Below are 144179 nucleotides of genomic sequence, written 5' to 3'. Positions count from 1 at the left end.
CCAAACTTTTAATATTTTTTGTTAACGTGATGCATGTATGGTGGTATCTCATCATGTGGGGTGTGTGTGTGTGTGTGTGTGTGTGTGTGTGTGTGTTTAATTAGTAGACTTTATTTCTTAGAGCAGTTTTAGGTTTACAAAAAAACTGAAGAGAAAGTATAGAGTTTCCATATACTCTTTCTCTGCCCCTCCATGATTTCCCCTATTAGTAACATCTTGCATTGGTGTGGAATATTTGATACAATTGATGAACTAGTATTGATACATTATTATGATGATTATGATTAACTAAAGTTCATAGCTTACGTTAGGGCTCACACCTATCTTGTGTTTTTAATTTGTATATCTGCTTGCAAATAAAGTTGAGCATCTTTCCATGTACTCCTTGACCATTGGATTTCCATTTGCGTGGATTGCCTGTCCAGGTCCTTTTTCTATTGGATTGTCCTATTAATCATATTGATTAATAGGGGTGTCTTTTATATTCTTGATAGGAACCGTTTTAGGTTATATATGTTGTAGATATATTCTTCCACTTTCTGTCTTGTCTTTTTACTCTTTTAATCATATCTTTTGATAAACACAAGTTATTAATTTTAATGCAATCAAATGTATCAGGGTTCTTCCCATCATGATTAAGGGCTTTTTGAGCTCTGTTTTAGAATTCTTTCCCTACCTCCAGCTCATGAAGATATTATATTCTTAAAGCTTAATCATTTTGTTTCTTATATTTTGTTATATAATACACCTGAAATTGATTTTTGTAAATGGTGTGAGATTGGGAGCTGTGGGGTTTTTCATTAATTTTGTTGGACATTCAGATGTGGAATGTTTCTGTCGTGTTTCTTTCATCATGTATTTCTTTCTGTTTCCTCTGTTTGGGGGATACCTATTATTTGAATGTTTGATCTTCTGAACCAATGCAGTTTCTTATTCTTTCGCTCTAATATTCTATATTTTTGTGTTTTTTGTCTGCTTTCTGGGGTATTTCTTAAACATTATCTTCCAATCCTTCCATTAAATTTTAAATTTCCACTATCATGTTTTTAATTCCAAGAGTTCTTTTTTGGTTCCTGAATGTTTCTTTCTTATAGCCTCCATTTCTTGTTTGACTTGTGCACTATCTTTTCTCTATCTTTTTGAAGATATCAACTAAAGTTTAAAAAAAAAATTTTCTTTCCTGACCTTGTCCTTCTCTTTCATGCCCTGAATTGTCTTTGTCCTTGTTTCCTCTGAGTTCATTTCCCCCCCGCCCTTCCCCTCCTGATTCCCTCTATCTGAGCTTTTATATTAGAGGCTTTTAATTATCTGGCGATCTGTGGTTGTCTATTCATTTAAGAGCGAGATGCTAAAAAGCTGATTGGATGGAAGAATTGGTGAATTGGCAAGCTGCATTATGAAGGAGGAGCTCTGGATCCAGCAGTTTTGTTAGATTAGTTCCTGCATCTCCCAAGGGTTAGCACCTTTGCCCTCAGTTTGGTCGGTTTCTCCAAAGATACATCTCGGTCTTTTGCCCTGAGGTCACAAGCTTGGCTGGTAGTGTTCTGGGAGTCCAGTGAGACCTGGGTTTGGGGACAGGGTATCTCACCTTTCAGTATGGTTTTCATTTAATCCCCTTGTTTTCATATGGCGCCTCGCCTTCCCCCTGCACCCCAACTGTATCTGCTCTTCCCAATAACATAGTGTGTAGCATTTCCACAGAGTACACACCATTCTCCCCCCAGTGGAGATGGGGAGGCTAATTGTCTCAGGATGTGGGGGGTGAATTATTTAAAAAATTTTATTGAAGTATGGTTGATTTACAACGTCGTCTTAATTTCTGCCGTACTGCAAGGTGATTCAGTTACCTATATGTGTGTGTCTACATATATATTCTTTTTCACATTCTTTTCCATTATGGTTTATCACAGGATAGTGAATGTAGTTCCCTGTGCTATACAGTAGGACCTTGTTGTTTATCCATCCTATATATAAAATAGTTGGCATCTGCTCATCCCAAACTCCCAGTCCACCCCCCACCTCCCCCTTGGAAGCCACAAGTCTGTCCTCTATGTCTGTGAGTCTGTTTCTGTTTCGTAGATAAGTTCATTTGTATCATATTTTAGATTCCACATGTAAGTGATATCATATGGTGTTTGTCTTTCTCCTTCTGACCTACTTCACTTAGTATGATCATCTCTAGGTCCATCCATGTTGCTGCAAGTGGCATTATCTGATTCTGGGGCAGGTGCCGGGGGGAGGAGAACTTTTAAAGACTTTCCATCCATACTATTTTTAACCACATTCACTGCGTCTAGAAGTCCTCTGTTCCTCCATCCCTGAGTCTTTCTGCGATTCTACAGTCAGCTTACTCCTTATTGTATTCCTTCCCTGTCAGCTTAGGTTTCAGCGTTCTCCGTTTGGCTAAGTCCTATACCATCTGTTCATTTATTTCCCAGCTTCCAATATTTGGTTCACATTTCTTATCTGCTATCATCATCTTTCCTGCTCTCTTTATCTTTGTGGCTTATTTCTTTTTTATTCCTTTACCATCAGTGGCATTTTAGGAGACAGCAGAGATAAACGTGTGTGTTCAATCTATAATAAATCGCAGTCTGAATGTACCACAATTTATCCAGCTGATTCCCTGCAAATAGAAACTTATTTCAGTTATAAATAATGCTAATGCACCCTTATCCAAACATATCTGAGCATATATGACAGATTCCTAAATAAATGTAGAAGTATTGGGTCAGAAGTTAAGTTCATTTAAACTTTTGATAGATGTTGCAAAATATCACTCCAGAAAATTGAACCAATTAATACTCTTATCAACAGTGTGAGCTAGAACATATGTCTTTGTTAATGAACTAGCTATATATCCTCTTTGATCCTTGGCTGATTGATTTCTTTGTTGGATTTAAAACATTTGCTTTATTTAATAATCCTGGCAGACTTCCATATTAGATAGCTGAAAAACTTGAACCTAAGTATCGCTGTATCACAGTTCTTCAAGAAAAGAGAAAATAGTGTGTGGGCGATTGAATCAGTCTACCAACAGGAATGGAGCCAGTACGGTTACTTGGATTTTCTTTATTTCTACTGTGTTCCTGTGGCTCACAATACTTCAATTTCCTAGGCTTCCAGAACTTTTAGCGTTAGAGGAACTGGAGATTGATTTGGTACTAGTCTGCTTTGACAAAATTACTTTAGTGAGAACCCTTCATTTATCTGCTACATGTTACACACTCACTGTCCCGGTCCTACTGCTTCTGATTACTGCTGGCTCATCTGATTATTTGAGTATCTGTGCAAAAAGGGATAAAAATATGTTTGTTTAGGCCTATAAAACACTGGTAGGATAACTTTAAGGGATGGGGAGCCAAACTGAGGAACTGAAAAGAGCTACGGATGGAGGATTTGACAGCTTTGAGTTCGCATCCTGGTTTAGCCACTTATTACTACATGATCTTGGACAATAACATAAGCTCTGAGCCATATGTATAAGACCAGAATAACAATGCTTCAAAAAATTAGTCAGGAGCTCGGGTGCCAGTGACAGAAATCAAATTCAACTTGGCAAAAAGCTAATTCATTTATTCACTGAACAGAGAGTTCCGAGGGTAGGATTTAGTTAAAGCTGATTCAGATGTTGGTACAATTTCAGAACTATGTATTTCTCTCACTCCTTCTCTTTCCTGGGTTGACTTCATTTTAGGTGGGGTCTCTCCCAGTGGAGACAGAAATGGCTACCAGCCGCTCTATGTATCCATTCTTCGGCTTGGAATCCCATGCAAAGAAGGCGCTCCTTCCCAGTAGTTCCAGCAAATGCTGCAAGGCTGACTCTTACTGGTCTAGTTTGGTTCATAAGTCTCTGAATGAATCATTGTGCCTCTAACTAGCCAGGCCTTTCCAGAAGCACGTAGGTTTCCAAAGCACATGATCTGAGGATGGGTAAGGTGTCCAGCCTAAAGTTTCCTTTCTCCCAGCTTGTTGTAAAAAAATTTTTTTAACTCCTCTAGGGCTTGCTGGCTCAGTAGGAGAGGAGATTAGGAAACTAGGGTACAATCTTACTTGGTATGTACACTCTTTATCTAGGGGATGATTTCATCTTTATTCTATTCTATTCTACATTTTATTCTATTCTATTCTATTCTATTACTTTATTTTTTCATTCATACTTTCTAGGCCCAGCCCCTGTGAGGCATGTAGTACTTCTCCTCTGGCTGGTTCCAACCCCCTCAGCTCTTGGTCCTCTGGTGGTTATGGACCCTTGCTGTTCCTTAGAGGACCATTTCCCCTGCCCGGAGGCCCTCTTGGGTGGGACTATAATGGCTCCAGGCAGCTCTTTCCATGGCAGTCTGCGGCTGGCCTGTGGGAAACTTTCCTGCATCCCTGGAGACTCCATGGGGAAGGGGGCATGCAGTTACTATTCCCAGGAGGGTGCAATTCTCCTTTTGCCAGGGTCAATGCCATTTGCCAGCCTTTCTTCTGATCCCCTGGGCCTGGAGTCCCCTCCACTGAGTTTTCAAACAGAGTCCCAGCTAGGCCCTGATTTCCTCCTTTTTCTAAGCTTGAGGTGGGGTGGGGGCATCCCCCATCTCTAAAGAAATTGTCTTAAAATAATCCTCTTTTTAACTCCGTTCTCCCAGCCCTTTTCTATTTTCAAAGCTAGGCGAGGAGCCCAAAGCTGTGAAATGAGATTTTTTGGTGTAAATTCTGAAGATGGTCATCTGGCCCATCACAATAGAATTTCGTATTCATTTTATCTCACTATTTCAGTTGAAAGTTGAACTGAACATTCCTGAGTTACAGTAAAAAAATATATATATTTGATCTTTGTCTATGGCTACTGACAAGGCACCCTGAAAACCCTTGGGATTTCCTCAGTGACTGGAGTGTCTTTTGTTATTCATAAGCAGCACCTTTGGAGCACACCTGAGTTTATGCTAATGAAGTAATGGGGGGGCGGGGCTTGATAGCCTCAGGGCGGGGCTGGTCTCCAGAAGGACTAAGTGATTAGAGGCATGGAGCTTTCAGCCTTACTCCCTGATCTCCTGGGAGAGGAAAGAAGTGGGGCTGGAGGTTTAGCTCTATAAAGGGGCTGCCACAACTAAGACCCGGTGCAACCAGATAAATAAATATTAATAAAAATAAAAACATAAAAGACAAACATTAAAAAAAAAAACGGTCTTGAACAAGAGCTTCAGAAATCTTCTAGGTTGGTAAACTTGACATCCACTTGCTGGGAGGGTGGCACACACTAACTCCACCAGCAGAAGCTCCCAACTCAGGACCCTTCCGGACCTCGCCCCACGTACCTTTCTATCTGGCTGTTCCTTTGTATCTTTTATAATAAACCAGTAAATGTAACTAAAGTGTTTTTGATTTCTGGAGTTCTGTGAGCCATTCTAGCAAATTTTATAGCCTGAGGAGGGGCTGGTGGAAAGCCCAGTTTCTAGTTGGTCGGCCAGAGGTACAGGTGCCCTAGGACCTGAGACTGGCGGGGGCAGTCTTGTGGGCTGAGCCCTGTAACTTGTGGGATTTGATGCCAACTCCAGGATGATAGTGTCAGAAATGAACTGAATCGTTGGACATGCAGGTGGTAGAGGATTGTTGGAGTATTTGAGAATCAGAGAATACTGTTTTACGTATAAGTCAACCCAATCTCTTCCAGGCTTCAGGTGTTGCCAGCAAGTTCTGAGATTTGTTGCTAATCTAGGTTCACCAGATGTACTCATCAGGATTTTGTAATCTTCAAGCCCATCACCCTTTGATCGACTTCTCTGCCAATTGAAGAAACACCCTACTTTTTAATTCCTTTTCATATGAAGACACTTCGTATCTTGAGACATATTAGTCTATTTCTGACTCTTCTGAGAGTGTTATATATGTATTTTTTATTTGCAAGTGAACAGAATTATATGTAGCATTATGGATACTGATGTTTGGTACAAGGGGATTATATTTTTCAGTTTATTCCACTTTCTCTTTGATGATGACCAGCAATTATATTGACTTTTATGATCATAGAAGGACATGGGACTGATATCTTTAGGGATGAGTCAACAATAACTTTTACACCTTTTTTTCATCATATCTGAAATAACAGACCTTATTATATAGTCACAGGTATAAATACATGTAGTAGAATATTGTTTCAAAAATATAGTGTGAAATATATATCTAAATGATATTACCCTTTTAAAAGTATCCTTAGGAATTTTTAAGGTCAAGCTATCCTTGTTCATGATATTTTAGAGCCTTGTTTTTCAAAACTACTTTAAACTTTTAGCTTATTGTTTTGAATATCCTCAATAATGGCTGATCTCCAGGAAGGTGAATATAATTTTTGGAAACATCAAAGGTCACTGGGAACCAAGTCTGGTGTGCATTATTGATTATCAATTTAAGCAGTACTTTTGGGGTCAAAATACTGTCTGCAAAATGGTGAGCATGGATTCCTTATTTAAATAACCTGGCTTTGAAAACAATACCGGGGTAATTTCAAAGGCTTTTTCGCTATATAATGCCATTAAAATATACCCACATTTTCTAGAGATTATTATTTAAAAGTAAAAAGTTCAATCACCCTTTCTTTCTTCTCAAAAGACACCTTTCAAGAGGCCATACAATAGCTTGTGCTAACAGGGATGTAAGCCACTCCCTAGTCACTTTCCTGACACGTCAGTTCCCATTTTGACTCCTGTCGCATCAGAACTTCTACTTATCCTAACATTGTGCAGAATAAGCGCAACCAGCTCTTGATATCTCTGGGTATAGTTTGTATCTTAGTTCACCATGAGCTTTCTGCGTCCTGGTCATCATTCCTCCCAGCTTCTTTTACAGAGGGAGGTGGTCCTTTGAAAATCCCCCAAACTGCTGAGGGAAAAAGCATCTTTAGATGTCTAAAGCATCCTTTGGTGGGGAACTGTCCCTGTTGTTGGTTTGTTGCTACTGCTGCTATCCCAGGCACAGGCATTGCAATGACCCAACTAATGAAAGCCAGCTTATTTTCAAAGCCTTACTGAACCCGTCCCATAGCCTGCCAATTTAGGGGTGAAGGTTTGGTTCCCAAGCCCTTGTAAGCACTTTTATAGACATAGCATTAATTCAGAAAGGAAAGTGCAATTCTGCTGTGCAAAATTGTGGTACCATGATGCCGAGCTGCACCGATGCTGAAGGGCAGATACCCAGATCCCTTTCTGAATGACTATAATTAATGTATGTAACTCCCTGAGCACAAGCCCTGGCCCACAGGTAAATGCTGAAAAAGTGGCTACTGTTGTGATGATGACATTCACCTATGGAATTAAAATGTTGAGTAGTCTTTTTGCCACACCATCCTGGGCATTTCCTTTAAACACCCAATTGGTCAGTCAGATGTTATTTCCCGTTAGAGGAGCCTTGTTGCCTTTCCCCAGGATGGCTGTGCTCACTCAGAGGAATCTGACCCTTTGTACAGATCCCACAGCGCCCAGGCCTCCTTCCCAGCCAGCTGTGAAAAGGTTCCTGGTGGCCATCCACCAGTGTCTGAAGCACTTCCCGTTGGCAGTGAAAGGGTATACGTTTCATCCCATAGATCCAAATTTCATCTTTGAGTGTCTTTTGACCTGCAGGGGTCGATTCAGTAACAGGAAGCCACACACACCTCTTCTGGAACATTGTGTATACACTGTTTTCGGATCTAAGACCTTTGACCTGCTGACTACAAAAGCAGCTTTTCCTCATGGAATCACATTATCCATGTTAGAAAGCAAGGAAGAAAAAAGAGAAACAAGGCATTGAGGAGGCCTCAGTTTTAATAACATTCATTTCCTTTTCTCTTTTTGTTGCTAGACTTATTTCTATTACATGTCACCGTTGCATAATCGACATGTGTGTTTCACTCTCTTGTTTGTTTTTTCTTCCCCAGAAAGACTTAGTGATGCTTTTATGAATCCTAAATCTCCTTCCTTGACTGAGGTGAAGGGGAAGGCCATTTCTCAGTCTTTGTGGACTTTAAAAAAAATTTTTTTTTTAAATAAGTAAACCATATGAGGCTTTTACATACAACCGCAGACGCTTCTCAGTTCCAGGCAGTGAGATCGCTGCCCACCCACCCTGCATCTTCCCTGGAGTACAGAATGGGGAACCAAGGAGCTTACTGATTAAAAACTCTTTTGGCTGATTGCCATGAATGCTAGAGATTTCTGTCTCTGCTTTAGTTTATTTCACATATTGGGAAAATGCTCTTTGTTGCTTTTTTTTTCTTTTTACTGAGAGGGCAATGTTTTTACCAAGTAGAGATGGCTTGCTAAGGGAGTATACATTCCCAAACGTGCTTTTGTTCTTTTATCCATTCAAAGGATGAATTAGGCCTAGAACAGTCACTGATATGCAGGCCTGTATTACAGTTGTATAGTCTGATGCCTCTTTCAAAGCTGTTTCCACTGAGATTAATTTCTTTCATTTCCCCGGCACACACCTGCTGATCTAGTCAGACCACTCTCCTTTCTGCATGGAAACACACCATGCTTATGGCTGCTTCTGTGCCCTGACTCATGTTTTTCCTCTCACCTGCATTGTTCTTCATTTTTCCCTCTGTGTTTCTGCACCTGCCTTCTCAATCTCTGCGCCTTTACATATACTGTTCCTTCTGCCTGAAACACTGTTCCCACCATCCTGAGTTGCTCTCCCCCAAACCTGTCTCTGGTATCTTTGGTTGCAGGTAACATCAACTCATTAAACTGTTGCAAGGTAGAGGGGAACTTTTATGGAATGTTACATGGACAGGAAGAACACGGACCATAAAGTAGTTCAGGGAAACTTGGGGCAGGAAGAGCCGTTAGGTTTTCTGAGCAGCTGCAATCAGGGCCTGGGGAGCCACTGGAGCTAAAGCAATTAACTCCTCTATCTCACCCTCTCTGTGTGCCACATGGTTGCTTGCTCTGAGTCTATAGCAGCGTTTTTCAGCCTTGTCATGATTGACTCTTTGGGCCAGATAATACTCTTTTTTTTTTTTTTTTGCAGAGCTGTCCTGTGCACTGTAGGGTGAAGCAGCATCCTTGACCTTTGTCCACCAGATGCTTAAAAAAGCACTCTGGCTGTGACAGCAAAATATGTGTCTAGACATTGCCGAATGTCCCCTGGGGGACCAAATTGTCCCTGGTTGAGAACCACTGGTCTGCACAGAACTGCTACCTTCCTCTGCTGGTCCTCAGATCCTGTGGGTATGTACGTGGCAGAGAATGGCTCCCCAGCTTGCCTCCTGGCACCTCCCAGCTCCAGCCTGACTCGGTCACTTCATTTTCCCATTCCCAGTTGCGAAGACGTAGAATCTCAGAGTTTGGTTCAGCCTGTGGTTGGCTTCTTGGGATCAGGTGTGGACTCCTGTTCTGTGAGCTGGGCCAGGGAGGTGCAGATCTTACAGAACTGACATGGCTGCAGGCCCCCTCCCCCAGGGTCTGCTCTTGGATCATTCTGAATGATGGAGCTGAATTCCCTTGAAGCTGAGCTGGACAACATTTCTAAAAATATTTTATTAAAACATTGCCTTTTACAAAATTTTATTTCATATTGGAGTATAGTTGATTTACGATGTCCTGTTAGTTTCAGGCGTACAGCACAGTGATTCAGTTATACATATACATATATCTATCTTTTTTCAGATTCTTTTCCCATTTAATATTGGGTATACTTCCCTGTGCTATAAAGTAGGTCCTTGCTGATTATCTATTTTATATATAGTAGTGTGTATCTGTTAATCCCAAACTCCTAATTTATCCCTCCCTCCCACCTTCCCCCTTTGGTAACCCTAAGTTTGTTTTCTAAATCTGTGGGTCTGTTTCTGTTTTATAAGTAAGTTTATTTATATCACTTTTTTAGATTCCACATATGTGATATCATATATTTGTCTTTCTCTGTCTGACTTACTTCACTTAGTATGAAAATCTCTAGGTCCATCCATGTTGCTGCAAATGGCATTGTTTCATTCTTTTTTATGGCTGAGTGATATTTCTTAAACATGGAACATTGAACGTGACTGAACAGAAATGAAACGTATGTAATTTGTAGAGAGGGTATAGTGCAGTGGTTAAGACCACAGTCTTAGGAGCCAGATTGTCTGGGTTCACTTTCAGCTGTGCCACGTGCTGGCTGTGGCTTGGACAGACTGCTTGATCTCTCTCTGCCCCAGTTTCTTCATCTAGAGAATGGCAGTAATAATAAGAACAACAGCAATAATAATTAATACTAGTATATCACTTACCACATGTGCCAGGCACTGTTCTAAGTATGTTAGTTAACTAAATTCTCACAGCTGTGAGTTGAAACCTTTTCAGAAATCCTTAGGACAAAGTGTTTTGTTGTGGTATATAGAATATATATATGTAACCCCCCAACAGGGCTGGGGAGAGCACCCTGTGATCAACCAACCAGAAATGATTTTGCACTGAAACATAAGAATATCCCACTTGGAAAGATATATTAAAATATGAGTGTTTGGGTCTAGCCACAAAATGAGTACGTTGCCAACCTATGGAAAAATTTTGGAAAAAAATTTCAGAACTTTTTGGAATTGTACACTTGTATATTCATCCCCATTTTATAGAAGAGGAAACAGGTTCAGAGAGCGTTAGTAACCTGACCAAGGTTACAGAGCTAAAAGTGCAGAAGCTGAGATGTGGACTCAGGCAGCCTGATGACAAAGGACTTTCTCTCGAGCCTGGTGTTATAATACTTCATGTATCAGAGGGTTGCTGTGTTAAATGAGTTAATATGTGTAAAGAAACACTGAGAGCAGGTGTGGCACATAGTGAATGTTATTTAAGCATCAATTATTATTGTAATTTTTCTTCATTCTAAGGGGTCACTGAGATTTATTATCATAGTGGTCGTCAGTGCAGTGATGCATTCAGGGTCCATTAAAAGCAGTGTTTCCCAACCTCTCTCATGGAGCCAGACCTCAAAAATCATGATCTTTCTCAGCCAAATTGGGGTAAACCATGAGACTGTTCCTGGCCTGGGCTCTGGCCAACTCAAGGTTCTGCCCAGCTGAGGGATCCTGTTATGGGCTGAATGCTTGTGTCCCCCCTCAAATTCATATATGGAAGCCCTGACCACCAGTGTGGCTGTTACCCATTTGAAGATGGGGCTTCTAAGGAAGTGATTAAGGTTAAATGAAGTCATAAATGTGGGGCCCTTTCTGATAGGATTAGTGTCCTTATGAGAAGAGATACCAAAGAGCTCCCCCCACCTCTCTCTATTTCTGGCCAACTCCCCCCCCCCAATACACACACGTGGCAAGGAAAGGCCGTGTGAGGACACAGCAAGAAGGTAGCCGTTTACAAGCCAGGAAGAAAGCTCTCAGCAGAAACCAAATTTGTCAGAACCTTGATCATGGGCTTCTAGCCACCAGAACTATGAGAAATAAATGTCTGTTGTTTAAGCCACTCAGTCAGTGGTATTTTGTTATGCAGCCCAAGCTGACTAATACAGACCCATATCACACCTGTAGCACTGTTCAGCAGTTGGGAACCTCTGAATTAAGACATGTTGATGTATTTCCTTGTATACAAAATGACTCCAAGCCATTGAATTTTCTGGGTCTTTTCTTTTTCTCTTTTCTTTTTTTTCTTGGTCGATTCTATTGCCATTAGACTCTTAACAATGATCTCCTCACACTTAGTTACAGATTTGTCTGTGATACCTTTTTGCACTGCACTGTGATTATAGCTTATCATTGGAGGGCTTGAAACCCATTGAAACAACCTTGTTAGCATAGAATACACAGTAAAAATACACTGGCCTTTGGAATGTAGACTTCAGCCATTCATCAGCCTTTTTTGCTGTGTTCTTAATTGATTGCATTCTTGAGAAACAAGAAATCAAATAAATTTGTATTATTTGACATTCTCTTTTAAGTGAGGAGTGTGGATTTAAGACTTGAACGGTTAATTACAGATGAAACTGTACTTTTCAATCTTATAGGCAATTAATTATTTTGTAGAAATCAAAATGTTTATTTTCTATTCTCATTCTAAGATCCTAAAATTATTTCAATATAAATCAAGCATTTATTTATTTTTACCCTGAAAATATTAAGGAACTCATTCTTCTACTAGCCCCCAGCAAAGACAGTTTTGTCATTATCAGCATTCTCTCAAGAAGTTTATCAAAGGAAAGGGAATGATATCTTTGCGTGAGCCTAAAATGCCACGAGAAAGAACATCACATTCTCATTCTGTCTAGTACAGTTGCCCTAAAGTGGACTTTTTCATTTCCTATTAGTTACTCATCAAATATTTCATCACTTTTTAAGAGAAAAACAATTTTGAAAATTATAGTGAAAGAGCATGCTGGAATAAATTTCTTTATTTTACACATACACAACACACACATTCACTTTTTTGGGAAAAAAAAAAACAGAACTAAACTCTGCTAATTGGATTGTTTCCTTAGACAGCCTTAAAAAATGATTGTAAATTTTCTCTTTCCACAGATAGATTCTTGTTTTCAGCCTGTTAGGAAGAAAAGAAGTGAGGGGTGACCTTTGATCCAAGTATAAGAGAGTGGTCCCAAAGTAAAGCCCTCCTAAGTATTCCAAGAGGATAAAATTTTGACAAGTTTAAAAGAAGAGGGCAAACTCAACCATGGTAAAGATATAAAATGTCAAATGTCAACTCTGTCAAATATGCAAAAAAGCATATATGAATCGATGTTGAATGGGAAAGAAAGCAGTAAGAATACACTTAGATACAACTATGTAAAAGTGGCTTTATTACTTTTCATAAGAAGGGTATGAGATTATTCCAAGAAGTTCAGAAAATACAGGAAGAGACCATTTATAATCTTACTTTCCTCACACAACTATTTTCTTTCTCTCTGCATTCCCTTCTCATTTTGTCCTTGTGCACATGTATTTTCTGTAGTTGTACTCATAGCTTGTACATTTTGTGTTCTGACTATGAGTTAGCCCAACACAGGCATTTTTTGGGTGCTGCTACAGTCCTCATAACCATCATTCGTAAAGGCTTTATAATGATCCATGGTTGGGACATGTACTACTTAGGAAAAGTCACTAAAAAGGGAAGAGAACATGGACGCAGATATTCGATATACAGATATTTGCCTGCAAAGAATTTCAGTGTGCAATTCAAAAGAAAGAACCAACTAAATACTGCAAAGAAGTAAAAATTAGTTTAAATGTTCAAAGAGCATAGTATTTCTTGGATTTATTGTTTTCCCCATCATTTTCTCTCTGCCACTCTCCCTCATTCAATTATTTAGTTCTTTTGTCTTGTCCCAATATCATAAGGGAAACTTGACATAGAAAGATAAAGTCTCTGGGTCTCTCCCTTTTTTCCTTTGGATACTCTAAGACAAGAAATATGGGTGCTTTCAGGTATGATAAAGATACTTATTTACTAATAATTTGCTAACCATGTCACTGTTTGAACTAGTAACTGGTATATGTTTAACTTAGGTAAGTATTTTTTGAGTGCCTACTGTATGCTACTATATATCTTGTATAATTGCTTTGCTTTTTTTTTTTTTTGCTTCACGTTTTTTTTTTCATTTTCTTTTTGCGGTACGCAGGCCTCTCAATGTTGTGGCCTCTCCCGTTGCGGAGCACAGGCTCCGGACGCACAGGCTCAGCGGCCATGGCTCACGGGCCCAGCCGCTCCGCGGCATGTGGGATCTTCCCGGACCGGGGCACGAACCCGTGTCCCCTGCATCGGCAGGCGGACTCTCAACCACTGTGCCACCAGGGAAGCCCTTGCTTCACTTTTTAATTTGGAAAATTATTGAAAGATACAAAAGAAGATGAAACATGTATCAGCTGGTATAACAGGGAAGGGAGTTAATGTATGTTATTATGTGAATATTTTCATAGGTGTCAGGAGCTTTGACACATATTTGCCCTTTAATCCTCATTAAAGCCCTAATAAAGAGGAACTATTAACTTCAATATACAGAGCAGGAGACAGACTCAGGAAGCTAAGTCGCATGTCAGGTTCATCCAGCTATTAGTTGTCAGCACTGGGTTTCAAAGGCAGGCATGTCTGACCCCAGGCCAAGTGCACTGGTTTATGTGCTTCAAAATGTAATGCAGCATTCATATTTGTAGCAATCTTAAAGGCCTCAAAGAGCAGTAGTATAACTGAGGGCAGGGGAAACCTCTGGAACTCCTTCAGAGAGGAGTATCCTGTCAGAGGAATGTGGGTTTCTTTTTTCTTCTTAAAACTTGTTTTTTCTGAGCCATGTTATGTTACTGTTTACAGCTGCATCGTGGCCTAAGGGCCTCTTGGAAGCCTCCTCAGGGAAATGTGCTTTCAGAACAGCTTTCACACCCAGCCTCAGAACACATGTGAATGCCTCCATGTGAAGTCTTTGGAGAGGAAATGGTGATAGATTTTCTTCTGCTGTTTAGAAGGTTCTGCTTTATAACTTTTATTTTACAAATTAAAGTTATATAATCGCTTTATAGCTGTTATTCTCCACACTATCTTGATACAAAGTATTATGATAATCATAGGATATTGAAATTTAAAATTCCTATCCCTTTCCTAAAACTCATGGAAGCAATCTATAACAACAATAGCCACGACAGTAAGAAGAGCTAACATTTATTTGAATGCGTACTTCGGGCAGATCCTACGCTTTGTGATATAATATGGATTACCTCATTTCATTTTCTTAAGAACTCCATGAGGTAGGAATTGGGATCAAAAGGATCAATAAAGGGCTTCCCTGATGGCGCAGTGGTTGAGAGTCCGCCTGCCGATGAAGGGAACACGGGTTCGTGCCCCGATCCGGGAAGATCCCACATGCCGCGGAGCGGCTGGGCCCGTGAGCCATGGCCGCTGAGCCTGTGCGTCCGGAGCCTGTGCTCCACAACGGGAGAGGCCACAACACTGAGAGGCCCACGTACCGGAAAAAAAAAAAAAAAAAATGGATCAATAAAAACCACCTGTCTTCTCACAAGTTCAATACCAACTTAGAGGTAGAAACAGGAATCAAAGACTAAAATGCTGCCTTATGTGCTGATAATGCTGATAAGAGGGGAACGAGGCTTAGGACTACCAGCCAGGAAGGGCTGCAGCACTCTGGGTACATAAAAGATGGACTTACCCAGTCACCGTCCTTGGAAGCCCTCAAACAACCACAGGCCTCCTTTGAAGGGCACGTACCCCTGTTTCATGTACAGGGTGGAAGAGCTGAGAAGGATGAGCCCTCTCTACTCACAGGCAGATCCCAAGCGGGAAAAAAAAAAAAAGAAAAACCAAAAGCTGCGCATGTGCATCTGTTTCTCCCAAACCTATGAATCAGATAACCAACTTCTCCTCCTGCAGAGAAAAGGAGGTGAGTAGGTAAACACCAGGGGTGCTAATAGCTCCACTGGGGTTTCTGCCCCGTGGAATCAATGGAAAGGAGGTCTTTGTCCCTAGTTGTAGGTACTGTGCATGGCTCTACCCTACAGATGAGGAAACTGAGTCCCTGAGACACTATATAAGAGTCATAATTAGTAAGCGCAGGAAAGTCTAAACAGAGCCGCTAAGTGGTGGAGTCAGGATTAGCGAGGCCAGCTGGGACAGGCTCTGCCTTCGTTCAGGTACAAGGTCATGGGAAACTAAAAAGGGAGGGCAGGTGTGAGAGGGACACCAGAGGAAGTGGTACGAGTTGGACTCACTTATTCTGAGGGTTGGGGAGGAGAGTCAAAAGACTCAGAGTGTTCTAGCATACCTAGTTGGAAAATGGTGAAAGCATGAAAATAAAATGTGTTTCCAGGATAGACCAGCCAGTGCTTTGTAGGCATGTGACTTTGAGGTAACTTACAGGCTGTTGGAAATCGGAGTTTTCAACTCCGGAGGAAGATCGGCAGCAGAGATGCAGATTTTGGAGTTGTCCTTTCAAAGGTGATCGCTGGCTGAAACTAAGGGAGCATTTTAGTATGAGCAGCAAAAGAGGAGGTTGGTTCCACAAATTGAGTTTTGTGTTTGAAATACACCAGAAGATTTGAGTCGGTAACCTTGAGTGGCTGATCTAATTTAAAGGCAAGGCCCAGCACTGATTGGCTCAGGAGTTGATCTTGTTTTTTTTTTTTGCGGTACGCGGGCCTCTCACTGTTGTGGTCTCTCCCGTTGCGGAGCACAGGCTCCAGACGCGCAGGCTCAGCGGCCATGGCTCACGGGCCCAGCCGCTCCGCGGCATGTGGGATCTTCCCGGACCGGGGCACGAACCCGTGTTCCCTGCATCGGCAGGCGGACTCTCAACCACTGCGCCACCAGGGAAGCCCCTTGATCTCGTTTTTAACCATAGCCCTAGTGCACTACAGGGCAAGCTTACAGGTTACCCTGGTGTGCAGGACAGTTTCCATTTGCACCTCCAAGTTCACTGTTCATCCCATTTCCACCCACTTCTCTGCCCTGGAAGGCTGACACTTATAGGCTACATCAACTTGGTTCCTGTTTGGTTCAGCCACTGATGGGACTTAGAAGGCAGGAAGAGTGTGAGGCTGGTGTATTTTTTTCCTTGGTTCTTTTACTGTCAGATCCTTATGGACTGGCTGCTTTCCTTTACCCAGTGACTCTGCAGAAGGTTCCAGTAACTGCTCTCTCCCTTTGCCTGTCAGGTCTAGAAGTGCTAGTGATACTGGCCCCAGAGGACTCTACTGACCTTTGTTAGATTTTATGAACACTTGTTCACACCTTTATAAATAATATCTTTGTTGAAGTCTACCCAGTTTCCCAGTTCCTTCTGGGACCTTGAACAAATAATATGCCTCATAAACCAGAAGGAATTGATGTTCTTCAAGGCACTAGGCTTACCCTTAATAAACAGAGAGGGGCTTCTAATCTGGGGGTGTCAGACCTGGGAGGAGATGACAGAATTAGTACAAGGTGGGCAAATCCACACGTACGTGACGGCATCCTGTCAGTGGACAGAAAAATATCTTACACAGTTACCACAAGTTTTCAGCTGGTTGTAAATGTCTGAGTGATTCATCAAATAAAACAAAATGTATTTGAAAATGCCATGAAATTCATTTTAACTGTTGCCTTTACATATTTTATTGATCAACAGATAACTTATTCTAAAAACATGACTATTGCCTTGCTTGGCTAAGGAAGTACTTTACGATGTATAGAGGGACCTCACATGCAAAAGGGTTGGAAACTACTTCCAAGGCCTTTGTTCATCAGACTTTTCTGTGGGTCCAAATCTAGAAGGAAGTGGGATGAACTGGTTCATTCCTAACTATTTCAATAAAGACAGAGACAAAGACAACCACCTACCTGTTAAAGGAACTTTTGTAAAAAGCGCTCCTAACTTTCATTTCTGGGGAGAAATTAAGGTCCTGGGTCTTTTTTTTTTTTTTTTGCGGTACGCGGGCCTCTCACTGCTGTGGCCTCTCCCGCTGCGGAGCACAGGCTCCGGACGCACAGGCTCAGCGGCCATGGCTCAGGGGCCCAGCCGCTCCGCGGCACGTGGGATCTTCCCGGACCGGGGCACGAACCCGCGCCCCCTGCATCAGCAGGCGGACCCTCAACCACTGCGCCACCAGGGAAGCCCCGGTCCTGGGTCTGGCACTGAGGAGCACCCCACATTCTCAGCTTGGCAACACCTTGTGCTTTGTGTGGCCTGCCATGGCTCCAGCAGCGAGCAGGGTCTAGAGGAAAATAAACATCTCTGAGCGCCGGTGGAATTTGATGGCCTGTGCAGTATGGGGCAGACGTGGGCCGAGGGCCAGGCCCTGTAGGTGAGCCTCTCAGCAGCCCACGTTCGTTTTTAGCCACTCGGTCAAAGCAAGAAGAGACAGCCAGCCTGGCAGCGAAGTTCTGTTTCCAGGTTTGGCCCTGTCTGGTGTCAGGACCTGGCCCTGCCCCCGTGTTCTCAGGGTATCTCACTGAGATATATTCACTTAGGCCTCTGTTACCCAGATAATGGGAAGGCTAGTTAATCTGGTTTGACAGTGGCTAAAAAGAACAAAGAAAGAATGGATAATTTCTTGCCCCCATTCCTCAAGCTCCCTGGGCACCCTCCCCACGTGACTTGAGAAAACATCCATAACTCAAGATTTGGGGGTGTTCGTTTACTAAATATTTACTGAGTGCCGTTTTCTTCCAGGAACCATCCTAGGCACTGAAGCATTAAGGGTCCCTGCTCACAGGGAGCTCACACTCTGAGTGCAGACCTGAGTTCTTCTGCTTGCACTCTCTTTTTTATATATATATAAAAATATATATTATTATATTAATATTATATATATTATAAATATATATTATATATATTATAAATATATAAAAATATATATAAATATTATATTTATATATATTATTATATATAAATAATATATAAATATATATTATTTATTTATTTATTTATTATCTTTCGCCGCCCCACGCGGCTTGTGGGCTCTTAGTTCCCGGAGTAGGGATTGAGCCCAGGCCCCCAGCAGTGGAAGCACAGAGTCCTAACCTTTGGACTGCCAGGGAATCCCTGCCTGCACTCTCTTTGAAACACAAGTTCTCCAGAACACCCCGTGACTTGAGGGGTTAACTTCCAGCCAACTGAAATATTTCACTCGGTTCCCCTTCCATGTCAACAACATGGTGGGAGCAGTGATGACAGAGTAAGGAAAATGTTGTAGAGACAGGCAGCACTGTTCTTCCATAAAAGGTTCTCTGTCAACTAACAAAACAATTCTGTGAAATGCATCTCAAGCTCCAAGTTTCTCCTCTGTAGCCAAGAAGCCTCTGATGTAACGTCATCTGATTTAATGATTCCATATGCTGTTGAGTGTAAAATTAGAATTAAAGAGTTCTGCAAGGTCACTGAGTGAGACACAAAAATTTCTTCCTTGAACCCCACAAATATTGAGCACCAGTTTTATACCAGACATTGTGCTAAGTGCTGGAATATTCAACTACATGTTGTATTTTTTATCAAAGAGGGCTAGCTACAGCTCAGGCCTATCGCTGCTTTTACTTGTATTTCCAGATAGAGAAAAGAACTGTATTTTTGCAGAAAATGGTTACTGGGGGCAAGCTCCTTGTTTTGAATTGCACTGTCAACAAACTGTTGGACTCAGGAGTAAGCATTTTTCTGTTGTTGCCTAGAATCAGCGACTCTGGATTAGGAACTGACAGGGTGAGAAAGAAACTTGCTTTCTACTCTCTGCCTCTTGTGAATCAAAAATTGTACCTTTTTCTCCTTTTCTGTAGACCAAATGCCATATAAATCACCCTGCTGCTTATTCTACATCTTATGTAAAGTCTTCCTATGCTCAGAGTCTCATAGACAATGTAGAAACGTCGGCAGCTTCATTAGCAAAGGTTAGTGTTTCAGTTTAGTGCCAAAAGGTCCTGACAGACATCCAAAAATTTCTGGTTGAAGTCGGTAATTATTTACTCCCCTGTTACCAGAATCTGTCTGAGGACTAAGCAGAGAGAAGCAGAAAGGAAAAGAAAAGCAAAAAAAAAAAAAAAAAGCAAAGTATTTCTGCACTTAAGAACAATATATTAAAAAAAAAATTTTTTTTTTAATTTGGGCTGTGTTGGGTCTTTGTTGCTGCACGTGGGCTTTCGCTAGTTGCAGAGAGTGGTGCGCAGGCTTCTCATTGCGGTGGCTTCTCTTGTTGTGGAGCACCGGCTTTAGGCGCGCAGGCCCAGTAGTTGTGGTGCACGAACTTAGTTGCTCCGCAGCATGTGGGATCTTCCCAGACCAGGGATTGAACCCGTGCCTCTGCACTGGCAGGTGAATTCTTAACCACTGCGCCACCAGGGAAGTCCCAAGAACAATATATTTTTTTCACAACGTATGTGTAATATCATTGGGCAACAAAAATAAATAAGTCCATATGCGTTAGAAGGCGTCCCTAAGACCCAGAGACTTCAAGTGGAAAAAAAGTTGGGTCCCTGAGCCAGAGACAATCTAAGCCCAAGCAGAGAGAGAAGGGGTTTCTTTAACTTCTCCCCGACTTTCAGTTGTTTTGGGGGCTTGAGTTTGCCCCTGGATAGAAGTCTGTAAGGCTCAGCTGGGATACTTTTCTCCACTGTTATAAAGGCCGTGCAGAAGTGTTGGAATTCCCTCATGGCAGACCTGGAAGATGGCCCTTCAATGCACATCCCCTAGGCCAGGGTGTTCAGTGGGCCCTTGAGCCCCGGGCGGGTAGAAGCAGACATTTAATCATTGGTAAGAGGGTGTAATAAAATATCCAGGGGCTGGGAGGGAAGATATCTTTCTCTTTCCCAAGAGGTTTGTATTTCACCGTAGCATTTAGCAAATATATGCCAGGCACTGTTCTCGGTGCTGGAAACACAAGATCGAACATAATCATGGCTTCCACCAGGAGGGAGCTTGGAGGCCAGTGGAGAGCAACGGGATGCAGAGATTAAGACCACAAGCTTTGAACTCAGGCCGAGGCTAAATCTTGGATAGTTAGAGCATTCTTTATCTGTAAAACGGAAATTATAATACCTCCTCCACAGGGCTGGGATAAAGATAAAATGAGAAGAGGAGGCGGAATAAGATGGTGCTCACCAGCTTTTTACCTGCGCCTACTCAGCTATCCCAGGACCAGCTTGAGGCTGAAGAAAAGGCAAGATCCCAGAGATCACGACAAACCTCACTGGTCTCGTCCCAAAGAGAACCTCCCCCATGCAGGTACCGGAAAGGCTGGATACCTCGGTTATTAGAGGACTTTGGAGGTGGAGGTGCTTTTCCAGCGATCCATGTGGCCCAGTATCCCCTGAATATGGGACAAGAGAAAAAAAATGTCAAATGCACTGGCCACTCAGGTGCATGCTGAAGGAAAAACTAAGTATGATGCAATTGCTCGACAGGGACAGTCAAAAGACAAGGTCATTTATAGCAAGTACACTGACATGGTTCCCAAAGAAGTCATGAATGCAGATGACCCAGACCTGCAAAGACCTGATGAAGAAGCCATTAAAGAGAAAAAAGACAAGGGTAACCTTAGAAAAATCCTTTATCACAGAAGGTTGCTGCAGCCATGCCAGTCCGAGCAGCAGCTGATAAACTGGCCGCTCCTCGGTATATCCAATACACACCATCTCAACAAGGAGTGGCTTTCAGCTCCGGAGCTAAACAGAGAGTTATTCAAATGGTGGAAATGCAGAAAGATCCGATGGAGCCGCCAAGGTTCAAGATTAATAAGAAGATTCCCCGGGGACCACCTTCTCCTCCTACACCTGTCATGCACTCTCCTAGCCGAAAGATGACCGTGAAGGAACAAGAGTGGAAGATTCCTCCCTGTATTTCAAACTGGAAAAATGCAAAGGGTTATACAGTTCCATTAGATAAACGTCTGGCGGCTGATGGAAGAGGACTGCAGACAGTTCACATCAGTGAAAATTTTGCAAAACTGGCCAAAGCCCTCTATACTGCTGATTGGAAGGCTCGTGAAGCTGTGGAAATGCGAGCTCAAGTAGAGAGAAAGATGGCTCAAAAAAGAAAAGGAGAAACATGAAGAGAAACTTAGAGAAATGGCCCAGAAAGCCAGGGGGAGAGAAGAGCTGGGATCAAAACCCATGTGGAAAAAGAGAATGGGGAGGCATGTGAGAGGGATGAAATCCGGCGTGACAGGCGAAAAGAGAGACAGCACGACCGGAATCTTTCCAGCGCAGCTCCAGATAATAGGTTGAAACTGCAGATGAAAATCAAGATATCAGTGAAGTCATTGTTCTTGGTGTGCCCAATCCTCGGACTTCCAGTGAAGTTCAGTATGACCAAAGGCTCTTCAACCAATCCAAGGGTACGGAGAGTGATTTTGCAGGTGGGGAAGATGAAATTCACAATGTTTATGATCAAGCCTGGAGAGGTGGTAAAGATATGGCCCAGAATATTTACAGGCCCAGTCAAAATCTGGACAAGGACATGGTTAGTGATGACCTAGAAGCCAAAATAAAGACTCACAGATTTGTTCCCAATAAGGAGTTTTCTGGTTCAGACCGTAGACAGAGGCCGAGAAGGACCAGTCCAGTTTGAGGAGGATCCTTTTGGTTTGGACAAATTTTTGGAAGAAGCCAAACAGCACGGTGGCTCTAAGAGACCCTCAGATAGCAGCCGCCCCAAGGAACATGAGCATAGAGGCGAGAAGGGAGAAAGGAGTAGATACTTTCTTCAGAGTGAATGAACTATCATTCATAACCCTAATGATGCAAGTCATATGGGGGAACACTTTGTAAATGACCAGGATAAAAACCAAATCTGGGTGTCAGAGCCCAGCGCTACTTTTTATGACAGGAGAAAGGGGGGATGGAAAAATTCTACTTTGAATTATTTTGTTTTTTTAAAGAGTGGGTTGTGTTTGTGCTTCTCCCACCTTTTGGCATTTATAGAACATACTGCCCCACACATGAAATTAAGGCCACTTCCTTTTGAGTGACATTAACACTTTGGGGTTAATATTGTGTCTAAGAGTGACTGCTTACGAATAAAGCTACCCCAACCACAGTGAGTAGAAAGAAGGATGTCCACATATTGGAACCGTCCTGCCAAATGATGTTTGCCCCTGTCGTGCTCTGTTCTAATTTGGAGTGGGGAAAGTAAGCTGTTGCTTGGTGCAACTATTTGTTTCCCATAAAAACATTTAGACAAAAAAAAAAAAAAGATAAAATGAGATAACATATGTATAATAGTGAATTCAGAGCCTGGTGGATTAAGTGCCCCCAAATAGTAACTGTCGTTACTATTATTGCTGTGTGGCTTCACTGGCCCAGGAGTCAGAGACTTGAGCTCTAAGTACTGGCTGGTTCCTCTGTGACAAGACTGCTTTGCTCCTGAGTGAGCGTCCTTTAGAGGGAAGCCGGTTGTGCGGAATATTCTTCATTTTCTAGCTGGAATGGTTGATTTTCTTGCCTGATGTCTGAAGATTAGACCTTTCTGACGAAGATGAAGTTCTTCTCCCGTTTCTTTCAATTGAATTACCATGTTAAAACTAGTGACTGTTATTAATGCTTTTAATTTATTTTTTATGACTTGCTGGGGTTCTCTCTGGTGAAGGCAGAGCTTATTTCATTCATTTATTAGACACTGATAGAGCTCTTACTCTGCATCAGACATTGTGTGTGTGTGTGTGTGTGTTGGGGTTTGGAGATGGTGGAGAGAATTGGGGGAAGAGACAAGGATGACTTAAGGTTGTTTCTGTTCTGTGGAGTTAAACAGGCCAGTGGTAGAGAGAGACGTTAAATAGATAACAACAGTGCATCTGATAAGGGCCAGGAGGGGTATGTACAGAGAGCTCCAAGAGTCTGTAACAGGAAGATAACTACTTTGAGGATGGAGATGGGGTGGAAGCAGAAATGATAAGTCAGGTGGGAAAGTGGCGAAGGAAGGAATTTGAAGGTAAAGAAAACAGCATGTAAGAAGATACTAAAGCTCGATTTTTTCAGTGGCTTGCAAGGAACATATAGTATCATGGGATAGGTGGGAGTGGGACGATGGGCTGGGAATGAGGCTGATATTTGGCTACAGATACGGACATATATATGGGCTGAATACGGGACCAGACGGTCCTCGGCCAACAGGTCGTGGCTGAGGACACTGAGTTTCCATTATCAGAAATAGTATCTCTCAGTTTCCTCTTGTTTCTACGGAGACAGGAGTGAGTATCTCAATAAAGAGCTTCAAATGGGACACCCTAAGGGGTACAAACGGTGTATCGTTAAAGAGTACCTTCCCACTGTAGAGGCAATAGTAGAGTCCATTTGGAAATCTTCTCTAGTAAGTTGTGGTAGGGTCGAGATTTGCTCATATGATGACACAGATGTGAAAAAAATAACAGCTTCTTTGTTGCTATAATAAATCTAAACCTCTTCAAAGCCTCTATGAAGGCAAGAGTGGGGAGTTCATTTTGCTTTTTATGTCCTGTCTAAAAAACCTTTGCCTGTCCCCCAATTATGAAGATTTTCTCCTATGTTTTCTTCCAGAAGTTTTTTTTTTTTTATAGTTTTTGCCTTTATGTTTAGATATGCTATTTCGAGTTAGGTTTTGTGTATGGTGTGAGGTGACACTAGAGAGTCGTTTTCTTCCCATACGAATAAATGTGTGGGTCTATTTCTAAACTCTCTATTCTGTTCCACTAATCTAATATACCGATATCACTCTTGATTACTTTGGTTTTAGAACAAGTCTTTGAAATCAGTTAGGATAAGCCTTCAACTTTTGTTCTATCTTTTGAAAATGATTTTGGATTTTCTAGGTTCTTTGCATTTCCATATGAGTTTTAGAATCAGCTTGTCAGTTTCTATTTTAAAAAAAAAGCTGTTGGACTTTGTTTGGCATTTCATTGAAACAATCAACTTGGGTAGATATGACATCTTCTCAGTGTTCCATGGAATGAACATGCTTGCTCGCTTGCTCTCCCTCTCTCTCAAGCCTTTATAAATTTCTCTCAGCACTGTTTTGTACTTTTGAATGTCCAAATAATGCACATATTATGTTAAAAGTATTCCTAGGCATCTCATGGCTTTTGATGAAATGCCTAATGTAAAGTGGTATTTTTAAATTCCACTTTCTATTTGTTCACTATGAAATTGTGTACAAGCCCCTGTGTGCTTGTCTTTTGAAGTAGAAGTCTGACTCAAGAGTTAATGATTGGGAAATGTGAAGATGTAGAAACAAAGAATAGCTGTTGGGCTGGGGAACTGTAGCTTTCCCCGAAAGCTACAGATAAGGCCTGACACACATTGCTAAGGTGTTTTTATAGGAAGCAGACCCCCACCAGATGAAAACTGCTGACCGCAAGAACATAGACCCTAGACTGGTTGAAACCAGAAAGTTGATGATGCTTGAAATTTCATCTTGACGCCAACCAATCCAAGAATTATCCACGTGCTGATCACGCCCTGCTCCTTGAACACTATAAGACTCCTCGCTACCTCCTCTAGGGCGGGACACCCAGTTTTGAGGGCATTAGCGCACTGTGGCCGCCTTTGCCTGGCAAAGCAATAAAAAGCTATTCTTTTCTGCTTCACCCAAAACTCTGTCTCCGCATTTCTGTTCAGCACTGGTGAACAGAGGCTGAGTTTCAGCAACAACTACTAATGTATAGAAATACAATTGACTAAAAAGGAAAAATAATAAATTTCAGTTCACCAAAATTAATAGTTTCTGCTCTTCAAGATGCACCATTGGGAAATGAATGGGCAAACCACAGAATAGGAGAAAATATTTGCAATACATATATCTACAAAAGACTTGTATCGAGAATATACAAAGAATTCTTGTATCTCAATAATAAGATAAACAACCCAATTAAAAATGGGCATGCTATTTGAACAGAGCCTTCACAAAAGAAGATATATGAATAGCTAATAAAACATGAAAAAACGGTTAACATCATTAGTACTAAGGAAAGTACAAATTAAAATTACAATGAGACTCCATTACACACTGGAGCTTTAATGTGTTACGGTAATATCATACAGCCATGTTGATCTTCTAAAGTTAAATATACACTTACAATATGACACAGTAATTTCATTCCTAGGTATTTACTCAAGAAAGTGAAAACCTATGTCCATAAAAGACTTGTATAGAGATATTCACATAAGCTTTATTCATAATGGTCAAAAATCGGAAATAATCCTAATGTCCATCAACAGATAAATAAATTGTAATATATCCATAAAACAGATTACTATTTAGCAGTAAAAAGGAATCGAGTACAGGTATGCACAGCAACCTGGATGAATCTCAAAACATCATCATAGGGGCTTCCTTGGTGGTGCAGTGGTTAAGAATCTGCCTGCCAATGCAGGGGACACGGGTTCGAGCCCTAGTCTGGGAAGATCCCACGTGCCGCAGAACAACTAAGCCCGTGCGCTACAACTACTGAGCCTGCGTGCCACAACTACTCAGCCTGTGCACCTAGAGCCCGTGCCACAACTACTGAGCCCGTGTGCCACAACTATTGAGCCCGTGTGCCACAACTACTGAAGCCACCGCAGTGAGAAGCCCGAGCACCGCAACGAAGAGTAGCCCCCGCTCACTGCAAGTAGAGAAAACCCGTGTGCAGCAGCCAAGACCCAATGGAGCCAAAAATAAATAAATAAATTTATTTTAAAAAATTGTCATAAGTGAAAGAAGCCAGAAGCAAAATAGTCCATATTGTGTGATTCTATATTTACGACATTCTCGACTGGCAAAACTCATCTACATCAACAGAAAGCAAACCAGTGGTAACGCAATGCTGAGGTTGGTGGAGATCGACTGCAAAGGAGCGTGAGGGAATGTTTGGGGTGATGAAAATGTTCTATATCTTGATTGTGGTGGTTTTACATGAGTGTGTACATTTGTCAAAAGTCATCAAAATGTAGACTTAAAATGGGTGTGTTTTATGGTATGTAACTTACACCTCAATGTAAAAAGTTTGTAGCAGGTTTTGCAAGGTTAAAGTAATGTCTTTCATTTAGCTCAGTCTTTCTTGAATCAATAAGCAGCCAAATTGAAGGTTGATTTCTGTGTAAAGGTCATTTCTCCCCTGTATTGTGTTCATCCCTGCCTCTCCTGTATGAGTGGTTGGTTTAGGGGAGAATTCATGTGACCTCATGGTAACAGTGGCGGAGGTGGTTGGCATGCAGATCCATGAATTCTCATTGGCCTAAGCAGAACTGTCCCTAGTATTGGTCACTCGGCGTCCTGCTGATGAAACTCATCTTGGTGGTCTCTAGGTAGTGGCTTCTCTCCTCATTGTGCACTGTGATGACATATCTGCTGCTGGTGGAACTTGTAGTTTGTACTCTCTGACTGTCCAGCACGGGGGGAAATTCCTCACCTTTTTTGTTGTAGTTCTTGAGGATCAGCCATGATTTCCATTAGGCTCAGGTTATTGGCCACGGAGCCACTTTCCCCTTGGCCCCAGCCCTGCCTCTCATCTCTTAGCTGTCTTCTACTGAGAACATGAGAGAGCCTCAGATCACTCCTGCGCCAGATTGGCGGTGAGGGACAGTCGGTGGACACTGTCTTGGCTTTCTCTCTGCCCAGACACATCACAGGCCAAAGGCACCCAGTGAAGCAGTTTCTTCCCATTGTTACCCGTGGGACACACAGCACAGGCCTTCTTACTGCAGCTTCCCCCTCAACTGCTCAGGTTCCTATGTCTTCTCTCTATCACATACCTACCCCTGGTCAAGGCTGTAGGGAGTGGGAGACGTGGTCCCTGAGATATCTGGGCAGCTCATCACCCTTCCTTTAAAAAAAATTTCCCCTTCCTCTCTTGGTGTAGGCTTCTGCTCTCCCTTTCTGTGTGCTGAGAACTTCCTCTACAACACAATACTGTGACTTCTTACTTATAAATGGATTTATTCTGGATGGGACCCTTTTCCTTGTTCCACAGAGAAATAAACAATAAGCATAGTCTACCAGATATCTTAGATATTGGGGAAGAGATACTTAGCAATCAGCCAACTGGTTTAAAGTTTAGACATCAGTAATTTGATGCCTGTTTTTACAGATTAGGAAATAGTGGCAGAGAGGAAGTGATTCACGCAGGATCAGACGACTAAGTAGTGTCACTTGGACCCAGTAGTCTTGAATCCCACTCTTGCTATCTTTCTGCCACACACCTCTACTTCTCTTTTGTCTGCAAACCAATGTAAAAAGTAAGGATACTGCTAAAGGTTAAGGCACTGGAAATAAGCAGAAAGGATCAAGGAAGGAAAGAACAATGGAAAGACAGTGTTGGGAGCCCACCCAAATAAGTGCCTTTTCTCCAACTGCATACTAACTGTAAGAAATGTGTAGATTTTCTGATAGAAGGGATCACTTCAGAAAACTATACTGAGGGCAATGTGAAAGATTTGCCCTACAAATGGAGTGTCTTACTGGAAGGTGATCGACTGTTAGCAAGAATTTTTTACACATGATTACGTTTTTGAAAGCAAAGAGGACAAAGTGAAATTGAAAATATATCCCAACCTGTACTGTTTAAGGAGTAACCTTAGAGGAACATCCTAACATAGAGCCTCTTTTGTTTCAAAAATTTTTTTTCCTGAAGCCAAAATGAGATGCAGAATGCAATTATATTTTAGTGGTTGGATGTCAAAATAAAATAAACGGAAGGCTGCTTACTAAAATGAAGAATTGCACGATGAAAATGTACTTTCTTTGCTTATAGTTACAGGTATTCTCTTAACTCAGTGAAGACTTTTCCATTATATTTGTGTCATATCAGGTGGGTTAATTATTTACAAGAGGCTCAGGCTGATATTCTAAGGGGACCACAGGCTGCTCCAAAGTCTCCGGGAAACTAGGTTAGCCTTGTTTAACCTGTGCATCTCCTCTGAATACATATAAATCTATTACATGACCTGTTTTGAAAGAAACTCACATGTTTTGTGAGCAGCCGTACACCCTTGAGTTAACCTGGTGGTTAAACCTCCCCTGCTACCCCACCCTACCCCCTGCTTCCTTTGGTCGTGGTCACTCACATGAATGAGTGCTTAAGCTTTACCATGGCTTGTTGACAGAAATGCCCAACGACAATTTTGAAATCTGGAGGGCAGATGGGCAAGTATACTGTCCAAAATCCACCAGAGCTACTTATCCCTATTTTGCCTCAGATACAGTGTTGTCAGGCGAGTCCCTTTACTTCTGAGCGCTTCAGCTTCCTCATCGTGGAAAGGGGGGAAATCGTGCCCATCTCTGAGGCTTGTGAGGCTCAAGGGCGACTATTCATGAGGAATTATTAGTAACAGTCTCGCATACTGATGCTTTCAGAGAAGTCCTTTCTCCCCACCCTGGAACCGTGTGAGGATGTTCCTTGTTCTGTGGTTTACCCAGCTTGACTCTAACTTACAACATACCTGTGCTCACTATGCTGTTACTTAACAATTTTTATTTGGATTTATGCAATTATGTTTTTTTGAGAGACCCTCACCAATCAGTTCTGAACTTATAAGTTGTGGGAATGCCAAAGGAGGTTGTCTAAGTGAAACAAATAAAAATGGAATCATCTGGGGATAACGGAGGCAAGGTAAAAATTAATGGTGTTAAATATCTTTTAAAGAAACAGAACATTTTATTTTGCCAAAGGCTTGTTACCTTCCCTGTGTCTTCTATGGGATAATCACCTAATTTTCTTTTTTTTTTTTTTTTGCGGTACGCGGACCTCTCACTGTTGTGGCCTCTCCCGCTGCGGAGCACAGGCTCTGGACGCGCAGGCTCAGCGGCCATGGCTCACGGGCCCAGCCGCTCCGCGGCATGTGGGATCTTCCCGGACCGGGGCACGAACCCGTGTCCCCTGCATCGGCAGCATCGGCAGGCGGACTCTCAACCACTGCGCCACCAGGGAAGCCCCACCTAATTTTCAATGTGCAGCGTCAGTAAATAATATGGTTATTTTTAGTCCTGGAGAAACCGTACAAAAGAGATTTTTGTGCTCATTATTTACACTGCAGGAGTAACCTGAAATATTTATTTCAGAAAATTATATATAAAATGGTATTGAATGCGATTTTATTTTATTTTATTTTAATTGATGGACTTTATTTTTTAAAGAAATTTTAGGTTTACAGAAAAATTGAGCAGAAAGTACAAAGAGTTCCTGTGTACCCTTTCTCCTTCCCCCACCAATTTCCTCTGTCATTAACGTCTTAGCTTAGTGTGGTACATTTGTTACAATTGATGGACAAATATTGATACATTATTAACTAAAGTCCATAGTTTGCATTTGGGTTCACTTTTCGTGTTCTACAGTTCTGAGCTTTGACAAATGTATAATGTCATGTATCCACCATTATAGTATTCTTCAGAATAGAATGCAATTTTGAAAATGAATTTTTTTTTTTTTTTCGGTACGCGGGCCTCTCACTGCTGTGGCCCCTCCCGTTGCGGAGCACAGCCTCCGGACGCGCAGGCTCAGCGGCCACAGCTCACGGGCCCAGCCGCTCCGCGGCACATGGGATCCGCCCGGGCCGGGGCACGAACCCGCGTCCCCTGCATCGGCAGGCGGACTCTCAACCACTGTGCCACCAGGGAAGCCCGAAAATGAATCTTAATTATACCATCCCACCTAAATTTCTTTTTGCATGTTCTCCCCATTCTTTCTGAGTTACAAGTATACATCTTTTACAGAAGTTTTACATAGCTTCCCTCACATTGTACACACAATTTTAGAGTCCCCTTTTTGCTTTAGCATTGCATCATAAATGTTTTCCCATATTACAGTATTTTCTTCTTCTTTATAATTTTAAAGGATTGTCTATCATCCCATTTGTTTGACGGATCATAATTCTCTAGACATTTCCCAGTTGTTGAGCATTTAGGTTGTTTCGGTTTTACGTTATTCATAGCACAGCTATTATTTATTTTGCCAGTAGTGTTCAGCTTCTCTTAAATTGTTTTCTTAGGATAACTTCCCAGAACTGAGGTTACTCTTCAAAGAATATGAATAACTTTCTAATCCTTGATCCGTTGCCCTGTGTTGCTTTCCAAAGGGCTGTTGCATAGCACTGCCTGTCTCAGAATTTTTCAACAGCACTGGGCAGCACAGACCGAGGACGGTCTCACACTGTCCACGTATGGGTAGATGGCTTTATAATCTTACATTGAAGACAATTTAACCTTGGGGACTATTCTAACAGAAAAAACTCTGAAGAGGCTAGGACTATAGTCAGCTTTCTAAGCTTTGGCTTTTTCACTTGTACAACCGATCCTATCATTTCGTGACACATGTTTGTGTCCAATCAGTGAGTTATGACATTGTGTGTGTTTGTCCGCGGGCGCTGGTAGAATCAGCAGTGCTAGTCCTATTGCAATTGCCGGAGTGCTAGACGTCACGCATGCCATAAACATGACTCACGTATGGCTGTTCAAGAAACTTTGATTCATGGCAACACAGTATAGGCAGAAGTGGAAGATCTTATTGCCTAAAGGAGTCAGGCAGGTGTTGTACATGAGTGAAACGGCACAGGGATTGGACAGTACAGGAGGTCAGGGGCGGGCTGAAGGGGCTGTACAGGCGTTATCCAAAGGAAGGGTGTCATACTTGACTCCAGCTGATGGCTGCCAGGAAGGAATGCCAGACCAGTATCTTTAGCGCTCTCAGTTTTTCAAGACGACTTGGAAATCTGTAGTTTTAGATATCTTAGCTGGTACAGGCTGCTGTAACGAAAATCTCACAGCCTGGGTGGCTTAAACAGACCTTTAGTTCTCATAGTTCTAGAGGCTGGGAAGTCCAAGGTCAAGGAGCTGGCACATTCAGTGTCTGGTGGGAGCCCACTGCCTGGTTCATAGATGCCATGCTTTTACTGTGACATCGTACAGCAGAAGGGGCAAAGTAGCTCTCTGGGGTCTTTTATTTTTTTAATTTTTTCAACTTTGCATCCCTTGTTGTATTTCTAACATTCATCTATTTATCCATTCATTCATTCATGCTGCACTGGGTCTTAGTTGCGGCACACAGGAGCCATTTTCTTGAGAAAGTCATGGTTTTAAAGTAAATTTTTCTTTATTAGACAGTTTGGTTTGTCCATGATTTACCAGGTGGTGCGTGGTCTGTGGTCACCAAACAATGCATGCTTAGCCATATTTGAAATGATGTTTTATTTATTTATTTATAAAGAGCAGATCTTTGTGTTTTCTTTAATATTCATTTTATTTATTTATTTATTTGGCTGCGCTGGGTCTTAGTTGCAGCATGCAAACTCTTAGTTGCAGCATGCGGGATCTAGTTCCCTGGCCAGGGATCAAACCTGGGCCCCCTGCATTGGGAGCACAGAGTCTTAGCCACTGGACCACCAGGGAAGTCCCTGATGTTTCGTTTAATCAATATTATTTAAAATTTCTTCTGGTGATCATTATAAAATTGTACCCCAAATTGGGTGATTGGCTCAATCCAGTGGAAAAATCACCTGTTAAAACTCTGATTTAGTCTCTTAAAAAATTCATCCCTAACTGTAATTAAGAAGCTTGATTGACATGCCAAAGTATACCGTAAGAAACACTTGATCTCACAGTTCTTGTGGGACCACATTCAGGCCGCGCTTAGTTGGGCCTGGCTGGCTTGGCTCAGGGTCTCACAAAGCTGCAATCAAAGTGTCAGCCAGAGTGTGTTCTCAACTGGAGGCTCAACTAGGGAAAAAGTCTGCTTCCAAGCTCACTTGGCATGTTGGCAGAATTCATTTCCTTCTGTTGTAGGACTGAGAGCTTTAGCTTTTTGCTGTCACTTTAGCTTTTGAGGCTGTCCTCAGCTCCTGGCTACCCATAGTTCCCTGCCACGTGGCCTTCTCCATGGCAGTGTGCAACACGGCAGCCTGCTTCTTCAAGGCCAGCGGGAGAGTGAGTCGACTAGCAAGGCTGAGTCTTATTCAGCATGACCTAATCATGGGAGTCATGTGTCATCACTTGTGCCATATTCTGGTTAGAAGCAAGTCACAGGTCCCACGCACACTCAATGGAAGGGATTACACAAGGACAAGAACAACAGGATGCGAGACCGTAGGGGTAGCTTAGAAACTGTCTACCACAAGGAGCTGTGTGTGTCTTGCTTATCACTGAATCCTCGGTGTCCAGAATAATGCCTAACACACATTAGATCCTCCATAAGTGTTGGTAGTTGAATGAACTAATGTTGCAGATATTACTTCTCTGAATCATGTGTTGCTTTTTTTTTTCCCCCAAGTCTATGGTTTACCTTTTGGTCTTATTTATTACATGTTTTGGTGTATAGACATGTTAAGTTTTAATTTAGACAAATCAACAAAATTTTCCCTTGGTTTGTTAACATTACTTTACATCTCAGGGAGTCCTTTTCCCATCCAGAGGTTAGATAATTATTTGCATATGTTTTCTCCTAGATTCTAAATGACTTCTTTTTTACATTTACCTCTGATCTATCTAGAAGGTTAAGAAATAAATGGAGGGACTTCCCTGCTGGCGCAGTGGTTGAGAGTCCACCTGCCAATGCAGGGGACATGGGTTCGAGCCCTGGTCCAGGAAGATCCCACATGCCATGGATCAACTAAGCCCATACACCACAACTACTGAGCCTGCGCTCTAGAGCCCGCGAGCCACAACTACTGAGCCCATGCACCACAACTACTGAAGCCCACATGCCCTGGAGCGCATGCTCCACTGCAATGAGAAGCACACGCACCGCAATGAAGAGTAGCCCCCGCTCACCGCAACTAGAGAAAGCCCGCACACAGCAAAGAAGACCCAGTGCAGCCAAAAATAAATAAGTTTATTTTTTTAAAAAAGGAATTAAATGGAGAGTTGTAATGGGAGGTAGCAAATAATCCTTTTTTTCCCCATCCCTCTTTGCTTCCTTATTTAGTTGTATTGAATTATTATGTGCTAGCTTCTGGGCTTTCTATTCTGTTTCACTTATTTTTCATTCTCTTCTTGCTTCAATTTTTTCCATCTAAGAATTATAGCATTCTTGGTCAGAAAGGCCAACGCAGTTACTGTCAGAATCATTCAGTATAATAATTAAGACATAGCCTAAGCTGTTGTAACAGAAAGACTCCAGAATGGAGAACCTCAAATAAAGCTGAGGCTTATTTAACTTTGGTGTAACAGTGAGGGGTGTGTGAAGTCGGGAGCTGGAGAGGCACCTCTTCCACGCAGAGTCGTTTGAGGAGCCAGGCTCCTTCTGTCCTGTAGCTCTGCCAGCCCCTTGGGCGATGTCTGGGCCTGTGTGGTTGGAACTGTCTCATCCCCACATCCACATTCCAGTCTATGGGAAAGGAAGTGGCGGAAGTCTTAAGAAAGTGCCTTTGCCTTTGAGCTGAGGAACCCGCAGTGGCATGTAATATTTTGCTCATATCCCTTTAGTCTAGACTAAACCACGTTGCCACGTCTACCTTCAAGGTATGGTATCCAAACTGTCGTCATGGATTTGGCTAAAAGTTGAGAAGATCTGTTATTAAAAAAAGAAGAAGGGGGAGAGGTTCCAAGGACAACTAATGGTCTTTGCACTAGGCCAGTATTCACAGTTAACAAATAATCATATTTAACAGGAAAGTAATAATCATTTTCACCAAGTGAAAAAGTGTCTTTGGATATGGCAATAAAATACAACTATGTCCTGATTTTTGGTTTTAGATGGCCAGTAACCCATGTTCCAGGTAGCATTCTATACCAGTCTTGAATGCCAACAGGAAATCACTGGACAGCAGACCCTTCCAAGATCATAACTGGGCTGTTGGAGTAACTTGGAAAAGAAGAAAAAAGAACTGAAACCATGGCAAAAGTAAATCGAGCTCGGTCTACCTCCCCACCGGATGGAGGATGGGGTTGGATGATTGTGGCTGGCTGTTTCCTTGTTACCATCTGCACCCGGGCAGTAACCAGGTAGGTGGGACTTTCTTCTCCATTTATTATCAGATGACCTGGCTTGTCTTTTTTTCTAAGTCGGCTTCGTTCTAGTTCTGAACCTGTCATTGTGAAAATATATGTTTTGTGCATGTGTGTGTGTTTCCTTTGACTGATCGGATATCTTTTTCTTTGCAAGGAATGTGATTTCCTGACACTTAAAAGTCCTGGGTAGTGGTCTCCTATAATCTCTGCCACATAAACCTGGAGGGTTAGGACAATTTTCAGCTAAATATTATGGCTCTGCCAGACATTTCTTTTCATAAGCAGCTCATCCCACAAAGGACAAATATATAAGCTCAAAATAGTCCTTGAAAACATCTCGGCTCACCAGAATACTGAGCCGTTGGAAGCTTAAAGCCTACAGTTTAACTTCTTTTGCTTCATTTTGCACTTGGCTGTGGTAGTGGAGGCTGATTTCTAGGTTGAAGGACAGAAAGAGCATAAATACAGGGATTCTCTCATCTCATTTGGTCATGTTTCCTCTTTTCCTTTTACCCAAGGGCATAGCCTTGACTATACTTAAGTTAAACATGTGTACACTGAGATGATTCATCTCATTTACATTTGGAATAAAGCCACACTTGAAATCTGCATGTGCTAGCTCTCTCCTCTAGAGGTGCCTTCATTCAAATTGAACTCTGTTGCTCTTCTCTGGCAACACTCCCTTGGCAGCCAAAGAAACTGATTTGCACTACATATCTTCACTTGATAGCATCATCAATAAAAGCATCGGGCTTCCCTGGTGGCACAGTGGTTGAGAGTCCGCCAGCCGATGCAGGGGACGCTGGTTCGTGCCCCGGTCCAGGAAGATCCCACATGCCGCGGAGCGGCTGGGCCCGTGAGCCATGGCCGCTGAGCCTGCGCGTCCGGAGCCTGTGCTCCACAACGGGAGAGGCCACAACAGTTGAGAGGCCCGAGTACCACAAAAATAAAAAATAAAAATAAATAAAAGCATTGATGTACCCCCCATAACAAATAGATAATGCAGGAAAGAAGCAGGATGTTTGTTTTTGCTACAATAAGGATTCGTTGATTATGTGTCAAAATAAACTGTAGATTTGTTTAAAATAATATGATGGTTGAGTCTGATTTTTCTCCCGTCTGGATTATGGATCTTGTGTTCTGGGAGTGAGGAGGTCATAGAGTTAAAAGGCATCTCTTTCATCTTTGTTCTTACATGTGGAAGCTTTCATCATTCCCATGAGAGGAAAGTTCTGGAAGTGAGCTTAGTGCTTCTATAAGAAGGGCAGCTGGGAACCAGAAAAGAGGATTGTGGCTGGCGGCAAAGGCCTGTTTTCAGAGGTTCCTGGGAGAGGCTGAGAGGAGGATACCTGAGCACAATAGGCTCAGAGGAGAAAAGGGTGACACACCAGGAAGCAACCAAGAGAACTGGAGACAGAGACGAGGAAAGCAGCCTGCACGGTGACTTGTCAGTTCAGAGGATCAGTGCCTATTGGGCAGTTAATTCTTCTTCCAGTTTTATGGAGAACTAATTGACATTCATCGCTATATAATTTTAAGGCATACAGCATGATTTTTTTTATTGAAGTATAGTTGATTTACAGTGTTGTGTTAGTTTCTGGTGTACAGCAAAGTGATTCAATTTTTTTATATGTGTGTGTGTGTGTATGTATATATATATATATATATATATATGTATAACTGAATATATATATTCTTTTCCATTATGGTTTATTACAGAATATTGAATTTAGTTCCATGTGCTATACATTAGGACCTTGTTGTCTATCTATTTTATATATAATAGTTTGTAAGCATGATGATTTGATTTACATATACTATAGGTTCAGCTAACATCCGTCTTCTCATATAACTACAATAAAAAGGAAAGAAAAGAAAAAAGATAAAAACTTTTCTCTTCACGATGAGAACTCCTAGGATTTATTCTCTTAACAACTTTCCTATATATCATACATCATTGTTAGCTGTAGTCATCATATTGTTCATGACATCCCTAGTACTTATTTAGCTTATAACTGGAAGTTTGTATTTTTTGACCAACTTCCTCCAGTTCCCTTCCCCTCCCCACCCCCCGCCTTGGTAACCATAAGTCTGATCTCTTTTTATGTGTGCTTGGTTGTTGCTTTAGATTCCACATATATTTAAGATTATACAGTATTTGTCTTTCTCTCTCTAACTTATTTCACTTAGCAGAATGCCTTCAAAGTCTGTTCATATTGTTGCAAATGGTAGGATTTCCTCGTTTTTTTTCTGGCTGAATAATATTCCATTGTATATACATACCACACCTTCTTTATCCATTCATCCATCCATGTCTTGGCTATTAAAAATCATGCTGCTATGAGCATGGGGGTGCAGATATCTTTTCTAGCTAGTGCTTTCATTGTCTTTGGATCTATTCCCAACAGTGGAATTTCTGGATCACATGGTAGTTCTATTTTTATCCCTGCTGTTTTCTATGGTGGCTGTACCAATTTACAATCTCATCAACAGTGCACAAGGGTTCCCTTTTCTCTGCATCCATACCAGCGTTTGTTATCTCTTATCTTTTTGATGATGATTATTTTAACACGTGTGAGGTAATAGCTCATTGTGGTTTTAACTTGCATTTCCCTAACAACTAGTGATGTTGAGCATCTTTTCATGTACCTGTTGGTCTTTAGTATATCTTCTTTGAAGAAATGTCTATTTAGGTCCTTTGCTCATTTTTTAAATTGGGTTATTTGTTTTTTTACTATTGAGTTGTGTGCAATCTTTGTATGTTTGGGATTTTAACCCTTTATCAGATACGTGGTTTGCAAATATTTTTTCCCATGCTTTTCACTTTGTTGATGGTTTCTTTTGCTGTGCAGAAGCTTTTTAGTCTGATGTAGTCCTGCTTGTTTATTTTTTATTTTGTCACTTGTGTTTTAGGTGACATATCCAAAAAATCATTACCAAGACCCATGTTGAGGAACTTTATTCCTATGTTTTCTTCTAGTAGTTTCATAGTTTTGGGTCTTATATTTAATCCTTAAATCCATTTCAAGGTAATTTTTGTGAGTGGTCTAAAATATGGGTCTAGTTTTATTCTTTTACATGTGAATATCCAATTATCTCAGCACTATTTACTGAAGAGAATGTCTTTTCTCCATTGAATATTCTTGGCTCCCTTTTCAAACATTAGTTGATGCTTAGGTTTATTTCTGGGTTCTCAGTTCTGTTCCACTGGTTTATGTGTCTGTTTTTATGCCAGTACCAAACTGTTTTGATGAGTACAGCTTTATATTATAGTTAGAAATCAGGAAGTGTGATACCTCTTTCTTAGGATTTCTTTGGCTATTTAGGGTCATTTGTGGTTCCATATAAATTTTAAGAGTGTTTTATCTACGTCTGTAAAAAATGCCATTGGATTCTTGATAGGAATTGCATTGAATATATAGATGGCTTTTGATAGTGTTGACATTTTAATAATGTTAATTCTTCCAGTCTACAAACATGGGATATCTTTCCACTTATTTGTGTCTTCTTCAGTTTCTTTCACCGATGTCTTGTAGTTTTCAGCATAGAGATCTTTCATGCCCTTAGTTAAACTTACTGTATTTGAGGCTATTGTAAATGGGATCAATTTCTTTATTTCTTTTTTGGAAATTTTATTGTTAGTGTATACAAACACTACTGATTTTTGTATGTTAGTTTTATATCTGGCAACTTACTGAGTTCATTGATTAGATCTAAGAGCCTTTTGGTTGTGTCTTTAGGATTTTCTATATATAAAATCATATCATCTGCAAATAGAGACAATTTTACTTCTTCCTTTCCAATTCTAATACCTTTTATTAATTTTTCTTGCCTGATTGCCGAGGTTAGGACTTCTAGGACTATGTTGAATAGGAGTGATGAGAGTGGCCACCCTTGTCTTGTTCCTCATTTTAGAAGAAAGCTTTCAGCCTTTTACCATTGAGCATGATATTAGCTGTGGGCTTGTGACCTATGGCTTTATTATGCTGAGATATGTTCCTTCCATGCCCAATTTGTTAAGAGTTTTTATCATAAATGGATGTTGGATTTTGTCAAATGCTTTTTCTGTGTCTATTGAGATGATCATACAATTCCTTTCTTTCATTCTATTAATATGATGTGTCACGTTGATTGATTTGTGTATGTTGAACCATCCTTGCATCCCAGGAATAAATTCCACTTGAACCTGGTGAATGATCCTCTTAATATGCTGCCAATTCAGTTTGCTAGTATTTTATTCAGAATTTTTGCATCTATACTCATCAGGAATATTGGCCTGTAGTTTTCTTTTCTAGTAATGTTCTTTTCTGGTTTTGGTATTAGGATAATGCTAGTCTCATAAAATGAGTTTGGGAGTGTTCCTTTCTCTTTGATTTAAATAATATGCTTAAAGGTTAAACCATACATCTGGAAGGTAAAAATTCAAACAATACAGAAACATATAAGGTAAAGCCATTTTCTCCTCACTTCCTGAATCCCTGTTTCACTGCCTAAAGTTAATCTCATAAATAGTTTCTTGAGATCTGTCCAGAAAATTTTTTAAAAACCTTATGTCCATATATAAAGCATGTTCTTTTCATTTACACCAATGGGATCATATTATACACACTGTTTTGAACTTTTTTTTTGCTTAATAATATCTTTTGGAAATATTTCCATATCAGCACATATGGCTCTACCTCACTGAAAGGTAGGTGCTTAAAATTTCACCATATGAATGTTTCCATAATTTATTTAAAACATTTTTATTGATGGACGTTTATATTGCTTGTTGGTTTTTGCTTTACAGACAATGCTACCATTTATAATCCAGGGCATTTAAAAATCATATTTCACTCTTACCTTGTAACTGATGACGCTTCCTTACACATAAAATTTATATAAGCTTAAAGTTGTGCAGGCTATTAGTCATTCTTATTTATTTACTCCCTCTGTTCGTTAATGTGCATTGCTTACATATTTTTTCTTCAAGACATCTTGTTACCAAACACAATATCTATGTTAAGAATCATATTTCAGGACTTTCCTGGTGGCACAGTGGTTAAGAATCCACCTGCCAGTGCAAGGGATATGGGTTCGAGCCCTGGTCCGGGATGATCCCACTTGCCGCGGAGCCACTAAGCCCATGCGCCACAACTAGTGAGCCTTTGCTCTAGAGCCCATGAGCCACAACTACTGAGCCCACATGCCACAACTACTGAAGCCCGTGCGCCTAGAGCCCGTGCTCCACAACAAGAGAAGCCACTGCAATGAGAAGCCCGCGCACTGTAATGAAGAGTAGCCCCCGCTCACTGCAACTAGAGAAAGCATACACGCAGCAACGAAGACCCAACACAGCCAAAAATTAAAAAATAAATAAATTTATATATTAAAAAAAGAAGCATATGTATGTGGTTATTAAATTTTACCTCTGACAAGCCTACTCACATGTGTGGGCAAGAATCTCAGGTGTTACTTCTGAATTTTACATACCTACAGTTTGATATGACTATTCAAATCAGTTGGAAAAAACCCATCAAACAGAAAACAAAATAACAGAACAGGTAAAAAAAGTCACAAGAAATAAACATAGTCCCACAAATATTAAACCCCCCAAAACAATTTAGTGGAGAGAAGAGATTATGATTTACAACACCAAAATATCTTATTATCGTTTGGGGTGCTTTCCTCTTAGTTGTCCTATGTTCTTCCACATTTCCAACTTCTGCATCTCTCTTTTACTAATTCTTTCTCTCAGCTTATAAGCTCAGATTCTTCACACCTCTACTGTACCGTATCTAGCCACGTGCTCCTACATAGATGCCATCTGTTCTTCCTTTCTCATTCACGTTCTTGAAGTTGCTACTCAACCATTTCACTTCTTTATCTTCCAGTGACTTCTCTAGCAACTCTCAGCCTGCCTTCCCTCCTAATTTCCTTCCTTTCGTACCTTGAACCTTGAACAATGTTTAATGAGCACCGCATACATGGAAGCTATGGTACTAGATATTTGGGATTCAATGCAAGATAAGACAGACATGGTCTTTGCTGTCACAGAGCGAGAGTCTAGTGGAGAATACAAACAAATGCAAAGAACATTGCCACACAGTGTGGTAAGGGTCCAGCATGTAGTGGAAATACTTAAGAAAGGTATCAAGCCCAGACTCAGGTAGTCAAGGAAGCCTTCCTGGAGGAGTTGACTATTATCTTGAGACTAAAAGAATGAGGGAGGCTTGCACCAGATGGGAAGAAAGGAGAGATGCTAAGAAGGACCAACTTATGCAGGGTCTCATAAGTCATGTTAAAAAAGGTTGAAGTGAGCTTCCCTGGTGGCGCAGTGGTTGAGAGTCCGCCTGCCGATGCAGGGGACACGGGTTCGTGCCCCGGTCTGGGAAGATCACACATGCTGCGGAGCGGCTGGGCCCGTGAGCCATGGCCGCTGGGCCTGCGCGTCTGGAGCCTGTGCTCCGCAACGGGAAAAAAAAAAGTTTGAAGCATCGGGATCTGATTTGTGTTCTAGTGAGGAGGACACTTGGACCATGGAGTGTAGAATATACTGAAGGCAGCCAAGTGTGAATTCAGGAAAATCAGTTAGGAGGGTTTTGGCTGCAGTCCAGGAGAGAAGTGTTGTCATGAATGATAAATGATAAAGGCAATGGAGCTCCGTGGCAGCGTTTGAAAGATATGTATAAGGTAGGATAGCAGAATTTGATGGTTGATTAGATCAGTGGTCCTAAACAGGCTGACTTTGCTCTCCGGGGGCACCTTTGGCAGCGTCTGGAGACATTCTGAGCAGGGGCCAGTGATGCTGCTTAACATCCTGCGACGCACAGGACAGCCCCCAGGACAAAGAATTATCAGGTCCGAAATGTCAATAGTGCTTCGACTGAGAAACCCTGGGCTAAGGATAACTTAACTATTTTGATACTGAGGCTATATCCAAGAAATCATTATTCACTTAAATCGAAGGCCTAGTGGTTAGGAGAAAATAATAGACTTTTTGTACTAGTCTAGCAATCTTTAGGATGTTAAGAGACATCGTAGAGTTTCCTGTTATTGTTGTACCGAATTAAAACTAGTATAAGTCTGTTGCAGTTAGCTCATGCAGTTAGCTCATGCTTTAGAAAAAGTTCTGCAATATTTTAATTAAATTTAAATTTATATACTCAGCCGGGTAGTTTATGTTATCATTCTCTGCATTTTCGTTGAGACTATGTTTCAGTACTCCAAACTCTGATATAATTATTAACCTAGCATCGGATCTACTATAGCACGTTGTCTGGTTTCTTAAATCAGTGAAAGGGGAAGGACAACTTTTGATGTCCCTTTGATAGATATCATCCCATACAGTGCTCAGTGTGGAGGACAAGAACGGGACTCTGGTGAATACGGAGGTGTGCCATCTGGAGGGCCTCGGCTGCAGGGTGAACATCAGCTGTCAGTGTCCGCAGGGTCCCCCTCACCTGGGCAGAGCTGCCTCTCGCGAGAGCTCGCCCCTCCAGCGGCGCCCATATCCAATGATTGACGGAGGGAGGTGCGTAAAGGCCCGCCCATTTCCCTGGGGATTGGCTGAGGCCCGTCAGGCCTATATCTGTTTGCCCAGCTCACTCTGCCTAATCCTGCCCACAAGGGTTGATCCCTCTCTGTACTCTGCACATCAAACCCCATCCCAGTACCTTCTGGGACTTAGAATTTAGCACCCTATACCAGGGGTCTCCAACCCCTGGGCTGCGGACACGAGCCCGCGGCCTGTTAGGAACAGGGCCGCACAGCACGAGGTGAGCAGGGCGAGAGTGAGCGAAGCTTCATCGGCAGCTCCCCATCGCCCGCATTGCCTCCTGAGCCATCCCCCACCTCACCCCACCCCACCCTGCTTCGTGGAAAAATTGTCTTCACGAAACCGGTCCCTGGTCCCTGGTGCCGAGAAGGTTGGTGATCGCTGCCCTATACCGTCCCTTTTCTCTTTCCTATCACCAGGACTGGCAACATAATTACAGGGCCTGGTGCAAGATGAAAATGCAGGACCCCTTGTTCAAAAGGCAGGAAAAAAAGGGTTAGTAAACGTACTAAAATGGGAAGCTTTTCCTTTTTTCAGCGGTCTCGGTTTTTCACGGTGTTTTAAATTTACTATTTAGTGTTGTTCTGAGTAAAGAAAATGGAAATGTTAAATTAGTAGCACAAATCTGCCGTTCATCTTTATATTACCGGTAGCCCTACCTTTTACTTTCCTTCTGTGTCATCATTTTCAGCATAAGTGATCAGCTAATCCAGAGAAGCAACACGAGTAAGAAAGGATCTGATAGGAATCCTTGGCCCTTTGTCTTTCTTAAAACACCATTGCCTTCTTCTGCATTTGAAGCAAGTTTTGGTTTGAAAGGAAAGCATGGTCTTTCTCTCTCACTCCCCTGTGCACACGCTCACTCAGCTGTAGGTGTAACACACTTACCTGGTACTCAGTCTGAGTCTTACTGGACTCCCACACAAGAGTCTACTGGAATTCTGTGTCCTGGGGCATCTCTAAGACTATGTGCAAATGGAAAAGCACAGAATTGCAGACTGAAGAATCCGTAGCTCTCTGCTCACATGCATGCTTCATTGTCCCATTGGACTTCACTTACAATATGCAAATTCAAAGATAAAATTATTAGGAATTTTAAGACAGTGACAGCTGTGTTGAACCAAGTTTAATGCTTCTGAGCGCCAGATTCTGTGCGACTGTATAGGTTGTATGCCCATGAAGCTGGACCATCATAACACAGCAGTCCTGATTGTCTTCCCCCTTCTTTAACTTTTCCATCACTCACTTTTACCTCCAGCAGCAACTGGAGAGGAAAGAGAGAGTAAAATAACAGGTTATTAGGGGCTGCTGAAGCATAATGAGTTGGAATGTGGTCCTATCCAAGGAGACAGATATCCTCCTATCTCATCTCCAAGCTGCAAGGCCTGATTTCTTTCCCTGCTATCACGGAGCTCTAAAAGCTTCCTGTCTTGAATTATCTGTGTGCAGTTCATTCCAAACTATTGCTTCTGGATCACTTATGTCTTGTTTTTCCTAAGTAATTAGCTATTTTTCAGCATAAAAATTTCTCTGTCTCTGTCGTTTCTGTCTCTGTCTCTGTATATACATCCCCATACGTATGTATATACACACACACAGATAAATTTCTGATTGTATAAGAAATCAGGTTCGCTGTAAAATAATTCAAAATGCAGAATAAAGACAAAAAATCATTTATAACCTCACCATGCACATATAATGACCAGATACATTTTGGTTAATATGCTTTCAGTCTTTTTCTAGTTACATGAAGTACATTTTTATAAAAATAAGCCCTTACTTTATGAGCTATTTTGTAACTTACTTTTTTACTTAGCATTGTATTGTGAATTTATTTCCAAATCAATAAATACAAAGCAAATCATTTTTAATACCTAATAATATTTCATTTTATTGATGTGCTATAAGTTACTTAACCAGTCCCTTACTGACAGACATATATGCTGTTTACAATATTTGGCTATTATAAATAGTTCTCCGGAGTATATCCTTTTATGTGTATCTATTATTATTATCATCACCATCTGTCTATTAAAAGGGGAAAACCTGCTTAAAACCTAGAAGTGAAATTGCTGGGTGATGTATAATACTTTATTGTCAAGTCTTAACTTGTATAACAACCTCTTAGAAGTTTCAGATGTTAGTGAAACAGTATGATGAGTAACAATCCATGTGTCTGACCTGTCATCTTTTCCATAAGACCTTCCCTACAGCAGTGATCTTTGCAACCACTTGGTTTCAGCAGCCACTCTAGTGGGTGAACACTTGTTTCTTTTTTTCTTTAATTAATTAATTAATTTATTTTTGGCTGCGTTGGGTCTTCGTTGCTGTGCACGGGCTTTCTCTAGTTGCGGTGAGCAGGGGCTACTCTTGGTTGCAGTGCGTGGGCTTCTCACTGCGATGGCTTCTCTTGTTGCAGAGCACGGGCTCTAGGCGTGTGGGATTCAGTAGTTGTGGCACACGGGCTCAGTAGTTGTGGCTCAAGGGCTCTAGAGCACAGGCTCAGTAGTTGTGGCTCACGCGCTTAGTTGCTCCTCAGCGTGTGGGATCTTCCTGGACCAGGGATCGAACCCGTGTCCCGTGCATTGGCAGGTGGATTCTTAACCACTGTGCCACCAGGGAAGTCCTAAACACTTCTTCTTATCCCTTAGAACATCTCAATGGTTAGCTTCTGATTTCCCACTTATTACAGGCCAGCAACGTACCATTGAAAATCAATTAAAACCCCTGGAGACTGGAACAGATGATTGAACCAAAACTTGAAACTCTCAATCGAATACATGTTCATTCTTCTTTTTTTTGGGGGGGGGTATAAAATGTTTGCACTTTTTTTTTTCAGATGTATTTCAATTTTTTTTGTGGACTTCCAGACATACTTCTCTCAGGATTATGCACAGACAGCCTGGATCCATTCCATTGTAGACTGTGTGACCATGCTCTGCGGTGAGTATCTCCAGGGATAGATAACTACTGGCTACCCTTGAACTATACATGACAGTGACCTTCCACTGCCTTTGATGACCAGTTTTTCTGAGTAGAAGGGCTATGATTAAAAATTGGCTAAAACCATATAAAAAGAAAAGTACGATCCTGCATTTAGCCAAACTCCCCCAGATGTGCTTTTGCAGTTAACATTCTTGGCTGATGTCAGATGGACCAGGTAGTGAATACAGTCAATTGGACACATACCTATAGAGATAGGGAACTGGGCAATCACAATACTTGTCCTGATTTTGGACGCAGTTAACCGTACAGTATATGCTTGCTTTCTTCTGAATGCTGTGGTCCCCTCATTCTCCAGTCACATAAACAGCCATTGGAAAGTACCACGAGCCATTTCAATGTGATCTCCTTAAAAGAGTGCCAACAATGTGTGCATCACGTCTCAAGTCTTGTTTTCATTCTCATCCCTTCCCAGAGGGTTCAAAATTTGGCTCATTTTTCATGCATCAATCTTCATTCTTAGGGAAGTATTGTAGAAGGATAGAATGGTGCAATCATGAGATAAGCACATTCACTATGGCTGTAGTTTTCATCAAGAGCCACACAGGTGCTACGTACGGTGTACAGAGTGTTCTCAAGATTCATGGAATCTCTCATCGATCTAAGGAAAAACTAACCTTGAGATTTTTCTTTTTAAAACTTTCCAACCAAAGTTATTAAATGAGTGCCATAGAAATTTTCTGCAATTGGGTCAAATCAAAATGATCTATTTGCAGACGAGACCCATTTAATCCTTTCATTTAGGTGACTCCTGAGTATTTTAGAAAACTGTTATCTCTTCAGGCCATGTCTTAATGGCAAAAGAGAAATACTATATTATTTGGTATCATAAATAATGTCATCTATTCCATTCTAGGTACGGATTCATATTTATTTTTAGAAAAATGTACATAACCAGGAATTGGTTGATTTGTGCTGAAATGTATTTCCTTGGTTGGGAGGAATTTGAGTGCAATTCTAGGTTCCATGAGATGGCTAAGTAGACGCTACTGATAACGCAGGAAGGTCATAAGGGATCAGGAAATCATATTTTCAGGTTTTATTTCTAGCCTGTCTTTTTTGTTTTAACCAGTAAGATGATCACTTGGTTTTCAGGGTCAGATGACTAGGCACAGCCTTTGTGTGAGCATGCCAAGACAGCCATGTTTATCTTTCATGGAGGATACAGGTGGTTCATTTCTCTCACTGTTATCTTTTGGAGAATATTTATAATCCCTCAAAGAGGAATAAATGGCCTTCAGTGACCACAGTGGTCACAATGACCATGTGAGGCATTGAGCTAAGAGCGGGGTCATGTTAGATGCAGAATATTTAAATTCTGCAGAATCACATCTGGGACACCCATTGGGGTCATATCTGTCCTATGATGAACAGGGAAGTGAACATTTTTCATTGAGTTTAGTATACATTTTGTCACTTTCCAATAGCCATAGCAGCATCAGTCTGAAGAATTAGATATATTTTCAGGAGATTTGCTCATTCCTATTCTCCAGAGGTTATATATGCAGCCAGCCACTATTCTAACTAGATGGAATATTGAGCTGATGACTGATTCTATCGTGTACATTTGTGTCACACCCAATTTTAACCTGATCAATATAAAAATTATACTCCACAGATACCTAGAGAATTGGCTCTTCTGATCTTGTTACTAGGAGTACTGGTGTCAGCATGAATTATTCTTCAGAAAGAAATTCATATACATTCCTCACCCATCATCTCTGCCATCAGTCTGAGAGACCCAAGGAGCCAGAATAACAGGGTGAAATAACCCTGCACTCGGTGTAAGGTTCCCTGAACTGTATAGTTCTTGGTGATCTTGGGTATGTCATATTCCCCTAAGCTTCAATTTCTGTTTGGCCTCTTCCAGCTTTAATTATTAGTCTATAAGCCTGGAAGTTGGCACAATTCTGACACATTGTTAAACCACAAATAGAGTGAGGCCAACCAAAATGTCATCATCTCATTTCCTAGATTTTCTGGGCTTTGATTTCTCATCCACAGGGTTTCCAAAAGCCTGGAAACAGTGCCAGATTGTGAAATTGGTCTATGATCTCTCTGCCTGGCCTTTTCCTGCATAACACTGCTGGCCATGCCGTGTTGCCCACTTTCCTTTTCTACCATTTACCTGTCATAGTTATTGTTAATTGTGTATGATCAACACTATATGAAACATACAAGGCACATCACTGTGCAAGTGACATGTAGTTTAAAGGAGCTGATTCACTGTTTAAAAAACACCACATAATCCTGGGATTATGGCTGTCATAGAATGGAGATGTGGAATGAGCTGTCAAACGCCAGTCAGGAGATGTGATCCTCATTCCAGCTTTGCTGCTTATTCTCTGTGGAACCATGGACAAGTCACTTCCTCTCTCCTTGGTTTCCGAATCTGTAGAATGAGTGGGGCGGGCTCGAGGCTTTGAAGATGGGTCGTCCTCTGCTCTGCCAATGCAGCACCCACAGCCTTTCCACAGTGCCCTCAGGGCCTTTGTGTTGAACCTATTTATTATTGTTTTTGAAGCTCCACTTGGGAGTGTTGTCAGTAACCATTTTTCCTGTCAAGTGGGAATCATGCTGGGTGGCTTGCTTGCATCTACTGGTCTCATCCTGGGCTCATTTGCCACCAGTCTGAAGCATCTCTACCTCACTCTGGGAGTTCTTACAGGTAAGGGCACTTCGTGCCACCCTTCTCACCCCACCCTATCCAGGGGTTGTCAAGCCCACCAACAGATCAGTAATTCATAAAATATTCATTTTGTAAGATGCATAATTTATCTTAATGTCTGCCTACCTAGCAGTTAACCAAAAGGGCTAGAAATGCAGTGGACTGTCGTACTGTAGTGAAAATGTGTCACCACTTTAATTCAGCCACTTGACAACAGTGACTGCTGGCTTTCCCTCGGGCAGCCGTGTATGGCTGAGATTCTCCACTCAGAAGCAATGTGACATTAGCCAGAGCAACATAAATTTTCGGCAATGATCATTCTCCCAACATCTTTGCCAAGACATTGAAATACTGTCTGTGGTTGACCTGAGTTGCCCCTACTTTATAGTGAGTACCATTGTCCAATAAATGGGGTTTTACCATTTTAAAAAGAAAGCCCCTGTGAATATTCTTACATTGCACATTTTCTTTTGATGTTATGGAAGTATCTTTAGAAAAATGAAGCCCATAGAAAGAGAAGCAACTGATGTGCATTCCATAAATCACACTTACAGGGACTGCATAGGATCAAGGTGGGCTTGGTTGGTGGGACTAGAGTAGCAGTTTTCTGCCCCATCACTTAGAGGGGAGGGTAACACTAACGCTTGTCTGGGCCACAGGGGTAGCATGATCAGGCCAATAAAGGATATAATCTCGTAGTAAGGTTATAAATCTAGCTCTGTCAGCTAAAAAAGGTATCTGTCCCCTGTCATCCAAAGGGCCTGACTGCTAGGGTGTCCCATCATCCCAGTTTACCAGGAACTATCCTGGTCTTGGTGCTGAAAGCCTCACATCTGGGAAACCCCTCAGTCCAGGCAAATTGGGATCATTGCTCACTCTGCTCTGCAGATGGGAACAGGAGCTGAAGGTAGTTCTCCTTTTCCCTCCTTGACATTTAAATTCCAGGTTTAAAGCCCTTCAAGTTTTCTTGACTTAAAAGGAATAGAAATGGAAAATCTTGAAGAGGCGTTCTGCTGACTTTAAGGGATATTTTCAGGTGGCTACGTGTACATGCTACGTTCGTGTATAAAATTGGCACAATGTTTCCCAATATGTGAGATTACTCTGGAGCTTTCACGGGGTCACAAATGCTGTTTAGACCCAAATTCCAGTGTGGTCCAGATTATCAGAGTTGTGTCGTCAGGGGCAGTGAAGAGTTGAAGTAATTCTCTGGATAATTTAAAAATACTTAAATTATCCAGAGATAATTTAATTTATTAAAATTAATTTTAATTTATTAAAAAAGAAGTGGTGGGGAGAATAAATTTCTTAGGTCAGTGTTATCCTGATTTTCTAGTTAATTCAGATTGAGCTTGTATAATAGTTTTTAAGTTCTTCATTTTATTTTGCTTAAGTCATATTCCCTTAAGGCTTTTCTTCCCAAGAAGAAAGTCATATATATGCTATACTTTGCAAATTGTGGATGACTGGCGAGGGGAGACTCATTTTCAGCTTGGTGTAGAAAGCAGTTTTAAAAGGGTTTATTTGATTCAGATTCTCTTTATTCCAAATAGTATGATTCTGAGAAATGTTCTTTCACGGGCTGTTCATGCCGTGCCACCAGCACTCATAGAGTTCTCTTTATCCCCAGGTCTTGGATTTGCACTTTGTTACTCTCCAGCTATTGCCATGGTTGGAAAGTATTTCAGCAGACGGAAAGCCCTTGCTTACGGGATCTCCATGTCGGGAAGCGGCATTGGCATCTTCATCCTGGCTCCTGTGGTTCAGCTCCTTATTGAACAATTTTCCTGGAGGGGAGCATTACTCATCCTTGGGGGTTTCGTTCTGAATCTCTGTGTTTGCGGCGCCTTGATGCGGCCAATTACTCTTAAAGATGACCAAACAACTTCAGAGCAGAACCATGTCTGTAGAACTGAGACACAAGGCTTTCAGCGGGCGTCTCCCTCTTCGACTTGGACTAAAGAATGGGTGCAGACCTGCCTCTGTGGCTCTTTGCAGCAGGAATACAATTTTTTACTGATGTCAGACTTCGTTGTATTGGCCATCTCTGTTCTATTTATGGCTTATGGCTGCAGCCCTCTCTTTGTATACATGGTGCCTTATGCTTTGAGTATTGGAGTGAGTCACCAGCAAGCTGCTTTCCTCATGTCCATACTTGGGGTGATTGACATTATTGGCAATATCACGTTCGGATGGCTAACTGACAGAAGGTAAATCCATGAAACCGCCATTGGTTCCCCACTAGGGACTTTAAACTTCGAGTTTCCCCTCATCACCTTACCCTCTAGAATACCTAGGTCTGAATAATGTTAACAGGTTTTTGATATCTGAAGGCAACTCTCTTGTTGGTTCTTCTAGTCAGAGGTCAGCAAACTTTTCTGTAAAGGGACAGACATTAAACAGACAAAGTCACCTTGGCTTTGTGGGTCATATGATTCCAACTCTCCAACTCTGCTGTTGTAACACAAAAGCAGCCATAGACAATATGTGACCAAGAGAGTGGCCATGTTCCAATAAGACTTTATTTAATTTTAAATTAAAATTTTAATTTCTCATACAATTTTTCCCTCACAAAATTTTATTGTTGTTTCGATTTTTTCCAAACATTCAAAATTGGAAAAACCATTCTTAGTTCACAGTCCAAAAAACAAATAGTGGGCTGGATTTGGTCATAGTTTGCTGACACCTGTTCTGCATTTTTTAGGATGTTGGGTATGTATAAATGGCAGAAGCGAAGTTCTGGTGACAGATTTAATTCCATTCTAAGTCAAATCAGTCCTCCGGTGAGACAACTTCTGTCTGGGCATCGTGGTTTTAGTTTCTTTTGAACCACCCCAGAGAGTGGCTGGCAATAGAGAGAGGAACAGACTCCAGTCCAGGCAGGAGGATCAGGTCAATAATAACACATTATCTGTAGCCACGTATTTATTTATATATTGATTGATTGATTTTTTAATTTATTTTTATTTTTTATTTTTTTGCGGTACGCCGGCCTCTCACTGTTGTGGCCTCTCCCGTTGCGGAGCACAGGCTCAGCGGCCATGGTTCACGGGCCCAGCCGCTCCGCGGCATGTGGGATCTTCCCAGACCGGGGCACGAACCCGTGTCCCCTGCATCGGCAGGCGGACTCTCAACCACTGCGCCACCAGGGAAGCCCTGTAGCCATGTATTTATATTTGACAGTGCAAAGAGCAAATAGTTTCATTATGATTTTAGGCTTAGAAACCAAAGTTATAAGAAATCTACTGAGTACTTTCTTCAGCTAATGCTAATCTGTTTGGATTGAAGAGAGCAAACTACTCATATTCTCCTAAATGATGGACTCCTCACACTTGAGCTATGACCTGGAAGAGCTGTCATCCTATGACTTCTCACACGTTATGTCTTTGGGAACTAATCAGGATCCAACTGCCGTTATCCAGTATCGTGAATATAATATTTAGTATTAAATCCACATTTTTAATGGTTAATGAGTTGGTGGGAGAGCAAAGAGTAACCATCCTTACAATCAAATAACTCAACAAGAAGCAGCCTGGTATAAGTCTGAGAGAGGGATCTCTAGCCTGAGATATACAAGACCTAAGTTCTTGTGCTGGCTCTGCCCCTTATTATCCCTGTGACCTAGAGAAAATCACCTAACCCTCAGATCCTCAAGGGTCTTCATCTGTAAAATGGGCCAGTTCAATATTTGCCTATGGACATTATAGCATTTTGTGAGGCTTAAATGAGATTGTGGGCAGAAAAACATTTGTAAAGCATAAATTGCTGGTGCTGATATTATACAGAGTCTTTAAAATACTTGGTATCATAGATGGGTTTGGATCTACAAAGGGAAGTGTTCATGGAAGTACCACTGGGGAGGTCTTGAAATACGACTTAGTCCTAATACAAGACCTTCATAATCTCTGGCAAATCACCTTCGTTTCTTCATATTATGGCTTCCTCTTTGTATAACCACTTGGGTTACTGAGCATATATGATGTGCTGGAGACTAACGGATGACACATCTGAAAGCATCTAGAAAATATTAGTCTCCTGACACTCTATGTGTTATTTCACAACTATCCTTGAATAACACTATGAGATAGACAGCCTCCCCATGTTATAGCTAAAGGAATTGAGGTTAGAGTTAGGCAGTTAGTAGGTGGTAGAATTGGATTCAAACTTCTACCTTTCTAATTTTAGAGCACAGGTTATTTTCTACCATACCATGCTTCCTGGGAAGATACATTCTTGCATTTGCATATACCGAAAGAAAGACAGGAAGACAACGTAGAAAACACACAGTGCGGAGGCCATCTCTATAAATAATTGTAGTGCTTACTGCTACCTGGGCACGGCTCTAGAGCTCTTTGATGGAACCTGTGCATACTGCACTCATTCTTGGTCTTCACATCCACAGGTGTCTGAAGAATTACCAGTATATTTGCTACCTCTTTGCCATCGGAATGGATGGGCTCTGCTACCTCTGCCTCCCAATGCTTCAGAGTCTCCCCCTGCTCGTGCCTTTCGCTTGTACTTTTGGCTACTTTGATGGTGCCTATGTGACTCTGATCCCAGTAGTGACTGCAGAAATCGTGGGGACCACCTCTTTGTCATCAGCGCTTGGCGTGGTGTACTTCCTCCATGCAGTGCCGTATTTGGTGAGCCCACCCATCGCAGGTAAGTTTGCAGAGAGAACCCCCAATCACCTCTTCTCTGTCATATTGATGTAAAAACAGTGAACTCACACACACCCATGAGGATTGGAAGTAAGTTGGGAAGAGTGAAAGAGAAAGGGATGCCAGAGCCACAAAACATCATGGTCTCACCTACATCCTTGTTTTATAATCTTCTTCCAACTAACTGGGGGACCTTAGCATACTTGAAAAGAAAAAATCCCAAATTAGGATCTTGATTCCATTCCATACTAATGATAGAAGCAATGGAATGAAGCAGCTGTTCAGACTTATAAATAAGTTGGGCACGTTCAGAGGGAAGGCTGGCAGGAGAACAGGATTCCAGTAGGGGGGGCGGTAGGTGGTGAGGCTGAAATGATAAAGTGCGGGTGTCATAGTGGAATGTCCTGAGTGCCAGCCGAAGGAGTGGGGCCCTATACGCTTCAGAGAATATTGCTAGTATTACAGCTTTTGTGCAAAGGGGTAGTATAGTAAAGAGTATATTTTAGAAAACGTGGTCTAGCAATTGATCTGGTAACTTAGGGGAGAAACAGGATTTTATCCTAATAGTTCAAGAGCCATCTGATAAAGGCCTGAACTAGGGCCGCTGCGGCAGAAATGAGAATGAGCTCTGGGGCGAGGGGGAAATTTGGGGGAAAAAAATCAACTGGATTTAGCATGTGGGGATGACAGAGGGAAAGAAGTCCAAGATAACTTAGGAGATAATGGCATAGTTGAAAGAAATAAGGAAGCTGGAGAGAGTAGCTTTGCCAGAAAAATACTAAAAATTTAATGTTTAGACATATTCAGATATCAGAAATACCCAATAAAATGCTCAGTAGTGCTGTTTAAGGATGAAATCTGAGAATTTGAGGGAGGCCAGATTTGGATATACAGATTTGGGATTCAGGATAAAGCATCTAGAATGTTTTGTAAACTGTAAAAATGATATAAAAATTAAAAACGTAATTAAATAAGTAATTCAACAAATATTCATTGCATGCATTAAATAATTCAACAAATATTTATTGCATACATTAAACAAGTAATTCAACAAATCTTTATTGCCTGTGTACACCAGCACTGTGTTTGGCGCTGTCGGTATAGCAGCAGACAGGTCAGAACCCATGCCTTCTTGCTGGGGTGTGTGGTCTAGACCAGTGTGTCTCAGAATGAGGTCTTGGGACCACCTGCATCAGAATCCCCTGGGGCCCTTGTTAGAATGCAGACTCCTTGACCCTCCCTCTGTGATCTGGACCTTTGGGGGTGAGTTCCAGGAATCTACACTCTCAGCCAGTTCTCTTGTGATGCTCCTGTACACTAAAGATTGAGAATAATTGGTTCAGATTATTACCTGCCTAAATTAAAAACGAGAGTGAAGAAGTTCTCTGAAGATAGGCAGAAGAGATATGAGTCAAACATTTGCTTAGAAGGAAGGGAGGGAATTTTTTGAAGAACGCAGGATTTCTGCTTTAGCTGCTATTATGAATACAAAGTCCGGCTTATTTCTAAACTCCAGCAATTGCTAAAGCATCAAACCAAGGGAAACTGACTGCTTGACAGCTGCTGATGAAAGTTCCTCGTCAGTTTAAACTCCATGATAAAGGACTACATGTTTAGTGCTTCATTTTTGGAAAATGCCCCCAAAATGTTCCCACATCCTCCCTCCACAGCCACTTTTTTGTATTTACCAACCTTTAGGGACAGTGTAACTCTGTTAAAAAGTCATAGGACATAAATTGGGATTCCAGGATCCTTTTTTCAAACCATGGCCTTCATTTGGCAAATCCGACATTATACTCATTGCCAGGTACTAGAGGATTAACATGTGAGTTCCTGTTTAATACTTCTCGTATTTAATTACTTTTAAGATAACTCTCTACTCAATCTCTTCTGTTTTCTGCTACAAAAATGTACAAGCAAATCACATGATAACTAAAATATTTGAGAGTAGTTTGGATTGCAGGAAACTTAGGGCTTCTAACAATTTTTGCATGCCTCTTTTGACTAATCGTTTTGAAGTAGGTGAGAGGAGAAACCATACACTTCTCTGGTGGATTTTCTTGGCATATAAGTAAAGTTTGGAGGAATTTTAAAAAACCTTTTTAGAATTTGAAAAAGAATAGACACGTGTATATGTATAACTGAATCACTTTGCTGTACACCTGAAACTAACACAACATTGTTAATCAACCATACTCCAATATAAAATAAAAATTTAAAAAACTTTTTTAATCACAAAATAATTTCCTGCCAAGGTCTAATTTTACCCCACTGAGTCTCTGATTATTGTGACCTATATTTTGCACATCATATACTCTGGTTCTCCTCAAAATTTAGAGCCGGAATAGATATTGTGGTTAATTTGTTGCAATAAGAGATAAAGAAAATTTATCTTTTCTTTAAAGATAAAGAAAAAAAGAGATAAAAAAAAATTCTGTGATTACAGAATTCTGCTTTCTGAAGTTTGCATTTTAAACTGTAAGATGGTCCAACGTTCTAATTTTCAAACTGGATGGAGTACGATGACTGGATCCAACAGAAAATTTGGATTCTGCTTTATCTAGAAGCATGTTCTATTACTCAGGATAGTCAGTATATGGCTGCTGGGAATACTACTACTAGCATTCTGTACAATTGCATTCTCTTAACACCCTAGATAAAGAAAGAATCCCATCATCAGTAATTTGAATGATGCTGTTTTTATCTTTTTTACCGTATTTCATGGGATTACTAATAATAACTAATATTTATTGTGTGAATACTAAGAGTGTGACACTTCCAAGCACTTTACATAATAACAACAACCCATTTTAGAAGTTTCCCTAGAAAATAGAATGCATTTTTCAGTTGCTGCACAATACTTTTAGGACATCTGCTTTTTATGTCAAAATTATAGCAGCGTTGCTAGCCATCTATTGTTATTATCCTGACAAATTATTAGATTTGAAAATGGGTAAATAATTGAATTTTCAACTCAATATCATTTTTCTGTTGCTTGTTACAGGATGGCTCGTAGACACGACTGGCAGCTACACTGCAGCGTTTCTTCTCTGTGGGTTTTCAATGATATTTAGTTCTGTGTTGCTTGGCTTTGCTAGACTTGCAAAGAAGATGAGAAAAACCCAGCTGCAGTTCCTTGCCAAAGAGTCAGATCCCAAGCTGCAGCTATGGACCAATGGATCGGTGGCTTATTCTGTAGCAAGAGAATTAGATCAGAAAGATGGGGAGTCTGTGGCTATAGCAATGCTTGGTTCCAACCCCGCATGATCAATGGCCTTGAGCCTGAATCTTCAGGGCTGAAAGAGGTGGGACCACTGTATTGTACATGTCTCTGAAGGATTTAATTTTGGCAGAAGTATTGCCTTCTAAGGAAATTTATCGTTTTATTAATATGTTTGTAATGGAAAAATAGCAAATAACAAAGCAAGCTGGACTGGCTCAGAGTTTCCCCATTTGGGATTTGTACTCACAATTGAAGTCGCATCTTTTGGGCAGTGAGCATCACACTATGGAGAATGTTAGGACCTAGCTGATATAATTCACTGTAAATAGAGGTAATTTCAAGGCACGACCAAAGCAGATGACACTGGACGCAGCTTTGTTTCAAATTCTCTGCCCTTCCATCTTCCCTCCTCAGGTAGAAGGTAAACAGAAACATTGACATGTAGGTTTCTTTATGCTGTTCAGAGAAGGGGGTCCTGTATTAATCATTGCCTTTTGAAGAACCTAAAGTACTCTTCAACTACCTGTTTCAAATGCTAATGAGAAACTCGACTAGGAAGAAGGTTTGTCATCCTCACCTTCCACCACCACCGAAAGCTCTTTTCCTAAAACGAGGCACTTAACCTCCAACCAGACGCTCACCTCTGTTGCTATCACATATAATATTTACTCTAAATTAAGTAGAACACACCAAGACACATGGGCGATTTCTAAATCTTACCAGAAATGTTAACTCTAATGCTTCCCTTTTTTTTTCCTTTAGAAATAAAGCATTTATTTAAACTGTAGACAATTCCTGTTAGGAATGGAAAAATGTTGGCAGCATTCCAACTGGGCAGGAATTGAATTCTTGAATCAGTAGGTCTCTAGTGAAAGTTTTCTTTTCAGATCAGATATTTAGGTTCATTACCCAAAACAGGACTTGGGAATTTTGCCTGAAAAATATTATTCTAGAGATACTCTGAAGCTGAGATTCCTTTCTCCCTGTGTTAATTTTTGTTCCAATGTCCACTGCTCTTCATCTCTTTATAGATAATCATTAGTGGACCTTTTCAGCTGAATGAGAAGACTTCAGGGGTTAACCTCAGTATCACAGCCCTCCCACAAATTGTAGCTTTGGTCAGGGGAGAGGGAGGACAAAGTTAAGAAGGCTAGTGGTGTGTTGTTTTACAGTTTATAATCACATACCTTAACTCATTGGATTATAGTTTGCTCATTCCCAAGTACCCTACTTTCCTGTGGTGTGGGATAAAGTCTTCAGATTGAAGAGGGAGGGCATAGGGAGAGAAGAGAAAGGCCAGATCCCCCAGCCTGTCTCCGACCATTTTAAGTCCTCTGAATTATAATCCTGAATCCCAAATCATGTTGCACTTGTAACACAGGGGCAAGTTATACAATTGAAAGGGGATTTTAATTATTCAAAAATTTAAAATCTGAACCTCAGGGAACTATTTTGACCCTGAAGGCCATTCAATCCACTGTCCCCCAAGAGATCTCACAAATGCCTTGCCAGGGGTGCTGAGAGAAAAAACACAGCCATGAGGAAGATCCAGGGTTGACTAAGCACATTCAGCAAGAGTCTTTGCCTATAACTGGATTTTAAATATATATATATAAAATTATATATTAATACATTGCTTTCCGAATGAAATGCTGACTTGATTTGATGGCAGAAAACTAATATCTCATAGGTGTTTTCCAAAGAGAAAACAGGAATGTTTCCTGTTATCTTTATACTTAGTTTGAGAATTTAGTTGTGAAACACTTCCTTTGTCATTTGCAATTTTAAAACAATATTTGGAAAATATCTGTAAACAGTCAAAGTTAAAATGAAGTTTATGTGTTTGGAATAGCACTTTACACGAAATGTCATTTCTTGAATCTTCAAGCCTAAAGATTTTTTGAAATATAAAGAGTTATAAATATTCTTATACATATTTTTTCCTAGTGATGATCACAGTAAAATTTTGTTTATCTGGTTCTGTGATGTAATTTCTCTAAAGTATTATAAGTACTCATGAAAAATGAACATAGACATCAGAGCTTTTAAAAATTTGTATAAAATATTTGTGATATTCTGCCTTTATACATGCATACATTTGTATTATACTTTTCTTTTTGGAGTGGCATTTTTAGGAAACCAGTAAGGAAAATGTAGATCTTAGAGGTTACCATTGTCATCGACACAAAATTTTACTGTTATGTTCCATTTGTCTATACTGTTTATTTCAAAATGGAGCAATTCATGGGAATGATGTGTTTGTTTTGTGGAATCAAGAACAAAATTGTGGTGGGATGATTTTACATCTTAAATATTTCTTTATATCACTGCAAGTTCTACTTTGAAATTGACTGAGTAGAAAAGCAAACGAAATGTCTAACTTCTGTAGATACACTGTACCATTTGGCCTTTTGTTCAGATTGTGATTTCACTAACAGATTGGCTATTGATGATAATATTTTCTTATTTCAAAAGCATAATAAAATGAGTTGATAGTCATGTTTGGAAAAACATTTTTCCCCTGCACAAAGGGTTTGGATTGTATTGTGAGTGGCTCTGTCTGGATTATGCCAGGATGTAACTGGCATATAAAGATGTGGTAAGCGATCAAATAATTTACAAAAAGCAGAACCATTTATTGAGAACTTCCAATGTGTTAGCTACCGTGTTAAGCACTTCCTATGCATTGTCTTATTTAATCCCCGTAACAGTCTGTATTATCACCATTTAATAGACATGGAAACTGAGGCATTAGGTCCCACGTCTTCTGACTCTGCAGTCACTGCACTCTAGTGCCTGTAGTGAATTCCTGTAAAACTAGGAAGCCGTCTGATGCTGGAGTCTGCCTCCCTCCCTTTGCACCTGCTCAGATCTTCTCATGTGGGTTCAAGAAACCATTTGGAAATAAGCCCTTCCTTGGGCAGATGAAATCCTCTGGGTTATGCTGCAGTCTTCCAATCAGTATAGATGGGAGGATCCTGGATTGGAAATTTCCAAGAATCTTTCCAAGAGTCTGGTTCTATCAAGACCACTACTTCCAGGCTAAGTGGCTTAATTTGCTGTCTATTGATACAGGCTCCTCATTGGGAGTATTTGTCGGGGCGGGGGGTGGGGGGATGGGAGGATGTGGAGAAGGCTGGGCAGCACGCTTTGTCCCACCTTCCGCATTACCAAAGTCACGCTTTCTCAGTCAAGAGGTGAGTTCTTTCTGAAGTGCCTATACCATTGCCCAGTGATGATGAAGATGGTAATATCTATTTGGCACTCATCTTCCTGGTCCCAATAGGTCTAATTTGGAAATTGTTTATTGAAATGAAATAGTGTGAATTCAAGGTAGATATGAGTTTTTCTTCTCATGCTTCAAAGTTTGTCTTTTTTTTTTAAACTCCACTGAACAATACATTTTTATACATGTTGCCAGAGCAGCTACCAGTAAGAGATGACTGGGATTTTGTCCCATTAGCACAGAGAAATATTTGGTGGGAGGATTGGGAAAAATATTAAATAATGATAAAAAGATTGATGTTTAAAACATTTTATTATGAAAATTTCCAAACATATACAAAACCAGAAAGAAAAGTACAATGAACTTGATGTACCCATCCCCCAGCATTTATCTACCCCTTTCCCTACACCCCTGATGAAGCTGTTTGAAATATGTTGACAGAACAAGGAATAACTAAACTTGGCAAGAACATGCTAGCGGAGGGTATGGGTGGTCAGTATCACCTATTCAAGAGCCACATCATTACCTACAAAGCTGATGGGGACCCCTTGCTTGCCGCAGTCTTCCTTTGGGCGTCTGAATTGCAGGCTAAAACTCTTCCTGCTTCGTTCCCAGCCCCGATGTGGTCTATCTACCTGAAGCTTAAGGAGGTGTCAAATAAGTGAAAAGTGCTTCTGAATTCTGGGAGAGAGTGATCACTATTACTTTCATTATTCCTCGTAATTATTTAAGTGTCAGAGCCCTCTTTGAGGGGTCCAGGACCTAGGATTGGTCTAAAATTAAATACAAAGCACTTTTTTTTTTTTTTTTTTTTTGCGGTACGCGGGCCTCTCACTGTTATGGCCTCTCCCGTTGCGGAGCACAGGCTCCGGACGCGCAGGCTCAGCGGCCATGGCTCACGGGCCCAGCCGCTCCGCGGCATGTGGGATCCTCCCAGACCGGGGGGCACTTACCACTGAGTCCAGTGCCTAATTCATAGTCACTCAATAAACACTTGGTGAATGAGTGAAAACAGTAAGTGAGCAAATGAAAAAAAGAACGAAGGAAGAAACGGCTGAAGAGCATTATAATGCAGCAAGGGTAGGGCTGACTGAAGGTCAGGTTTGCTTGAAGTCGCTCTTGCACCCAGAATGCGTAGGAAATGTTAGATGTTCCCAATTCAGTGGCCCTAAATAGGACACCTGGTAAAAAGTGTCACGTAAATAGCAGGAGCTCCAGAGCACTGAGTATCATGGGGCAGGTTTGGGAAAGGGAATAAAGGTGGCAAAGAGAAGAGTTGGTAGAAATATATTAATTAAAACTTTAGATTAAGGCCTGAATGTAAAAATGATACAACTGTGTTGAACCCAGACAGACGTAATTAAATAGCTCTGTTGTGATCAAATTGAGTGGGAGGCCTGGGCAAGAGGCACTGCCCGTGCAAAGGAGCCCTGGAATATTGGGAAAAGGTGGAGCGCAGGAGTCTCATCGTGAAAAGATGGGGTTTCAGTTACAGGGACCACACAAGCTGCTTTTACTTTACATGAAAACCCTGCTCCAGGATTTGGCCGGGAGCAGAAGCCCTTTACTGGCGTCTTGCCCGGTACTGTGGCTGGCCTCTAACTCACAAGGCATGACTGAAAATCAGACGGCGTACTGGCTAACTTTTTTAAGAGTTGGTGAGAGGAGTTAATCAACCAAAACTATTTATTAAGCACCTCCTTGGAATCTGGCACCATGTTATATATGGTGGGGAATTCAAAATACACGTACCACCCCTTCCATGATCTCAGGTGTACTTCCTAATTGGTAAATTGAAACTAACTCAGGTGAGAATAATCCCAAGAGGTGTTTAAACGCTGACTGAGGCGAAGGGCGTTGGTTCTCTGGGCGTCAGGAGAGGAAGAATTCGTGCTCTGCCAGAGAAATTTGAGATGATTCCGAGGAACTCAGGTATGGAATTGAGTGGGTTGGAAACAGCCTCTACTCTTTTCAGGGGAAGAAGCTGGGGAGTAAGGGAAGAGGATGTGGGGAAGCCTCTTTATGTGGCTACCTGAAGTTCTAGTCGATTCCTAAGGCCAATGCAAAATCAAACACAAGCTGACACTAATAAATGTTCTGGTGAGGGGATCCACAAAGGTGTCTGGAACTTTGGGGACTGCTGGGATCTTGGGCTGCATTTGGCTAAATTAAAAACAGGGATTTTCGGGGCCTGGGGTTATACTTTAACAATTACCTCTCAACTCTAAAAAGGAATCATTTAGGGCTTCCCTGGTGGCGCAGTGGTTGAGAGTCCGCTTGCTGATGCAGGGGACACGGGTTCGTGCCGCGGTCCGGGAAGATCCCACATGCCGCGGAGCGGCTGGGCCCGTGAGCCATGGCTGCTGAGCCTGCGTGTCCGGAGCCTGTGCTCCGCAACGGGAGAGGCCACAACAGTGAGAGGCCCGCGTACCGGAAAAAAAAAAAAAAAGGAATTATTTGTAAGTTTTTTCTTCTTAAATAGTCCAGAGATTCAAGAAAGTTTTTGTTTTGGTTTGTTTTGTTTGTTTTGTTTTGTTTTTCAAATAACTACATGTTATGCAGCGCTGCCATCTGCTGGAATTAGACCACTTCCCAAAAGTTGGTGATGCCTCCAATTACAGTTTAATTGGACAAGGCCAGCCTTAGAACAAAGTTTGTTGTTCCCTTCTCTTCCCTCCCCTAGTCCCTGCTCACTACCCATCCCACATGTATCCTCTTCCTCTTGCAAGTACAAATATAGGGATAAAGATGCTGTGTTGTATTTTTCAGGATATATTTTCATTGCCTAGGTCACTTCTCTATGTAGAATATCAAAGTTAATATGAGTGATAATTTTAATTGACTTAACTAGGGCTAACCATAGGTAAAATTTAATGTGAAAAAAAAAATTTTGAGCCCTCTGTGGCCTTCTTTGGGAATTCAGATTGCCATCCTGGGTCCCATTCTTGGTCCCCTACTATTGTGTTAATTGATTTGAGTTGAAAAAGGATTAAGTTAAAGTGTAAGATGAAATCTGAAACACATACCAGAAGTCAAATTTTGAGAAATGTTGAAACCAAATGACATAGGGGAGTGTATTCTGTATAATTTGGAAACATAAAATGTCATGCTGGTTATACTGTATACCAATTATGACAGATTTAGTGATTGAATTTACTTTTAAATGTGTAGTTCCCATGAAATTGTGAAGGCATGCTATTTATAGCAACAATTGCCTTCAAAGAGACTGTATCATGTTAAAATGAAAGACTCTTTTGTTGAACTAAGCAACTAAATGAATTTGGTTATGCATAAGTGTGTCTGTGGCTGTATATGAGGATAAGAGAAAACTGAATTACTCTGTTTCAGGAAAACAGTGGAATTGGTTTTTTTTCAGGAGAAGAGTAGAGATAGGGAAGGAGATAAGGCCCAGAATCACGGCAAGAGGCAGGAATATCAAGAAATGGTTGAGGGTGTTTCCTTCTTTCTTTCTCTTTTCCCTTCAATCCATCTCTCTCTTTTCTTTCTTTCCTTCTTTCTTTCTCCCCATCTCCTCTCCTCTCCTTCCTTCTATGCTTTCTCCTGCTCTCTTCCTTAAAAAAGTGATTATATAATATTAAATTACTAAGTTGTGGATTCTCCTCTCCTAAACTTTATCAATAAAGGGTTTTTATATACAAATGGCCTGTAAATGGCTTTCATTTTTGGTGTTTGTTTGGTTTTTATGTTTGTTGTTTGTTTTGGTGAGATTGAGGTGTAAGGTTACCGGTGTTAAGGTGGTATGGAAAAGGGAAATCATGTGAAGAGGTGAAGTGCCTCTTAAACTAAATTAGTATTCAGTGGAATTAGGGGCTCAGAGCTACTTTCCAAAGTCCATGGCTTGGAGGCTCAAGGCAAACTCAGGGGATATTAAGGGGCAGGTGATCCCAGCCTACTTCTTGTCGTTTCATGAGTTACAGCACCCCCCTTCCTTGCCTTCTTGTGTTGTTCTCCACACTGGGTAAAGTTCTGATTCTGGTTGGTATGTGCATGGGAGATATATCCTACTTCCTAAGGGCAAAGAATGGGATATTCTGGCTTCTAATTGTTTACTGGTTTTTCAACCTTCCAAAGTAGGTTTGCTTCCTTTTTCGAGGAATTTATTCCAAATCTCTGATTTCTAACATCCAACTCTTAGGCCCCTCCCTTAGACTGAGTCCCTTGATTTCTCAGGCCATTCTCTCCAGGGGTTTCAGAGCAGCTTTTTTTTTTTTTTTTTTTTTCGGTATGCGGGCCTCTCACTGTTGTGGCCTCTCCCGTTGCGGGGCACAGGCTCCGGACGTGCAGGCTCAGCAGCCACGGCTCACGGGCCCAGCCGCTCCGCGGCATGTGGGATCTTCCCGGACCGCGGCACGAACCCGTGTCCCCTGCATCAGCAGGTGGACTCTCAACCACTGCGCCACCAGGGAAGCCCTCGGAGCAGCTTTTAATCCCTTTCACAATTCCTTCCAGGGAGTTCTGGGACTCTGTGAAAGTGTTGGGTGACCTATGATTGTAGAATGTCTGTGCTTTGTGTGATTCTCTGTAGCATTCTCCTACAGTTTCTGTAAAGATTGGTCCTATCGTCCCATATCCTTCATTACAAATTTTAAAGCTATTTAGAAAATATTGATTAGTGGTTAAATGTTAGATTCTAGAACCAGATACCCAGGGTTTGAATCTCTTTCTACCTCTTATTAGCTACGTGACCTTGGGTGATTAGTGGTTAAATGTTAGATTCTAGAACCAGATACCCAGGGTTTGAATCTCTTTCTACCTCTTATTAGCTACGTGACCTTGGGCTTACTTAATCTCTCTCAATTTCAGTGTACTCATATGCAAAAGGAAATAACAAAAATGCTTATCTATAGAGATTTTGTGAGGATTTTATAAGTTTAATACATGTAATGCACTTAAAACAGCACCTAGTACATATTATATTCTATGTAGCTATGAGTTAGCTATGGCTATTCACATGACACTATAGTCTATATATGTGGCTGAACTAGGATTCCCTCCTTCCTAGGGCTTTGCTCCAATCTGGTGGTGAGTTAGGGACATGTTTGGAGGAAGTTGACCTATAGGCTCACTTTTGAACTCTTGGGTATTCATCTCTTTCTTTCTCACCCCATTTTACCCTTTATCAAATTGGAATGGAAGAAGTTTCAACAGGAATGGCTTTTCCTGAAGAATAGGAAAGGCCAGTGTGTTCAGTGTCTTTGGTGTTAAATCCAAGTGACATCAATCCATGCTTGTCCTTCAGAGTTTATCCACGAGGCATCTGTGTGCTCCCATGAGATTTGGCTTCCCAAAGCTTACACATCTCACCTTCATTATTTTGTTGTTTTCTCTTCCTAGAGCCCATCATGAAAGGAGATATTGAGAATTCTAGTTCATCACTTATAAAGGACCCCTAGGTTCTGAGCAGATAGAATATATACATGGCATTTCTGTGCATGTTCCTAGTAATTAGATCTGTTTTTTAATTCACTTAAAGTGAAGTACAACGAAACACTTAACAAATTTATCTTAGCAAATAAGACACTGCCAGAGAAGGTGGGAGTTTTGTTTGGGGTGGGATAGGTATGTGTGGCTTGATACAGGAAAAGAGGAAGCTAAGGCAGAAAAGAAACCACATCTCAGTGATCCAGAGAACTTTGGCTAAGAAGAGAATTGCAGAGGAATGGGAGGCTGTGGTCCTGGGAGAGAAGTGGGAGAGAAGAGTGGAGAGGTAAGATCCTCCCCAAACCTCTGATTCTACATTATTCTTGCTTATTCCTTGTTATTTCCCCTAACCTTTTTATTCAGAGAGCTTCCACATAACAGGGTAAAAGTTGTATCTAAACTTGGGCTGTTGTTAACTTTAACCTAACATATGTAGTTTCCCTTAGGATTTCTACTTACAAATGGAATGCATAGGATGTAGAGCAGACAAGGCCATCCCCCCAAAGTTATTACAGTCGTTTCCTTACCTAGATGATCCTCAGAATCCCTTTGGGTGCTTTACAAATATATAGGCCCCACCCCTGGAGGTTCTAGTTTAGTAGGTCTTTCATGGGACCTGGGAATTTGATATTTAAAAAACTTCACCAGTGGTTCTGATTTAGGGTTAGGTTTATGAACCACTGATACAATGCAGAGAGAGTGGACTGTAAATGAGGTCAGATCTGGTCCTAGCGCTACCACTTAGTAACTAAGTAGCTTGTGTGATTCTGATAATGTTAACTAACTTCTGAGCGTTGCTCTATTTATTTGCAGTGTTGAAATAGTTAAATAAGGTATAATATTAAAGTATCTTATAATTAATGCAAAGCAGTTATTTTTATATGGGCCTTTACCATTACATATACATATATATATATATATATATATACACACACACACACACACACACATATAGCTGTACATATATATGTACAAGCTGACCATGTGGGTAATCTGGCTGTCCTTTGATGTCTAGGTCATCCCATACTCACTTTTATCATCTACCTTTTCCACTTTGAATTTGGACAAGTCCAGTTCAAGGCCTGTAGACCTCACAGCAGCTGTGAATAAGCTGGTGATGGCTTCTTCAGCCTCTGCTCAGCTTTATTGGATATAAGTCATTATTTCAGTCAACACAGCCATCTTTGGTACTTCAGATACATTCACAGCCATAATTCTACTTATTTCTAAAAATTTTATTTATTTATTTATTTATTTATAGCTGCGTTGGGTCTTCGTTGCTGCACGCAGGCTTTCTCTAGTTGCAGTGAGCAGGGGCTACTCTTCGTTGCAGTGTGTGGGCTTCTCATTGCGGTGGCTTCTTTTGTTGTGGAGCACAGGCTCTAGGCACGCAGGTTTCAGTAGTTGTGGCACGCAGGCTTCAGTAGTTTTGGCTCGTGGGCTCTAGAGCGCAGGCTCAGTAGTTGTGGCGCACGGGCTTAGTTGCTCCGTGACATGTGGGATCTTCCTGGACCAGGGCTCAAACCTGTGTCCCCTACATTGGCAGGCGGGTTCTTAACCACTGCGCCACCGGGGAAGCCCATAATTCTACCTATTTTTTGAAGTTGTCTGAATTACAGTTGGTAGCAGTTGCTACAATGTGAGTATAACTTCTTCCCTTGCTCCACTTTCCATACCCCACTCCCCCTACCCATGATGCTGAGAACAGATCTGTAGGAATAAAGAGGAATAAGAGAACCAGACTGAAATCTCAACAGAAAAAGTTTACTGGGGGCTTCAGTAATGACTAGAGCTAGAATGACTACCTCCTTTTTGAAATACTTCACTTGCTATAGACATGTATGGAATGGGGAAGAAGACAAAATTTGAATCTACATGACTTTGGTATTTTTGGCTGCCAGTATCCAATCCCGATTTTCTTGATAATTCCATCCCTGCACCTTGCAGTCCATGCTTCTAAGGAAGTTAACTTTCTCCTCATTCCTGTCTTTCTGTGCCAGCTATGTCTCAGGCCTAACTAATGAACATGGTCTCTTCCTCTCTGGCCATGATGACTTATTTGAAAATGGTTCCATAACCTATGACAGTCCTATCACACTGCAAACCTGGACTTCTGAGATGGTTCAGGGAAGAGATGTGCTCTTTTCCACTGCATAGAGACAAGAGTGCATGTGGCAGCCATCTTAGGATCACAAAGGTAGTTTTCTCAGAATGGAGCCAAATTTGATAAATCAGTGCTGAGAAGTAGAGACAGTGATCGTGTCTTGGCCACAGTGCTTTGAAAAGATTAAGCCTTGTTTGAAAACACGATTTACTTTTGTTTCTTACTGGTTTAAAGACAGATTATGCCAGGTTTTCTATTTTCTGTCATTTACAGTGGATAGCATCTTATATACAAATATTTATACAATTTCTTTAAGAGATGTGGGTCATCTGAATTGAAGTACTGAATGCTACCAAGGAACATAAAACACTTTCAAAAGCCAAATGGTCAGGTATAGGATATGTAAGGCATGCCTTAAAACGGCATGTGTGGAAAAACCTACACATAAGTAGATAGGAAGTGGATGTTATTATTTTGGCTACATTAATATACATATAGTTCATAGAAAAGATAAGGGATAATTCTACCAGAGTCCTAAAACCTCACTTTAGGTATGAAGTTAAACCCTGTGCACAAACCCTTGCCAAAGGATAAAGACAATTTGGAGAGAATTCAAAATAACCATGATGGGGAGGAGACTGCAATATGTCTTATGGCAGTGGGTGAAAGGAAATGGAATGTTTAACTCAAGTTTCAGGGGACACAGGGCAATTGTCTTCAATTACTTTAAGATATGTGTAGTAGACATTTGGTTTTTGGCAACTCAGTGTCACGACTTCACATAACAGCCATATGTATTTGGTGATTCATTTGTTCCTTCAAATTTATCTGAAATTAGTGCTGCCCCTGGACTATTAAATTACATCATTCATTATATTTTCATTTTTGCTTAGGTCAGTTTAGCTGAGTTTTTTGATTTGCAATTAAGAGTTTTAACTAATACAAAATGTCATCTCTAAAAAGCATTAGATCTTTGAAGTCCCTAAGGACAGACCAAAATGTGTAAACTACACGCTAGAAGTCTTCAGTTAAATGGCAGAAACAAATTTTATTTTTTTAATAAATTTATTTTTGGCTGCATTGGGTCTTCGTCGCTGCGCGCGGGCTTTTTCTGGTTGTGGTGAGCGGGGGCTACTCTTCGCTGTGGTACGCAGGTTTCTCATTGCGGTGGCTTCTCTTGTTGCAGAGCTCAGGCTCTAGGCGTGCGGGCTTCCATAGTTGTGGCTCACGGGCTCTGGAGTACAGGCTCAGTAGTCGTGGCGCACAGGCTTAGTTGCTCCGCGGCATGTGGGATCTTTCTGGACCAGGGATCTAACCCGTGTCCCCTGCATTGGCAGGTGGATTCTTAACCACTGCACCACTAGGGAAGTCCCAAATTTCTAAGAATAAGGACTATCTGAAGACAAAAATTATCGTTTAGGAAGATAATTCAACCTTCAAATTTTGATGGTTAATTAATAAAGGTGAATTTTGAGGTCTTTTTTAAACTGAAGAGTCTATGAAAGTATCTCTAAATAAAGTTTAGGAAGGCAAGCACAATACTGACAAAATTTAAAGTTATTATAAATATTAATTTTAGTTCAACTTATATAGTTGTATTATTCATATGCTGATTTTATACTTTCTTAGTGTTATGCTTCTTATATATTTCAATATTTTAATATCTAGTGGATTTTAAAATCACTTAATAGACCTTAAAGTCTAATGTTTAAATAGAGAGGCTTGTATAGTTGTATCTTTGTTTTGATATCACAACTGTAATTTTATTGCATATGAAGTCTCTACTTGGGAACATAACCTTAATCGTAACATTATTCCCAATGGGAGAAAATGACTTGCTGCAAAATAAGCTATTTGCTGCAAAACAGGACAAATGCTTCTACTGATAGGTTAGGACTTCAGTCCTGAATTACTGAAATACTTAAAGATCATTCCCTTGCCTGTTCTTAATTCTTGAATAAACAAGTGAAATCAGCGAAATAAATAAAACCAGCAGGGAGATAAGTAAAATGAACCTTAAAAAAAATTTAATTCATGAGATACACTGCAGTATTTATGTATGTTTGAATATGCTGAGAAAAAAATATCTGGAGGGATACCTATCAAATTATTAACAGTTTACCTTGGGCATGTGGAACTGGTGTAGGGCGAAGGAAGTGCTCTTTTAAATTCATATACTTTAGTATTGTTTGAAATTTTACAATGAGAGTTCACTACTATAATAATCAAAACTATAATAGAAATTTAAAAAATAAAAATAGTAACAAAAAGTAAAAAACACAGTAGTTTTAGGAGGTATGGAGAATATATACAGTATATATTACAGTAGTTTTAAGAGCTACATTGAAGGTATGGAGAATTAAATCATATGGCATATTTTTCCACTAACACTGTGGTGGTAAATATAATTGTGTAGTCTATAATCAAGGAAACAACATTAAAGAAGCCACTTTTAGCAACATCCCGATTTAAAAAGTCCTCTGGGGTAAAAGCCCTTAAGCAGTGACCCTTCAAAGTGGATATTAAAACTGAAAACAGGGCTTAACTATTCCTAGAGGATCTACAGGAAAACATGTCAATCTGAAAACTTCAGACAAAAGGAAAAGCTTCATAGAAGTAACTTTGGAATACTAAAACAGTTAACCAAAGGCCAGAAATTGTGTGGATGAGAATTCCAACCAGTCCAGACCCAAAACTAAATCACTGAAATCTTGGTAATCTGGGGATGTAGGTTAGGGGCATCTACTTTACCCATTTGTTTATCATTTCTCCCAACTTCTCAATTGGTCCGCTTTTTATCTCAATGATTTTAACCTAAAAATACTGCAATTTTAATTGGAAGGAATAAAATTAATTCCATCTAGATTAACTTTAGGTTTATTCTTCTAGTTAAAAGAACTAGAAAAATTTGAAACTAATGATTTTCCATTATCCATTTTTTTCCTCATCACTATTTCTAGCTACTTAATGAATATTTTGGGAGGTAATACTTTGGATTTCTCATGGGTCCCTGAAGTTCTGTATATGGGGAAATCTTTTTTCTCATGTTCTAGTATTTTCTCCTTTTACTGAAGTCATCAGGGATGACAAACTTCTATTATAAACTTTTTTCTTCCAACAAAGAGGATTCTTTAGGTAACTATCATGTTGATGGTTAAATATCCTCAAAGTTGGAACATCTGTAACTAGAGGTTTCCGTCTTTTGCAAGCTACATAGTTAAGTGCTTAACTAATATAATTTTGCACTCCTTAAAAGACTGTTCCTGACGTAGGTGTCAAAGGCATGTGTAGGATTATACTCGCAGCATAAGGAAGTGATATGGAAAACTTCACAAAATCTAATCAGAAAATTATTATAAATAGCAGAGATAAAGGATATAAAGTCATAATGACCATACTTTATAAAGTTACAACAGCTGGAATTTTGCTGTTTCTCAATGGATTACTGTATTTTAATTAAAAAAAAAGATTCATCATAACTAAATATATAAAGTATTTAGCATGATGCCAGATACAAAATAACAATTCAATAAAACTTAGCTCTATAATGAACAATGGATTAAAACAATAAAGAAAAATATAAGAAACCAAAATGGAGGAAAAAAGCTTAGAACTAATTTCCTGGAGTATGTATTTAAATGGAAAGTCGAAGCTCACAGAGAGCAGTAAGAAATTCTGCATTTTCTGGATCTATCTTTTGGGCCCTTTCATAGTACTCAGCAGCTTGCCTCTTTTCTCCCTCCAGCTTGTAAACAAACCCTAGGGCACTTAAACTCTGCACATCTGAATCATTGTGACCAAGTCTCTTGGAAGCCAATTTCTTTAGAGCACTTGTCAGTTTAGTACGCAGAGATGACCTGTCTTTGACCTTTAAGGCTTCTAAATAATGGTGGATGGCAGTATTTTCTGATTTACAGTGAAATTCCTGAAAGCGGCCATAGTGGTAGTGGATCTGATGTTTGTGGTCATCAGTTATGTTCTCCAGACGAAGAGCTTTCTGAAAAATGTCTTCAGCGTTGCCATACTGGCCTCCCTCAGCATACATGTTGGCCAGGTCCGTGTAGGCAAATGCAAACATAGAATCTCGCTCCACAGCTTCTTTGAAATGAAATATAGCTGATGTAATCAGCTCATCAACTTTCAGTTTATCCTTTCCTTTAGGTCTGTTGCGAGTGGCCTTCTTGATTTGGATCATTTGTGCCCTATAGCAAAGTCCCATTTGGTGATGCAGGAAAGAAGAGGTTGGTGTTGCCTCTAAGGCCTTTTTCAAAAGTTCAAGAGCTTTGTCCCAGGAATTTTTTCTCCTATAGAATTTGGCTGCATAACGAAGAACGTAAGGTTGGGATGATATCTGGTCCAGGATTTCTTCAATATACTTTTCCCCTTCGGCTTCTGCATGTACATCTTGAAGCTTCAGCGCCAGAAAAACCTTAATATAGGAATTATCTGGGTTCAGGGTAACAGCTTTCCGCAGGGGGCCCAGAGAAAAGCTCTTTATAGACCCTTCTCTGTCAGAATCATCCAGCCGATACACTGTGATGGCATAGCCGATGTTAAATTCTGGATTGTCGGGTTCTGCTTCCAGAGCCTTCTCAAAAGCTGCTTTAGCCTTTTGGTAATACTTTCCTCCAAATTTCAAGAGTGCCCACCCTTTCTCACAGTCAATCTCTGGACGCTCCAACTTGTAGTCAGAAGGACTGGACAATTTCTTGCAGACGTTCCCTACCTTGTCTATATACTTCTGAGCTTCTTTAAGCTGGTCCATGTGATAATAAACCCAGGCGTAGTTTCCCCAAGTGACCAGACTTTGTACTTCTTCTTTGTCCGAGTGTTCTCGCTGTATTATTTCTTCTGCTTGTTTCAAGCACTCTAGAGCATCTTTATTTTGGCCCTTCAGGTGTTTCACATAGGCCAACAGGTTATAAAGAGTGAGTCTGGATTTTGTGGTAAGAAATTCAAGCTGTTGCCCAATTGTATCTTCTACATCAAACAGATCAATGTCTTCCTTAAGTAAGTTCCATGTGAAGTGACATTCTAACTCCAACAGAATGGCCTTCAATGAGTCCTTAGGAATTTCACTGTCAAAGATAAAATCCTTTTTAATTTTTGAAGAAATAAAGGAAATAATAAATTTTTAAAGCTTAAACAGCTTGTTAAGCAAAGAACTGTATTTTATCTATTTGATCTTACAGTTAAAGCACTAGGTTTCTATAACTCTATACACAGAGGAAACTAGTATAGTTATGTCCTAAAATATTTCATTAAATTCACATTATTTATTGCAAAACCAATTCTGGAGAGATGACAGCATTTTCTATGTTATAGGGTATCTATTTCCTTTTGGCAGTCACTAACCCACAAGGACCACCTATTTTTAGAGAGGGGAATTTAAAATATCGTATTTACTAGTTCTGAAAATTAATAATAATAGATATATACACAGTTAATAAACAACATAAAAATTTCTTTTCTGTATTATGAGTAGTGAAGGGAAAGAGAAGGTGAGAAATAAGAAAAATAAGTACACTGAAGGAGAGAGAAGCCACATGAATATATAATTTTTGCAGAGAAATAAAGAAACAAACAAAGGAAACCCCACAGAGAAAAAAAAGACACAGAGTCAGAAAGGAACAGGAACAGGAACACCAAGAGACGGGAAGAAGTATAAGTTTGAGATATAACAAAGATTTAGAGAAAATGGGGAAAAAGCAAAGGGAGGGTTAGTAGGTTTTGATGTTATGTGGAATATCCTTCTGACCTTTAGGATTGTGGGCATAAATAAAGGCTACCACCTATTATTAACTTAACATTACCCTTAATGTTCACTTCACAAATATTTGTTGAACTCCCTCTGCAGGGCCTAGTTTCATCTCTGAAGCTAGGAAGCTGAAGGGGAAAGGAAGGGACAGGAAGTATTTATTCATTACCGAAAGACTTTTATGTGCAAGATGTTCTGAATAACCCTGGGGATGTAACTGTGAATAAGACACAGCCCTGCTTATACAGAGCTTATAAGTACACTAAGTACACAGTCAATTACAACTCAGCATTCCAGTAAAGTTCCATGGAAGTGACTCAGGAAGGGCACATAGTCCAGTGTTGTGGACATCTGGGGCCTTCATTTGGTGGAACATCTCCCCCTACTCTCAGTCCATGTGATCTGAGACAGGCTGTCTACACTTTCTTCCAGTCTGTAGGAAAGCACACATATTCCAGCCATTCCTTGGACCCAGTGATATATTCAGAGATAATCCAATTAAAATATAATTTTGCTGAAATGGGGCTTTGCTGGAACTCTCTTCCAAAAATTTTAAGCTTGTAGAATATAAGCTGGAGTTGCTGGTGGCCATCTTTCCAAACTCTTGGGGACAGCCTGCCTGAGAAAGAATCAAGCATAGAGGAAAGCAGGGCTTAGACAGGAATAAAGACAGATTGCTTGTGGTGCTGATTAAATACCTGGATCACCCTATCCATCCCTGGACTTCTACTTTTTTAAGGAAATAATCTCTCTTTTTGCTTAAGCCAGTTTGAACTGGGTTTCTCCTGTCTGCAACTGACAAAATCCTGATTAATATACCTAGTTTTGCTGACGGTAGTGGCAAGGCAGTCAGGAAAGGCTTTCTAAATCTACAATCGGCCACAATTAAGGGTTGAAAGAAATTTACAGAAAAAAAAAAGCTACTTAAGGCTTCTCTCAAAGAGGGAAATATTCTAATTATCGGATGAATAATGTACAGTGTGTGTGTATTTCCCTTTATGCTGTGCACAGGACTCTCCTCCTTATATGTATGTATGCATATTTGTATAAATGTTTACGGGAACTATAGTATTTCTATCAAGAAACATTTATTGGGGACTTTCCTGGTGGTCCAGTGGTTAATAATCCGCCTTCCAATGCAGGGGATGCGGGTTCGATCCCTGGTTGGGGAACTAAGATCTCACATGCCACGGGGCAACTAAGCCCGCACGCCGCAGCTACTGAGCCCGCACACTCTGGAGCCCACGCACCACAACTAGAGAGAAACCCGCACGCCGCAATAAAGAGCCCACGTGCCACAACGAAAGATCCCGCATGCTGCAACAAGGATCCCGTGTGCCGCAACTAAGACCCAATGCAGCCAAATAAATGAAAAAAAGAAGGAAACATTTATTGATCACCTCATGTCATACGTGCCAGGCAATATGCTGGTTGTAGTGAATACAGTAATGAGCAAGATAGAAAAAGGCCTTTTCTTCATGGTAATTCTATTATAGGAGAGGAGGGAACAAAAGGGGTTGACAGAAAATAAACATGTAAACAAATCAACAGACAACATAATTCCAGACAGTAGTAAGTGTTAAGAAAAAAAAAAATCAGAGTAATGGGATTATGTGGTGGTGGTGGTAGTGGTGGTGTACTTTAGTTATGATTGTCGAGGAATTCTTCTAGTTGGGGCTGACCTGTGCATTGCAGGATATTTAGTAGCATCCCTGGCCTTGACCCAGTAGATGTAACTAGCATTCCTCCGGTGGTGACAACCGAAACTGTCTCCAGACATCACCAATGTCCCCTGGGGGAGCAAAAATCACCCTGGTTGAGAAGCACTGGCTTAGACCATTCTGCCCTCAGATCTTTTATGACTTCCTCCTTTTCATTGTTGAGATCTTACTTCAACTCAATTGCCCCTTTCTAATCTTAATAATCAGTAGGGGAGCAGATAAACCAAGAAATCTCGTGTCATGAAAGCCTAAAGAAGAAAATGTTGATTTTGAAAAAAGAGAAATGTTTAATGTGCACAATGATCCTAAGAGGTTGAGAAAATGAGGACAGAGATCACTGTTTGGGGAGGAGTAAAGTTGTGGGGGAACTTGTTGTTTTAACAGAACGGTAGGGATGAAAATATTACTGGAGTGGGTTGAGGAGATAATGGGAAGAGGAGAAGAAGTGGATATGGTCACTCCTTCAAGGAATTTTACTATGAAGGGAGTAGAGAAACAGAGGCAAATCTGAGGAAATTGTCAGCATTCACTCAATGTATGCAGAAATGTATTAAAAGTGAAACAGAGGCAAATCTGAGGAAATTGTCAAAATTTTTTTCATATTTTTAATGACTTAATGATATGTCAAAGGGAAATGATCCAGTATTAAGGGAGAAAATGATTCTTGTGGGAGAGATGGGGATACTTGTGAGAAGGACGGAATATGAAGCAGAGTGAAACTATACACTGTTAATACTACTCAAATCTTTATCTCCAGCCCCAAACTCCTAACCATGGTTACTATGCCCTTTACCATCTGGCCCATGTCTACTGCTCTAACCTCATTTTGTACCACTTTCCTCATGCTCACTGCACTCCAGTCTTACAAGCCTTTACAAAATTTTATTGTTTATTATTTCTTATCCCAAGTATGCACCTACGTCAGGGCATTTGTACCTGCTTTTTATTCCCTCACTCTGTGAATTCTTCCTAAGAGAGTACTAGGGTTTACTTATTCTCATAATTCTGGGCTTGGCTCAAATCTCAGCTCTTCAAAGAAGGCTACCCCTGACCACTTTAGCTCAAGCTGCATCTCCACCTTGCCTGCCATCCTACAGTCTAGTCTATCACATTTTCCTATTCTTCACAGCACCTTTATCAATATTTTCTGGGAGTTGGGAAGGAAGAGAAGAGTGCTTTGAATCAAATATGAGATTGAGGTTTTAAAATGAATTGGGCTGAGTCTTCAGGAACTGGAAAGAGGCTGTCCTAATAGCCAAAAGTGGCAGAAGAGTCAGAGAACTGGACTAAGTACACAATTAGCAGTAGTGACTAGAAAAATAAAACCACTTCATATTTATAATCTAATCATATACTTCATGACATGTTTTCTAATTTTATAAATACTAAATTTAAACATTAATAGCTAACTTAGTATTATATTTAGTAGACATTTACATTCACTTATAATTACTAATTTTAATTTTATAAATTTTTCATATTTATTCTCTTGTGTGGTCTGTATATACATGTAAACACATATATACAGGTCCCACATTTTAGTGATTGCAGGTTCTAGACCAGAGCTTTCTAACAGAACTTCCTGCCACGATGGGAATGTTCTTATCTGTGCTGCACAATGTGATAGACACTACACACGTGACCACTGATCACATGAAATGTGGCTAGGATGACCACTGAACTGCTTTTTATATTTTATTTACTTTTAATTAATTTGAATAGTCACGTATGACTAGTGGTTACTGCATGGGACAGGACAGTTGAAGACACTGGGCCTATAGAGCTTAATGTATAAAAAAGCCTCAAGCCCAACAGGCTAGACCTCTACTCTAACTTGAAATTTTCCCTATTTTATTGACAGTGAGGGCTAAATTAAATGGCAAACAAGGATATATATGAGAAAACAACTTTATGCATAAGACCTAGGTTCACTACAGATTCAGCTCAATAGTATAAATGTTACACTTGTACAATATATTTCTAGAATCAGATGAGAGGTCAAAAAAAACACCCCCCAAAACCATTCACTTGCCACACTGCACATGTCAGGCAGTCTGCCAAGCACTTTACACAAATTACATTTAATTTTTATAACAGTGTCTTATTATTTTCACAATTTTATGGATGAGGGCTGGGAAACAGAGTTTAAATTACATGTCCAAGGTTACACAGCTATAAAGTGTCCAAGCACAGATTCAAACCTAGTTCTGCCTGACTTAAACAAAAGGTTATGCCTTTTAACCATAATGCTATACTACCCCTTTCACATAAAAATTGGAGTTGTTTTTAAGAATAGTTTGCTTTAAAATATAGGATATGTCTAATGTATGTAAAATTCACTTTGCCTGGGAAGGACTTAAAAGAAAACAAGAGATTTTAGAGCAGCTTAAAGAGCAGGTAAGAGGTTGTGTAACTGCCCATTGGAAAGGACATGTCAGACAGTTAAAGGTCTCAGGATAAGAAAACAATGGTTTCAAATACGAGCCCTCAATCTAAAGTCATAGCATTCTGCATTGTTGGAGCTGTTTTGAGATGGAGCTGCTTCTCACTAGGACACGCTGTGGAGGGGCAGAGAGGGTGATTAATGATTCTTTCAAATAACAAAAGAGCTGGGTGGAAATGTATTAAAAGTGATCTGAAGGAAGGACAAAAATCTTAGTTATCAAAGATATAATTATCATCATTATTCATGTAAGGGAATTAAAATACCTTTTTTTCCATAATCCAAAGATGTGTATGCTGATGATCTTCCAAGGTATTTCTTCTATCTCTGATCTCTCCCCTGAATTCCAGACTTATCTAACTTTTAGTTTACACCTTCAATTAGAAGTTCAGTTGGCATCTCAAGTAAATATAGAAATTATAGAAATCTGGGTTCCTTGAGCCTGTTCCTCCCTTGGTTTTCCCCACCTTGTTCGGTACCTCTTAGTTCCACAGGCCAAATAACCTAGGAGTCATCTTTGATTCCTATTCTTCAATAGGAAGTCCTGTTAATTCTATCACCCAAATACATCTCAAATCCATCCACTTTTTTCCATTTCCACTGCTAGTCTAGGAAAATAGGAAAGACTATTACCTTTCCTTTGAGCTGTGGCAAAAATCTGGTCTCTGTTTCCACTCTTGGTCCCCATACAGTATTAGTAAACTTTTAAAAATGTAAACCAGATTACGTCAGTCTTCTGGTTTAAAATCTCCCAATAGCTTCCCAACACCCTTAGATTTTAATCTAGCCTTTGCCATGTCTTACAAGTCCCTAAAGGAGCTGGACTTGTCTACCCACCCAACCTTGTCTTCTCCTACTCTCCTCCTCATTAACTGTGTTTTAGACATACTGACCTTCTTCCTATCTTGAACATATCAAGTTCAAGGCCTTTTACACCTGTTGTTTTTACTCTACTTAAAAAGCTCTGCTCCTAAATCTTTGTATGACTAGCTCCTTCCTTTAACTCAGCTCAAATATTCCTTACCCAAGAGGCCGCCTGTGGTAGAGCTATCTAAAATCACCCCCTCCATTCTAGGTCACTCTCTTAGCACTATTTTATTTTCCTTATAGCTGTTATCACTTTCTGAATTATGTTGATTATTTACTCATTCATTCTTGGTTGTCTATTTCCCCCATTTAAATGAGAATAAGGACCTTACTCCAGTTTTATGTTTTTCACCTCTGTGTCCCCAGCATCTGTGATTTCAGGCATATAAGAGAAACTCAATAATAAATATTTGTTGAGTGAATGCAATTATATACTGGTAGCTTCTGGCATTTCCAGCCCAGAGGCATGAGCCTAGCATTAAAAAAAAAAAAAGCACCTGAATTTCAGATGAGGGAATTCCTGCTAGCTCTTCCCATCTTGCTAATGGCTCCAAGCTTTCTGCCACTTCAGTCTCCCCTATCCAACATGGGCTTACCAGCCCTCTGCCCAACCACAGAGTAAAATGAACATCTGCCTCTGCACAAGGACGATGAGGACGGAGGGCTGCCCCAGGCATTATGATGTGGCTGTGAGATCTCCAAGGGACATTCAGTTAGCCGTGTAAGTGCTTTGCCCACACTCTGGAATTTATGCACAACTGGACACTTATGACAAGTTTTACTTTTTCAACTATGTCTACTTAATTTTTAAACTTTGTCTCCGGGGAGCTGGCAGAGAGAGGCTATTGTGTCTCAAGAGGCAACATCTATCTTCAGGTAATTTTGTGTGTGTGTGTGGGGGGGTGTTTTTTGTTTTTGTTTTTTGCCAGGAAGGAGTAGTCTTTCATTTTTCTTGGGAGACAGTTAGTGCCCAATGGGGTCCACCCCTCTTCCACACCAACCTGCATCTACACACTGTGCACCCGCCTTTCCTTCCCTATTTCTTCAGGCTCCTTCCTGATACTTCCCACCTCCCTCCCTTCTTACAAATGGTAGAAGTGAGGCATTTATTAAATATTTTTAGTCAACATTTGCAAATATTATGTGCCCCCGTCTACAGTCCTAAGAGATGGATGCTATCAATTTCTACAGGTAAGAAACAGACCCACCGAACTGAAGAAACTTTGCTTTGGGTCACCCAACTCGTAGGTGGTCAAAGTCAGGATTTAGAACAAAGGGCTCTACGGGCTTCAGGGGCCCAAGGTCGGAATCTCCCACTCCTCAGCTTCCCGATGGAGAGCGTTAACTACCCACGTGCAGGGCAGGGGACCGGATTACATGGGTCAGCCTAGGACCACCCACCACACGCCAGTCAAGGAGACGAGAAAGAAAGCCTCATAAAACGGTGGATGGGGTGGAACTAGAGCAATCTGTCCATGGTACAAAGGAGGGGGAGAAGTCAGACCCAGGAATCAGAAGGCAAAATGGCAGGAACGGACGCGTGTGACGCCGGGCGCTGAGGCCTGCGGGGACCGGCCACGCAGAAGCCGCCCGCACCGGTCCGGGGCCGGCGACGACCAAAGCCGCAGGGAGGTGACAGGCCCGCGGGACGCGTCGCCCGGCACCCCCAGCCCCGCCGCCCCCCGGCCCGACAGTCCCGACCGCGGACGCCCGGGGCTCCAAAGAAGGGTCCGCTCGGCCACCCTCCCCAGCAGGCCCGCCTTCAGCCGTCCCGGGCCCGGACGGGGCTCCCGGGGAGCGCCGCCAACGCAGATGCCTGGCGGCCGGGCTCGGCCCCTTCAAAGGCCGCAGCGCTGCGCTGGAAATGGAATACGCGAGAAACGCGGGTGTGCCACAAACGCCCCACGGAGTTGGGGAGAAGAAGCGGGCAGAAGCCCTCACCTCATGGTGGCTGGGCTCTGCGTCCGTCTTGGGAGGCGCCGGTCCTCTCCGCTTCTCCCCTCAGCGCTCGGCTGCTGCGCGGACTGAGCGGCCCCGTGCGTGTGCGCGCGCGCGAGCAAGATGACCGCAGCGCTAGTCCGCGCGCGCGCGCGCGCGGGCGTCCGCTTTGTTCAAGGCAGGACCCGAGCGGGAAGAGGAAACTAGAAAGTGAATCTGATCCCCGACTAGGCGGAGTCCAGCCCCGGAAAACAGAAACTTCTGGAAGAGCTAGTTGAGTGGGCCCCGGAGCCGGCTGAGGAGTCTCAGTGAGAGGTTTGGGCAGCGCGGGGTCGTTAGGGGTGGGATTTACAGCTGGGCCTCGAGACTTCGGTATTGGCTCTCACCTATCTCGCTGAGGCCACTTGCCTCAAGATTAGCTTTCTTGGGGGTGGTTGTTTGTTGTTGTTGTTGTTTTAACTAAAATGACAGGAGATTGCTCAGCGTTATTTTGGTCGGGTGGAGGCGATGCTCTTTACAGCTTTCTGCGTCCTAGGCTGGAACTCAAGTCTTGATTCAGCCAACAGAGGTGCAGTGCCGTGCACTTGTGCCATGATTTCCATTGGGTAAATCTAGAGAAACTTGGGGGCCAAAATGTGTATACATTCAACATTTTGGTAGCTATTGCCGAATAGCTTTGCAAAGATGTTTATACACCCCCCACCCACAATTGTATGAAAGTTCCCTTGCCTTCCATGCCCTTGCCAACCGAGCTTCCTATAATAAGGTCCCAATAAAGATGAGGTGGTATTAGGAATCTAAGCAGAAAATAGCGAACGCCAATACACTAAAATTTTTGTCCCCTTCGAATTCAATCATTCATTTCTTCAACAAGTTTTATTAAATAAGTCCTAAGAGCCAGACATTGCTGAAGGCCCTGTCAATATAGCTGGGAATAAAAGAGGCAAGGGGCAAGCCCTACCCCGTTCACCGTCTTCTGCATTTTGTTCCTGGTTGTGCACAGAGAGGGGAGATAATTCTCAAACTTTGAGAAAACGTGTTCATCATCGAAACGTTTCAAAGGCACCAGCTTATCACTTTTATACCATCCTAGTCACTTTGCTTTCAAATGAATGGGCAGTGATGTACAGTTTTTACTATGTGGTCACTAGTTTTAAAAGTGCTGACTTTTTCATTCAGTTTTGCTGGAAAAAGGGGCCTGTAGATAAAGTCAGTTCTTGCTTCCCCAGAATCACGGCAAACATGGCTAACAGTGTAGGTACAGAAGTGTAGTTAGTTGTGCGTTTGTGATTTTATTGCTCTCCTATTTGTTTGGAGATAATTTCTAGTGTGAGAGGTAAAGATAAAGAACATATAAAACATTTTTTGTTAGGTGGTGCTATGGAGAAAAAGCAGAGAGAAGGTTGGAGTGCAAAGTGTTTTGCTGTTATAAATACCTTGGTGAGGGAAGGTTTCACTGAGAACGTGACAGTTGAGCAAAGATCTGAAGGGGGTGAACGAATGAGCACTGTAGATATGGGGCTAAGGAAGAGCGTTCCAGGCTGGGGGAACGGTAAGTGCAAGGCCTGGAGGTGCAAGCATACTTGGCAAGCGCAGATGGTGTGGTTGGAGTGCAGAGAGCAGGGAAAACGTCCTAAGAAATGAGGCCGGAGCGGTAATGTGGATGCAGTGGGCGTGTAGGCTGTTGTAATGTTTAAGTGGGAAGCCACATTTTAGAAAAAGTACTGAATGGTTTATTTGGAGGTAGAAAAATAAGCCCAGAATTTCCTCCTTCCTAAGGATGTAGAACATTTAATAGAGCTCTGTTTGAAAAAATTTCCAGTGGGTAGGTAGTGTTTTTTCTTCCTTGTTCGTACTCCTTTCCTTTCCTTTCTTTTAGCTGTATCTGGGCCAAGAGATAGTCTTTGCTTATTAAGGTTTGCGTGGACAGCAACTAAACAATCAATGATAAAAACCAAAAGGGAAAAAAGGATCCTGGTTATCATCTTATATTGTTTAGGAATTCAAATTCAGAAAGACAAAAACCGTCTATAAAAATTTTAAAGGAATATACACTTTCAGGATTGGGAAGAAGCAAAGACCCGACTGTTGAGTAGGTGTTGAACATGCTGAAAGTACTGGATGGAATTTGAATCTCAGTCTTTTTTTCACAGACTGTTGGATTGGGTGGATTCTTGGGAAAATTAATCGTGTATTACCTTCTGAATTTATTCTCATCAACCTGTGAAACACAGCAACTAGAGAAAAAGAGAAATAGAACATGAAACATGACAGCTGATCAAAAATCTGCTTGGGAAACTGAAACTTAAGTAATAACTCTTCCAAGAAATAGATATAAGCCAGAGTTTCTCAACCTTGACACTATTGACAGTTTAGGATGTTTAAGCAGCAATCTTACATCTCTCCACTAGATGTCAGTAGCACCCTGCAGTTGTGACAAATGAAATTGTCTCCATATAATGCCAAATCCAACTTTTTTTGTTTTTTGTTTTTGTCCCGAGGGGCAAAATCCTCCTCTTCCCTCTTCCCCACAGTTGAGAATCATGTAAGTAATACCCTCATGTATATACCTAATTTATTTGAATTAGTCTTCCAGCACAGCCCGAAAGAAAGAGGAGGTGGACTTTAGGTAGGAGAGGGAAAGTGGATACAGATGAAGGGAAGTTGGGGGTGATACTAGAGTTCAAGAGATGGCCTGGGTGAGAGGATTGATATCCAGGGGAATGGCAGTAAAGGCCTACTCCCTTCAGCATGGGCTTCAAAGTGGAGGTGCCTGTATCACATTTGGTCTGGCTGGGGACAAGATACAGAGCTATGGACACAGGCTGAGGGTGGGCAGTTCAAGCTGGGGCAGGCTGTAGAGTAGAGGCTTTTAGTCCCAATGCAGTTCCAGCTCTAGCAGCATCGTGAGAATGGAGACATTGGTGGCCAGGATGATCCTCAAGGAGGCAGAGCCAGTGGTGGTGGGTAGACAGCAGTTAGCAAGGACTTGGGCTGGGACACCTATAATAGTAGTGAATGGCAGGAGCTATGGCTTGGCTCGATTCAGGGTACCTGAGAGACCCCCGCTGGGCACCTGGGGGGAACTCTAAATAAGGACACCGACTGAGGTTCTGTCAGTCATTTCCATGGGAGTAACAAGCTCCTGAAATTCAGCTGTCAATTTAAAGCCGTCAGTTACCTCTTGGTAATCCCTGGATATATTCATTTGTAAGCTTGGCAATAGTATCTTTAGTACCAAAGAGCATCTGTTTTCCTGGATTTGCTGCTTGTTGTTTTCCTCTGCAAACATCCAGGCTGTCACACATTTTAGTTTTACTGAGCTCCGGGAAGTGCAGAGATCTCTTCCAGAGTTGGGAAGGATGGGAGAGAGAGGTGGTATTAGGTTATAAGTTATACACACTTAAGTAAATGTGATCTCTGAAGGTTGTCAAACACATCTCACACAAACACCTTACATAATCCAGAGATTTATTTTACTTTATTTATTTTATTTTATTTTACTTTATTTTATTTTACTTTATTTATTTTATTTTATTTTTAGTTTATTATTTAATTTTTAATTTATTTATTTTATTTTTAATTTATTTAATTATTTATTTTAATTTATTTTATTTTAATTTATTTTAATGAGCTCTGCTTTCTGGGTACAAACGATGTATAACAATACCTGGGAAAAACTGCCTTGTTGAGAATTGACCACTTATCCAATAATTATTTACTTTTAATATTTCTGACTCGGGGAGTTGGCAGTGGGTTAGACTTATTTTAGTACCTTACAGCCTCCTCCCACCAACACAAGCACTTTAAGTTATGTTTTTGTTAATCTAATAAATCTCTTGTTTTAGTGATAAGGAAATTGTGAAGATTGCTTCTATGTAACTCTGATGCCTGCCCCTCAATGATATAAATTTTGCTCACTTCATTTCCTATAGAATTTCAGTAGAAATCCAAAGCCTTGCCCGATATTTCTGGGAATTCCCTGGGGACTTGTATTTTCTGTGGATTAGGGGTCCGCACCAGGAAATACAGGCAGCCTCCAGAATCTGGAAAAGGTACCAAAAGAATTGTCCCCTAGAGCCTCTGGAGGGAATTTGACTGTGCCAACACCTTGATTTCAGGCCAATGAAACCAATTTCAGACTTCTCATCTCTAGAACTGTAAGGTAATAAATTAGTGTGGTTTTAAGCCACCAAGTTTGTGGTAATTTATTAGAGCCACAACAGGAAATTAATACATCCTCCCCCCAGACACACACAAGAATGAAAAAACAATAACATTGCTTCCTTAATTTTCCTTTTAAAAGCATTATTTGTTGTGCATTGTCTATTAATAAAATGTCATAATCAAAGATGATTGCTACAGACGGTCTCTCAGATCCTTTAGCATCCTTTTAATATTTCTTTTTTTTAACATCTTTATTGGAGTATAATTGCTTTACAATGGTGTGTTAGTTTCTGCTTTACAACAAAGTGAATCAGCTATACATATACATATATCCCCATATCTCTTCCCTCTTGTGTCTCCCTCACTCCCACCCACCCTCCCTATCCCACCCCTCTAGGTGATCACAAAGCACCGAGCTGATCTCCCTGTGCCATGCAACTGCTTCCCACTAGCTATCTGTTTTACATTTGGTAGTGTATATATGTCAGTGCTACTCTCTCACTTCGTCCCAGCTTACCCTTCCCCCTCCCCATGTCCTCAGGTCCATTCTCTACATCGGCGTCTTTATTCCTGTCCTGCCCCTAGGTTCTTCAGAACCATTTTTTTGTTTTAGATTCCATATATATGTGTTAGCATACGGTATTTGTTTTTCTCTTTCTGACTTACTTCACTCTGTATGACAGACTCTAGGTCCATCCACCTCACTACAAATAACTCAATTTCGTTTCTTTTTATGGCTTAGTAATATTCCATTGTGTATATGTGCCACATCTTCTTTATCCATTCATCTGTCGATGGACACTTAGGTTGCTTGCATGTCTTGGCTCTTGTAAATAGACCTGCAATGAACATTGGGGTGCATGTGTCTTTGAATTATGGTTTTCTCTGAGTATATACCCAGTAGTGTGATTCCTGGGTCATATGGTAGTTCTATTTTTAGTTTTTTAAGGAAACTCCACACTGTTCTCCATAGTGGCTGTATCAATTTACATTCCCACCAACAGTGCAAGAGGGTTCCCCTTTCTCCACACCCTCTCCAGCATTTATTGTTTGTAGATTTTTTGATGATGGCCATTCTGACGGGTGTGAGGTGATACCTTACTGCAGTTTTGATTTGCATTTCTCTAATGATTAGTGATGTTGAGCATCCTTTCATGTGTTTGTTGGTAATCTGTATATCTTCTTTGGAGAAAGGTCAATACCAGCAAATGACTGAATCAATAACACTTCAAACAAAATGGCATAAAACAAGAGAAACTACTTGGCACAGTTTGACAATGAATTAAATTTCAAACATCTTCATGGGGAAAGCTGACCTTTAATTGTGTATTTGTTTTACTGTCTTTCTCACTAGATTGTAAGCTGCATGAGGTTTGGGGAAAATGTCTGCTTTGTTTCACTGAAGGGTAGCAGAATATGCCACTCCCAAATATGCCACCTTGCCATAGGATTATTTTGAGCTAAAGGCAGTTGAAAAGAAGCAGATATAAGGAAAGCTCGCTGCTCTCCCCCATCTTCCTGAAAAAAATGTCTCTCCTCCTCTACCGGGAAGGAGAGAAGTTGATCACCTGAGACAACTCTAGTCCCTAATCAACCCAGAGACACAAACAGAAAAATATACATAACAAACCTTATAAGCAGGCTATTATCTTCCATTAGTTTCCCTCATATATTTGCCTTCCTATAATTTGCCACTTAGAAACTAAAGTTCTTTGCCTTTGCCTTATCACTTCTCTAAAAATGTATTGTTTGTTTGTTAGGATGCTATGTAAACCCACCCCTTTGAATTACTCATCACTGGGTACTCCCCTGGGCATGCCCAGTGCATGTGTTAATAAACTTGTTTGTTTTTCTCTTGTTAATCTGTCTTTTTTCAGTTTAATTTAAGGCCCAAGCCAATGAACCTAAGATGGGTACAGGAAAAAGAATTTTCCCTCCCCTACATCACCATAGTATTTTTGGTATCTAGCACTGAAAACTATTTATTGATAAAATGAATGAATTGAACATTTTATTTTACGTAAGTCCAGTGGGTTTTTTTTTAATAGATCTTTATTGGAGTATAATTGCTTTACAATACTGTGTTAGTTTCTGTTGTACACCAAAGTGAATCAGCCATATGCATACACATGTCCCCATATCCCCTCCCTCTTGAGCCTCCCTCCCATCCTCTCTATCCCACCCCTCTAGGTCATCACAAAGCACCGAGCTGATCTTCCTGTTCTCTGCAGCTGCTTTCCACTAGCTATTTTACAATCAGTGGTGTATATATTTCGATGCTACTCTCACTTTACCCCAGCTTCCCCCTCCCACCCCATGTCCTCAAGTCCATTCTCTATGTCTACATCTTTATTCCTGCCCTGCAACTAGGTTCATCAGTATCATTTTTTTGTTTTAGAGTCCATATATAGTTAGAATACAGTATTTGTTTTTCTCTTTCTTACTTACTTCACTCTATATGACAGACTCTAGGTCCATCCACCTCACTACAGATAACACAATTCCATTTCTTTTTATGGCTGAGTAATATTCCATTGTTTATATGTGCCACATCTTCTTTATCCATTCATCTGTCGATGGACATTTAGGTTGGTTCCATGTCAAGGCCAGTGTTTTACTTGCTACAAATCTACTCAACAAACTTTTTTTTCTACTATATAACATTCACAGAGAAATGGTTCTTCTCTCTCTTCCTCTCTCTCTTTCACACACAGAGACCTGTATAGTCTGTTTCACTATTTTCTCAATACAACCAATGTTTTACCAGGTTTGAGTAATTGTTCAAAGATTACATCATTGCAGTGAATTACATGTTTCTGAAAGTAGCAAGCAGAAAAGATGATTAGTATATGTTGATGTAAAATCAAATGATATGTAAGAGTGGTCCATATTTCAGTGCGTACAGGTCACAAACACAGAGTTCTCCAAGACAGGAACCAGCCTCAGGGCCTGCTCGTAGTACTCCAGGGCTTCGTTCATTTCTCCTTTTACTTTGTGGATGAACCCAAGGATGCACAAGCTTTCTATATCTGATGCATCTCTCTGAAGTTTCTTTAAAGCAAATTTCTTCAAAGAACTGATACTTTTATTCCTTGCTAATGATGCCATTTCTATTTTTACTGCTTTTAAGTAATGGCTGATTGCATCAACTTCAGATTTTTTGTGAAATTCCAGAAATTGGCCATAGTGGAAATGTACCTGTTGCAGCATATATTTGCTGAGTGATTCCATGCATAACACCTTTTGATAAGCATCTTCAGCTTTTTTGTGGTCACCTGCTTCTGTGTACATTTCTGCCAGGTCTATGTAAGCAAACTCAAATGTGGGCTTTTGTTGCACAGCAAATGCAAAATGAGATATGGCTGATTGTATTATTCTGTTGATGTTTTCTTTATCCTGTCCTTTAGGCTGCCAGTTTGTAGCTCTCTTTATTTGGATAATTTGTGACTTGTAGCAAAGCCCCATCTGGTGATGCAGCATGACAGAGGAGGGTGTTGCTTTCAAGGCCAATTTTAAGAACTTAAGAGCTTCATCCAGAGAGCCTTTTTTTCGGTAAAACTTGGCAGTATATCGGAAGACATAGATCTTTGAGGACGCGTTGGTCAGTGCTTCTTTAATGTATTTTTCTCCTTCAGCTTGTCGTCCTACACCTTGAAGCTCCAGGGCAAGGAGAGCCTTAATATATGCATCTTTTGGGTTTAGCCTGACAGCCTGTTGTAGGGTATTCAGACAAAATTCCCCAGTACGCTTTGCTGCTTTGTTAAAGCTCTCCAGGCGATAGACGGTGATTGCATACCCAGAGCTGAATTCAGGGTTTTCAGGGTCCACTTCCAGAGCCTTTTCAAAGCAGACCTTGGCCCGTTCATAATTCTTTCCTCCACATTTCAGCAAGGCCCATCCTTCCTCACAGTCCATATAAGGACACTCCATTCTATAGCTGGAGGAATTTGCAAGTTTCCTGCGAGTGTTCTTCACCTTGTCCAGGTAAATCTGGGCTTCTGCATGTCGGCCCATGTGGTAATGCAGCCAGGCATAGTCGCCCCAGGTAACCAGACTTCTCATGTCTGAGTGGTTGGCATGTTCTTGCTGGGTTAAGTCTTCAGCTTCTTTCAAACTCTTCAAGGCTTCCTCATTCTGGCCTCTCAGGTGTTTCACATAGGCCAGTAAGTTGTATATTCCCACTTTGTATGTGTTGTCTAGGAACTCAATCTCCTCCAAGACCCTGTTTTCTAATTCAGGTATTTCAGTGTCGTCAATGACCAACTCCCATGTAAAGTGACATCTCAACTGTTCCAGTTTATCCTTGATCTGATCTTCATCAGAATTAGTACTATAAAAACAAAAGCAGATTTTCTTTGTTAGGTGACAAACAGCCAATAGAAATAAGCTAGACAAAACACTGCGTATTTAGAGCTTAGCCTTGAAAAGGGCACGCCTGCTTTGATCTTCCTTTGAGTTCCTGTATTTCTAAGATCCCTGTGGCCTTTAAATGCAGTTTGCTTGGCTTCATACACTGGCCCCAGCACTTTCTACCCATGCAGCCTCTCTGTGCTTCAGAGTCTCTTTTGTAAAGTGGGGAAAATAATAGACTTATCACACAGGATTTGGTGAGAATTAATAAGCCTATCTATGGAAAGCACTTAGAGCATACAGATTTCATGCTATGTAAGAGTTTCCTAGGAGACTGGTTCAAGATGGCAGAGTAGAAGGACATGCGCTCACTCCCTCTTGCAAGAGCACCGGAATCACAACTAACTGCTGAACAATCATCGACAGGAGGACACTGGAACTCACCAAAAAAGACACCCCACACCCAAAGACAAAGGGGAAGCCACAGTGAGACGGTAGGAGGGCCACAATCACAATAAAGTAAAATCCCATAACCGCTGGGTGGGTGACTCAGAATCTGGAGAACAATTATACCACCGAAGTCCACCCACTGGAGTGAAGGTTCTGAGCCTCACGTCAGGCTTCCCAACCTGGGGGTCCGACAAGGGAGGAGGAATTCCCAGAGAATCAGACTTTGAAAGCTAGCGGGATTTGATTGCAGGACCTTGACAGGACTGGGGGAAACAGAGACTCCACTCTTGGAGGGCACACACAAAGTAGTGTGTGCATCAGGACCCAGGGGAAGGAGCAGTGACCCCATAGGAGACTGAACCAGACCTACCTGCTAGTGTTGGAGGGTCTCCTGAAGAGCCCAGGGACAGCTGTGGCTCACCGTGGGGACAAGAACACTGACAGCAGAAGTTCTGGGAAGTACTCCTTGGCGTGAGCCCTCCCAGAGTCTGCCATTAGCCCCACCAAACAGCCGGTAGGCTCCAGTGCTGGGTCACCTCAGGCCAAACAACCAACTGGGAGGGAACTCAGCCCCATTCATCAGCAGACAAGTAGATTAAAGTTTTACTGAGCTCTGCCCACCAGAGCAACACCCAGCTCTACCCCCCACCAGTCCCTCCCATCAGGAAACTTGCACAAGCCTCTTAGATAGCCTCATCCACCAGAGGACAGTCAGCAGAAGCAAGAAGAACTACAATCCTGCAAACTGTGAAAGGAAAACCACATTCACAGAAAGATAGACAAAATGAAAGGCAGAGGACTATGTACCAGATGAAGGAACAAGATAAAATCCCAGAAAAACAACTAAATGAAGTGGAGATAGGCAACTTTCCAGAAAAAGAATTCAGAATAATGATAGTGAAGGTGATCCAGGACCTTGGAAAAAGAATGGAGGCAAAGATCGAGAAGATGCAACAAATGTTTAACAAAGACCTAGACGAATTAACCAACCACTAGAAGAATTAAAGAACAAACAAACAGAGACGAACAATACAATAACTGAAATGAAAAATATACTAGAAGGAATCAGTAGCAGAATAACTGAGGCAGAAGAACGGATAAGTGACCTAGAAGACAGGTTGGTGGAATTCACTGCCATGGAACAGAATAAAGAAAAAAGAATGAAAAGAAATGAAGACAGCCTAAGAGACGTCTGGGACAACATTAAATGCACCAACATTCACATTATAGGGGTTGCAGAAGGAGAAGACAGAGAGAAAGGACCCAAGAAAATATTTGAAGAGATTATAGTCAGAAACTTCCCTAACATGGGAAAGGAAACAGCCACCCAAGTCCAGGAAGCGCAGAGAGTCCCAGGCAGTATAAACCCAAGGAGAAACACTCCGAGACACATAGTAATCAAATTGACAAAAATTAAAGACAAAGAAAAATTATTGAAAGCAACAAGGGAAAAACAACAAATAACATACAAGGGAACTCCCATAAGGTTAACAGCTGATTTCTCAGCAGAAACTCTACAGGCCAGAAGGGAGTGGCACAGTATATTTAAAGTAATGAAAGGGAAGAACCTACAACCAAGATTACTCTACCCAGCAAGGATCTCATTCAGATTTCATGGAGAAATCAAAAGCTTTACAGACAAGCAAAAGCTAAGAGAATTCAGCACCACCAAACCAGCTCTATAACAAATGCTAAAGGAACTTCTCTAAGTGGGAAACACAAGAGAAGGAAAGGACCTACAAAAACAAGCCCATAACAATTAAGAAAATGGTAATAGGAACATACATATTGATAATTACCTTAAACATGAATGGATTAAAGGCTCCAATCAAAAGACATAGGCTCGGTGAATGGATACTAAAACAAGACCCATATACATGCTGTCTACAAGAGACCCACTTCAAGCCTAGGGACACATACAGACTGAAACTGAGGGGATGGAAAAAGATATTCCATGCAAATGGAAATCAAGAGAAAGCTGGAGTAGCAATACTCATATCAGATAAAATAGACTTTAAAATAAAGAATGTTACAAGAGACAAGGAAGGACACTATATAATGACCAAGGGATCAATCCAAGAAGAAGATACAACAATTATAAATATATACACACCCGACATAGGAGCACCTCAATACATAAGGCAACTTCTAACAGCTATAAAAGAGGAAATCAACAGAAACACAATAATAGTGAGGGACTTTAATACCTCACTTACACCAATGGACAGACCATCCAGACAGAAAATTAATAAGGAAACAGAAGCTTTAAATGACACAGTAAACCAGATAGATTTAATTGATATTTATAGGACATTCCATCCCAAAACAGCAGATTACACTTTCTTCTCAAGTGCACACGGAACATTCTTCAGGATAGATCACAACTAGGGTCACAAATCAAGCCTTAGTAAATTTAAGGAAATTGAAATCATATCAAGCAATTTTTCCGACCACAACGCTATGAGATTAGAAATCAATTACAGTGAAAAAAAACGTAAAAAACACAAACACATGGAGGCTAAACAATAGGTTACTAAATAACCAAGAGATCACTGAAGAAATCAAAGAGGAAATCAAAAAATACCTAGAGACAAGTGACAACGAGAACACGACAATCCAAAACCTATGGGATGCAGTGAAACTAGTCATAAGAGGGAAGCTTACAGCAATACAATCCTAACTCAAGAAACAACAAATATCTCAAATAAAGAATCTAACTTTACACCTAAACGAACTAGAGAAAGAACAAACAAAACCCAAAGTTAGTAGACCTACGGACCTATGGACAAATTTAGTAGAAGGAAAGAAATCATAAAGATCAGAGCAGAAATAAATGAAATAGAAACAAAGGAAACAATAGCAAAGATCAATAAAACTAAACGCTGGTTCTTTGAGAAGATAAACAAAATTGATAAACCATTAGCCAGACTCATCAAGTAAAAGAGGGAGAGGACTCAAATCAATAAAATTGAAATGAAAAAGGAGAAGTTACAACAGACACTGCAGAAATACAAAGCATCCTAAGAAACTACTACAAGCAACTCTATGCCAATAAAATGGACAACCTGGAAGAAATGGACATATTCTTAGATGGGTATAACTTTACAAGACTGAACCAGGAAGAAATAGAAAATATGAACAGACCAATCACAAGTAATGAAATTGAAACTGTGATTTAAAATCTTCCAACAAACAAAAGTCCAGGACCAGATGGCTTCACAGGTGAATTCTATCAAACATTTAGAGAAGAGCTAACACCCATCCTTCTCAAACTCTCCCAAAAAATTGCAGAGGAAGGAACACTCCCAAACTCATTCTATGAGGCCCCCATCACCCTGATTAGAAAAACTGCACAAAGATACTACAAAAAAAGAAAATTACACACCAATATCACTGATGAATGTAGATGTAAAAATCCTCAACAAGATACTAGCAAACAGAATCCAACAGCACATTAAAAGGATCATACACCGTGATCAAGTGGGATTTATCCCAGGGATGCAAGGATTCTTCAATATATGCAAATCAATCAATGTGATACACCATATTAACAAACTGAAGAAGAAAAACCATATCATCATCTCAATAGATGCATAAAAATCTTTTGACAAAATTCAACACCCATTTAGGATAAAAACTCTCCAGAAAGTGGGCATAGAGGGAACCTACCTCAACATAATAAAGGCCATATATGACAAACCCACAGCAAACATCATTCTCAATGGTGAAAAACTGAAAGCATTTCCTCAAAGATCAGGAAAAAGACAAGGATGTCCACGCTCACCACTATTATTCAACACAGTTTTGGAAGTCCTAGCCATGGCAATCAGAAAAGAAGAAAGAAATAAAAGGAATACAAATTGGAAAAGAAGAAGTAAAACTGTCACTGTTTGCAGATGACATGATACTATATATAGAGAATCCTAAAGATGCCACCAGAAGACTACTAGAGCTAATCAATGAATTTGGTAAAGTTGCAGGTTACAAAATTAATGCACAGAAATTTCTTGCATTCCTGTACACTAACAACAAAAGATCAGAAAGAGAAATTAAGGTAACAATCCCATTCACCATTACAACAAAAAGAATAAAATACCTAGGAATAAACCTACCTAAGTAGGTGAAAGACTTGTACTCAGAAAACTATAAGACACTGATGAAAGAAATCAGAGATGACACAAACAGATGGAGATATATACCATGTTCTTGGATTGGAAGAATCAATATTGTGAAAATGACTGTACTACCCAAAGCAATCTACAGATTCAATGCAATCCCTATCAAACTACCAATGGCATTTTTTTCAGAACTAGAAAAAAAATCTTAAAATTTGTATGGAGACACAAAAGACCCCAAATAGGCAAAGCAATCTTGAGGGAAAAAAACGGAGCTGGAGGAATCAGACTCCCTGACTTCAGACTATACTACAAAGCTACAGTAATCAAGACAATATGGTACTGGCACAAAAACAGAAATATAGATCAATGGAACAGAATAGAAAGCCCAGAGATAAACCCACACACCTATGGTCAACTAATCTATGACAAAGGGGACAAAGATATACAATGGAGAGAAGACAGTCTCTTCAATAAGTGGTGCTGGGAAAACTGGACAGCTACATGTAAAAGAATGAAATTAGAATGTTCCCTAACACTATACACAAAAATAAACTCAAAATGGATTAAAAACCTAAATGTAAGACTGGACACTATAAAACTCTTAGAGGAAAATTTAGGAAGAACACTCTTTGACATAAATCACAGCAAGATCTTTTTTGATCCACCTCCTAGAGTAATGGAAAGAAAAACAAAAATAAACAAATGGGACCTAATGAAACTTAAAAGCTTTTGCACAGCAGAGGAAACTACAAACAAGACAAAAAGACAACCCTCAGAATGGGAGAAAATATTTGCAAATGAATCAACGGACGAAGGATTAATCTCCAAAATATATAAACAGCTCATACAGCTCAATATCAAAAAGCAAACAAACCAGGCTTCCCTGGTGGCACAGTGGTTGAGAGTCCGCCTGCCAATGCAGGGGACACGGGTTCGTGACCCGGTCCAGGAAGATCCCACATGCCGCGGAGCGGCTAGGCCTGTGAGCCATGGCCGCTGAACCTGTGTGTCCATAGCCTGTGCTCCGCAATGGGAGAGGCCACAGCAGTGAGAGGCCTGCGTACCGCAAAAAAAAAAAAGCAAACAACGCAATCAAAAAATGGGCAGAAGACCTAAATAGACATTTCTCCACAGAAGACATACAGATGGCCAAGAGGCACATGAAAAGTTGCTCAACATCACTAATTATCAGAGAAATGCAAATTAAAACTACAATGAGGTATCACCTCACACCAGTTAGAATGGGCATCAACAGAAAATCTACAAACAACAAATGCTGGAGAGGGTGTGGAGAAAATGGAACCCTCTTGCACTGTTGGTGGGAATGTAAATTGATACAGCCACTATGGAGAACAGTATGGATGTTCCTTAAAAAACTAAAAATAGAATTACCGTATGACCCAGCAATCCCACTACTGGGCATATATACCCAGAGGAAACCATAATTCAAAAAGTCTCATGCACCCCCATGTTCACTGCAGCACTATTTACAATAACCAAGTCATGGAAGCAACCTAAATGCCCATCGACAGATGAATGGATAAAGAAGATGTGGTACATATTACTCAGCCATAGAAAGGAACGAAATTGGGTCATTTGTAGAGACGTGAATGGACCTAGAGATTGTCATACAGAGTGAAGTAAGTCAGAAGGAGAAAAACAAATATTGTATATTAACGCATATATGTGGAATCTAGTAAAATGGTACAGCTGAACCGGTTTGCAAGGCAGAAATAGAGACACAGATCTAGAGAGCAAACGTATGGACACCAAGGGGGGAAAGTGGAGGTGGGGGGGTGGCGGGGTGGGATGAATTGGGAGATTGGGATTGACATGCATATACTAATATGTATAAAAATAGGTAACTAATAAGAACCTGCTGTATAAAAAATAAAGTCAAAGCACAGGTTCCTGAGATCACACAGCTGCATGAGTGGCAAAATCAGGACTCAGGCCATTAAAAAAAAAAAAAAATGTTTCCTATTTTTGTAATTAGGATAGAGACCAGTAAGAAATGCAGAGCCTTAGGAAACATTATTGACCTTAGGAACTTAGTCTGCAGATTATGCAACAAATTAAGACCACCTAAAAGCAATAATATTTGGCCCATTTATTTGGAAATAATAATGGATTCACAGAAATCTGCAAAGATTGTACATAGGTCCAGTGTATCCTTCACCCAGTTTCTCCCAAAGATTATATCTTATCTAACTATGTCAAAACTAGGAAATTGGCAGTGGTACAATATGCATACAGTTCTGTCATTCTATCACATGTGTAAATCCATGGAACCATCATTTGATCAAGTTAGAGAACTACTCCATCATCACAAACATCTCTCTCATGCTGTTTCTTTAGAGTCAAAACTGTTGCCTCCCTCCATTTCCAAACATTTCTAGCCTCTGGTAACTACTAACATGTTTTTCATCTCTATAATTTTGTCATTTCATGAGTGTCATATACATGGAGTCATATATTATGTAATCTTTGGAGATTGCCCTTTTCACTCATCATAATGCCCTTGACATACATCCAAGTTGTTGAGTTTTATCAACAGTTCATTCCTTTCTACTGGGGGGTCATTTGCCATGGTATGGGAGTATCACAGTTAACTATTCATCTGTTGTAGGACATTTCAATTGTTTCTGGTTTTGGCTTATTACAAATAAAAGTGCTATGAAGAGTTGTATACAGGCCTTTACATGGACATACGTTTTCATTTCTCTGGGATAAATGTTGAGGAGTGCAATTGCTAGGTCATGTGGTAAGTGTATGCTTATGTTTTTAAGAAGCTGCCACACTGTTTTCCAGATGAATAGTATCATTTTTCATTCCTACTAGTAATGTATGAATGATCTAGTTCTTTGCATTCTTACCAGAATTTGGTATTTTCACTTTTTTTTTTAATGTTAGCCCTTTTAATAGACATGTAGTGGTATCTCCTTGTGGTCTTAATTTGCATTTCCCTAATGGCTAGTGGTGTTGAACATATTTTTATGTGCTTATTTGCCATCTACATATCCTCTTTCATGAAATATCTCTTCATATCCTTTGCCTATTTTCTAATTAGGTTTTTTTTATTGTTGGGTTTCAATAACTCTTTATAGATTCTAGATATGAGTGCTTTGTGATGTTTTCAAATATTTTCTCTCAGTGTGTGGCTTGTCTTATTATCCTTTAATAAGGTCTTTTGAAAAGCAAAAGTTTTTACTTTTGATGAAGTATAATTTATTGATTTTTTTTCTCTTATGGGTCATGTGTTTGGTATCATGTCCAGGAACTCTTCACCAGGCCCTAAGTCCTGAAGATTTTCTCCTGTATTTTCTTCTACAAGTTTTATAATTTTACATTTAAATCTGTGATCCATTTTGAGTTAATTTTTGCATAATGTATGAAGATTAGGTCAGTGTCTCATTTTTCAGCCTATGGATATCCAGTTGCTCCAGCGGCATTTGTTGAAGACTGTTCATCCTCTATTGAATTACTTTTGCACCTTTGTCAAAAATCAGTTGGCTGTGCTCGTGTGGGATTATTTCTGGGTTCCTTATTCTGTTCCACTGATCTGTGTGTTTATCCTTCCACCAATACCATACAATCTTGTTTACTGTGTGTAATCAATCTTAAAACTGGGTAGGGTGATTCCTTTCTATTTTTCTTTTCCAAAATTGTTGTTCTAGTTCCTTTGCTTTTCCATATAAATTTTAGATTAATATTTTCTATATCTATAAAAAATCTTGCTGGAGTTTTGATAGGAATTTTATATCAGTTGGGGGAGAATTGACATTGTTGCTATGCTGAGTCTTCTAATCCATGAACATTCTGTATCTGTTTATTTAGATATTCTTTAATTTCTTTCATTAGCATTTTAATAGTTTATAGGCATTGAAGTCCTATGCATGTTATGTTAGATTTACACTTAAGTACACTTATGTGTTTCTTTTTGTGCAATTTAAAATTATATTGTGTTTTTAACTTAATTTTTACATGTTCCTTGCTAGTATATAGAAATACAATTGGTTTTTGTATGTAAATCTTGTATTCTGTAACCTCGATGAACCCACTTTTTAGTTCTAGGAATTGTTTTATAGATACCTTGGGATTTTCTATGTAGACCATCATGGCATCTATAAATAGGGACAGTTTTATTTTTTCTTTCCGATCTGTATACCTTTTATTTCCTTTTTCGCTCACTGGAAAAATTTCTTTAGCTATTCCTTAAGGGTAGGTCTGTTGGTGCCAAATTCTCTTAGCTTTCCTTCATTTGAGAATGTCTTAATTTCCTATTTATTCCAGAAGGATATTTTTGCTGGATATAGGATTCTAGGTTGAAAATTCTTTTCTTTCAGCACTTGAAAAATGTTATGCCCCTTTCTTCTCAACTCCATGGTTTCTAACGAGAAATAACTTGCCATTAGACTTGTGTGTATGTTTTTCCCTTCCTTATAGCTGAGGTGTCATTTCTCTCTACTGCTTTCATGGGTTTTCTTTTTGTCTTTAGTCTTCAGAATTTTAACTGTGACGTGTCTTGGATTTCTTTGGGTTTATCATCTTTGGACTTTGGGCAGCTACTTGAAATTAGAATCACATTGGATAATTTCTATCATTCTGTCTTCAAGTTCATGAATTCTTTCCTCTGTCCTCTCCATCCTGTTTTTGAGCCCACCCACTGGGTTTTCATTTTGGTTATTGTACTTTTCAATTCTAAAATTCCCATTTGGTTCTTCTTTATATCTCCTTTTCTTTGCTGAGACTTTTTATATTTTCATTTGTTTCAAGTGTGTTTGCAATTGCCCATTGAACCATTTTTACGATGGCAGCTTTAAAATCCTGGTTAGACAATGCTAATATCTGTGTCATCTCAGTGTTGTTGTCTGATGATTATTCTTTCTCATTCAAGTTGAGATTTTCCTGGTTCTTGGCATGATAAGCAATTTTTAATGAAAACCTGGGCATTTGGGTATTATTATATATTATAGGACTCTGAGTTACATATAAATCTGTTTTAGCAGGCCTCCTCTAATACTGTTGTTCTAGGGAAAGGGGAAGGACACCTCATTCCACACTGCCAGATCAAGGTGGAATCCTGTTTACTCACTTGTCTTTCATTAACACTTTATGGGGAGCCTGGGCTCCTCATTACTGCTGGATGGGGGTGGGAGTTCAGGATCCCCCAGGCCTCTGCTGATACCACCCTGGCTTGAAGGGGTAGATGTGCCTTGTTACTCTTCTCCATGTGGCCTTTACTGATGCTGGGAAGGGAGGTGAGTGGGGAAGAGTGACCTTATTACCTCTGGATGGTGGTGAAAGTCCTGAACTCCACTAGGCCTCTCTGATACCACCTCAGTGGGGAGTGGGAGGATACCTCATTACCACTAGGTGGGGGCTGATGTCCACACCTCCTTTGTGGTCTTCACTCCCTCACTGCAGAGAGAGGGACTCTTGTTACCACCCTGGTGGGGATGGAAGTCTTTGCATTCCACTTGCCCTTCTCTGGCATCATCCATGGGGGTAGGGGGAGGGTGAGAGTTGGGATGCCTAGCTATAGCCTGGTGAGGGTAGAAGTCTAGGCTACCCACTCAGCCTTTGCTGGCAAAGTTCGGAATGGGGCTTTAGTTTTTATTTGATTTTTTCCTGTGTATTTGGCTGGAGTAGAATGGTTGTTCATAAATTTTTTGTCTTGCTAGGCTGTCCCCTCCTTGGTCCTTTGGCTAGAGATAGCAGGCTTTTCATGGGACTTTTCTGTCTATGCCTGCTGGCATTTCTAGGTTGCTGGCTTCTCCAGCACTCAGTCTGGGATATATGCAGAAAAGAGGAATATCCATATACAAGAGAATGAAGTTGGACCCCTACCTTATACCGTATACAAAAAATGAAATCAAAATGCATCAAAGATCTAAATGTAAGACCTAAAACTATAAAAATCTTGAAAGAAACAGGGAAGAAACTCCATGACATTGGATTTGGCAACAATTTCTTGGATATGACACCAAAAGCACAAGTAACAAAAGTAAGAATAAATAAGTTGAACTTCATCAAAATTAAAAACTTTTGTGCCTCAAAGGGCACTATCAATAGAATGAAGAGATAACCCACAGAATGGGAGAAAATATTTGCAAATCATGTACCCGATAAGGGATTAATATCTAGACTATATAAGCAATTCCTACAACTCAACAGCAAGAAAAAAACAACTGATTAAAAAATGGGTAAAGGACTTGAATAGATATTTCCCCCAAAAAAATATACAAATGGCCGGTAAGCAGATGAAAAGATGTTCAACATCACCAATGTTAGTGAAATGCAAATCAAAACCATAAGATATCTCTTCACACCAATTGTGATAGCTGTTATCAAAAACACAGAAAATAACAAGTGTCGCTGAGGATGTGGAGAAATTAGAACCCTTGTGCACTTCTAGTGAGAATGTCAAATGGGGCAGCTGCTGAGGAAAATGGTGGTGATTCCTCAAAAAATTAAACATAAAATTACCATATTATTCAGCAATTCCACTTTTGGGTATATACCTAAAATAAATGAAAGCACAGACTTGAGTAGATATTCATAGCATTATTCACAATAGTCAAAAGGTGGAAGCAACCCAAGTGTCCATCAGTGGAAGAATGGATAAACAAAATGTGATCTATACATACAATGATATATTATTCAGCCTTAAAATGGAAGGACGTTCTGACACATGCTTCAAAATGGATGAACCTCGAAGACATTATGAAAAGTGAAATAAGCCAGTCACAAAAGGCCATGTGTTGTATGCTTCCATTTATATGAAATATCAATGATAGGCAAATCCATAGAGACAAAAAGCAGATTAATGGTTGCCAGGCCTAGGGTGAAGGATGAGTGGGGAATGGCTGCTCAGAGTGACAAAAATGTTCTTGAAGTAGATAGTGGTGATGGTTGCACAACACTGTGGTTGTATTAAATACCACAAAATTGTATACTTAAAAATAGTTAAAATGGTAAATTTTGTCTTACGTGTATTTTATCACACAAAAAATCATATTACTAACTTGAATAGAAATTCTACAAATTATATATGTCTGTGTGTGTATATATGTATATATATCTAGTACATGTTGAAATAAACACAAAAGCATTAAAACATAAAAGCTAATTACCATGCCATCTGAAATGAGCTCATGAACCTCCACTGGTACCCTTTAAGAAACATTTGTTTAAAGGTTAAATAAGATATCATTGAATAGAGACTCTGGTTCATGTCTCAGCTCTATCACTTATTATCTGTGTAGCCTCAACATTTCTTAATTTAAAATTCGTATTGCAAAATAAGTATAATAGGAGTACCTGCCTCATAGGTTTCTTTTGTAAATGTAGTAATTTACGTAATACTTTGGAAGCCAGGTTGGCCCTTGATAAGCATTCAGGAAGTGATATCTACTTTATCATTATTATTACTATTTTCTTAATTATCAGTGATAGTCCACTCTTATCTGTCTGTGGACCAAAGGAGGGGAGAAGGGTTGATAATAGGCCCATAATTATATGCATTTTCTGAAGCTGTTGCCCCTTCAAAATTTTGCCCACTGGAGCACTGAGGGGGAATTTGCAGGTTGATACAAATTAAAATTTTGATCTGCTGATATCAAGAGTTATTTGAATGAAGATTCAGTTTGGGTAATATAGAAATGTTCACATTAGGCCCTTTACCTAAGGAAGATGAGGGAGTTCCCAAGCACAGAACTCTAGCCAAGCCAGGAGGCTGTCAAACATCTGCAGACCACATGGCTTCCCCAGAGGACACGTAATCTGCTAATCTTAAATCCAGTCAGGTTGAGAAGGCCCAACATAGGAACCCGGCAGTGCAGATAGTGAGACCAGAAGCCAACAGAGAAAGGTCTTATTCTCTAAGCAGTGAGCTTCTCCTACTCTTCCCACACAATATTTCCCTCAAGACATCTGAGCCATGACTATGGCTCACACAGCTGTGTGGGTCCTACTTTTTTCCCTGTTGTGGAGCCAGAGAGCAATATTTCTATCCAGACAAACTATCCATTCCCTCCCTAGGTCAGACAGAAGTGAGGTTGGTGAAAAATTACTTCAGAGATTGGGATCATTTTCTCCTTTCCTCCCTTCCCATTTCCCTCCCCTTCTTTGGGTTTTAACATCTTCCTCAGGGAGTTGCTAAGAAAAATAAAGATGTCTGAACTAATAAAACAGTTTATGTGTGTGTATGAATGTGCATGTGTGTGAGCACACACATGTGCGCGTGCGCGCGCGCGCACACACACACACACACACATTCAGTCCAAAGTAGATGATCAGATAGAAGAATAAGGGAATGTCATCACTGAAACTAAGTTTGTTGAGATAGTATGATTAACATTTTTTCCAGAAACTTTACACAGAAAGTAGAAAGTGAAATTAAACTAGGCAGAGTGGTAGAAAACGAAACTTAAACAGTTATTGCTTCCTTTGTTCTGTATTGAAAACGGATTGAGAAAAGGCTGGTGGAAAGCAGTTTTATTGATGTGCTAATTCCTCTCTCAGACTCCATAAGGCCTTATAGAAACCCAGGAACCAAGAGATGCCAGTAATGTAGAGTCCACTGAACCTACAGCCAGGGAGACCTGTGAAAATTGGCTCTGTGAACTTGCCAAGGTTATGCCCCCAATCTGTGCCTTGTTTGCTCATCTGGAAACAGAAATTCTTCTTTTTATGGTATAAAATTCTGCAAATCACTAAACTAGAGCCTTAAATTTGTTCCAATTCTCTGAGAGGTTGTATCTTACTAATTATTTTGTGCCTTTGCATACCCTTCTTTCTGGAGAATGGTCAAGGATAAAAAGAGTTCTATAACTTCTTCTTTATTCATAGGAACAAAGAAAGTGTAAGTGCTAGCATCTTGAGACATCAAACAAAACATGTTGGGCCTTAACGAAAACATTTCCTTATTCTTAATGCTCTCTCTTGTAGTCATCTAAAGTGTTCTCATTAACCAGACATGATTACCATACCTGTGCAAGAGAGTATCCTCTTGGTGCCCGTGGCATCCAGTTCTACCCCATCCTGACCCATACAGTCTTCTGTAGTCGTGGTGCTTGTGTTAAGAGGTTGGGAAGAATAAGTGCTGACACTATGGTCCTGGGTACAGATTACGCTCCTATTACTAGTGTTCTCTGAGCTCTTGTTTTCCCTACTTTGTATTGGAAATTGCCCTACTCTCCTGATACGTGTAGTAAAGTGGTGATTCCAGCAGATTTTGCAAAGCAAATTTCTCCCCAATCACAGTTAATTTAATCACTGGAAGGCCCCTTATTGAGAGGAGACAATTAGACTTGCTTCCCTGAGAAGCTGAATCTGTTGAGCTTGACATATATATATTTGGCTACCATTGTTAGCTATGTTTTTCCATGGCACCTGACAATAATAAAAACAGAGGAAGTTTATTCACAGAGAAGAATATCAAGTGGTTGAGAGGAGTGAAACAGAATTTGAGATAAGCGATGGAAGGTTTTGATGACGCCTTCTGTCCATAGCTTCACCGTGAAGAGTCAAGGGGCAAGGAGTATCTTATGGGATTTCAGGGTGTGTACCGAGTTGTATGGACCCAGATTACCAACGACTGTGGACCTGGGACCATATTGAGGGTTGTTCCTAGTGCTGCAAAAACCCAGGGACTGGCAAGGGTTTGGAACCAGATCTGCCTCCTACCCTAAAGGAGAGCGTCAGTCCATTGTTACCTATCATGAAGGTTGGTGGCTAGGTTCTCGATGACTGCATAGAAAAGGGAGAGTTGAGGGAGGTAGCCTCATTTTTAGTTACTCTCCTGTATATAGAAGGCTATGAAATATAAAAACCTACTCCTAATGAAGTGGCCAGGATTCTGGTCATTACTTTTGGTTTCAGATTGACAGAAATAAACAATCCACCTAGTTCAGAAACGAAGGAAATATGCCAGATACCAAGAAAGCCTCCTGATCTTTGATCACTTGAGCAGAAGGTAAAAGTAAGATGCTCTGGAATAGAGAGCTCTCTGATGCTGCAGAATGACACCTCAGTCAAATTCCAACTCAACTGTAGTTCATGGAACTTGAATTTAAATACTTACCAACTACCTGGCACATAGAAGCATGCAAATAAAAGGTGACTATTGGGAGATTGGGATTGACACATATATACTAATATGTATGAAATGGATAACTAATAAGAACCTTCTGTATAAAAGATAAAAAAAATAAAATTCAAAAATTTTAAAAAAAGGTGACTGTTGGTGGTAGCAGTAGTAGCAGCAGCAGCTGCAGCAGTATTTTCAGTCATCAAGTTTAAATAGTGCTTTCTTTAAAAAAAAAAAGCTTCCTATACTTTTTCTTTTAAAATAAGAAACAGAAAAGGAGCAGCTGCAAGAACGTTTTCCTCTTAGAAACACTTCATCAGACACCCTGTCAGATCCAAAAAGTTTCTGCTCAGCCCCTCCTGCCCAGCTCATCTCCCATGCCAGCCCTCACCAATGCTATAAGCTTCCACTGAGACATCCTGAACTGGTTAGAAAGTTCTACACAAATAAAAATTTCTGAATAAATAATACAGGTTTATCTGTGTATTCTGATAAATGTTCAGGCTATAAGCAAACGCTGAAATAAATGAATTAGAAAAGCTCTCTTTTTGGGGAGCAGGGTGTCTTTGGAGTCCTTGTGGAGAAAAGTAGTTGGGTTTGTAATTTTCCAATGTACTAGATAGAATGTAGAGAAGCAGACGAAGTGTTTATCTTGTCATTGCCATGAACTTGCCAGCAGTTCTGGTTCTATGGGGCTCTGGCTTGGGCTGATTAGGTATTCAGAATCTTGCCTACTGTCTCTGTGGATTAAACAGAGCTGTGAGCAATACAAGACAGAGCAGTAGAGAGGAAACAGCCAAGAGTGTGTGTGTGTGTGTGTGTGTGTGTGTGTGTGTGTGTGTGTGTCCCCAAACATGTGCTTACAGTTAGGAAAACAAAACAAGAACTGGAGAAAATGATGCTTATAGAAAATGAAATTTCAGCACTATGCTGTAAGTCCATCCCCAGGAGTCTAGGACCAGCTAGCTCCCTGAGTGATTGGCCAACTATGATAAGCTACTTCACCTCTATAAGCCTCAATTTCCTCAACTGATACATAAGTGATTTGGAATAGATTATCGAATCTCTACCCTCACTGCACACTAGAATCATCTAGGGAGGCTCCAAGAATAATGCCAATCAGGCCCTGTCCCAGACCAATTGAATACACCCCTGGGAATGGGCCCCGCGTCTCAGTATTAAAACGGAATGCTCAGGTGATATTGATGTGCACCTGGGCTGGAACCAGGACCTTGATGATCCCTGGTGTCTGTTGTTTGACGGAAATTCTCTGACTGAGTGATCTGGGACTCAGTCCCTGGACCTACTTCCCTTTCTGTGAGTCCCGGGTTCAGTCTCTTCATTACTCTGCGCCTTGTTTCCCCACCTGCACGGTGGGCAATGAGCTCCTCAGTCTCTTCCTGATCCACAGGATGGATGGAAAAAGAATGGGATTCTGAGTGCTTTGGCCACTACCAGAGGGGAAGGGGGATCGGGGGAGGGCAAAATGGGTAAGGGGGGAACTCTGTGGTGACAGATGGAAACTAAACATTTGGTGGTGAGTACACTGTAGTATGTACAGAAGTTGAAATATAATATTGTACATATAAAACTTATATAATGTTATAAACCAACAACAAAAAAATGTGTGTTCCTTTTGAGATTATTTCTAAATACTTCTGATCACATCCATGGAGAAGAACTCAGAGACAACAGAAGTCCTTTGTAGTGAATGGTCTGATGATTTTCACATTTTCTCATGGGTTTTCAAGGGTCCACTCAGCCCACCTTAACCCACAGTTTGGCTTATTGCAACACAGTCAAGTACTGAGTTTTTATCATTTCCTCCTTTACATTTCAGGCTTATTTTGAAATAATTACAGACTCACAGGAAGTTGCAGGAAGAGTCTTGTGCAGCCAACCCCTGACCCCCCCAGTAGCAACATCTTGTGTAACTGTAGTACAATATCAAAACCAGGAAAATGACATTGGTACTGTGTGTATATTTTAAAGATAAAATATATTATGATTTCATCTTACAAATTCAAATTTACAGGATTTTTACTTAACCTAATTGATCCTACATCTGTGTATTTTTTCCTCCCAAATTGAATATCTCTTTTCTATGTGATACCAGCGTACATATGATCTATTCCACAATACACTGACAACAGTCTCAGAATAACAAACTCAGAACACCTTCAAAATGATTGCTGAGTAGAGTTTAGCGGTTTTGTTTTTGTTTTTGTTTTTTGCTGTTCTTTCATCGTAAGATGTAACCTTCTAAAGATGTAGAGTCGAATTACAATGTATTAAAAAAATCACTTGGAATACTTCTCTGTGCGGTTTTATCCTTTATCTCACATATATTTTGGTTCATTTGCCTCATTTTGATTTACTTCTAGAATACTTCTTTTTTTTTACTTTTTTATCCTAACATTTTATTATGAACATTGTTAAACATAGAGTTCAGAGAATTTTCCAACAAACACTAATACACTCACCACCTAGATTCTACAGTTAACATTTTACCATATTTGCTTTATTACGTATCTATTCAGCCATCAATTTCTCTATCCACCCATGAATTTATCTTATTTTTTTGTTGTGTAAGAAGGTAATCAGTGCAATTAATTGATAAAACATTTCAGCATGCATATTGTTGTAACTTTAGTCAGACCTTGTTTACAAGGAAAAGACGATATTCCTGCTCTAGTAGTTTTCTTCTGGTTAAATCTAATAAATCTGCTCTTAGTTTAGTATCAAAGTTGAAATGGGTGTTACTTGTGTGTTCCCCAGGTATCATCTGAATGACCCCACTCAAAACTCCCTTACCCTCTGCCATTGGTCAATTCCAGCTCTCAGGGATCAGGTAGCATAAGTCAACCTTTTAATTCCATGGCCTGTAGAAGTAAATCCACCCCCACTCCCAATATTTAAAAAAATTCTTGGTAGGGTTTATATTCCCATGGCTTCCTTGCCTCAGGTCTTCTACTGCTATGTAAGTTGCCTCTGTGTTTTTCTACTTCCACCCAAACAAAGAATATACAAAAAGCATACAATCTTTTAAAAATCTCACCAGTAAAATACATGCAGAGACTTTATTAGCTTATTGAGTTGTTAACTTTATTGAATGTTTTTGGAGAAAATATTTTAGGGAGAGAAAGGAGAAGATTATATCACATACCACAAAGCAAACACTTAAAAGATACATGAAGGTATTTGTGTCATTTTTAGCTTGCACATCCTAAACAGGTTTTTCCCTTACTTTGCCTTTCCACAGTACATTTTAACTTTTCTTAGGTGTGAATAAGTGTCCAGCCAAGTGTTTGGAGCACATAGGTCTCTCATGATTGCCAGTAGCTGGACAAATGTAAATTTTAAAGTTTGAATTTATTTTGAGGTTATAGACTTGGCTCACTAACCAGCAAATCTGGGAACTCAATCACATCTGAACCCTGTTTTCTAAATCAGATATTTGTGTCTTCAATTAGCAACTCCCATGTAAAGTGACATCTCAATTGACCCAGGCTATGTTCCATGAGATTTCCATTTGATTCATCACTGTATTTGTATTTTTTAGGAGGATTCAATCTAATGGAAATGAAGCCAGTACTTTGAATACTCAAATATTATCCGTCCCCCGTGTCCTTGCCTTCTTTATCTGTTGCCTCCCAGGATTCTATGGTCACGTCATTAGGACAAAAAGCACGTTGGTGTAAAAACCCTGAGGAAATGCTAATTACTTCCTGGTGCCAACAGGCAGGTAATATGAAGTCTAAAAGGCAGCTGGAAAGAAATTAATTCTGCTAATGTTAAAATAATTTCAGCATCACCCTCAACACTGCAAACCCCTTCTTTCCTTCTGCCCCCTCTCAGCATTGTAGTACACCACTAATGCTGTCAGAAGAAATGTGGAGAGAGGGTTCACAGAAGTGTAGATTCCTAACTCATCTTTTCCATATTCCCAACACATAAACATGTTTTGGTTTTCTCACTTCCCAGGAAGGGTTCTGAGTGAAACATGAGAGCCAAATATGCAGGGCCTAGTAATTTGCGTTCTAATAGAGCACTCAGGTCGGGTGTGGTACAGGGAATATGCCACGCAGTTTGAGAGACTCTGTGACACTTACTCCCTGTTTATAGTTCACACGGGAAGTCTAGCAGGTAAGAAGACGGTTCACGTAGACATATCCCCCAGTCCTGTCAGAGCGTATTTCAAGGCAAAAGCGACTTCATTATGAAGTTTCATAGTGCTGAACTAATCCTTAGCACGTTTGCTGAGAAGTAAGCGTGCTTTTAAAATAACCACGGCAACCATAACAAAACACACAAAGCTCTGATTTTGTCCTTTCAAATATAAGAAACAAAAGGGGGACCGGGACCTGCAGCAACTTTCCTCCAGGCCCCAGCTCTCATTGACCAGATTTTGCCTGAAAGGATCTGAGCATGCCCTCCTAGGCTCTCTCAACATCCCTTCCCAGCTGCCAGCTCTGCTGGGAGCACATCCCTCAGCGCCTGACTCTGTAAATCGGGAAGAGCCACAGAAATAAAAGTGCATGAATTGGTAACATAGGTTAGATAGATGATTAGTGAAATGCATATTTAATCTACTAGCAAAAACTGACTCAGCATAATTCAGGAAGTTGCACTCAAGAACAAGATTTGGGAGAGATTCTCAACTTCCTATCAGAGAACCAGGGAATATTTACCTCATGATGGCTGTTTCCCTGCAATTCTGAAAAGCTGGGGTTCAGGCAGATTTTATTTTCTGCTGTGGGTTGCAAGCAAATGCAGAGGAGGTTTCCACTCAGGATGCTAGCTGTTAGGTCTGTGCTTTTATAAAATAGAAAAGGAAAACAAAACTGAGGGAATGCTATCAAGATTCCTGCTGAGGAGAAACTGCAACTGAACATGCAGAGCTGAGCTCAGTTCTCCACTGGGAGTACCATTCTACACAGATTCTGCAACTGTGCTTGAGAGTTTGAAAGAAGGCATTGTCGATTGCCATGCACATTATAGGCCCTCCTCCCAGAGATTCAGATGCAACCTAGGGGCGGGCTTGGGCTCCGGACTCTGCATTTTAACAAGCACCCTGGAAATTCTGTTGCAGAAGTCCCTGTATTGTGTTTTGAGAAGCATAGTCCTGGAGGTATTTTGTTTTCTGTTTTGTTTTGTTTTTTTTGGCAGTACAGTATGCAGGATCTTAGTTCCCCCACCAGGGGATTGGACTCATGCCCGCTGCAATGGAAGTGAAGAGTATTAACCACTGGACTGCCAGGGAAGTCCCTGGAGGTATTTTGAAAAGCAGTTTCCCATTTACTTGTAGGAGATCATGTAAGTATCAAACAGTGAGTCAGACATCTAGAAGAAAGGAAAATAACCACAGAAAGCCTGGACTTCGGTTTTCTCTTTGACCAGCTCTGGGGTATTTCTTGAATCACATCACAGCCTCATTTCCTCACTTCTAAAATGGCCTGGAATAAATTTCCTTTTTTCTTCCATCCAAATGATAGGAAACTGTGCTGTAGGGAGATGCACTTTTACCTTCATCTCAGGTGTGGCTCTGGGCACTCTAAGGACTGATCTTCCCTCTCCAAATAGGGACCCGAGGGTCCAGACCTCCCAGTCCCTGCCCCTCCTCTCTAATGTGAGCATAATTAAAAGCATTAATACATTTCACCCGTTTGGCCTTTGTACCCAGAAGAAGCCCAGCCCTGGAGTTTGGCACCTTAGTAACCACCCTGCTCTGACACACTTTCTATATGACTTCTTGGCCAAGTAATTTGCCCTCTGAGGCCCATTTTTCTCATCTAGAAAGTGAAGCTAATAAAAAATAATAGCGTTCCCTTCCTAGGGCTACTGGGAGGATGATGATAGATAATGCGTGTAGAGCCCTGGACAGAGTGCACTTCCAACTGCAAGGAAACTGTTACTGCCATGATAACTGGCATATCAGTGTTATCATTTTAAGTGAATTCTGAGTGTGCAAAGGGGCCAACAAATTTCCTCAGTGGATGGGGCAGAGGAGGGCACTCATTAGCCAGCCAGCAGGTATGAGGTGTTTCCCCAGGTGGCTTCCCCGTTTGGAAATTTTTAGCACAGCCGAGAAGGAACAGCCTAACTTGCCCCTGTCCCTACAGCCTCTGGGAACAGGGCACCTTGATGTGGGCCTCAGTCCAGCATAGTCCAGAGAGCCTCCCTCAGAATTCCTCAGGTCCGTGGCTCTGGACACACCCAAGCACAGATCACTGCCAAACTTCTTAGGCAGACTGGCTACCAAGGCACTGGGCAGGGCTAGGTTTTTCTGGTCAACTCACTCATGCAGACATGATTCACATCACTCATGCCTGGGAGCCCATCACATAGGGGAAGTGACCTGAGGCATTTAGCAGTGAATTCCTCATATCCACCCCATCCCCAGATACAAGCCTGCAGAGCATTTGGGAGCCCTTGGGTCGCCCTGTCCTCATTCCCTGAATGGTCACTAGGGTGCTCCCTCCCCAGCCAGTCAACCCCTCGATCCCTTCCCAGGTGTTTGATGGGAAAGTTTTCCTTTTCTCTCAGCTGTTTTTTTCCTGAGGCTCTAACTGATGTTAGAACTCAAGCAGGTCTATATGAATCTTTGAAAATCAAATTTACTAAGATTATGCTTTACATTTAATAAAATGAACCCATTTAAAGTGTAGTTTGATGAATTTTGACAAACATATATACCCATGTAACCACCACCACTATCTCTCTATAGACTATTTGCATCATCCCCTGTGTACCCTCCTCGTCAAGCCCAGTCTCACCCTCCACCAACCCCAGGCAACCGTTGCTCTGCTTTCCTTCATTAGAAATTAGATCAGTATTAGGAAAGAGATTAAGTCATTATGTTTTGAAGAGAAATTATTTTCTGCTGCTCACAAGTTCTCATTACAGCAATAAAAATAAACTCCCAGCTTCCGGTTTGTTTTCCTATAAGAAATGGAAAAAATGTCCATCTGTAAGGATTGTTTTTTCCACTTCTCACCTTGAAGTGATCAAACTTTCAGGGCAAAATTCCCAACATGAGTTGCCTTTTTACTACCAATTTCATCTTTAATAACATCTGCTGAAAAGAAATGCTTCCTTTTAAAATGACAAGAAGAAAGCCTCTTAGTTCTTTCCAAGAAAACAACAGAAAAAACCTCAAAAGAGTAATTTGCTTAGATCTGACTTTGAACCAGCAAACTTTGTAGCTGATTGGATCTAACCACTCCTGCCAAGCCTCCCTCACATCCGGCTCCTGGCTCCCAGCTCCACCCGTGAAGCTTAGGGAGTCGGAGTGCACACACCAGAAAAAGTCACAGAAATAAAAAGTACCCATATTGGTAAAGGCATGTTTAGTCCACAAGCAACAGGACAACTCTGGAACTTGCCTGCACCCAAGAAGCTCAGCTTACAATTTGGTTTCAAGATCGAGGGTGCTTGCAAGGTATCTCACTGACCTCATGATGGTGATCTGTTCTCTGCTGTTCTGAAAAGCTGGGGTCCAAGCTGATTTGCTCTTCAGAAATCTTTCACGTCTGCCTCAAGTAAATACTGAAGGGGGCTATAAAAGAGGGATGTGGGGTAGGGAGAATGCATCAGCTGATATTTTCTCCCAATCTCTGAGTGACTGCCTTTATGAAACCGAAGAGGATTTGGAAAGTGAAACTGATTTAAAATCAAGAGGAGGAAAAAGAAACTTAAGAATCTGTCATGACTCAGTAGAAGTAAATCGTTTAAAAATCATGACTGGGGACTTCCAGTGGCGGTCCAGTGGTTAAGACTCTGTGCTTCCACTGCAGGGGGCGTGGGTTCCATCCCTGGTGGGGGAACTAAGATCCCACAAGCCTCGGGGCACAGCAAAAAAAAAAAAAAAAAATCGCACTCCCAGGAATCTGACCCTAACTCTAGGGTGGGTCCCAGGAAATTGCTTTTTTAATGAAGTCTGTAGGAGATTCTGGTGTAGGGGTTTCTGGGAGCACATATTGTGAAAGACTGCTCCAGAAATATGTTGTAAAAAGTAACTTCGTCAAGTCAATTTACTTGTGGGAGACAATTTGCACCTTGAGACCTGGATTTAATTCTGTGTGTTATTTACTAGCTCTGGGATTATCCATGAGTCAAATCACTGAGCCTGATTTTTTTTCCCCCATGCTAAATGTAAGAAGCCAAGCCCTGGAGTAAACCCTGAGCACTTTCAATCTCTGAGGTCTAAGGCAATCGTTCAGTTCTTCCAGCTATAAAATGGGAAATAGTAACACATATAATATTGTTGGCAAGCTGCCTAGCTGATAAATTTACATATTTATGCTTTAAGCTCTGAAGGAGTGATAATACCCTGAGAGATTTTTTTAAATAAAATTTTCTATGATGTAAATATCCGTGAAAATATAGGGAATATAGTTCTCATGGCTGATTTGAAGATGCAAGAATTGTCAGTTGCGTAGGAGAAAGGCTCCCTCCATTCTGAAGCTGCAGAAGGTGAGAGAGAGAGATGCTTGTGTAACAAAACTGACACCTGTTTGTTTTTTCCCAACAATGGGAGCACCATAAGATACTTCGAGTTCAGAGACTGTGTTATGTCCAGCCAAAGTAACCTGCAACTGGGAAGGTCTGTAATTCTGTTGGTTGTCTGACTTAACAGTTTGTTATCCTGGTAGTGATAAAGTGACATCCCTTTATATCTTTTATAGTGTCACCCAGGTAAGAGGGGCCCCTGCTTTTGGCCCTGTGCTTTAGAGCGCCCACATACCACAGACACACAAGATGTAAATTTGTGAAGGAATACATGGCATCTCTGTTACTGAGAATCCAGTGCTTAATCCTGGCATAGCGAGACTTGAAACCTTAAACGTCCCACATGCCACAGACATACAAAATGTAAATTTTTTAAGGAACACATGGCATCTCTGTTACTGAGAAACTGGTGCTTAATCCTGGCATAGCGAGACCTGAAACCTTAAACATCCAGCCCAGGGAAAATGTGTCTCTATCTCTTGCCTTCTTTGCTCAAAGAGAAAGGAAATTGTGTCATAAAAATGTCTGTGTGGTGAGGGTGCTGATTTTAGGGATAGACACTGCTTTGAAGTGCGGAAATGATCGGAAGTGATTAGATCAGAGAAAAGGCAAAGTTACTGAACTGGCCAAAGCCTTCCTCTCAGCCTGAATGCAGTAGATCTTACATTATGAAGTTATTTTCCAGTACAGTTGCACCAGCTGCCCATTTCTTGCTGCTTTTCTTGTTCTAATTCCTGGCTTACGCAGCACTCATGAATTAGCATGGTATTTGCAACAGCTGCCTATGGTAGTTGAATAACATTCTGTGTGTGAAGAAATTCATAGTGTGCTTAAATTTGTACACATGTACATTTAGACTTACACGGTGAATCACATTTTCTTCTGCTTTTAAACTCTTCCTTTGTGCCAATTTGCTGATGAATGGTTCCTGAGAATGGGTATTTAAAAATAAAACAAGTGGGACCAGATTTTCATACCCACACCCTACTCAGAAAATAGAATATAGAATTTCTCCAGCATGTCTCTTGGGTGCAAAAGTAATGATGGTACTTAAAATGTTAGTAATAAGAAGGGCACAACACAGTGCCAACAAACTTAGAGGTTAAAAATAGAAGGTGATGAAAGGAAAGCTTGCTTTCTTTATATACATTTATAACAAGAGTACTCATTCTTTTTTTAAATAGCCATATTGAAATATAATCCACATACCGTACAGTTCACCCATTTAAACTATACAGTTCAATAGTTTCAGCATTTCACAGAGCTGTGCAACCGTCACCACAGTCAATTTTACAATATTCTCATTACCCCAAAAAGAAGCCCTACCCCCCTTTGCTGTCACCTCCAGTCCTTCCATCCCTCCCAGGCCTAGGCAACCACCAATCTACTTTCTGTCTCTTATAGATTCACCTACTTTGGACATTTCGTATAAATAGAATCATACAATATGTGACCTTTTGTGACTGGCTTCTTTCATTTAGCATAATATTTTCAAATTTCATCCATGTTGTAGCATGTATCAGTAAGTACTTTATTTTTATTGCTGAATAATATTCCACTGTACGGAGATACTTTATTTAATACATCAGTTCATCAGTGGATGGATCCACCTTTCGGCTACTGTGAATACTACTATAAACATTCATGTACAGATTTATGTGAATGTGCGTTTCCATTTCTCTTGGGTATATACCTAGGAATAAAATGGCTGGGTCCTGTGGTAATTTTCTGTGTCTAACCATTTGAGGAGCTGCCAAACTTTTTCCAAAGGCACTGTACCATTTTTACAGAGAAGATTTTAGTCAGTTTCCCTCTTTGTGGCCTCCCAAGAAGGTATAGATTACCTTCTTGGGAGGCAACTATGCTGTAAATCATAAGGAAATTTTGTAATTAGTCAAAGCAAGTTACTTCTCCCCAAAAGAGCTGATGGGGGAAATGGTGGAGGAAGGGAGGGAACAGGAGTACGTGGTCTCTAGTTGGAACCCACATTTTTCCACACTGGCATCCAGGGTTGACCCTGCACATGGTAGGGACCCTATCTGTGTTTATCTTCAGGATTCTCACACGTCCATGCTTCCAGTCGCCCTGGACACACATTGTGCAAGTCAGCTGACATGAAGTGGAAAGAAAGATGAAAGTTCTGTGGAAAAGGGGGCTGGGGGCAGAGGCTGATGAATCTTTTGCTGAGGACTCTGAGGCTGAGGAATAATTAGTATCACTTAGAACCCAAGCAGGATGAGAGAAATTCTCCTCATGCCTTCATGGGCATCAACACACTTGAGAACGTCTTTGGCAGGGATATCAGTACTCCCCAGGTGACAATCAAATACAGAGAATGACGAGCTGTATTGAAGCAGTTTTGTGGGCAGAGGACATTGTGGGTGCTGGAGCCATGCAAGAAGCAGATGTTATCAGATAAGTCTGACAGACTTGTTCATCCACACTTAGGAGACACCTGTTGGGGGCTTGTTATTTATCTGGTGAGTATCTGAGGGGAGGGAAATGCACTGAGAGAGACGGTTAAGAGCCAGGGAATTACAAGTCATTCCAATTAATGTGGCTCCATTTGTTATTTCTGGATACTGAGATTTCAGGAAACAAGAGCTACATACATAATTGTTTTGATTGTTTTCGAATCATGTCTCTTAGCTTTAAGTCCTCGAATAAATATTAAGTGTAATGTGACATACATCTCTTCCCTACCCTTTCTACCTTTTCTCGTTTCGGGCTCCTGTTCCAGCTAGGGTTTTGGTGGCATGACATGCAAGGACAAGGTCACGTACACCTGGGGCACCTTCTTTAGCACTCTGCAGGCACCGATGGTCCTCTCTCAAGGTCAGCATGCCTGCCCATCTTACCCTCCACTCAGAACACTCGCAGTTTTTCTCCCCAGGCACCAGATCCGATAATAAGTTACTCAGGCCAAGTTAGCTAAATCTTCGCCTGCAACGGACACTTGTCCAAGTCAGTGCCATAGAATAAATTTACCTTTGCGGCTGGTATGAATTGTATTTTCCACCGGAGGCCTCTTGAGAAACAAGAGAGACTTCATGGCTTCCTGTCTCTCTCTGTTCTTCACTTAACAGAAAAAATTCTCCCACGTGTGTTTAGATTGCCTCCAGGATGGGGCCTACCACAGAATTGGAGATACTCCTCCTTTCTCGTAATGGACATCAGAAGAGGAGAGAGAATGTGGGTGGAAGCACAATATGTTAACAAGATCTAGCAGAGAGAAGGGCAGCAGGCCACCTGCTTCCCTATGGGGGCAGGGTGTTTATGTACACGGGGTGCTTGGTGGTGGTGTCAGGGTGTAAGCTGAAGCCCTGGACTCTTAAAGCTGTAGAAGAAATGGTGGTTCTATTCAGTGGTCATGAAGTTAGACCAGTCCGTGTTACATGGAGCCAGTTCATGCTCAGTGTAACATTGTATTTATCAGTAGTTGAGTCTGGAAGATTTAAGGTACAGTAAAATTTCAGAAAAAACAGAACACGCCTTTATGTCCCATCGCACCTAAGTTATTTATTAATTAAATCGATGACTTTTTCAGGCATTCACACTATGTATACTGATGATCTCAAGTGCACACCACGCTGTTTTTAAAACAAAAAATATTCACTATACTGTGCATTAAACCTCCAGGTCTTATTTATCTACCAGTTGGAAGCTTATACCCTTAAACTACATCTCTCCTATGCCCCCCCACACCCCAGCCCCTGACAACCACCATGTAAATTTAAATTAATTCCAACAGGCAATCATTTTGCAACCCAGAGGGTGACGGGTGGTCTCATGCTGGGTCAGCTGACTGTTTTGATTCACACCAACCTTGATGTCTGTCCCTGGCCATTCAATATTTACCCAGAAAATCCCAACTGCCACAGGCGTACCATGACTTTTGTGATTTCCCTCAAGATTTTCAGGGTTAAATGACGTTTTATATCACCTAATATACAATATTTCTAATGGGGGAAAAAACCTCCATTATTATTTCCTAAGACCTTTCACTAGGTCCTTAACCACCAAATAATTCCTCTGTCCAGCCGCTTTCCTATCATCTTGAACCTGCGCTCATCAAAGCATTTTTGAATAAAGCAAGTCTTCATGTTATAAAGAAATTTTCCCAATAGTGGCTAAGAAAATGAAATTCTCTCCATATGATTATAATGTACAATGACAACCCAGCATTCTTCTCTCCTTCTCTTTTGTCTACTCTTTCCCCATTCCTACTGGTAAGACATTTTTCCATATAAGTTTTAAAGAAAAGTATTATTTTGGTTTCTAGCATATTGTACAGAATCTACTTTTTAATCCTTCACATGCTGTGTTATGATTACGGGGCGGGGGGCAGAAAGGAGGTGAAATCTCCCCACATGCCTCCTGAAACTCCTGTATTGTGGTTGCCTGACCCCATTTCTTTTAGATATGTTCCTTCTAGATTTGACCTGTTCTCTGCTCTCTTTTTCTAAAAACTCTCCTCCCCCTTCAGTTAATGGGACAGTTGAACTCATGTTGTTTGTAGAGTTTGTAGAGACAATCCTAGATGGAGGCTTTTCTGAGGAGATGGGGGGAAAAGGCAGAAGGTAGAGAGAGAGGACAGCCAGCCCTCTCTAGGCTTTGGTCCCCCAGCCTTTGGATGGACACAACACATTCGTGTCTATGCAGGGTGTTGGGGAGGGGAAATTTCGCCTTACCCTTTGGGGTTCCTCTGGCTGATCTAATAATTAAATTGACACAAGACAAATGAACAGGAGAAAATCTAAGTTAATTTCATACATATGGAGGTCTCATAGATACAGCCTAAGAAGTGACCAAAGCAAGCAGCTTTTATATCTTTTAGGCAAAGAAATAATAAATTTGTGAGGAATTGACAAGGCAAAGAAACTTGGGCTTGGGGACTAATTAGTGGAGAATCTAAGCAGACCTGGTTTACATAGCCTTCTCAGCCCTCAATTCCCTATCTTTGGCGACAAGGGTGTCTCGCTACCTCCTGCTACACTGAGGGTACCTTTCACGTGGGAGATTTATTTCCTGCTTTCAGAGGAGGGTCAGAGTGTCCTTCTTGCACTGGCTGTTTTCTCAAGCAACAAATTCAAAATAATCAATATGCCACTGGCATATTTTGGGGCAGCCTGCGTTGAACTGTATCACAGGGCCAATCTGTACAGGATCTAAAATGACTCCAAGGATGGAAAAAACATTGCTAAAAAGGACCACAGTGTTACAGGTGTGAGGTATCTGACTGCTTTATAGAAACAGAAAAAAACCCCAAGACATCACCCCACAGAGGGAATGTCACAGTGCCAACTGCTCCCAAGAGATCAATCGGGAAATAGCCCCTTTACTGAGCCCCAGGACCTGCCCCCAATCTAGTCCCCCTCCCAGAACTCCCTGAGCAATTCAAGTGTTAACACTTGCCTAGCAGAGTTTCTCCTTAACCCTGATCCAGTACTGTGGCCAGGGTCTAAGTCCATGCCTAGGCCATACCAGTTGTTAAATATTTTGAATACCAACTTGGTGGAAGGGTTTCAGCTCCCTTCCAGCAGTAGCCCTATGGGTACCACATTCCGATTCCTTATTCCTCAGCTAAAGATGCTAAAGGGATGAGGTTTCCAGAGTCCAAACCCCTCTCAGAGTTTTTCTCTGCTGGCTGCATTTCTCCATTCAGTTCCTGAAGAAACGCCAAGAGATGCAAAGCCTTAGGATCTGCTCCGTTTTTTGAGAGCTTGATTTTGGCAAATTTTTGCAGTCTGTTTTACATTTTTTCTCTCTCCTTTGACTCCTGGTTTATTTTCACACCCGTCGTAAAATGGTGGATGGCCTTGTCTTCACACTTCATTTGATACAGCTGAAAGTTGCCATATCGCAGATGGAGCGCTTGTTTGGCTACAGGAGGAAGCTCTTTGCTGAATTCTTTTTGAAAGTAATACTCTGCTTCTTCATACCGACCGGCTTGTGAAGAGAGGCAGGCGAGATAGAAGCAGATGTGGAAGACATTTCCATCCCTCTCCTCAGCTCTCTTTAAATGACCTAGAGCGTGTCCTATTAGTTCCTGTAACTTCTCCCTTTTCCCACCCATTTTCTGTATTTCAAGGACTTTGGCCCTATAGTAGCACCCAATGTGGCGATGCAGGTAGGTGTTGTTTGGCACGCATTTTAGAGCCTTTCTCAGGAGTTCTATAGCTTGGTCCAGGTCACCTTTTCTTCAATACAGCTTTGCTGCCCACGAAACACATGTGTTGCCAATGGGGCTTTCTCCAAAGCTTCTTTGACTAACCTCTCTCCTTCACCTTCTTTATTAATCTTTTGAAGTTTCAGGGCCAGGAGGACTTTGACATACTGGTTGTCAGGATTCAGCTGAATGGCTTGCCTCAAAGGGTCAACGGGATTCTGAGACGGTGGCCAGTTATCCAGACGGTAGCTCGCGATGGCCAGTCCAGAGGAGAATTCTGGGTTCTTGGGTTTATTTTCCAGAGCCTTCTCAAAACACACCTTGGCCCTTTCATTTTGGTTTCCTCCACACCTTAACCGTGTCCACCCTCCCTCACAATCCATCTCAGGACTCTCAGTTCTGTGGGGGCTGAAATACTTCCGGCATACTTGTTGCACCTTGTCTACCTGAGCTTCTGAGAATCTTCCCAGGTGGTAGTAGACCCAGGCGTAGTTCCCCCAGGTGACCAGGCTTCTGATCTCTGCCTGGTCAGCGTGCTCTCGCTGGATGAACTCTTCAGCCTGCTGTAAGCATCCCAGGGCTGCCTTGTGCTGGCCTCTGCAGTGTTTTATGTAGGCCAATATGTTGCACATTGTGGCTTGGAATTCGCTGTTCTGAAACTCAATCAGATTACACACTCTGTCTTCAAAATCATCCAAGGAATTTTCTCCCTCTACCAAGTTCCAGGTGAAATGGCATTTTAGTTGCCATAGGCTGCTGTCCAAGGAGTTCTTTGTGGTCTCTCTGTGGGGGGAAAAAACAGAAAGATGAACACTCTGAGACATAGCACAGATTCACCAGACAAGAAATGGGGAGCATGACAAATAGCATTCTCCTTCTCCTAAAGGGTGTCAACCCCAATCAAAAAAGAATATTCTATTGGAAGACTGGGATTGAAACATATACACTATTGATACTATGTATAAGATAGACAACTGATGGGAACACACTGTATAGCACAGGGGACTCTACATAATGCACTGTGGTAACCTAAGTGGGAGGGAATCCAAAAGGGAGGGGATATCTGTATGTGTCTGGCTGATTCATTTTGTTGTGCAGTGGAGGCTAACACAACATTGTAAAGTAACCATACTCCAATAAAAGTTAATTAAAAAAATTTTTTTTAAGGAATATCCTTTCCAGGCTTCCCTGGTGGCGCAGTGGTTGAGAGTCCGCCTGCCGATGCAGGGGACACAGCTTCGTGCCCCGGTCCGGGAGGATCCCACATGCCGCGGAGCGGCTGGGCCCGTGAGCCATGGCCGCTGAGCTTGCGCGTCCGGAGCCTGTGCTCTGCAACGGGAGAGGCCACAACACTGAGAGGCCCGTGTACCACAAACAAACAAACAAAAGTGATGAAGTAAATGCTCCTTTGGGATGAGTTGAGAAAACAAGAAGTGAGGAGATAGTTCCTCTGAGAAGTTTCGCTGTAAAAGCAGGAAGTAGGGTGGCTATCGCTGGAGATGGCTGAGGGGAGATTATTTTTGAAAGTGGGTGGTATTAGTGAATGTTTATGTGCTGATGAGAGTGATGCAGTAGGGATGGAAAAACTGATACCAAAGAGCTGATAATTGCTGTAGAGAAGTCTTTAACGAGGTGAAATGGGATGTGAACTAGAACAAAATTATGATGCTCAACCATTTTTTTTAAAACACTAGGGATAATTCATCCAAACTATGGAGGGGAAGGCAGGCTGAAGGCATAGATTTAGGCAGGTAGAAGATTTGGTAGTGACATGTGAGGGTGGTTCTCTAAGTTTGCTTCTTAGGGAAGGTATACACCAAAATGTTAGCAATACTTTTTATCTTTATTTATTTCTCTGTGTTTCCTTCTCCTCTACCTTTAAGTTTTTGCTTTTGAGCATGCATTTTGTAAACCAAGAAATGTAAGCATTATGACTCCATGGAGTCAGGACTCGATAGTTTCCACTTGCCCCTTCAGATCCACTCTGCAACCTTCCCCACCAGACTGTCACCGTCAGAGAGGGAGCTCCATGGTCTCTGGTTTCCCAGTGGGTTTGGCCAAAGGGAGACACAAGAGCTCAGAGGGAGGGAGTGGTATCCTCGAGTATTCACTTCTGGGGCTTCCACCCTGCAGAACGTTCCTCTCCTGAAGCCCACAGGTGCTGTCAGTTGGCCTTCTGTTTACAATTCTTTTTTCAGGTTCCTATAACTTCTCCTTTCTCTTGCGGCTTGGGAACCTAGTGTGTTATTAGCCCCAGGGTATTACATCATCTCTTCTTATCTCTGAACCCAAACCACTTCTTATTCAACTTTCTTTAATTACTCAGCTTGAGTTCAACATCAGTTTCCTGCCAGGAACCTGATTTACACAGAAAATGAAAGGAAACCTTAAAAACCAGGACTCAGGACCTGAGAACTAATTGGCAGATGAAATTAGCACATTCTTTTTGTGACCTTGTGCAAGTTGTTTAGCCTTTCTGAGCTTAGATTTCTTATACCTTTTGTGAGGATTAAATGAGATACATATGAAGTGCCTGTAACATTGCCTGGCACATGGAAAGCATCTGAAAATGTTATTTGTTACTACTGTTATCATTATGGGCAACAACAAGCTACATTAATCAAGTGAGGCCATTCACAGGGATCATCTTATTTGATATTCACAACAGGCCCAGGAGGTAGGTGGTCAATAACCCCATTTTCAGATGAGGAACTGAAAGAGCTAGTTTCTTACACAGTATCACACAGCAAATACACTGCCATTTCAGTCAACCAAATGTGTGTGTGTGTGTGTGTGTGTGTGTGTGTACAGGAAAAGAAACGTCATTGTTGAGCAATGCATTCTTGATTTCTGGGATGATGACAGAAGTCCTAGCACCAGAAGCCTCTGCTAATAATAGCAGCAGCACCAAGAAATGAAACCATTCTGCATCGATCCTCAGGGAAGTCACCTCCCTTCCATCAGACATAGAAATGACAGTTCTTGCTGGGAGCCCCAGGCCCCATCCTTACCCATAGTCTCTTGTCACGGTCCAAGGATCAGGGGAAATTTTCTTCATCTTGCCAGATTTCAGTAGCATAAACAGTATTGTTGTTTGAGTCAATGAATACAAGATCCAGGATGCTAAGGGACAGACATCAGTCAAAAATGATTTTTTTAAAAAAATCCCTTTATTTCCTAATTAAGAATCTATGAAGACATGATCTGCCCTGGTTAGCTGTCCAACACAGAGGTCTCTCTTTTTAACTTGTGGGCTGCTTTTGGGGACTGAGCAGAGCAGAGACTTGAGCATCCCCCCTTTTAAGAGGACCCACACCAAAGGCTGCCTGGAATCAGGCACTGTGGACCTATCCTACGTCCGTGGATATGGTCCCTTCCCTCAAGATCATCTGTCTCCTTCTCTAATTATCCCCAAATGACTGGCAATGACGACGTCCATATATGTCTCTCATTTTCACTTGGGTTTCCATTCTCTCTTCTCTAACAAAGACAGTTCAAAGCAACAAGTGTGCAAATATTCTTACAGCAGAATGCAAGACCAGAGGCAATCCTTTGCTCTATTTTAGATTCCTGTTATTATTTAATTAAAGTATGTCTCATAGGAAGCATTGAAACATTTCAAATAACCAAAAAATACCCCAGAGGGTGTCTGCACTTTTGTCCAGGGGTCCCTGGCACACCATCAGCAGTTTCTACCATCTGGTGAGTCTCAAGGATCCCAGGAATGGTAATCACAGCTATAATAATGTTCTCTAGCAGAGATTGCTAACATTTTTAAAGGGCCAGATAGTAACTATTTTCAGCATTGTGGGCAACACAGTCTCTGTCTCAACCCCTTAACTCTGCTGTTACACGACAAAAGCAGTCATAGACAATACATGTTCCAGTAAGACATATTTATGAAAGCAACTGGCAGTAGGGTGTTAGTCCTTGCTCTATGGCCCAATACATTCTTCATATTCACAGAGCATCTTGAGGAAATGGCACATAGTGCTATTCACTCTACCTCCTTTTACTTCAAATTTCTGTTTTTTTTTTAAATTTATTATTATTATTATTTTGGTATTTTTCGGCTGCGCTGCACAACATACAGGATGGTTCCCTGACCAGGGATCGAACCTGGGCCTCTGCAGTGAAAGCGCCACATCCTCACCACTAGGCCACCAGGGAACTCCCAAATTCCTGTAATTACAACAAATGACCTACAGGAATATCTCATTGAACATCCCAAACATACCATCTCCATCTATACATTGGCTAAATCTTTTGACTAAGTGATCGATAAAGTCCTGACAATTGTGGCCTGGTCCTCTCCTTAGCAGGCTCCTCGCTGCTCCCCACTTTACAGTATTTTTCCTAGCAGACTTCTTTCCTGGCTGTCAAAAATGTGATCTGATTGATACTTAGGTAAATTGGGGCAGACTTGGTTTCTTAAACAGGAAACAAAAAGCAGTAACCATGGAAGAAGTCTTGGTGGCAAAACACTTGCTAGGGTTTTACTAAAAGGTGCAGAGTGCTGTGAAGATTTAAATGAAGAAGTGATCACATAAAATTCTCTGAGGCATAAATGGTTAGAAGATTTGCTGCAGAATCAGCTCTTGGATGCTTGCTGAAGGATGCTGGAATGTTATTGAGGTGGGAGCACTGCTGGAGACTTCCAAAGACTTACCAAGTAATACAAGAACAGTGAAGGCTTTATTAGGCAACAGAGAGCATTCCATTTGATGGCATGTCGTTGTTTAGAGCTAGAGAGAAAAGTTGGAGGCAAATGTGGGAAGCCTTGAATCAAAGGCATTATAAGAGGATTGTCCTCTCTAGAATGGGTATTATGGTTACGCCAAGATGAGCAGAAAGTTTCTTCTTGAGTATCAGCTCCCATGAATTGGTAGCTGATGTCTCCCGTGGTCACTGGAAGGAGTAGTGGTGTATTGATACATACATATATATATAATAACAGCATGATTCCAGTGGTATATTTCTAGCATGACACAATAACCCAGCCAGATGTTTTCCTTTCCCCGGATTTCCAGGTATAGCTGACTCACCCCTGTCAATCCACCACAGACTGTCGATGTCCAAATGCCTGAAGTCCAAAGCTCCAGATTTCTGCAGCTTCACGTGGGTTTCTGTGTTCAGGGCCTCCTGAGTTCCCTCTTCCCAGACTCCATGTTTATGGTGTTTGTTTTGACCTAGATGTGAAATTAACACCTCTGCACAGCACCCCTAAAATACCCATTCACACAGTGCAACAAACGATTTTGCATTTGTTGCCCAAAAAAAAGCCACATCACCCAGCTTCCTCCCAGCTCTGAATCCCTTTTGTCAGAGGACACCCGGTCCCCACACCCCACCTCTCTCCTTCCTGTATCCAGGAACAAGATGTCCTCCCACTCTGAACACAGAAAATGGACCAGTTTATTTTTCTCAAAAAAAGAAAAAAAAAACATGAAGAAAGGAAATAGAACCCCACACACACAAAAGGAATTGAGATGCCAGTTGCTACTTTAAAAAGGAAAAGTCAACTCATTCCACGCTAAAATGCTAGTGGAATCCCAGTGTTCTGAGACTGTGGATAAATTTTCTTTGTGGTTTTCTGTATTTTCTTAATTTTATGAGTAGTCCTTTTCAAGAACTACAAAAGAAAAATGGTGTTTCTCAAGCACTCACTTCTGAAGGGGCTGTGGAAACCTTTGCGGGGAAAGAAGATGGACAGGCCACCACCGCCCAGCTCACAAGGGGCCAGTGAGGTGGCCAAGCCCGCCCCCTAGTGGGGAAACCTGACAGTGCCCTCCACCCCTCCAGGGTCCGTTAAAATTGTCCTTGCAGAGAAAGCTCCTTGACATCCGTCTTGACAATGATTTTTTGGGATATGACACCAGAAGCACAAGCACTAAAAGCAAAAGTAAACAAATGAGACTACATCAGGACATGAACACTACATGACACTGTCCTTCTGTTGCTTTCTTCTCTCTTCCTTTTCTAATTTCAGTGTGTTCACTCTCCCCAAACACTCCTAAGGGTGAAGGCGGTGTGTGGAGCCCTGCAGATTTCCCCACTCTGCCTAACACAGCGCCTTGCCCATGGTAACCACAGTACTTGATTGAAAAGCAGAACACTTCACCGCAATTAAAGGTGACCCAGTGGGAGTCCCTGATCCCCAGGATTCCTAGCTGCTCTTCCGGGAGAAGCTGCTGGGTGAGTGGAGGCCTGAGTGGAGATGCTGAGATGCTCCCAGATACTGGACACCTCCTGATTGACAGGCCTGACATGGCTAAGAGAGACTGAGGGGAGAGAGGAGGACCATACGACCACAAGTTTTTGATGCAAATAGGATATGATAGCCTTAATAGGTTCTAATCTTGGAGATTTTTTTCATTTGTTTGTTATCCACATCTATGCAAAGTAAATTCTTTTTATTGATCAATTTCACTAAATTATAACAAGTCTTACAAGTTCTTTTCATTGGCTTTGTAAAATAAGCTTGTTTTCAATGAGTTCCAGCAATGACAGGCTTTCAATAAATGTAACTGGTTTCATACCCCTACTGTCACCAGTGATTCCCAGGTCATTCCAGCCTGGAGTCAAAACCGGCATCTCCATGAGAGAAACAGAAGAGTGAAGTAAAACCCTGTTTCTCTGGCTCCATTTCCACCCACAAGAGCAGAATCCAGCCCTGCCCTAGTCCACCCCCCACTCCCAAATATGTCTGGGAGCTCCATGGAATCTCCATGGGGCTTCTCCTTCCTGCTTCCCGTGCCATGGTGACACTCCTGCCACTGCTCTGTCCAAAGCCCAAGCTGAGCCTGGTGTCCTTGGCCAGGCCACGTGCTCCCCAGTGAACTGGCAGAAAGGTTTGCTTTGACTCCCTGCATGTAGCTGGGTTACCACATATGGAAACTGTAGTGACAGAAGAGCTTTAATGTACTTTTACCTACACAAGTAAGAGCCTAGGCTGGGCAGGAAGGGAAGGCAGATCTAGAATGAAAAATACTCCCCAAACCTCCCCTCCCTTTCACACTGAGTCACGTTCCTCACACCAAATCTGTGTTCCCATTTTCTCTTCCCTTACCTTAAAATCTATCCAAGACACTCCTAGTCATTTCTGCAAATGGCCCCCAGAAGGGCACCACCCCATACAGCGACACACCAGTAACAATTAACCCCTGAATGCCCCCAGTGGCATGGTGGAGTCAGACTCAGCTTAGTACCACTTAAGTTTTTAAGCCACGATCCTGCTTCTCTTGCCTGGACGCACACACACTAATCATACACATCAGCCCACACACATACACACACGAGCACATACACATGTACACACACTGATTTGTCTCCTATTTGAAATATTTCTATCTCCAATCACTCTTTTTTTTTAGTTTTTATTTTATGTTTTTATACAGCAGGTTCTTATTAGTTATCCATTTTATACATATTAGTGTATGTATGTCAATCCCAATCTACCAGTTCATCTCACCACCACCCCCGCCCCCACCCCCCCCACCACCACTCTCCCCCTTGCTGTCCGTATGTTTGTTCTCTACATCAGTGTGTCAATTTCTGCCCTGCACCCTGGTTCATCTGTACCATTTTCCAAGGTTCCACATATATGCGTTAATGAACGATATTTGTTTTTCTCTTTCTGACTTACTTCACTCTGTATGACAGTCTCTAGATCCATCCACGTCTCTACAGATGACCCAATTTCGTTACTTTTTAATGGCTGAGTAATATTCCATTGTATATATGTACCATTTCTTCTTTATCCATTTGTCTGTCGATGGGCATTTAGGTTGCTTCCATGAACTGGCTATTGTAAATAGTGCTGCAATGAACATGGGGGTGCATGTGACTTTTTTTGTTTGTTTGTTTTTTTGTGGTATGCGGGCCTCTCACTGTTGTGGCCTCTCCCATTGCGGAGCACAAGCTCCGGACACGCAGGCTCAGTGGCCATGGCTCACAGGCCCAGCCGCTCTGCGGCATGTGGGATCTTCCTGGACCGGGACACGAACCCGTGTCCCCTGCATCGGCAGGCGGACTCTCAACCACTGCGCCACCAGGGAAGCCCTGCATGTGTCTTTTTGAATTAGGGTTTTCTCTGGGTATATGCCCAGTAGTGGGATTGCTGGGTCATATGGTAATTCTATTTTTAGCTTTTTAAGGAACCTCCATACTGTTCTCCATAGTGGCTGTCTCAATTTACATTCCCACCAACAGTGCAAGAGGGTTCCCTTTTCTCCACACCCTCTCCAGCATTTGTCGTTTGTAGATTTTCTGTTGATGCCCATTCTGACTGGTGTGAGGTGATTCCTCATTCTAGTTTTGATTTGCATTTCTGATAATTAGTGATGTTGAGCAGCTTTTCATGTGCTTCTTGGCCATCTGTATGTCTTCTTTGGAGAAATGTCTATTTAGGTCTTCTGCCCATTTTTGGATTGTGTTGTTTGTATTTTTAATATTGAGCTGCATGAGCTGTTTATATATTTTGGAGATTAATCCTTTGTCCATTAATTCATTTGCAAATATTTTCTCCCATTCTGAGGGTTGTCTTTTCATCTTGTTTGTAGTTTCCTTTGCTGTGCAAAAACTTTTAAGTTTCATTAGGTCCCATTTGTTTATTTTTGTTTTTCTTTCCATTACTCTAGGAGGTGGATCAAAAAAGATCTTGCTGTGTTTTATGTCAAAGAGTGTTCTTCCTATGTTTTCTTCTAAGAGTTTTATAGTGTCCGGTCTTACATTTAGGTTTTTAATCCATTTTGAGTTTATTTTTGTGTATAGTGTTACGGAACATTCTAATTTCATTCTTTTACATGTAGCTGTCCAGTTTTCCCAGCACCACTTATTGAAGAGACTGTCTTGTCTTCATTGTATATCCTTGCCTCCTTTGTTATAGATTAGTTGACCATAGGTGTGTGGGTTTATCTCTGGGCTTTCTATCCTGTTCCATTGATCTATATTTCTGTTTTTGTGCCAGTACCATATTGTCTTGATTACTGTAGCTTTGTAGTATAGTCTGAAGTCAGGGAGTCTGATTCCTCCAGCTCCGTTTTTTTTCCTCAAGACTGCTTTGGCTATTCAGGGTCTTTTGTGTCTCCATACAAATCTTAAGATTTTTTGTTCTAGTTCTGTAAAAAATGCCATTGGTAGCTTGATAGGGATTGCATTGAATCTGTAGATTGCTTTGGGTAGTATAGTCATTTTCACAATGTTGATTCTTCAAATCCAAGAACATGGTATATCTCTCCATCTGTTTGTATCATCTTTAATTTCTTTCATCAGTGTCTTATAGTTTTCTGAGTACAAGTCTTTTGTCTCCCTAGGTAGGATTATTCCTAGGTATTTTATTCTTTTTGTTGCAGTGGTAAATGAGAGTGTTTCCTTAATTTCTCTTTCAGATTTTTCATCATTCTTGTATAGGAATGCAAGCGATTTCTGTGCATTAATTTTGTAACCTGCAACTTTACCAAATTCATTGATTAGCTCTAGTAGTTTTCTGGTGGCATCTTTAGGATTCTCTATGTATAGTATCATGTCATCTGAAAACAGTGACAGTTTTACTTCTTCTTTTCCAATTTGTATTCCTTTTATTTCTTTTTCTTCTCTGATTGCCATGGCTAGGAGTTCCAAAACTATGTTGAATAATAGTGGTGAGAGTGGACAACCTTGTCTTGTTCCTGATCTTAGGAATGCTTTCAGTTTTTCACTATTGAGAATGATGTTTGCTGTGGGTTTGTCATATATGGCCTTTATTGTGTTGAGGTAGGTTCCCTTTATGCCCACATTCTGGAAAGCTTTTATCCTAAATGGGTGTTGAATTTTGTCAAAAGCTTTTTCTGCATCTATTGAGATGATGATATGGTTTTTCTTCTTCAGTTTGTTAATATGGTGTATCACATTGATTGATTTGCATATATTGAAGAATCCTTGCATCCCTGGGATAAATCCCACTTGATCAAGGTGTATGATCCTTTTAATGTGTTGTTGGATTCTGTTTGCTAGTATTTTGTTGAGAATTTTTGCATCTATATTCATCAGTGATATTGGTCTGTAATTTTCTTTTTTTGTAGTATCTTTGTCTGGTTTTGGTATCAGAGTGATGGTGGCCTCATAGAATGAGTTTGGGAGTCCTTCCTCTGCAATTTTTTGGAAGAGTTTGAGAAGGATGGATGTTAGCTCTTCTCTAAATGTTTGATAGAATTCACCTGTGAAGCCATCTGGTCCTGGACTTTTGTTTGCTGGAAGATTTTTAATCACAGTTTCAATTTCATTACTTGTGATTGGTCTGTTCATATTTTCTATTTCTTCCTGGTTCAGTCTTGGAAGGTTATACCTTTCTAAGAATTTGTCAGTTTCTTCCAGGTTGTCCATTTTATTGGCATAGAGTTGCTTGTAGTAGTCTCTTAGGATGTTTTGTATTTCTGCGTTGTCCACTGTAACTTCTTTTTCATTTCTAATTTTATTGATTTGAGTCCTCTCCCTCTTTTTCTTGATGAGTCTGGCTAATGGTTTATCAATTTTGTTTATCTTCTCAAAGAACCAGCTTTTAGTTTTATTGATCTTTGCTATTGTTTTCTTTGTTTCTATTTCATTTATTTCTGCTCTGGTCTTTATGATTTATTTCCTTCTACTAACTTTGGGTTTTTTTTTTTTTTGTTCTTCTTTCTCTAGTTTGTTTAGGTGTAAAGTTAGATTGTTTATTTGAGATGTTTGTTGTTTCTTTAGGTAGGATTGTATTTCTGTAAGCTTCCCTCTTATGACTGGTTTCACTGCATCCCATAGGTTTTGGATCGTCGTGTTTTGTCCTTTGTCTCTAGGTATTTTTTGATTTACTCTTTGATTTCTTCAGTGATCTCTTGGTTATTTAGTAATATACTGTTTAGCCTCCATGTGCTTGTGTTTTTTACGTTTTTTTCCCTGTAATTGATTTCTAATCTCATAGCATTGTGGTCAGAAAAAATACTTGATATGATTTCAATTTTCTTAAATTTACTAAGGCTTGATTTGTGACCCAAGATGTGATCTATCCTGGAGAATATTCTGTGTGCACTTGAGAAGAAAGTGTAATCTGCTGTTCTGGGATGGAATGTCCTATTAATATCAATTAAATCTATCTGGTCTACTGTGTCATTTAAAGCTTCTGTTTCCTTATTAATTTTCTGTTTGGATGATCTGTCCATTGTTGTAAGTGAAGTGTTAAAGTCCCCCATTATTATTGTGTTACTGTCGATTTCCTCTTTTATAGCTGTTAGCATTTGCCTTATGTATTGAGGTGCTCCTATATTGGGTGCATATATATTTACAATTTTTATATCTTCTTCTTGGATTGATCCCTTGATCATTATGTAGTGTCCTTCCTGTCTGTTGTAACATTCTTTATTTTAAAGTCTATTTTATCTGATATGAGTATTGCTACCCCAGCTTTCTTTTGATTTCCATTTGCTTGGAATATCTTTTTCCATCCCCTCACTTTCAGTCTCTGTGTGTCCCTAGGTCTGAACTGGGTCTCTTGTAGGCAGCATATATATGAGTCTTGTTTTGGTATCCATTCAGTGAGCCTGTGTCTTTTGGTTGGAGCATTTAATCCATTCATGTTTAAGGTAATTATAGATATGTATGATCCTATTACCATTTTCTTAATTGTTTTGGGTTTGTTTTTGTAGGTCCTTTTCTTTTCTTGTGTTTCCCACTTAGAGAACTTACTTTAGCATTTGTTGTAGAGCTGGTTTGGTGGTGCTGAATTCTCTTAGCTTTTGCTTGTCTGTAAAGCTTTTGATTTTTCTGTCAAATCTGAATGAGATCCTTGCCAGGTAGAGTAATCTTGGTTGTAGATTCTTCCCTTTCATTACTTTAAATATATTGTGCCACTCCCTTCTGGCTTGTAGAGTTTCTGCTGAGAAATCAGCTGTTAACCTTATGGGAGTTCCCTTGTATGTTATTTGTCATTTTTCCGTTGTTGCTTTCAATAATTTCTCCTTGTCTTTAATTTTTGCCAATTTGATTACTATGTGTCTGGGCATATTTCTCCTTGGGTTTATCCTGCCTGGGACTCTTTGTGCTTCCTGGACTTGGGTGGCTATTTCCTTTCCCATGTTAGGGAAGTTTTCAACTATAATCCCTTCAAATATTTTCTCTGGTCCTTTCTCTCACTCTTCTCCTTCTGGGACCCCTATAATGTGAATGTTGTTGTACTTAATGTTGTCTCAGAGGTTTCTTAGGCTGTCTTCATTTTCATTCTTTTTTCTTTATTATGTTCCATGGCAGTGAATTCCACCATTCTGTCTTCCAGGTCACTTATCCATTTTTCTGCCTCAGTTATTCTCCTGTTGATTCCTTCTAGTGTATTTTTCATTTCAGTTATTGTACTGTTCATCTCTGTTTGTTTGTTCTTTAATTCTTCTAGGTCTTTGTTAAGCATTTGTTGCATCTTCTAGATCTTTGCCTCCATTCTTTTCCAAGGTCCCTGATCATCTTCACTATCATTATTCTGAATTCTTTTTCTGGAAGGTTGTCTATCTCCACTTCATTTAGTTGTTTTTCTGGGGGTTTATCTTGTTTCTTCATCTGGTACATAGCCCTCTGCCTTTTCATCTTGTCTGTCTTTCTGTGAATGTGGTTTTCATTCCACAGGCTGCACGGTTGTAGTTCTTCTTGCTTCTGCTGTCTGCCCTTTCCTCATGCCTTTGTTAAATCATCCTCCAAACTCCAGAACTCCATACTCCAGAGGCCTTCCTTTCCACATGCTGCCTCTCCCATTCTGTGCAGGCCCTCTCCAATCACTCTTGATGTTTCTATTTGTCCCACCTTCCTGACCTTTCGTAGGATGATGGAAAATGTATTTGTACAGCATCAGATCACATAAGTAGAGACCCTCCAATTGATATTTGTCCCATTGTCACAACTCTCTGAACAAGCCAGAAATAAATCATTAGATCTTTTGGTGCCTCTGAGTTCATCATAAAAGTAGGAGAGTGGAGGTGGGAGTTGGGGGAGATATATTGAGAATAGTGACAGAGAGAGAGAGAGAGAGAGAGAGATAAATGAAGACTGAGAAGCAGTTTGGCCTGAACTTCAAATCCGTTGAAAATATGGTGAACATGCTCCAAACCATTGGATTGGTTGAGCCCAGGCACAGTACTCCCAAACTTTGTGTAAGACAGAAATCCCCAAACAACAGAAATTTGTTCTCCACTGTTCTGGAGGCTAGAAATCCAAAATCAACGTGTTGGCAGGGCCACACTCCCTCTGAAGGCTGTAGGGGAGAATCTTTTCTTGCCTCTTCTAGCTTCTGATGGGTCCTGTGTTACTTGGTTTGTGGCTGCATTACTCTAGTCTCTGCTTCTGTCTTCAGATGGTCTTCTTACCTGTGTGTCCCTGTGTCTTCTTTTCTGTCATAAGGACACTGTCATAGGATTTAGGGCTAATCCTAATCCAGGATGATCTCATCTCAAGATCTGTAACTTAATGAAAGATATAAATAGTAGCCTCATTGAGGGTGTACTACATGCCAGGCACTGTACGCATATTTTCCCTGTTTCTCACAAGACTGCAGCCCTGCAATCAGTTCTGCAAAGTGGGTGTTATTAGTCCTACTTTACAGATGGGAAAACCAAGGCTCAGAAAAGTTGCTCAAAGTTTTAGAGATAGAAACTAACAGATCTGACCAGGTTTAGACAGCATACCCCTCGATTGTCACATCCTTGTTGCCAATTCCATTCATTCATTCATTCCGCAAACATTTATTGAACACCTACTGCATGTGAAAGCCATTCTAGGGGCTGAAGACACCTAGAACAAAGGACAAAACAAAAATCTCTGTTTGCTCAAAGTTGAAATTCTAATGGGAGATACAGACAGGAAGCAGATATGTAAAATATGTAGTATTTTAAGTGGTGACATAGCTATGGAAAAATTATAAAGCAATATATGTACCTTGTCAAACATATCAACTGTAACAAGACATCTTTGAGATAACCGGGAGACTTGAATATATACTGGTATATGATAATGTTAGTTTCTTAGATTTGATAATGGCATGGTAGCAGTGTTTCTAAAATACATTTATTTAAAGATGCAGACTGAAGTGTTTATGTATAAACTAAGATTGCAAAAATGTTGCAAATTATTGATATTGGATGATAGATACATGAGGAAGATACTTAAAAAATTTTTTGTATGTTTAAAAAATTTCCATGATACATAGTTTGGAATAGGGGTGTCAGATAAGACATGCAATGGGTTTTGTAAGACTAAATAGGTAAATCAGGGAAGGTCGCACTGAGAAGGTGACATTGGAGCAAAGACTTGAATGAGGTTGGGGAGGAAACCATATGGATCTCTGAGAATGGTCCAGGCAGAAGTAGGAGTTAGTACAGAGCCCTGAGGAAAGAGAGAAAGAGAGAAAGAGTGTGGAAAGAGAAATGTACTCCAAAGAAACTGGGCAGAACTGTGAATAAGAAATCCAACTATGATACCTGCTAGTTTCCCTTCAGCTTTAGAGTTATTAATAATGTTCTTTACTGTGTCTTATGCAACAGAACATTTCAGACAGTATCATAATGCCAATTAAGTTGTGACATTATTTTGAGCCGAATCATTCAGGTTTTAAAGGATATTGAATATTTTAAGTGTAGACATTATGAGGTTTTCAAAAGCCAGAAATGATCACACCTTTCCAAACTAGAAAAGCCCACTGAAGCATACTACAGGTTTCCATTTCTAATAAGGTAATGTCACTTGCTATAACCCATACAAAAAGCTCTCTGAGGCCCTTAATATTTTTTTTAAAAGAGTAAGGGGGTTTTGAGATCAAAAAGTGAGAAAATCACAATGGATTATCCCCAGCCTTGTTGGTAGATTCATTTCTTCCCATGACCTCATGCAAAATTATTACTTTGGAGTTCCTAGCACTTATCCAAGTCCCTGGCTGGGCCTAAATTGTCAGTCCTTCTGGCTCAGGAAGCTGCTTTTCAGTTACCTGAGAGACTTTGACCAAAGGTACCCTGTTTCCTCCTTGGCATTTTTGTGTATTTCATTTGTTACTTTCTTTTTCTCACTTTTTTCTTTTTCTCGTTTTTACTTTTTATTCTCTTTTTTCTTTATTCTTTTTATCACTCCGTTTTCAGTTTTTCTTATTAGTTTAGTTTATTTTCATTTTTGTCTGGCCTTGTGTTTTGATTCAGTCATAAAGACCAGTTCATGGGGTGAACTTTGAACTGGTTTTCTTTTGATTTGGACCAAGCTTCTCACCATCTCTTCCCAGATGTAAGCCGACGTTAGGACGCCTCGACTCCAAGCACAGCAGTGAGTCCAGTGTGCTGCGGGGCCTCTGAGCCGTCTCTGTTGAGAAGAGACCCAGATTCACATGGCCTCCACCAGACCCTCGAGACCGTCGGCAAGGGAGACTGGGCTACGGTGAAGTTGGCCGGCACATCCTAGATGGGAAAGCAAGAGCCGTGAAGATCATTGATGAGACTCAGCGGAACTCCTCCAGCCTCCGGAGACTGTCCCGCAAAGCAGGAATCATGAAGGTTTGGATCATCTCAACATAGTGAAGTATTTGAAGTGACGGAGGCTGAGGAAACTCTCCGCCTTGTTAGGAGGACGCTAGTGGAGGAGACGTGTTTGAGTACCTCGTGGCTCACGGCAGTAGGAAAGCAAAGCAGCTGAAAGCAGAGTCCACCAGGAGGGTATTGTCCACAGAGATTTAAAGGCAGAAAACCTGCTCTTGGATGTGAACATCACACTTTGGCTTCAGCAACAAATGCACCTTTTACAACAAGCTGGACACCTTCTGGGGTGGTCCCCCTCATGCTGCCCGGAACTCTTCCAGGGAAGAAGCACAGGAAGTCATTCTGTCGACACTGGCCAATGGATTCCTGCCTCTTGATGGACAGAACTTCAAGGACTGCCAGACGGGTACTAGGACAGAATATATTCTCTTCTGCATGTTTATGGAATGAAAATCTGTTTAAGAAATCTCTGATTCTCAGTAAGAAGTGAGAGCAAATCATGAAGGATCCGTGGATTACTGTGGGTCATGGATATGAGGAACTAAAGCTCTACATGGAGCCGCTCTCTGACTACCAGAAACCTCCAGCAGACTGAATTCATGGCGTCCATGGTTACACGTGGAGACAGAGATCCAGGACTCACTGACAGGCCGGAAAGACAAGGTAATGTTCCAATATCTGCTCCTGGGTTATAAGAGATCTGAGCCAGAGGGCTACCGGGTCACCCTGAAGCCTCAGCCTTCAGCGGATCTAACCGCAGCGCTCCTTCCCCGCCCCCAGGAACGGCACAGGGTCCCCGCCAGCTGCAAGCAGCACATTCCCACCTCTAACTGCTGCTCTGAGAACACTCCGCCGGGGAGGAACGCAGATGTGGCGGAGGATCAGGGCGCAGGGCGGAGGCCACAGCACAGCCAGCGAGCGGCAGGGGAAGAAGACCGCCGCTGCCGCCCACCCCCAGCGCCCTCTCCACCGGCACAAATCAGAGCAGGAATCCCCCGCGCTGGGAGAGCTCCAGCCTCGACCAGCCTCCGTGCGGAACCACCAAGGCAGCCTAACCGTGCGGGTCCGGGGCCCCCTTGGCTTCGGCTTCGGCCACAGTCTAACCCGGCCCCGCCTGCACCAGGAATCCAAGTGCAGCCCACGGGGGCCTCCGGGCCCCGCCCTGCGGAGAGTACCTGTGAGGAGCCCAAGCCCAGCACAGCCCCCACCTGTCCCCGAGTCCACCCGTCTACCTGCAGTGTCAGTAGGGAGTGGAGCCCCGGCTCTGTCCAAAGGGAACTTCGCCCACAGGGGCAGCCCGACAGGTGCCAGACCCAGACATTCTGCCCTGAGGTGAGACCCCAGCCTCCGCCAGCGGCAAAAGCCACGATCGGCTCCACCGGGAGCTTCTTCAGGAAGTTCAAGTCCAAATCGACAGGAAGAAATCGAGGTTTGCCGGAGGAACCTGAATGAAGCTGAAAGCCAAGACAGAGGGATGACACTCCTCGCTCACGTGGTGAGCAGCCGAGGCAGAGATAAAACGTGAGCCGCGCTCACTACACTTGAGATGGACGATGGAGACCACGAGCTCCGTGGAGCGGGAGGAGAGGATGCGGGGACAGGAGAGGATGCGGGGCAAGGCGATGCTCCACGTGAGCAGCTGCCGGTGCAGCAGAACCAGGACCAGCCGCTGTGCGGGCAGCCGGGACTCGCGAGCAGGGAGGGCGGCCTCCCGACCTAGGGGATTGAAACGCGAACCCCCATCTCCACGCCTCCAGAAGCATCGCCTCCAGAACCCCCGCCCGAGGACTAGAGGAGGCCCTGTTCCAAGTTGAGGCCGCGCTCCCCGACCTGGAGCCAAACCGCAGCCAGGCCCGGCGCCTCCCTGGAACCCTGCTCTTCTTCTTTTCTACCTGCTGGGGAGGCGCGATGCCCTGTAAGATAAACACAGGCGACTCCAGTGAGAACACACAGCTGTTTACTCAGAGGTGCCCAGAGGAGTGGCCACCATCACTTGCATTTGGCGGGGACCCCAGGCACACAGAGCAGTGGGAAGCTCCCAGGTGGAAAGGGAAGGCTCCAGGAGCCCAGACTAGGGGCTGCTGGTACCGGGAAGCTGGAGATGACATCTTATGTGATCGGTTTAAGAAACGTATTTGGCTTTCTCTGCTTGGACCTGAGTTGGAAGGGGAGTATAGATGTGGGGAGGAAAAAAAAAAAAGGAAGCTGGCAATCATTGACCCAAGTTCTGATGCCTGTTGCATTACTGGAATAAGGAGCCCAAAGTGGTGACTTAGGTATTTCAGCTTCCAGGTTAAAGGAGCCACAGTCAACGTAGATCCATTAATTCTGGACATCTTTCCTTCTTGGAAAGATTAACATGCAGGTTAACTGTTCAAAGCTCTTCCACTGGGGGAAATTCCCATAACCACTGTCCTTTGGAACCACCCCTAAATGGGGCTAGAGTGCTACAGTTGTCTACTTTGGGGAGGTACCAAGCATATCATACAGAACCATGTATAAACTGGTCCAAATAATCTCTTCCTCAGTCAGCTAGTCACATGGAACTCCCCATGAGGCCATAGGTGAGGACTGAGAGAGAAAAGGCAATGTAGAAAGAATACGGGTCATGGGAATCTTGCTTGTGGGACTTCCTTGCGTCTTTAGGTCCTACATGGGCTCAGTTTCATCTACAGAACTTCTTGATGATGGAGAGCTCCTGTGCACACCCAACTTTATAGTTTGATTGGTCAGGCTACACCCAATTCATCATGGGTAGTCAATCACATATAGCTTGATGGCCTATTGTCAAGTATTCATTCAATCTCTACTAAGAGTCCTGAACAAGCCAGACACTGTTCCTCAGAGGAGAATAGTAATTCGCAGAGGATGACATAGCTATGCTCCAAGATCCTAAAGGTGTGTTCTGTGATTCACCTGACAAAGGCTCCATAGAGCATCACTATCTGTCACAGGCACTTTGGGCCTCTCAAATCTGTTGGGTCATGTGGCACAAGTAGCAGAGCAGCTTGCCTGCAGCTCAGACCTGTTGCAGACCCTTCTCTTGCTCCGTGGGCACTCAAAACTGGCAGCCTTTAGGATAATTCAGAAAATGGGTCAAAGTAGCAGGCTCAAACGGGGTACACATTGTCTCAGACTCCAAGGAGGCCCACTAGGCTTGGTACATCTTTATCAGTAGGAGAAGGGAGCAGATGCAACAACTTGTATTCCACATTGGAAAGTACATGTCAACATGCCCCAGACACTGGACTCCTAGAAACGTCACTAAGGTGGCAGACCTCTGAAATGTTAAGGGGCTTATTTCCACCCACTGATATACATGAGTCTTACCAAGGTGTCTAGAATGGTTGCAACTTCCTGCTTACCATGTCCTAATCAGCAGCATACCATCAGCATCACAGTGGACCAGCATGATGTCTTGGGAAATGAAGAAATATCAGTCTCTGTGAAGGAAACAGTGACAGAGGGCTGTATCCCTGAGATAAGACAGGGAAGGTGAATTTCCGGTCTGGCCAGCTGGAAGCAAACTGCTTCTATTGGTCTTTACTAACATGAATAGATAATACAGCATTTACCAGTTACATAGCTGCATACCACCTGCCCCAGAATGGGTCAATTTTCTCCAACAATGAAAAGCAGGAACAGCAGTTAAACTGAAGTGACCATCTCATTAAGTTGACTAAAATCCACTGTCCCCAAGATCCATCTGCCCTTTGCATAGACATAGTTAAGCAATCCTTTAAAGAGAAAGAAATTAGCACTGAGACCACACAACGAACAAATGACAGACCAAGAATTCTGACTCCAAAGTCTAAGCCCAGGTCCTCACATCTTAACACCTCAGCGACTCTGTAATCACATCCAGTCGCCATCACAGATTGGACCTGCAGATTCATTACTAGGACTTAGTCTCAATTTTTGGTAAAGAAATTTTTAAAAATTCGTCCTCTCTCAAATATGAAATAGATTGCAAAATAGGTGCCCCAAATATGATCCAATCCTGCAATAACTGATCTCTGATGGAAGTTTAACTCGTGACTGGCTTTCTAGATGGCAGTTTTGTAATGAATCAACATCCTTTTTTTTTTAACATCTTTATTGGAGTATAATTGCTTTACAATGGTGTGTTAGTTTCTGCTTTATAACAAAGTGAATCAGTTTATATATACATATGTCCCCATATCTCTTCCCTCTTGCGTCTCCCTCCCTCCCACCCTCCCTATCCCAACCCCTCTAGGTGGTCACAAAGCACCGAGCTGATCTCCCTGTGCTATGCAGCTGCTTCTCACTAGCTATCGATTTTACGTTTGGTAGTGTATACATGTCCATGCCACTCTCTCACCCCGTCACAGCTTACCCTTTCCCCTCCCCATATCCTCAAGTCCATTCTCCAGTAGGTCTGTGTCTTTATTTCCGTCTTACCCCTAGGTTCTTCATGACATTTTTTTTTCTTAGATTCCATATATATGTGTTAGCATACGGTATTTGTCTTTCTCGGCAGCGATGGGCGCGAGCGGCGGGACCGCCGGGGGACCGAGTTGTACGTCGCCCTCCAGCCTCGCGCCCGTGTACCCGCTTGGAGCCCCAGCTCCTGGGACTCGGGACGCCGAGTCCGGCAGAGCTCTGGGAGGCGCTGAAGCGCTAGGCGAGGCTTTGACAACGACAAGGTCACTTGCAAATTGCCCGCCGAGGGTGAAAAGAGCTTCAACTCTGTGGCCAAATTGCACAACGTGAGGAGCTTGGAGGAAACACGAACTGTTTCATCCCGTAGACCGTGCACCAAGGCGAAAAGCCACTGCGGGAGAGGATGTGGACCCGGTTAAGGCCCAGAATTCTGACAGTGATTCGCGACATTTTATGACCCGTTCCTGGCTGTTCCTCCGCAGATAACAGCAGGTCATCTAAAGCAACCTCACACAAACAGGGACCACTCGTCCCCTTCACGAACGGTGGAGAGACTTCAAAAGCGAGTCCTCAGCGGGAGAGAGCCGGCCTTCCAGCTGCAGGGACCGCGCACCTTCCTCTTCCGAAGCTAGTGAGTTCCTCCCTCAGCATCAACATTCAGGTGAAGCAGGAGATACTCCAGCTCTGACAACCTGTTTATTGATAGGTTACAAAGGATCACAAGGTAAAAATCACTCAGAGGAAAACACAAGTACTGTACCTGTGGCTAGGCCTTCACAGTGGAACTCAGAAGGAGCCTCATTCATGGAAGTGCTAGGAATTCGGGCCAAAAACCCAGCGCCCTCACCACGAAAACTTAAAACAAATGTATTCCCTTTTGTCATTATGCGAGAAGAGGGCCTCCTGTTTCCTCTGAAGAAGGGGGCACAAGGATAAGAAGCATCTTAATGGCATCACAGCAGCTGGACATCTACCACGTCACTGTACACCTACACGGCTGCTTTCCTAGAAGGATATTTGGTACTTCAGAAAGAGCAGAAACAGTTGTGAGGAGATGCAAGCCAAGATCCCGGGACAAAGATTAGCTGAAAGACCGAATACTAAAATGCATACCTATAATCCAGAGGGTAGACTTTGGGGGAAATCCCAAGAAGTAAGGGATGAAGATGGTGATCAGCTCTCTGATGATGTATTCTGAAGACGGGCATTAGGAAGATCTCCTAAATCTCTCACTGTTGAGATGTGGTTGTCTTATATCAGACTTTTGAACAAGTATCAAGACACCAGACACTTTTGAAGACAAGAATTTTATAAAGTTACACTAAGGAAACTGTTGAAAAAATGCCCAGTTCATCTGTCAGAAGATGACCTTCATGTGCTTAAATATTGTGTTTAACCACATTGTATTAAAATTTTGCACTGTATCATGCATTGGTCTGAGTATTGCTTATAATAGAGTGCTTTTTTTTTTCTTTAAGCCAGATGAAAGCAAGTGAGTCCTTTTTGTCTTATTCTCATCTCTATCAGATATTACTTATTACCTGTCTTTCAGTGAGATACTTAGTTGTGCCAGGAGTCACCTAAAATGAATTAGAAAGATATAACATCCTTCTTTTTTGGATAAAGAAGTGAGCAGTCTAGAGAATTTTATGCATATTTGCAAGGGGTTATTGAGATATTGGATGTGAAGTACTTAGGAAGACACTTACAGGAAATGCTTAACAAATGTGTTTCCTCCTTCTGCCTTCCCTTAGGAAGAATGTTATCTTTCATCTTGTTCGGAATAAGGAGTACTTTTAGCATGAGCTAGAGGTGAAGGGTCTTTCTAGGTGACCAGAATTTCCTGGAGCAGCCTGGGGTCTAAGAAAGGTCTAAGATGATGCACGGAGGTGAAGGGAGTACCCATGCTTGTGCTTTTCCTGTGTTGAGTTCTTTGATCTAACAGGGGATATGTTCATTTACCGGATGTTAACGTTTGGAAAGGAAATATTTTCAAAAGCTACGGTTGAGGGACTTCCCTGGTGATCCAGTGGGTAAGACTCTGTGCTACCAATGCAGGGGGCCGGGGTTCAGTCCCTGGTCAGGAAACTAGATCTGCATGCATGCTGCAGCTAAGAGTTCGCATACCGCAACTAAAGATCCTGCGTGCTGCAACTGAGACCCAGCACAGCCAAAATAAGTAAATAAAGTGCTTACCCCTTAAAAAAAAAAAAGCTACAGTTGAATTATTGTCTTGCCAATATGTTACTTTAAATTTACCCCCAAAGAGAGGGAAACCTCTAGGCTGCAGAAACCTCAGTCTCACTTATACACACTTTCATGTCATCTTAAAGGATTGTATGGTTGTCTCCAGAGAAGTTAACACTTACATTACCAAAGATTTGTTTGTCTAATATGTTGGCATCTCTTCTTTTCTGAATTAATTTATTTTTATTTATTTATTTTTGGCTGTGTTGGGTCTTCGTTTCTGTGCGCGGGCTTTCTCTAGTTGCGGTGAGTGGGGGCTACTCTTCGTTGCAGTGCACGGGCTTCTCATTGTGGTGGCTTCTCTTGTTGCGGAGCACGGGCTCTAGGCGCGCGGGCATCAGTAGTTGTGGCTCACAGGCTCTAGAGCGCAGGCTCAGTAGTTGTGGCGCACGGGCTTAGTTGCTCCATGGCATGTGGGATCTCCCTGGACCAGGGATCGAACCTGTGTCCCGGCATTGGCAGGTGGATTCTTAACCACTGTGCCATCAGGGAAGTCCCTATGTTGGCATCTTTAAACAATGTTGAAAGAAGAATAAAATATTAGAACAAATAAGAAAAATCCTTAAAGGAGAACCTTTGTTAGACCTATAAATTTTATTTCAAAGACTTTATCCTAATGGAATTACCATGCATAATAGCTGATACTGTTTTTTTTATAAATTTATTTATTTATTTGGCTGCTTTGGGTCTTCGTTGCTGCATGCGGGCTTCCTCTAGTTGCGGTGAGTGGGGGCTACTCTTCGCTGCGGTGCACAGGCTTCTCATTGCGGTGGCTTCTCTTGTTGTGGAGGCTTCTCTTGTTGCGGAGCATGGGCTCTAGGCACGCGGGTTTCAGTAGTTGTGGCTTGCGGGCTTTCTAGTGCAGGCTCAGTTGTTGTGGTGCAAGGGCTTAGTTGCTCCGTGGCATGTGGGATCTTCCCCGACCAGGGATCGAACCCGTATCCCCGGCATTGGCAGGCGGATTCTTAACCACTGCGCCACCAGGGAAGTCCCTGATATTGGTTTTTAAAAATGGAAATAACTTAAACATCCAAAAAAGGGGATTTGTTAGTAAATTATTGTACCTCCAAATGACAAAATCATACATGCAACCATTAAAAATGATTTTTAAAATGCTGAATGACATAGAAAGATTTCCAATATTAAGTGGGAATAAAGTAGACAACTAAATAATATGTATAGTATGAGGCCATTTTTGTAAAATTAGGTATGCAGAGGAGAATTGTGTTAGATATATACACACCAAAGTGGGAATTATATTAAACCCATATGATAACGAAAAGCCATTAATAATAAGCAAAGAAACTGAATTTATAGAAGGAATTTACTGTAAGGGAAAATGTTAAAAAAAACAAACAATTAACCAACATTTATCGAGTGCTATATGCCAGACCTATTATAAGTGCTTTTTTTTTTAACATCTTTATTGGAGTATAATTGCTTTACAATGGTGTGTTAGTTTCTGCTTTATAACGAAGTGAATCAGCTATACATATACATATATCCCCATATTTCTTCCCTCTTGTGTCTCCCTCCCTCCCACCCTCCCTATCCCAACCCCTCTAGGTGGTCACAAAGCACCGAGCTGATCTCCCTGTGCTATGCGGCTGCTTCCCACTAGCTATCGATTTTACGTTTGGTAATGTATATATGTCCATGCCACTCTCTCACTTTGTCCCAGCTTACCCTTCCCCCTCCCCATATCCTCAAGTCCCTTCTCTAGTAGGTCTGCATCTTTATTCCCATCCTGCCCCTAGGTTCTTCATGACCAATTTTTTTTTTTTTTTAGATTCCGTATATATGTGTTAGCATACAGTATTTGTTTTGCTCTTTCTGACTTCCTTCACTCTGTATGACAGACTCTAGGTCCATCGACCTCACTACAAATAACTCTTAAGTGCTTTTACACATTTTATCTTGTCTAAACTTTGAAATGGTCTTAGACACTACTAATTTTATTTTAGAGATGAGGAAACAGGCAGAAAGAAGTTAAAAATCTTCCCCAAGTTTGCATCGCTAACAAGTTGTAGATACTGGCTTGAACTTGGGAGGTCTGATCCCTGAGTCCGCATTGTTAACCACAATTCTGGCCTTCCTCCTACTTCCCTCTGCCAGCATAGAGTGTAGAAAGATCATGTGAACATTATCTTGAATTTCCCCAATCTAGCTCCATGTTTCATCTTTTTCCATCCTGCCCTGTGAAGTGGAAGGATTATGGAATAGACTATATTAACAGGCTCCTATGTCCTCCAGCTACTGATTGAGTTTTGTCAATGGGGAGCACTTTGGAGAAGAAGGGAGAGAGACAGCGATGGTAGAGGGTTTATTTCTCTGGTTCTCTCCCTGCTGAGAGGCTAAGTGCTATGTCAGTCTACTGAAGGGTACTGTTCCTTTCAAGGGGGCTTCTATGAGACTCTTTCCTTCCGTTTTCCAGTAGCCATCTCATCTCTTTGGGCCTAGTGATGGCTAACTGCTGTGCTGTCTTGTGATTCCCCTACCCAACAAATGTTGAATAGTCCCTTTGTAAATCAGCTCTCTCAATCATCCCATTTTAAGTGTCCTAGTTAGAATCCAAACTGATACAAGTCGTGATACCTGTTTTCAAAAAGCTGACATTGAGCGTTTCGGGTATATACCACATGAACAGGAAGGTTGAAGCTAGTATAAGAATAGATTCTCTGTAGGAGTGAGGTTGATGGTTACACACTAAGATATTTTAAGTTGCATGTTCATGGCCACCTGAACATTATTCTATTCTCCATTCCTTATTTTCCTCTTTTAGACAGATTAGCTGTAGAGATATCTGTAAAGCATGCTGCACGGTGATCAAAATGCTCTCTGAAGTTTTGCAATCTTGCTGTCATAAGTAATTATATCAAAGTAATTCTCACAGCAGTTTTCAGAGCAATTTACAGACCTTGTGACACACATGGTCATCGAATCATAGAGCATTTTATAGACAGCTCTTCATCTGGAACAGATTTATGAGGTCATTAGATAGGCCCTCTATAGAAACTGAGAAACAGAAAATAGAAGCTGAGACAGACTTGAGTCAAAACATTTGTATAGGGCTTCCCTGGTGGTGCAGTGGTTGAGAGGCTGCCTGCCGATGCAGGGGACACTGGTTTGTGCCCAGGTCCGGGGAGATCCCACATGCCGCGGAGCGTCTGGGCCTGTGAGCCATGGCCGCTGAGCCTGCGCGTCCGGAGCCTGTGCTCCACAACAGGAGAGGCCACAACAGTGAGAGGCCCGCATCCCGCAAAAACAAAAAAACAAAAACAAACAAACAAACAAAAACACTTGTATAGACTCCTTATCTTCCACTCAAGATAACATAAAGCATAATATGATAACACAGTTCTTTCCCTGCTTTCTCAGTCCTCTAATATTGAGGCCCTTCTCGTTAACTGTTGAACTATTTCACAAGTCTGAGCAGAACAGACATTTGAGGACTTGCAGAAAAGGTGTGTCTATAGTCAAGCATCACAAGTCATGACCGGGTCACTGTTCCACTCCCTTGAGGCAGCTGCCTTCTTCTTTTGTACCCAACATGACTGATGGTGATAACATATAAAAGTTTCATAAAAACAAAAAATAAATATATATTTTTCTAAATTTGAGGCAAGGAGAGAGGCTTTCATTTTCTGCTCTGACAGCTCAGTTCTGACTCACACAGGAAGGGAAAGGGTTGGAGGAGGAGGTGGAGAATAAGGAGAAATTCTAGAAAGTTGCCTACACAAAAAAGGAACAAGCCAGCAGATATAAAGGTACAGAACATCTTTTAAAGCTAATGCTGCATCTGCTAGTTCTGTCTATAGTTGCTTCCTTAACTACATTCAGATCTGTGCTTTCTATAAAATGCAAATAAATTCTGCAATACTTGGAAAGACTGATCTTATGAGAGTAATTGTGAGACTGGCCTGGCTGTCTACAATTGGTTGGCACTTAGTATTGACACTGATTTCCATATTCCTAGGGTTTACAGGGTAACCAGGATCTTGTGGGAGAACCCAGCACTGCTGACCACTGTGGCCTTTACTCAGGTCTCAGTCTGCTCCCTTTCAGGCCTTCTTTTCTCCTAAAGATCCCAGGGATTTAGCCTGGTTCTTCTCTTCTTTGGAAGATTCCTTCTCTGTAATGAAATGAATGGTACAGACAAAAAGTGTAATTGCCCTCTCTCTCTCTACTTTAATAGCTCCTCTGAGTTTTTTTGTTTGTTTGTTTGTTTTTTATTTGTCTGGTTTTTGTTTTGTTTTGAACGATGAATCATTTTTAAAATGATAATATGTTGTAGAACTCCAACAGAAATTTGTGGATTATAATGTTACAAGGGGTATAGAAAGCACCGCAAACAAATTGTTTAAAGACATAAGCACAATTTCATTGTTTTAAAATATCATGTAAGTGTATCACAGAACAACCACAAACTCAATAATAAGCAATATTAAAACAACAAAAGCATTTTCAAATCAGTAAAAGCCAAAGTTCTCGCAAGGATTTATGTAGCCATACCTGATGGACTTCCCCATCCTTACCTCTACCCCTGCCACCCTCTGAGTCTCCACCTGGAAGGCTCCCCTGCCCCAATATTGACAGGGCAAGCTCCCCCATTTCCTTCAGGACTCAATTGGCCCCTTCTTTGTGACAAAGTGAAAAATGGCCGGCTGGCAGTTAAACTATTAAGAGGGAATGGAATAGAGAGCCCAGAAATAAACCCACGCACCTATGGCCAATTAATCTATGACAAAGGAAGCAAAATATACAATGGAGAAAAGACACTTCAACAAGTGGTGCTGGGAAAACTGGACAGCTATATGCAAAACAATGAGATTAGAACATTTCCTCACACCATATACAAAAATAAACTCAAAATGGATTCAAGACCTAAATGTAAGACCTGAAACCATAAAACTCCTAGAAGAGAACATAGGCAGAACATTCTTTGACATAAATCATAGTAATATATACATATATTTTTAGATCTGTCTCCAAAGGCAAAGGAAACAAAAGCAAAAAAAGGGGAGGGGGAATCTAGTTACACTTAAAAGCTTTTGCACAGCAAAGGACATCACTGACAAAATAAAAAGACAACCTATGGAATGGGGAAAAATATTTACAAATGATATGACTGGCAAGGTTTTGTTGCCTTTCTCCTGAAAACCTTCCAATGGCTTCTTATCTTGGTCAGAAGAAATAGCAGAGTCGTTACAATTGGCCCCCAAGGCACCTCTAGGACTTCATGTTCTACCACTCTCCACCACGTGCATTCTGTTTCAGCCATGCTGA

At 41.3% G+C, this 144179-nt stretch overlaps 4 protein-coding genes and 2 pseudogenes across 4 annotated transcripts; 3 read left to right on the top strand and 3 right to left on the bottom strand.

The window, feature by feature from the left end:
• The first annotated feature begins 20484 nt into the window (after positions 1-20484).
• LOC132507247 (SNW domain-containing protein 1-like) lies at positions 20485-22120 on the top strand (annotated as a pseudogene).
• An 11921-nt stretch (positions 22121-34041) lies between these two features.
• Positions 34042-55426, top strand: SLC16A12 (solute carrier family 16 member 12). The gene is made up of 6 exons (XM_060126677.1): positions 34042-34284; positions 44667-44770; positions 47355-47498; positions 49129-49708; positions 51901-52160; positions 55164-55426. The coding sequence occupies exons 1-6, from the start codon at positions 34175-34177 to the stop codon at positions 55424-55426; spliced, it is 1461 nt and encodes a 486-aa protein (XP_059982660.1). The 5' UTR covers positions 34042-34174.
• An 11756-nt stretch (positions 55427-67182) lies between these two features.
• Positions 67183-78970, bottom strand: LOC132507293 (interferon-induced protein with tetratricopeptide repeats 5). The gene is made up of 2 exons (XM_060126498.1): positions 78885-78970; positions 67183-71232 (listed from the first exon to the last, which is right to left on the bottom strand). Exons 1-2 carry the CDS (start codon positions 78887-78889, stop codon positions 69789-69791), a joined length of 1449 nt encoding a protein of 482 aa, XP_059982481.1. The 5' UTR covers positions 78890-78970; the 3' UTR covers positions 67183-69788.
• Positions 78971-85239: 6269 nt separating this feature from the next.
• On the bottom strand, positions 85240-109636 carry LOC132507008 (interferon-induced protein with tetratricopeptide repeats 1-like). Its single transcript, XM_060125910.1, has 2 exons — positions 109514-109636; positions 85240-87378 (listed from the first exon to the last, which is right to left on the bottom strand). Exons 1-2 carry the CDS (start codon positions 109516-109518, stop codon positions 85941-85943), a joined length of 1443 nt encoding a protein of 480 aa, XP_059981893.1. The 5' UTR covers positions 109519-109636; the 3' UTR covers positions 85240-85940.
• A 6506-nt stretch (positions 109637-116142) lies between these two features.
• On the bottom strand, positions 116143-117386 carry LOC132507323 (interferon-induced protein with tetratricopeptide repeats 2-like). The gene is given in 2 exon segments (XM_060126569.1): positions 116143-116792; positions 116795-117386. Coding segments are annotated over 2 exon segments (1227 nt in total). The 5' UTR covers positions 117372-117386.
• Positions 117387-131608: 14222 nt separating this feature from the next.
• LOC132506930 (serine/threonine-protein kinase MARK2-like) lies at positions 131609-133694 on the top strand (annotated as a pseudogene).
• Positions 133695-144179: the final 10485 nt, after the last annotated feature.

Source organism: Lagenorhynchus albirostris, chromosome 16 (assembly GCF_949774975.1).
Source record: "Lagenorhynchus albirostris chromosome 16, mLagAlb1.1, whole genome shotgun sequence".
Taxonomy (NCBI): Eukaryota; Metazoa; Chordata; class Mammalia; order Artiodactyla; family Delphinidae; genus Lagenorhynchus; species Lagenorhynchus albirostris.
This window is presented reverse-complemented; position numbering and strand designations above follow the sequence as displayed.

Bases quoted from the DNA above. Each gene is read 5' to 3' on its own strand.
- SLC16A12 (XM_060126677.1), top strand. From the start codon at position 34,175: ATGGCAAAAGTAAATCGAGCTCGGTCTACCTCCCCACCGGATGGAGGA. The intron at 47,499-49,128 runs GTAAGGGCACTT...CTTTATCCCCAG, and splicing joins CACTCTGGGAGTTCTTACAG to GTCTTGGATTTGCACTTTGT. The intron at 49,709-51,900 runs GTAAATCCATGA...TCACATCCACAG, and splicing joins GGATGGCTAACTGACAGAAG to GTGTCTGAAGAATTACCAGT.